This window comes from Lontra canadensis, unplaced genomic scaffold (assembly GCF_010015895.1).
Source record: "Lontra canadensis isolate GAN:19392208 unplaced genomic scaffold, GSC_riverotter_1.0 scaffold31, whole genome shotgun sequence".
In the NCBI taxonomy this organism is placed as follows: domain Eukaryota; kingdom Metazoa; phylum Chordata; class Mammalia; order Carnivora; family Mustelidae; genus Lontra; species Lontra canadensis.
Window position 1 is genome coordinate 13,143,436 of NW_022631025.1, and position 144,179 is coordinate 13,287,614.

A 144,179-nucleotide genomic window follows, 5' to 3' on the forward strand; every position below is an offset into this window, starting at 1 on the left:
ATGTCAGCCTCCTAGAACATTTCTATAAAACTCAGAGATGTTTATTTCTTAAATGAAATGAAATCCTGCTTGAGAAACTAGTGAGTACATCATACTAAATCAAACGTGTGATAAGCATTGCTATACCTTTGCCAGAGATATTTCATTTGGCAAGAAAGTTGACTTTCTAGGGGTTCTGGAATGATCCAAAGTGTTATGGATGTCACTGTTTTTCCCTGGGATAATCCCACCATTCAGAATCCAAGGGCCAGCTTAGAGACAGGACAGAGGGCATTCTGAAGCCCCCTCCACGAAGTCTGTGGCCATTACTACCCTTGTGCAGAATTTTAGAGTGATAATTGGGCCATTTTGCTTTCATTTGTGTCCTGACGCAGGATCATATCTTCCAGAATATCACAGTCCCAGCATGCTACAAGAGTAAGTCTCTGTGCCCTCGTTGCAGTCACTGAATTTTGGTATCTGGAGAATTCAGCCATCATCTCCAGTTCTCTTCCCAGTGTACTCTTTTACCATCAAAATGGAAAGGCTCAAATGCATCTGCAGAGTATATATAAACAAGAGTTCTAAGTTAAATTAGCAGATGAAATTCTAATCGGGAACTTGTGCTTCATGTGAAAACATAACCTGGTGGTATATGTGTACTTCTAAAGGTCCAAGTGAAATGAGACAAAAAAAAAAAAAAAAAAAAAAATCATGCATTACCCAGGCAAAGGGGAGGTTCCTCACTCTCTCCCAGTATGTAAAGAAATGGCCAAAATCCTCTACATTGAGTTAGCTCTATTTTGAATTGGCCACAAAAAATTTTAAGAAAAATATTTTCCTCCAATTTCTCCTTGGCTATTACAATATAATGCAGAAAGAATCATGCATTCTAAAAAAAAATGGGGTAGGCGGAAAAGAGGAGGGAAGCCACGAGGACATTTGAAAATCTGTGTTGTCTAATCCCTGACATTGCCTCTGCCTGAACAGTTAGTTCTAACTTCGTTTGGTATTCCCCGAGCAGAAAGTACTTTCTATCATGTGGATAATGAGGACAGTGATATCACATTAATGATTGCAGAACCGAATTCTTCATGATAAAATTCCTTATTATATTTGCTGTAGCACATGGGCTAATAAAATACCCTCTAACTTTTCAAGGTTGGAAGAATTACCGCCAGCATAGCTTTACAAATTGGAGGAAAAGAAAGAAAAATAATGTCTAGAGGTTCAGGACAAGCCAATATGAAACAGGTATTTTGTTTAATCCTGTAATCTCTTATTTATACAATGAAGATTTAATTTTCAAATATTTAAAGTTGCTTCTGGCTTTTGTCTTTCACCTCTTTGTTTTACATTGTAGAATGTTCTGGTGGGTTGCCATTACAATATTAACTTGTCTACCTATTTATTTATGCATGGTTTTAAACACATCTCTTAAAAAAATGTGGAAACTGTCTGGCTGTGGGAAAACACAGCCCTCCTCTGTATTTGGATACTTTTTCTTCTCAATGTCCAAAGATTTTTCAGTTCTTCCCAGGCCTTTGATTCCTCCAGTTTTCAAAGTGATAATTGTGTCCCACATCTTACAAGATAGTCTGGATTGCCAATCTTCTAGGCCCACACAGTTCTGAAAAAGTTTTGCAGTTGGAGTTGAAATTATTTCGGGTCTAAGAAGCCAAAGAATTCCATTTGTTCACACATTGTGGAGCTGTACTGTGACAGCTGTTAGGTTTCCTAACAATAGTGGTACTGAGGGATCTATTAAAGTAAAATGATAAGCAATTATGTTTATAAAATCTGAATCTGGAAAAAAATGTTATGCTAAACATTATTAAGCTTAAATTTGGGTTGCTGAATTAAGAACATTTTGGAATATGTATACACACAAAATATTCACCTATTTTTACTTTCTACGTGGGAGCCCAGACAAAGTTCTTTGTGTGAGGGCATAAATATGTAACTTCTTCAGTGTCCACAGAGGACAACTGCTCCAGTCGCTCCTCCTTGATCCCCAGCACTCTCGTCAGAATACTCAGTGCTAGTTTGATGCTCAGAACAGCACCCTCCAATGGGGGTCCCTTAGTGTTAATAGGTATTAAATGAGGGTGGGAGAAACGGAAAGTGTATTGTTAAATAAATCTAGAAGAAAATCCATATGAAACAACATTGAATGAGTTCTAGGACTTCTCAGAATCTAGAATACACCACTGTGCAATCTAAAACTCTAAGAGAGGAAAATATGATAATTTTTCCAGTTTTTTTCCAGAGGAACATGTCCTGAGAGAATGTTACAGAAACTTTTCCCTCTTCATTCACTGCAAATCTGCTCATTATTAAGTCTCAGATCCAGTGAAATTTCCTTCATGAGGCTCTTTTCATTTCCCTCAGTGAGAGGTCATCCCTGCCCCTTTGGTACGTTATTAACATACTCTTCAGATTCCTTGAATTCTCATTCCCTTTCAATGCCCCATCATTAAATTTTTTTTTTTTTTTTGTATAGTGTCTTTTTTCTCCACTAAAGCAAAGCATCTTGAGGTAATGGAACATCCATTATTCACTTGTTTGTGTGTCTGTGTGTGTTTAATAACACCTAATGTAGCACCCAGAATCTTCTAGAAACTCAGTAAATGTTTGCTTAAAGACTGAAGCCACCCACCTACCTCAGATGTTTGCTGTTGATTTCAAGAATTCCTCTGGAAAGGAAAATACGTTTCTTTACCTATTAGAGAATGAGTGGATTTGACCTTTTTTTTTTTTTTTAAGATTTTATTTATTTATTTGACAGAGATCTACAAGTAGGCAGACAGGCAGGCAGAGAGAGAGAGGAGGAAGCAGGCTCCCTACCGAGCAGAGAGCCCCATGTGGGACTCTCGAAGGCAGAGGCTTAACCCACTGAGCCACCCAAGCGCCCAGACTTTTATTCTTAAATACATCTTGATGTCCAATTTAACACTGATTTCCAGTGACAAGAAGAGTAAATAACCATAAACAAAACTTCTACTTAAAAAATTCAAACCAGGGTGGCCTAGGTGGCTCAGTCAGTTGAGTGTTTGACTCTTGATTTCAGCTCAGGTCATGATCTCACTGAGGGTTGTGGGATCGAAGCTCGCCCCCACCCCCCTGCCAAGTCCACCTCCATACTCCGTATAGAGTCTGCTTCTCCCTCTCTCTCTGCTCCTCCCAAGTCATGCTCTCCTTTCTCTCTCTCATATATATAAATAAATAGTCTTAAAAAAATTCAGACTTACAAAAATCATGCAAGATTGTTTTTATTAAGCTTTATGTTTAGGTTACAGCGAAGTACTTCAGGCATTACTTCTTTGACAAGCAGACACGACATCCTAGGAGACATCTCAACAAACTCCAGTGACTTCACAACTACTGGGAATAGAACAGATCTATTCTGTAGTTCAAAGGTGTGTTAAGGAACTTATGGGGTCATTAGAGAAAGAAGCCACATGATAACTGGTCCTCTTCTAGAACATGATTATCCTGGACAAGTAGCTACAAAGAGAAGCACATCGCTCTTACAGAGTTTGGAGAGATCTTACATCAGATCCATCCTTTTTTTTACAGACAGGACTTGGGGGGGGTCACATATCAGAAGATACAAGATTCTTTCAGAATAAGCTACATGTCAAGTTTTCTATGTGTAGTTTTAATGCTAATATGATTAGCTGATGTTTAAGAAAAATCAAGAAAAGAACAGTTTTGTATTTAAAACCCACTACAATATATTAGTGACTGTAGGAGATGCTTAGTCATCGAGGATGCTCCGCTCTGTTCTTGTGCTTGCTTTATGAGTTCTTCTGAGAAATTTTCATTGTCACCGTCTTGACCTCTGTGTATTCGTGGAGACCATATTCTCCCCTAGAGAGAGGGGGAGAAACACACAGAAGTTAACACAGCAGTACAAATGGACCATGGTCCACGGTTTAGTACAAATTTGTTCTTGCCTATCTGGCTAGGGACAATGGAACATATTTTCTGAGTACGGAAGCATTTCAAATAGTAGCCAGCCAACCAGAAGATATCTGGTCTTACATAAATCCCCTTGTGGGGAACCTTCTGAAGCTCTTTTTATTATTTTGCATTTTAAATGACTATGTGCGTTCTGCTGATTTTCACATAAATTGTCTAGTTTTGACATTGTTTTGTTTGACTATAAACAAGCTCACCACCAAAAAACCCAGACAGTTCAGTCCAACAAGCATTGTAACATTTCTAGTTTAGGTTCGAATAAATAGAAATATAGTACAAGAGGAGAAGTCGTAATATATAATCGCTTGAGTGGTGCAGTAAAACTATAAATTCAAGTGGAGCTTAGCTCAGCATTTTTATTGTGTGTGATTGGCCCAGAAGTGATGACGGGGCATTTTCATGCTAACGTGCCCTGATACAGTTTGAAACAAAATATTTTCTAGCTGTATGTAGTTTTAGTAGTATCTCTTGATTTGGGGGAAAACAAAGCAAAGCAAAACAAAAATACTGAACTTTATTGTTAGAGGTTGTTTGTTTCTTTTTCGTTTGTTTCGAGAGAGAGAAGAGAGGGTTCATTGGCCCAAATTCAGACCTTTGGGCTTTTTGTGGTTTCAGGGTTTTTCGATTTATTCAGCCCCTGCCATTTGCTTATACAACTCTTAAATCCAACCCAAATGATCAAGATCTAACCCGAGTCAACCAGTTAGCATCCTGGTACCCGTTATTGGGTTTATTGAGAGCTCCTACCAGTTTTGGAAACTGTAATTTACTCTCTGTTGAAGAAATGACTAAAAGTCTTGGGTTCGTTATTCTCATATTGTTTTGGTGAGAGGATCGGATTGCACGTACGTAGCGGGCCCTCTCAAAATTACAACTCGGGCACATGCAGGCTGACAGAGGAAAATGATCTCGATCCCTTCCCACCCCTCCCTTCTGGTGATGGAGACAGGTAGGTACAAGACCACTTTTTCTCCCACGTAACCTAATCCTCTTAACGCTGATTATTTTCTTGGGCAATTAAGCTTCTGAAAATACCTTCTGAAAGCTTCGATGAACATGTTCTTCAAAGTAATTAAAGGACTTAGCCTCAGTTGTCTGAAACCCATTAAGGGATAATATCTTAGTAAGTATTTTATCTCACAAAGTTAGATAAATTAACGCATGATTTTTGCCAATAGGCTTTCCATTGTATTTCGGGTGACATGGACACTTGAAACTCTCAGGAGAGTACTACGTGTGATTATTGTCCTACTCCAGCTGAACTAAGTCCTGCTCCTAAGTATCCCGACACATAGACATTCCTGTGTCTGCGATACAACACAAACACATTTGTTTGCATTTCTATCTTGCGGCTCTGTGGGCTACTGGTTCTGCGCTTCTAAAATCCTCAAGGTACCAGTCACCGGGGCCTTGTTCGAATGCTGATTCTGTTTCAGTAGGTCTGGAGAGAGGCCCGAGATTTCTCTTTCCAGCAAACCTCTGCGGGACACTCTTGCTTCTCTCCCGGGTCCACACTGTAGTGATAAGATCCCGGTAAGCAATTACAACTTTCTCTCTCTGTACCCAGAACATAGCCTGGTGCCACTTCAGTGGGCCCGGGGATAATGTTCGCTACACTGACTTGGAGCATATAACTGAACAAATATATTCACGTGCTTTCTCTGTAAGTCCAGTAGTTTATAGCACTTTCGTGCTCCCCTTTCCTGCAAGGGACAGGAGGAAAGAAATCTCTTGTGAGGTGCTAAGAACTGATTAAGTTTGTGACAGTATACTAGTAAAGTCTTCAGTGACTTAGTTCACTCAAGTGAGAATGAGCACAATTACACAAAGGAAGGAGTTTCTACCGTTTGACTCATTCCAGTGCCAGCACCATGAATGGAGACCAATCCCAAGTTCAGGGACTTAGTATTACCATCACACTGAGGTCTGCGCACCATTCATCTTGGCTCTTTGAGGACTCTGTTCCCAACTGATCAATTACACCTTTCTATCTTTAAGGATAAATTGTAATTGAACTCTTGGGAGTCATGTAAGGTTGCTGCTTCAGTAATTCTCTTTAAACATCTTGCTGTAAATGACTTGTTAATTAAGTTGGCCAAATTTGGGTTCAGGTAGACATTAACAGCATCCTCAGCCAGAATTTTTGCAGTAAAAAAATTACAGCATAACACTTCTTTGTATTTATATAGATGTAGAAGGAAATTATATGCACGTAACAGAATTTTAAGAAATTATTGATGTTTGATCCTTATTTTTCCATTTCCCTCTTTTACTTGATTTCCTTATGCCTCAACCTTAAAGTTGGACCAAACTGTATTCAACAAAATTGATATATTTGGTCTGCTTTAGTCATTTTGTCCCTTATGATTGTTTTATCTTCAGCATTCTTAGGGAAATGTGTTAGGTAGCTGGGCCAAAAACAAGTTAACTCTCCTTTAGAATACAGCTTGTATTTGTACAGAATACAAATTACAGCTTTTTGTACAGTAATTAGTTCTGTTAAGGGACTCTCTAATAATGGATATTATAAAGAAAAGGAACCAGGGAAGGAACCGTTTGCCGAGTCCCCACCTGGTGACAGAATGCTGTGGGAAGGACACACAGTGTGTCGCTGGACTCTCAAACAGCCATCTTAAGAGGCTTGTTAGCATCTCCACCTTAAATAGGAGGGAACAGAGGCTCAAAAATGGGACAACTTGAAACAGACTGTATCACTAGCAAGAGGTGCAGCTGGGATTCACGTGCAGGTAGGCTAGGATCCCATTATGCTTCCTCTACGACACCATGTTCTTTTTACGAGTTGAGCTTTTGCCATTCTCTCCCCACCAACATTCTACAGATACCCATGGTTTTTCACTGCTTCCTCAACAAAAGGTAAGCCACTTTTTTTGAATGCAAGACTTCATAATCTGTATCCTATTTAACTCTGAAATCATACTCTCCAACCCCATAAATCCCCACCAGCTATCAAAGTTCACTAACCACCCCCACCTGCAGTGCGCCATATGTAACCTGCTGTTCAGGAACGCTCCCTTCTCTGCTTCCTGACATCCAACGTTTGTTTCATGGCCTAGATCAAGTCCTGTGTTTTCTGTGAGGTCTTTTCTGACTCTATCAACTGCCAGTAAGTTCTTATTCACTGAGTTCCCACAAGGGTTAAAACTATAGAATCTGAAGTATGGAAAGGAGCTCACTGAGTCTCTATACATTGTTCTCCCCATCCTGTTCCCACCCACGACTGCTGATCATATCGGACAGACGAAATCATGAGAGGTAAAGCAATGCCGTGAATGTTATATTCTGGTGGTGCCCAGATTTTCTGTCCCTCGGTGCTGTGCATTTTATCATCTTTTTTACCTCCATGACTTACGAACTCCTTGTCTACGACTATTTACTTCACAGTGTGAGATTATTTTGCACAACTTATCCTTTTACAAATTCTTGCTGCCACCACAATTACATGGAGGATGGGATGTGGTATCGTGTGTCTCTAACTCCTGGGGCCTAATATACAGAGCAAATGCTTAGTGAACATATTGAGAAGGAGGGTGAATCATTTTATGATTCTTCCTTTCTGCTGGCTCCCTGAAGAAGATTGCTTCATTGTAATTTTGCTGATTTATTTAAACGACAAAGTAGATGCCTATTTAATGCATTCATGACCTTTAGAAACTGAGGCTCATTCTTACTTGCTATTTACAGAATGAGCAACTTTCCTACGCTTGATTCCATGAGGTTTGTATAGGATGTGTCTTTATTCTTCATGACTTTTAAAACATATTGATAAATATAAGAAAATTTTAAGAGATGAAATGGTTAAAACTGAACAACATTAACCAAATATATTGCTACTACTCTCTGTGTATACATATGTATATGTATGTTTTTAAAGAGTCTATACACCCAGGTTTCAAAAGCAACTTGAAGGCTTGTAAATGAATTTATATATATATTCTCAGTCTAGTCGTGACTATAAAACATCTTTTCCTTAGTTAAATTTCCTTTTCAGTTTATATTTTAGTGCAAAAAGAACTAATTTGGGTAATTTAAAATTTTAGATTCCGTATCAAAATATTCCCACAAATGAGAAACTTCTTACACTGAGAAGCTTTTTGAGATAAAAACACTAATTTACTTTTTAAAGAGGTATATTCAAATGACTAGAGTGTCATTATATTTTCATATTTCTTAGTCATCAATGTGTAGTTTTGCTTCCTTTTTGGAAATATTTCCCAGATAGATTCCATTCTTATACATAGCAAGAAACTCTCAAAGTAGGCAATATTTCAGTAACCAACGAAAAGTGCATAGTGTGGTCCCTCATGAACAGTAGGAGTGTAATATGTTACAGTTCCCTTCTGCCAACACTCTTTTGCACTTACGGGCTAAATCCAGCATTTAAGAGCTATTTGACAGTACGAATCTCTAGGGAAGAACGGAGGCAGGTTTTAATTCAAGTAGCAAGTACGGATCGATTTGCTGGAGTGACAGTTGTTTGGATCAAGGGAAGCATTTATCTGAATAGAAAGTTATTCTTACAGTTCTCTTCCGTTTCCGGACATCTTGAATCCACCGAAGGGACACTGGGCAGATACCACGCTATAGCAATTCACCCTGGGAAAAGAAGAAGTATACTGTAGATCATAACCGACGAAATAACTCCTGAATCTGGAATCTTAACAGCCTTAACAACCCTGCTGATTTCAATACAACATACTCATTGTTATTTTTTTTTAAGCAGTACTATAAATGAGAATGCAGTAACATGTATGTACTGCCTAGAAAGAGAATGGTGCAGCTGTGTGTGTGGACGGTCCTTCTGGTGTAGCGGATTGTGTCCCTGAGAAATTGTAGTTTGATTTGTAGAAGACAGAACCGCCGACATGCCATAGGAGAAAGGATACGGTTTGCCAGAGAACTGGTGTTTGTTGGGTGGGTGTTTTTCACGGCCTATATTCATAAGCTTTATAAATCCCTTGAGGATTGTGTATGTAAAAGGCTAGAATCAATTATCTTTTGGAATTGTAATATGTATCACATTACTCAGTTCACTTTTTCCATTAATTGTTTTAATAAATTATTTTAACAGGCCTTAGTAGGAGTTGGATTTCACTGTTGATTTGTTTATCCCTTGCCAGATTTCATAAAATGTTTAAAAGATAGTCTATGAACAAACATAATTACAAGAACATGAATAATTAGAAGTAAAGGAAAAATTATGATGAAAGGTCAAGACAAGAAAAAGAATACAGTTTTGCAGGGCATGAGCAATTTGTTTAACTTTCAATCTCCTGATGGCCAAGGTGAACAGCAAAATTTAATTACCTATATGATTCTCATTATACATAAGGAGAAGAAACACAATTTAAAGGAGAAACAAGATTCTTTTAGAATATTTCCTCTCCATAATAGGAGAACAACAATGTGACCCCTAGATACATTTATGATGCATGGACGTCTGACTGTGAACGTGATCCAGAGACAATACTCAGACGTCTCCTCAGTTAAAGCATTTACCGTCCAAATTCCCAGAGCTCCATGTATCCCACTGGACCACAGTTTCTTCCAAGTCTCTCCTTCTGGAGCAGGGTTCCTTAAATAAATGTATGCTTTCAAAACATAACTTGTTTCAGCTTTAATTGTTCTTCTGCAAAGCTAGATCCCTACTCTGAAATGATGAGTAAAATCAACCCTGGGATTCAATGATTATCATGAAACACCAAGTGGAAGCTATGTCTGGGACAATGCCAGAACTAGAATTATGTTCTAGAATAAATAGCAATAAGAATATGCCTCTGTTTTAATAACAGAGGAATTCCTGACTGGGGATTTCCACACCACTGGGCAGAATGATGTCATATGCTCAGTCTAATCGAGCAGGCATATAACATTCCAAAGTTAAAAACCTGAAACTTGTCCTTGTTAAAAGGTGCAGAAAATGAGTTTGCTCTTTTGACCCTATACTGGAAATGAAACTATTTTTAGTTTAAGTAATTGGAGAACTAAGAAATACTCAGTTAGAGAAAACTGTTAATTTCAAAATAATCAACTTTGCCAGTTGATTCTCCTTCCACAGCCTTTTCTTGTTATAAAGGAGGGAGGTTCCAAGCCCAAGACCCCTGGCTTTGCCCCCTTAGTACCTGGGTGATACTGAGAAAGGTGTCTGGCTTCTCGGAACATATTATTTTCTCCTCTGTACGATGGAAGTGGTAATGTCTCACCAGGTTATTATTTTTTTAAATAGAATGTCCTTCTGATAGTGGTTAGTACGTAGTAAGTTTTTAGTAACTGGAGATAATATACATACATCTAATAGTAATGCTGAATCTTATTAATAATTTTATCATAGGAGAATTACACTTCAATCACTAGCCCTCCTGGTTATTTAAGAATTTGCTTGATTTTAAGTCTCTGACAGAAAACATTACAACAGAAAGAATCAGGCTTTTTAGCATTTTCTGTGTTCTAGTTGTGCAAAGAATCACATGGGAGCTTTGAAAAATACTCCTTACATAAAAGTCCACTTCAGTCCCAGAGACTGGTACAACTGATGGATTTGAGGGTCACTGCCTCTGTCCAGTTTATTTAATTTTTAAAACTCCCCAGATGACTCCAAGGCACAGCCAGGGTTGAGAATCACTACTTTCGAGTCAAATAGGTCTGCATCTCATTGATCAATGACTTAACATCACTAATTAACAAGTGGGGACCACATCAAACTAAAAAAACAACTCCATGGCAAAGGAAACCATTACCAGAATGAAAAGACAATCCATATTGAATGGGAGAAGATATTTTCATATCATATCTAATGAGAGACTGACCTCTAGACTACATAAAGAACTCATACAACAAACAATCAAAAAAAACAGTCCAACAAACAAAATGGGGAGAAGGATCTACATAGACATTTTCCCAAAGAAGATATGCAAATGGCCAACAGGCACATGAAAAGATGCTCAACATCAGTCATTATCAGGGAAATGCAAATTGAAACCACTTGAGAGATTACTTCACTCCTGTCAGAATGACTAGTTTCAAAAGGATAAGAAATCACAGTGTTGGAGAGGACACAAGAAAGGGAACTCTCTTGTGCAGTTGGTGGATATGGAAATTGTTGTAGCCACTATGGAAAACAGCATGGAAGTAACTCGAAAGATTAAAAATAGAACTGTCCTATGATCCAGCAATTCTACTGCTGAATATTTACCCAGAGGAAATAAAAACACCTCTTTAAAGAGATAAATGCACCCTATGTTAATTGCAACATTATTTGCGATAGCCAAGATATGGAAACAACCAAAGTGTCCATTAACAGATGAACGGATAAAGAAGAAGTGAGATGTGTGTACCACGGAATACTACTCGGCCATAAAAAAGAAGGAAATCCTTGTCATTGGTGACAACATGGATGGACCTTGACGGTATTATACTATTTAAATAAGAGAAAAACAGATACTGTGGCTTCACTTACACGTGGAATCTAAAACACAAAACGTATAGAGGTACACACTTCCAGGTATAAAATAAGTAAGTCATGGAGACATAATGTACAGTGTGGCAACTGTAGTACATAATTTTGTATTGCATATTGGATAGTTGCCAAGACAGTAAATCTTAAAATTTCTCATCACAAGAAAAAAAATTAGTTTTGGAGAAGAACTGATGATAATCAGACTTATTGTAGTGATCACTTTGCAGTGTATACAAATACCAAATTATTGTGTCATACCTCTGAAAATACTACAATGTCAATACCTCAAAAATGGATAGGTAAATAAGGAAAGAACAAAGTTCAAAGTAACATGTTAAAGTGACTAACATTGAAAAGATGATTTTATGTGGATTGGACTTACCACACTGTCCCAGCCTGCAGAGCAGAGGAGACTGTGATGGCTTTATCAATATCTTTGGTAAAGATTCCTGCTGATAAGCCATAAAGAGTGTTATTTGCTCTCTTGATCACATCATCTAAAGATCTGAACTTCATGATCTGCTGCACTGGTCCAAATATCTATACCATAAAAAATGAAAGAAATCAAAGTAACAGGTTAAAACTAAATGTTTTTCAATGGTATTGTACTTTTATTCCCCTACAAGCTATCGTAAATTAAATTAAAAAAAAAAAAGCAAACCCTCTGTCCACGAGGTAGATTATTTATAATTCCTAAATGCAAACTAGCCTTTCCTAGTTATATAGTTATATATCATATCTCTGGATTACATCTTCTTAACATTAATTACCTTGTGCTCACCAAATAATTTGCAATATATTTGTCTAAGAAAATTAGGAAGTACAAGAGCTGAAAACAGGGCCAAGAGCATATAGAGCGTGAGGAGTCTTATGGGGGATGAGTGTGATTTTCAAATATATGGGTGGCTCTTATGTGGAAAAGGGCACAGTGAAGCTGGGAGGGCAACAAGCAGAACATACCAGGAGGGATTCATGTGTTGCCAGAGGCAGAACTTTCTAATGCTTAGCATTGTCCAAACATGGAAAACCTAAGAAATAATGAATTACCTAGTGATGATGCTGTTTAAAGAGACATTGGCTGGCCACTGGCCAGGAGCAAACCAATGGACACAGTGAGTTTGGAGAAATGGGCTTAAGAGATCCTTCTAGTTTGAAGATCCTATCTATATCTAACAGTAACCAGCCACCTAAGCTCTATGGATCTCAATCGCCTCATCTATAAATTTGACTTTTGGCCTAAATTATTCATAATTCTCCTCCTAACATTAACACCCTATCACTTTTTAACAGAATGATTCCCACATGCTCCATGGGATTCTGTGCTGTTAGGTTAGGTGGGATTGGGTGGTAATGAGGTTAGTATGAGCAACAGTCGGTCACATAGAAAGAGTGGGGAGTGGTGGTCATGAGAAGTACACTACACTCTCAAGCTGCCTTGAACTAGGCATGTGAGCTACCTCCTTTCTACTTTGGGCCTTGGGTTTTTATCTACTACTTAGGATGATAACAAGAATCATATATCATAGTTGACTATGTGGCTCAAAGGAGAGCTCAAGATACAAAAGGCATAAAGATACAAAAAGGTTCAAAAAAGTTTGACATGTTATATTCACAGGGGTCATAAAAGACAACATGTAGAAACAGAAAACAACTACCATGCCATTTAAGAAAATTATTGGATCAGAACTTTCAATTCAAAATGTTTAATTTTATTTAGTTGCCAACGATTAAAACATAATGTAGGAATTATACACCAGATAAATATTCTGAGATTTTTTTATTAGAAAAATAATACCAGTCTTGGGGTGCCTGGGTGGCTCAGTGGGTTAAAGCCTCTGCCTTCAGCTCAGGTCGTGATCCCAGAGTCCTGGGATCTAGCCCCGTGTTGGGCTCTCTGCTCAGCAGGGAGCCTGCTTCCCCATCTCTCTCTGCCTGCCTCTCCGCCTACTTGTGATCTCTATCTGTCAAATAAATAAAATCTTGTGCTCGCTTCGGCGGCACAATACAAATAAATAAAATCTTTAAAAAAAGAAAAGAAAAGAAAAAGAAAAATCAGTCTAAATAGGTGAAAATAATAAAAGAGAGTATTTGTCTCTGGGAAGAAAAGACCACATACAGGCTCTCTTCTTATATTGGAGAGATTCCATGAAAAGAAAACAATATATGACACTTCTCTCAAGACGTTGTGAGAATTAAATGAGAATATTTTGTGTTTATATTAAATATATTTATATAAACATTTATATAAACATAGACACTAAACTTTACAAAAATGAATAGGAATGTCAGAAATATAAATCTGTATATCACATAAATAAAACATTTGTATTTCTGTTATTTCATAGGCATATACTTATGTTTTACATTGACTATAAGGCACTTAGCACTATACCTGGCACATAGTTAGCAATCACTAAGTGGTTCTCATTATTAATAAAAGCAATCAAACAAAACAAACAAACAAAAGCAATCAGACCAATATCCCTCAAACTACAGATGAATATCAAACAACAGACCAATATCAACTACCGCAAATATTCCTTAAAAGTGTTAGCAAATAGTATTCAGCAATACCTACAAAGAGCTATATACCATCACCACGTGGGAATCATTCCGGAAATACAAGGCTGGTTCCGTATGCAAAAATCAATCAATACAAGACACCACATTGGTAGAATGGAAAAAAAAACCAAAAACCCACAGAATCATCTCAGTTGATGCAGAAAAAGCATTTGACAAAATCCATCCTCCTTTTCCTCTCAACAAATTGGGAATTGGAAGGCACTTCCAAAACCTGATTAAGGGCATTTATGAAAAATCTCACAGCTAATATCGTACTCAGTGGCAAAGAGTGAATGTTTTTCCGCTCTGATAGAGAACAAAGCGAAGATAATCACGCTGGCTACTCTTGTTCAACATAATGCTAGAATTCTAGCAAACGAAAAAGACAAGCAAAAGAAAAAGCATACGGATGAGAAGGAATATCCTTTTTCCTATTTGTAGATGACATAATTGTCTACATACAAATTCCCAAGAAATCTCTCAAAACCTCCAAGAATTTCTGACTCCAGCAACATCAAGAAAATATCCAAAATCAGTTACATCTGTTAATACTAGCAATAAGCATATGCGCACCAGAATTAAAGATTCCACTTACAATAGCTCAAAAAAATATGTAGGCATAAATTCAGTAAAACATGTTTAGGACTCATATACCGAAAACTACAAAATCCTTATGAAAGAAATCATGGAAGGTATAAATAAAGACACAGGCTATGTTCAATGACTGGTAGAGTCTACGCATTCAAGACGTTAATTCTCACCAAATTGATAGACATGTTTAACACAATTCCTCTGAAAATTCCAGTAAGATTTTTTTAAATATATGTGGGCAAGTTTATTCTAAAGTTTATATGGAAAAGCAAAGGAACGAGGCTAGCTAAAACAATTTTGAAGAAGAATGAAGTGAGAGGATTCAGTCTTCCCAATTTCAAGAGAATTGCTCTGCAATAAAAATAAACTCTCCTGAGATGCAACAATTTAGATGAATCTGTAGAAAATTAAGCTGAGTGGAAAAAAAAAAATCAATCCCGAAGGGTTGCACGGACTATGAGTCCACTTATAAAAAATTCTTGAAATGACAAAATTATAGAAATGGAAAACAGATCAGTGGTTAAGGGAAAGCTGGGGGTTAAGGATGGGGGGGTAGAGGAGGGACAGGGGTTTGGCCCTTAAAGAAACATGAAGGATTCAGGTGCAGATGAAACGTTCCATTTTGTCTGTTTCAATGTCAACATACTTGCTGTGATAGTATGCTAGAGTTTGCGAGATGTGACCATTTTTTAAGAAAACTGGGTAAACATGGAGGGGATCTGTCTGCATTATTTCTCATACCCACAGCTGAATGTACAATTATCACAAAGTAAGAGGTTTAATTTTTTAAAAAATCTTGCATATCATGTAATTGTTTTCCAGTTATCTTTGAATATATTATTTCTTTGCAGAGGAGAGAAAGCAACAACGAAATGAAGCTTCCTTTTCCATTACTTTAGAGCTGTGAAGAAGCCCCTAGGACATTGTTAAGCAGCCCAATCGGTCTTTGACTAGAAATTCTTGCCTGGCCTCATGACTTCCTTACTGTTTTTAGTCTTGATTACAAATAAACATTTATCAGTAAAAGAAATGAAAAGCAACATTTACCAAAGAAAGAGGTTAAGAGAACTGAGAATTTTATAAAGATTTATTTTAGAGGTAAGAGAGTGTGTGTGAGAGTGTGTGGGAAGGGGGGCGGAAAGGGCAGGAGAGGGACAAGCAGACTCCATGGTGAGTGTGGAACCCATTGCAGGGTTCGATCTCGTGACCCTGAGGTCATGACCTGAGCTGAAACCAAGAGTGATGTGCTCAACCAACTGAGCCGCCCAGGGTCCCCAAGGGCTGAGACTTTCAAAGGGACACTTTGTACACACATGTCGAGAAAATATGGCACAGAAGGGAAGGGAGCAGAAGGAACGGATTTACCTCCTCTTTGGCAATGCGCATCTCGTCTGTAACGTCGGAGAAGACCGTGGGCTGGATGAAGTAGCCTTTGTTCCCCCACGGGCCCCCACCACACTCCAGTTTGGCCCCTTCCTTCTTCCCACTCTCAATGAGGTCAAGTATTTTTTCATACTGTTCCTTATCGATCTGTAGGAAAAACACCACCCAGAAAGGAAAATAAATGAATAGATTAAATAAGCTTTATAAGGATACTATATTGCCCAGCCTGTTAATGAGGGTTTCAAAATGCTGGAATATTGTTATTAAGTGAAATCTTCCATCAAAACAGCGACAGTGGATCGGACTCATTCTGTGCTTATTCTCCTGACTTTTCCAGAAAGAGCATTTACAGATAAATATTTGTGTTCGGCATTTGTTTTGCAGTTACATAAGCAAAGCATATCAGCCCTGCAAACAAATGTAAACTTTTTCACACAACTGTCATCTGTTTACAGCAGAACAAAAATGCCTGTTAATAGTCAAACGTACGTACTTGGAAACTATAGTCCTGACTGAAATATAGAGAGGAAAAGGAGAAGAGAACATTGATATTAGGTTTAATTAAATATGGCAGCTGGAAAGAAAATGCTTTCAGGCTTTGAAGACTCCAAGACCTCTGTTTGCTCCTCCTCATTCCTGACAACCTCATCTGGCCAGACCTACGCTGACCACAGCCCAGGCGTCCTCCCAGCCGGATCCCCGTGGGGCGGTCTCAGTGGGTCTGATCCCAATTTCCAGCGGGTCCTGATTATTAACATCCTGCTTCCTTCCATAGAACACATCTAAATACACGACAAGAATTGCGGAGCCTTAATGGTTTGTTAAATAGTATTTTTTATAAGGAAAACAAACAAACCCAAAACTGTTAAGTCCAGAGTTCTGGCTGGGATGCCCAGAGCACCCATCTTCTCTCCACGCACTGGAATTGGGCCTGTGTACTGTCTCAGTTCCTATTTTGAGAGGGACTGGGTGCCTCTTGGACCCTGAATCACTGGAGAAGACTGCCCTGTGTCAGGGGTGGCCAGAATTAAGCTTTAAAGGAAAAAGATTGAAGATCTAGGAGTTAGGGTGAAGGGCCTTTTGACAATTCAACTTGTCTTTTCCTACTACTTAAAAAATGTCGCTCTTCATCTTCCTATTTGACCCTGAAATCTCCCCGCCATCCAAATCCCAGAAAAAGGTCTCCAACTAACAGCACACAGCCCTGCTCCCATATCCAAGGAGATTAAGTGCTATTTGAAACCAGAAACCGTTTCCTAAAATTTGGCAAAATAGTTGCTCAGTCCTCCTTAGTGTACGATACTTAATTGAATACTTCAAAAAGAAAACATCTCTTCATTTCCAGCAGATTAAGGAAGTCGTAATGTTGGTTTAATAACTGTTGGTTTGATATTTAAATTGCTGTCTAGTATTTACCACAGCCGGACCAAGGGGTGGTGTAAGTTCTGCCTGGTTAAAATGTTCAGGTTTGCCAGCAACTAGCCAAGGGTCCAAGTATCTCCGTGCAAAGCTTCTCTGGCCTATGCCAAAATATTGATCTCACTATGGCATCAAAAATCATGATTTTGGAGGGGAGGGCGGTTTCATCTTAAGATGTATTTCCTAAGTTCTAACTTTTCCCTGCCTGTGGCCAGAGTGGATATTTGGGGACAGTCCTAGTCTTGCTTATTAACTGGAAGGTAAAGGCTGAAAGAATTTGTTGGAAAACTTAGATGGTCAGTAACTTCTAAGAATACAGGAATTCATAGTGTAATGTCAGGCTACCAACAATATGGTCCTCTAACCAGCAACCCTCGCATTTCTTGGTGGCAAAATGCATTTCTTAGGCCTCACCCAAGACCTGCTGCATCAGAATTTGCATTTTTAATAAGATTTGCCGGTGACTGAAATGCACAGGCAAGATCGAGAACCTTGCACAAGAGTTTAGTCCTAGTGATGGATGTTTTCAGTTATACCTAGGGACATACTCCATGTAGTCTGGCTAATTTTGCTTCACCGTAAATACAAATCTTCCCCAGAAGGTTTCAGACTGGCCATATCTGGATTTGGCTTTCCTTTTGGCCCTCAGGAACTTCTCAGTAAGGCTAGGATGTAGCAAGGGCTCTTTACTGTGTGATGGGCCATTAGCTCATGGGCTAGTCTATGAAATGTAATAGGGCATGGCATTGTAATAGTCTCAAAGTATACGTTTTGATGTGTTTGAATGTGCAAATTGTTTAATTCCTTAGGGCTGTTGGGTTGAGAAAGAAGATAGTTTGAGAAATGACACTGAGACATCCTTCATATTATTTGGAAACCATAGATCAACAAAACCAACGAGAGCGGATATATGAAGTTATTGATCTGTGATAGTAATTGTCACTGTAGGTATAAATGGAAGCGTACAATTTTCATTTACTCAACAGACATTTGGGCATGTACTGTGAACCAGACACTCAGATGCTTTGTAGAGATTACTACATTTCACAGCTCGATGACCCTGCAAGATTGGTGTTACTATTTCCATTTTACAGAGGAGAAAACAGAGCCTCAGGGAGGTTAGATTTAAAATCCAACCTCTATTTCCAAAGTCCATCTCTCTGCATTAGGACAAGATGCCACTTCTGCTGATATTGTTATAACCTTCGATGTGGGTATTATTATTCTTTTGCAAGTGAAAATACCGACTTTTCCAGGTTTTTAAAAAGTTTTAAAAAGAATGCATATTTTGGTCTATGAAATCAAATTGGAAAATCACTTCACCAATGAAGAAATATAAATATAATGTGATTAAAATAAAACAACATATTACTTCATTTACCAGACAAGTTATTTTAGGGCTCTTAGGTTTTAATATTTGGCATTGCCTAAACCCTAAGGTTTTCCTACTTGGCTGTCTTGGCATGAGCAGAAAAACCCCAAGACAGCCTTTTAACTCTTCCAGAATGTAAACTCCATGAGGTCAGGTAGCACATTCTTGTTCCTTTGGGCATTGCCAGGTCCTTATCCCAGGGTTTAGCTGATAGTAGCATTCAATAAATTTTGGCTAATAAAATTTATTTTTGGCTTAGTGAGTGTGTTAAGAACAGTGTTCATTTCAAATCAATAGCATGGAACAGTGTATAATTTTTAGTGTGAAAGAATAAAGCCTCTACGCTTAATGTTTACACTCCAGAAAAGGATTTCTCACCAGTGGCCTTATTGGCATTTTGCGGCAGAGAACTCTTAATTGTGGGGCTCTCCTGTACATTATAAAATGTTTTATAGCATCTCTGGCCTCCACCCTCCTTTAAATGCCAGTAGGACCACTCCCTCTCAATCACCCCAGTTGAGACAACTAAAAATGTTGTCAAATATTTCCTTGGTGAGGGGCAAAACTGTTTGCAGTTGAGAACACTGCTCTAGATCAAGATCCCAGAAGGCTGGAGTAAATTCAGAATGAAAGATCCAGGAGTTCGCATAACAGACAATGAACAGGTCACTGTGCAAGGAAGAGGCAAAGGTAGCCTTTGGACAAGAGAAAGACCCTCTTGTTGATAATGGTTCTAAGAAGACAGAAGAAAATGGGAACCTGAGGGAACAACTGGCCTTTTCCACCGGAAATGAGAAGTTTGCCCAAAACCAAGACCTGGGACCTTCTAGAACACTCAGGCCACCATTGGAAGGCCCGTCAGAGTGCGTGAAGGCCGGCGTGAACTGAGAGGCATGCTAGCGGCCCGCGTCTGTGGGATGGTGGTAGCTGAGACAAAGGGTTGATCCTGAGGGAGAAAGAAATGCCAGGATTCCACACGAACTTCCAAGTGGCCAGAGACAGCACGCAGGAATCAGGAGGTGTTCAGACTGAGGGGACAAGACAGTGACAGCCTTTGCTGTTTGTCCTCACCTCTTCAATTGCCAACAGGCTTCTTAAACTGTTTCAAGACATGAAGGCGGGGCCGCACAACTTCGGGGAGCTTTCTTTAACACTGGGAATGAGTGACTGCTTTTTTTTTGAAACACCAAACTGATACAGTGTGATCCCCTAGGAAGATCTGTGGTAAGGAAATGATCTTACTCAATAAAAAGTAAACCTAAAGAGGACGATTTGTTCTTGTCCCCTGTGAATGCTATTTCTTCTTTTGTACACTCACCTGAGGGCCTTGGCTGACTCCTGGGGTCAGAGGATTTCCAAGGACATACTTTTTAGCCCGTTCAACGCTCCGTCGAACAAACTCATCGTAAATCGTTTCTTCCACAAAAAGCCTGGATGCGGCTATACAGCATTGCCCTTGGTGGTAGAACAACCCGTGGTGTGCAAATTCAACGGCATTGTCCACTGCAGAGGAGAAGTCACACGGAAGAAGGGATACTTTTTAAAGATGACACATTTGTATGCATCTCTCTCAGGGGCAGTAGGACACTGTGAGATGCACGGTCAGATACAGATCCAAACGCCCCCCCCACCACCACCTCGGCCAGGTGACAAATGAACCTTTCTAATCCTTCATTTGATGTGGAAATGTTAGCCACAAATATAGAATCTGAAAAAATTAATATAGAGACTACCAAGAATACACAAAGTGTCACAAGATCCTATCCCACTATAAATGATTTCTTTTAGATTTGTTTAGAGAGAGAGAGAGAGTGAGAGCAGGGGGAGGGGCAAAGGGAGAGAATCTCAAGCAGGTTCTCTGTGGATTGTGGAGCCCAACCTGGGGCTCGATACCAGGACCCTGAGATCACGCCCAGACGTGAAACCAAGAGTGGGTGCTTAACTGATTACACCATCCAGATGACTGACCCTGTACATGGTTTTTATAAACATCTCTGCTTATCATTAGTTAGATGACTGAATAGCTCAGGCCTCAGATTTTAAGTAATTGACAAAGAGAACATGGACTATCTATTGCGTTAAATAATTTAAAACTATTTTTAGACACCCTGTTCAATAGGAAAAGTTGTATTTCTGAAAAAGAAAATAATAGCCAAAATCACTCCACCACCTTAACAGTGCTGTTCTAGAAAAAACATTTTCCACCTTTATTTAAAATACACCATGTTATTTCGTATATGCCCATAAACTCTTCTTATCTACGTATTTGAGATGGTAGGATGGGCCTTAAAAGGGAGAAATAAGTTGTTATCACTAAACCCTAAACAACCTGAAGAAAGTTTTCTCCATATTTTAATTTTTTAACTGTTGAAGATTTAATTCAAAGGAAAGCAATTGAGTACTGCTCTATTGACTTCGTGAATTAAGCACACCCACTTAAGTTGGAGTGGAGAAAGGTTTGGTAAAAACCAGGACTCTTATCACGTTTGTAGAATATACAGCGAGGCAGTGTGTTCTGAAAAGCTTCGGCTAAGATCACACTGGGCCATTTCTGTTCATTTCCTCATCCTGCAGCTGTCAGAGACAGAACGAGATGAATGCCTGACAGTCTGTCACTGCTGACTGACTCCCATCTAGGAAATAATTGTGGGAGGTTACTCGATAATATAATCAGAACGAACCAGGGATACTGTATAGTGGAGTCACATCCTAATTATAGATGGAATTTATGTAAATTTGACCACACTTGCTAGGGAAAAAAAGGGAGAGACATTCCTTAAACGCTAAGTACCACTGCCTTCTGGCCAGTTCATTTCATGTGTGTATGACCCCGAGTAAAGGGAAATGAAAATTGGGACATTTGCCATCTCTCCAGTTGGTCCCAGTCCAGAACAACTGGGTGTACGTCACCATGCCTAACCCAATGCTAATATTTACAGGCATGGAATTAAAAAAAAAACAAAAAAACACCATGGCTCCGAAGTATAAAACAGTCACCTAGAGTTCAGCTGCGAAAATGGCCATCTATTCCACACCAGGAAGAAAGAGTGTCTGTGTTATACTCATCTACTTGTGACATTATAGGACAGTTTGAGAGATTTTCAAGAGTTATCCTGGGTTCTGGTTAATGCCTTACATTTGGATGTTAGAAGCAAACCCTTTTATAAACTTCAAGGTCATGGTCTGGCATTGCCAGACACCAAGATGAGGGGTGAAAAGTTAAGAATGGCTCCCACTCACGGTCGGCGTCGGCAAACACAATGCAGGGGCTCTTCCCCCCCAGCTCCAGGGTCACCCTCTTCAGATTGCTTTTGCCAGCGGCTTCCTTGATCATCTTGCCAACCTGGAATGGAGCATTACAGAGCAGGAGGCTGAACCCGCTCTCCCGAAGGCAGCTTTATTTCGCCTTTAAATGTATATGTGGTTTGTGCCACCGTTGAGTTCCATTGGGGAGAAGCATTAAGTGGCTTTTCTCAAGATTTGGCACCTTCCGATATCAAAGATCCCTCCATCCGGACACAAACATGAGGCATCAGAAAAACACTCATGAGAACAGATAAGGAGAAGAGGAAGGATGATCTTGATGGACAGAAAGGACAGGAGGTGTTTTTCATTTTAATCAGAACTTCACATTTCTACTGCTGGACTGGACGTGTCATGATCCAACCATCACTGACCTACTTGGCTTTTCATCCTCTACTGAAATCCAAAAAGTTCTGTCCGAACTGGCATACTTACTGCTCCCCTAAACCTCATCTCTGTTTCTCCTTCTATGTCTACCTTGACCTGGGCCTCCCTCAGTCCCACCCTTCCTTGGGGTCTGGCTGATACCGGAACTCTTCTGCGAAGCCCGCTCTGTTGAGTCTTTGCAGACACGACTTTTTCTTCCTCTTATACCCCCTCCCCCAAGGAACCCTCATGATGGATTCACAGTCTCCCTCGGATTGTATTATTTGCAAACACATCAATTTCCCAAACAGATACCGCCCCGTTGGTGGCAGTGATGAAGTCCTGTCACTGCATACTTCTCAGCGCACTCTGTCACAGTGGGGGCTGTTTAACTATGGTTGCTTGCCAGGTCTCTCTCTCCCCACCCCACCCCCACCTCCCTCCCTCCCTTCCTTCCTTCCTCTCTTCTTCCACATCTTTGAACCGTGGAGCTAGAAAAAAGAAATTGGATCTGGGCTCTGTGCTGCTGCTTCAGTTAGCTGGAATCCTACTGTTCTGGTTTCTTCTTTAATGCTAGTTGCCCCTCTTCAGAGAAAGGCATTGTTTTCATTTTTTTTTTTTTTCCTCTGTGGATCATGTCCCATCAAGATTATTTGCTGTAGTTGTTTTATTTTTCCATCCCTAAGACCTGGCCTGCTTTGTAACTCTTTCCTCTTTACTATTTTTATTGAAGTCCTAACGTCCTAAATGATCTTTGCTTTTCTTTTTGAAAGATGATTCATTTTATCTTGCTTCTGGGTTTTTTTTTTCTTTCCCTATTTGACACATCAGATTTTAATAAAAAGTTTCTCTCCCAACTGAACAAAAGATAAGCAGGTGCTTGCTGAGCGTATGTTTGAATTTTATGTGGTTATTGAACTGACTGCTACTGTGCCTTACAGAGCACAGCAATAATGAATCTTCCAATGTTTTTATCTTATTTAAAGATGTCATGCACTAAATCAAATCCTTTAATATAGTTAATAAAAAGAACCTAAGATTAGACTTGTGGTTGGGAAATCCTGTCTGAAAATTTCTTTTGTATACCATTTTCCTTCCATGATATACTTCTTATTAAATTTTCATTTAAGATGATGATTAAGAATCTTTTATTTTCTACATAATATTTTCTTTTCTTCCTTTGAAGTCTCCAAATTCTTTCTGCATCTTTTTTTTTTAAGATTTTATTTATTTATTTGACAGACAGAGATCACAAGTAGGCAGAGAGGCAGGCAGAGAGAGAGGGGGAAGGAGGCTCCCCGCTGAGCAGAGAGCCTGATGTGAGGCTCGATCCCAGGACTCTGGGATCATGACCTGAGCCGAAGGCAGAGGCTTAACCCACTGAGCCACCCAGGTGCCCCTGAATCTTTTTTTTTTTTTTTTTTTAACTTAGAAATATTTACTTGAGAAACTTTATTAAAGTATATCATTTTTGTCTCAGGGAAGGGAATCTAACTAATCCTTTCCTAAAAGCTACAGATGTCAAGAGAACTAGAATGAAGAGTGGCCAGAAGTATGAGTAGGGGAGGAAGGTTACACTTTTGCTTAGTACAAGTTGCGAAGGCAAATAAAAGGTTTGTTTGAGTTTTCCCAAAGGTCTCGTGAAAGCCGAAACAAGGAGACATCAGTTTTTGTCCCATGATTTTGTTCTCTTACTTGGGAAAAAATGAAGATTCATCATATTTCTTAAAGCGGTCTGCAATGAAGAAAGATAAGAACCTTCGAGACTACAGTAAGCAATATGTTCCATGATGCTGTCGCATTGCCATGTGGGGCAGAAGTAGCAAGTGCTCATGAAAATGGTCTAATTTACCACATCCTGCACAATGTGCATTGGACTCTGTTGTTTGCTTTGTTTTCTTTTATTCTGTTTTAAATGAGTCTAATAGGACATTAAAATTCTTACCTTGCCAGAAACACTTTTAGAAAGAGGGTCATTGCTACCATGACCACAAAAGATAGAGGTGGTAGAAGCCATATTAGAAGCAGTAGAAGCAGTGGGTGTGGCAATGAGTGAGCAAAAGGCTGAAGGAGTGAAAAGATAGATTTGAATACCCTGTACAGTGCCTGATATTTTACTACTCACTAGCTCCTTCAACTGTATTTTGTACAATAAGATAGATATTATTATTCTCATTTATAAATGAGAACTGCAAATGTAGCAATGATACTTAACGTTTGGAAGACATACTGTTTAAAGGGGTAGAGTCAAAATTTGAACCCAGATGTTTCCTCGTTTTTAATCTCAGAGTTCTACCATTTTTACCAGGTAAAGTGCCCCAGAGCATGTAGGGGTCCAACGCTGGGTCAAGACAAATAGGCAGTGGTTGTAGAGATGGGATCCGATGAAGTGGAGAATGAGTGGGCATGGGGTCTAGAGCAGGAAATGTGTGTGGAGGTCTAGAAGGCTAGGCTGGGGAATGTCTACCCATCTGCCTTAACCTCCTCTGCTCTGATTTTGATCTGTGACTTCACCATTTTTTAACTTATTGCCACATCTTATTCCCAGTTGTTTGGTCCACAGAATCCTAAATGCAGGATTCGTTTTCCCCAACTCATTGAGGGGTCTGTTGAATTCTGTGTCTATGAAACATAAAAAGTATTTTTTGTATTTATCTAGTTTTAAAAGGATCAAGGAAAATAAAATTTGATTTTCCACCATTTTCATTCTCTATGTAAATGTTTCTTTAGAGGCGCCTGGGTGGCTCAGTGGGTTAAAGCCTCTGCCTTTGGCTCAGGTCAAGATCCCAGGGTCCTGAGATCAAGCCCCACATCGGGCTCTCTGCTCAGCGGGGAGCCTGCTTCCTCCTCTCTCCCTGCCTGCCTCTCTGCCTACTTGTGATTTCTGTCAAATAAATAAGTAAAATCTTTAAAAAAATGTTTCTTTACATTGGAGTGTTCTAATTAGGAATATAAAATAATCAAATTAGCCTCTCCTCGTAATCTAGGATATTCTTCTTGCTTCTCAATCTCTGGGGACTTAAAAAAAGGAACCACTCTTCAAAACTCAGAGCAGGTTCTCACACCTGTGTAGGCATCATCATTCCTTCCTGTGAATGCCCTTACAGCAAGCACTTTGTACAGCCCTTAGTATCTTACATCTTGTCTTGTATCTTGTGTGTAACAGCACCTTTATAAGAAGGGGCTCTTCTCATTCTTTATCTTTCATACTGTGTACCAGTAAGAGGTTTGCACTGAACATTCCACAGTGTCACATAATCCAACAGGAGGACTCCAGTGGTTTTCTGCTTGATACCGTATGATTTTACCACTTTCTACTTGCAACAGAAAATCATCTCAAAAGGTGGGAATCCATTCTCCTGAACTCCACTTTCCAGGCGGTTCCCTCTTCCTTTCCCTCCTGCCTCTTCTTGCAGTGCCCACAGCTGACACTCTGTCCTTTCACACTGGAGCCAGAGAGGCATACAAGTTAGGATCAGCCAGCAGTAACACTCAGGGAGCTGAGTCACTGGCTCCCTTTCAGAATGATCAGGAAAGAGAGAGCCCCAAATAAGGAGCTAAAGGGGATGTTCTGCTGTTTAATTTCCATAATCTACAGGGTACGATTACATTCATTCATACAAATCACTGTGGCCTAATTTAGATTTTCTATCATAAACCATACTAATCATACGACAGGGTCTCATCGGCTCTATTTCTTGTCATGGAAAGTAACGCACACACTAAACACAGTTTCGTGCACGCCAGGTGTGTGACAGGAGCCCCGCTTCATCTCGCCCACATCTGCTTATGTTCTATAAACACGCACGAAGCCTGGAATAAGGAACAAATCATTAAAAGGAATTTTTGTTTTAGAGAAATGTCGGCCTAAAAACAGTGATACAAAACATGCTTCTGACACCTGGAGATGCAGACCTTCTGCACGACTGGCCTGAGTAGCTAATGTTACCTCTGTGGATCCTGTGAAGGCCACTTTGTCTATATCCATGTGGGAGGAAATGGCCGCCCCAGCAGTAGGCCCGTAACCAGGGACAATGTTCACCACTCCAGGAGGGAAACCTGCCTGCGGATAAAGAGTAAAACGGTTACAACAGAACCGAGAATTTAATTCCATGATAAAAAGAGGAGAGTCTGGGATCAAAACCACCTCTCGATGCCAAGCCTATGAGTTTCTCTACCAAGAAAGACTCATTTCAGTGCTATTTTTATTATTATTATTATTTCATTTTGTAGCCTACTTAACCTAAGTTATGTTACTGGGGAAGTGTTTCTCCTTGGTCAGGGGAAGTCCCTGTTTGACTTTTCTGGATCATTGCCCCAGTGATGGCTGCCTCAAATTTCATAAGAGTAACTCAGAAAGAGAGTGTGTGTAAAAGATCTTGGTAAATTATTCTCAGAGAAGGAAAACAATGCAATTATTATCCTACCGGCGAAACTAAGAAGCTAAAAGGATCTCACCTTTTCAGTTTCTAGCTATTGATTGTTCAGGGCATTCCAGCTGGGCCCCAAATTTGTACTGGCAATATTTAATCAGTAAAACATTAGATAAGAACTGTCCTCCCGTGCATGACTAAGCTTCACAGATTGATTTCATTCCCGTTAAAGAATGAACAGGTAGAAAACGGTGTATACCTGAGATGGGCACCTGAAAATTTCATGTTATTAGCATCAAAATGCCCCATTTTGATATCTCTTTTGCCCTTTTTCTCTTTCTTTTAAATTTGAAGTGAAGAACAGTTTTAAGATTTAGGTTCAGATTTTTAAAAATTTTCTAGTAACTAAAGCCTGGTTTTTAAGTTCTGGAAAGATCCGAAGGACAAAGAGCAATACATTGCAAGAATAAAGTAGAAACCCAATCTGGATAGTTGATGAAACTACACTTCATGTGTTTTGTTTTGTTTTATTTTGGCCAGTGTTTGAGCAAGAAGGTAAATAAATGCAGAAAAAACCACAACAGAAAAAGGAACATAAATATGTCCTCTCGTGGATAGATATGTTTAAAAATTATGTGGCCCAATATTAAAAGTAAGTATATTGGCACAGAGGCCTCCAACCTTTGGAGGGACTCGTTTAAAAAAAAAATTCTGCGGAACCTCCAATCCATTAGTGTCAATTAGAAACCAGTGTTCATCTCAATATATGAAAGAAAGATACATCAATTTCAATGTGACTTTGCATCCATGAATTAAGCTAAGGAAACAAAAATAAAAGTGGTTGTAAGGTGACTGTTTGACAGGAAGCCTTTGAATCTGGCTTCTTGTCCCCATTTGGGCGGAAGTTCATGGCGGCTGACTGCCGGCAATGTCAGCTGGAGGCCATGCTTGATGTGTTCTCATCTGGATTGGAGCCATTGGCAGGTGGTTTACAGCAGCACCAAGTGAGGCCTTCATAGGGTAAAGGAGGGCTCCTGAGTTCTCGTGCGTATTTTGATTTGGGAAACTCACCTCTTGGATTAAAGACGCCACATGAAGAGCAGTGAGAGGAGTTTGTTCTGCAGGTTTTACAACCACTGTATTTCCACAGCTAAGGGCAGGCCCTATCTTCCAAATGAGCATGACCAGCGGGAAATTCCACTAGAAAGCAACAGGGAACAATTGATTCTTTGTATTGCTGAAAGCCATATTTGCCAATCTAACGTCTACATTATTCACTACCTATAGATGTGAAATAATACTTGTAGTTTTGTGTAATCAACTGGTGTTTTCAAATTAGGTTCATTGCTAAAAGCAACTCATAAATGCTGGAAAGCTCCAAATAAACTCGATATGGGACAGGAGTGGAATGGAGCCGTAAAATTTTATTAAGTGCTGTTATTTTGAGTTCTTCATCTACTGGAGGAAAAAAAAAATACTGCACGGTTTAAAAATCAGGCCTATTAAACATGTCTGCACATCTTTGAAAATTGTAATTATTCCTCCCTCCTTATAGATCATTTGTTGTAACCATGTACCCAATAATAATAGTTAGCAGTGACCTGAAGCTAACTGTATTTCAATAATAAAAATTGGGTGTGTGTGTGCTTATGTGTATGCATAGTAGTGGTAGTAGCAATGTTTATTTCCAGGACAAATATCTTGCTAAAGACAAAAAGTATAGGGGTGCCTGAGTGGCTCAGTGGGTGAAAGCCTCTGCCTTCGGCTTGGGTCATGATCCCAGGGTCCTGGGATCGAGCCCCGCATTGGGCTCTCTGCTCAGCGGGGAGCCTGTTTCCTCCTCTCTCTCTGCCTGCCTCTCTGCCTACCTGTGATCTCTGTCTGTCAAATAAATAAATAAAATCTTTAAGAAAAAAAAAGACAAAAAGTATAGGGTCTGGTGGCTAAGAACTTTGTTCAAATCTCAGCTCAATCATTGACCAGCTCAGTGAGCTCAGACAAGTTACATGCTTTCCATGCATGATTTCATCATCTGTAAATGCTGATAAAAATCCTCTCTACTTCAAAAAGTCATCCTGAGGATTCTAATTGTTTTTAACATCTTAATTTAATTGTTTTCATGTTCCAAGATTCACTGTTTATGCACCACACCCCGTGCTCCATGCAATACGTGCCCTCCTTAATACCCACCACCAGGCTCACCCAACCCCCCACCTCCCTCCCCTCCAAAACCCTCAGTTTGTTTCTCCGAATCCACCGTCTCTCATGCTTCATCTCCCCCTCCGATTTCCCCCAATTCACTCTTCCTTTCCTTCTCCTAATGTCCTTCATGTTATTCCTTATGCTCCACAAGTAAGTGAAACCATATTGATAACTGACTCTCTCTGCTTGACTTATTTCACTCAGCATAATCTCCTGCAGTCCCGTCCATGTTGCTACAAAAGTTGGGTATTCATCCTTTCTGATGGAGCCATAATATTCCATAGTATATATGGACCACATCTTCTTCATCCATTCATCCGTTGAAGGGCATCTTGGCTCTTTCCAGAGTTTGGCGACTGTGGACATTGCTGCTATGAACATTGGGGTACATATGGCCCTTCTTTTTACTACATTGGTATCTTTGGGGTACATACCCAGTAGTGCTAATCATATCAAAAAATGGACAGAAGACATGAACAGACACTTCTCCAAGGAAAACATACAAATGGCCAACAGACACATGAAAAAAATGTTCATCATCACTAGCCATCAGGGAAATTTAAATCAAAACCACATTGAGATACCACCTTACACCAGTTAGAATGGTCAAAATTAACAAGACAGTAAACAACGTGTGTTGGAGAGGATGTGGAGAAAGGGGAACCCTCTTACACTGTTGGTGGGAATGCAAGTTGGTGCAGTCACTTTGGAAAACAGTGTGGCAATTCCTCAAGAAATTAAACATAGAGCTACCTTATGATCCTGAGGATTTGTCAAGAAAGTGGGCCAAAGGCTTAACAGAGTGATGGGTTCATAATAGGCATGCAAAAAATACTAGCTATTACTAGTATTCAGGATGGTATAATTTTTATTAGTTTTACTGAGTATTGAACTAATGAGCAATTTTATTCAAAATGTGGCTGTGGATGCATTTCCATCGCATTGGAGGAGAAGATAAGTCATTGACATGTCTCCATGTAAAAGCTTCAGAATACTTGACCATCTTTTTGTTTGGCTTCTTGGATTATGTCGGTGAAATCATTTAGATAGTCTCCTTTTTGTTGGGTTTAAAAGAAAGCCTTCATGATTCTGCTTAAAAATACAACTAAAGGTTGGATAAATTCCATACAGTGTTCCAACAGTTTCCTCCACTTTAATTTAAAAAATGCATTTTGGACTCAAACACTGGTTGCTACTCTTCTCCTGGATGAGAAGTCTCAATGAGGAGATAAAAAGTGTTGGAGACTGGTAGGCCATACTACTTCACTAAAATGGCATCCTGCAACAGAGAAGGCAGCAATGGCTGCTTTGCCACATGCATGTGAAACATGGGTATTAAAAAGAGTACATAACACAGCTTTTTAAAAATGAGCCACAGAATAAAAGGTTAAGATAGGTCAATGCTGTAATATCAAAACACACTCAAGTGATGTTCCACACTATAGATATATTTCTGGACTACCTCATTCACCTCCAGAGTTCAGTCACAGAGAGACCTAAGCTCATCAGTTACTATGTTTGCTCCACATTTAGCAAGTATCTAAGAATCCCTATGTGCTGGAGAAAACTTTACCAAATGAAATAGAAATAGAATTCTTTTTTTTTTTTCTTTCATTTTTAAGCCTGAAAATGATATAGGAGACCAACTTACAGGAATGATTTGGCCACATACACCAATAGGCTCATGTCTTGTGTAAGTGAAAAAGTTTCCATCTGGAAAATAAAACACACAATCATTTGTGGACAAATACGTTTAACATTCATGGAATGGTCTTTGGGGTTGATGTGAGAGGAAGGTGTAGACAATAGCTGAAAACAAAAACAACAAATAAAGAAATAAAAATAACCCCCGTATCTCCAACCACTTACAAAAGGAAAAATCCACGTCCTGCAATAGTAATTTGCAATGAGAGGAACCATAAAACTGACGTAAGCCAAGGCAAAAATGCAAAAACGGAATGTATCTGAAAGACATTTAATTCTCTCATCTTGTAGAAGGACTATTTTCTAATTTATCCTCATTCTTGAACTTTATTTTCTTAAAAAAAAGGTACAAGGTGGGTGGCTAAGACAACTGTTAGAGTTCTGTTTCTGACAGTTCTATCAGTAATGGCAGAATTTTTTTGGAGTAAAAATAACAAAATTAGAAGAGAGTAGAATTAAAAAATATCTCCCTACAAGCCTACTGGCTTGTTCTAAAAGGTGCTTTTTTTTTTTTTTTTTTTGGACCTACCCAACAATAAAAACAAATCTCTTCATTTAAAAAAAAAAAAAAAGGAAGGAAGGAAGAAAATGCCAGAAGTAAAATACATTGTTTTGTAATCTGGATTTGAACTGATTCATATGCCTCAAAGTTTGATGAGGTTACATTGTGCTTTTTGTTCTATTCTAGTTCCCACAAAAGCTTCTTGGCTATCATAACAAGAAAGCTCCTTATCAAATCTATTTGTACTTAAAATAGTTCCTCCCATTTTGTCAGAGGGTAAGAGTTTTTGGAGTAGCCTCATTTCTTTTTACCACCATGCTCTCACTCTCCCCTTTTAGTTCCTGGCTCTTACTTTTAACCTGCTTGAATTAGATTGAAAATGGCCATCAGGGCCAGGCCTGGAGGGTGTTGGAGTTCTAGAGCCAGTAAATGTATCTGAATTAAATTCTACCCATAATGTTTTCCCAGTTAATGCTTTTTTATATTCCTCTCCCATGAGCATTCTCTGCTAAAATACTAAAGCACATACATACGCATCTCGTCATGCAAGTTCTTCAACTGAGCTGTAAACACTACCTCATCTCACTTTGAAGCCACTCAAAATAAATCAGCATGAACTGGTTTGTGGAATTAATGTACCGTAACTCTACTGAGTGAGACCAGGCATAGATGACCATAACTGCCTCGCACTGGAACACGCAAAGACACTTAAATAATTACATTATAGGAAGGGTGTACATTTCACTATCGGAATACAAAGTAAATCATCCAAGGCCAACTTTGAAAAGCCTGGGTGGTTAGAGAGACAACTGCCCTAATTCAGTGATTGTGCACATAAGAATGTTCTTACTTGAATATTTTCTAAAATATCTGTAGTGGGCTCTTCTGCACGATTATGCTGAAACAATTTGAAAGAACCATTTGATAAATCTTCGCAGAACTTCCAGGCTCGAGCTGCCTTGTCTCAAAGTCAAGGAGAAAATCAGTCTGCCTTTTCGGCTGACATCTTTTAAAGGGAGAGTTTGGAGTAATTCAGCTCTACAGCGATCGTCTCTCGCCTACCCTCTCCCCTGATGGTTTCTCAGAGCTACTCACCGATGGGTATTGTGCGGCCTTGGATCTTGTCAGCCCATCCTGCACAGTAGCGCAAGGTTGTGATGCAACCGCCCAAATCCATCAGATAGGAACTGGAGAAGAGTTTTCCACCATTCATTGATTCCATTGTCTGAAAAAGAAATCAAACCTCAAACGTAAACTCCCACAAACATTTTCGATTAAAAAAATCGAGAGTTAATATTTTGAAGAAGCATGTGCTAGAGAATTTGGGAAATAGAAAAAAAAAATCCTATACGCTATCTTGTATAACGTTTCCTTTCTACAAAGGAGGTAAAAACAGAACAAAACAAAAAGAGTAAAAATGACTTGCTTAGACTTGCTTAAGGCCACATAACAAGATCCAGATAAAAAGGGTGGTAAGATTGCGGCTTCTATACCCTAGCATTCCTTCTTCATTTTGAATGTCCTCCGGCTGGATAGCTTGCTAGGAATCAGTCCCAATTTGGAAGACACACAGTTGGTGAGAGTGAGTGGCACCTCGGTTCCTAAGTCAGATCAGAGGCCCAGCGAAACTTCACTTATTGTATAAACACAACTGTGGGACAATTTATTTATTTATTTTTTTAAAGATTTTTTATTTATTTATCTGACAGAGAGAAAGATCACAAGTAGGCAGAGAGGCAGGCAGAGAAAGACGGGGAAGCAGGCTCCCTGCTGAGCAGAGAGCCCAATTCGAGGCTTGATCCCAGGACCCTGGGATCATGACCTGAGCCGAAGGCAGAGGCTTAACCCACTGAGCCACCCAGGCGCCCCATGTGGGCCAATTTAGTGACTATGAACGGTGCCTCAGTGATCATTTTTGGTATTTGCTTTCCATCCAGATACGACCTCTGTACGCAAACTTCAGTGATTCCTGAATCTTCCATCCATGAGTTTTCTTCAGCAGAACTTTGAATGGTGAAACTTCCAGTGTTGCTCCTGTTGTCATAATTACTGTTGAAATGGTCAGGCTGGAAGGTGCAACATTTTCTGGTCCGGTTTGCTAACCATCCACTGGATGACCTGCTTTCTTTTCTTCCTTTCCTTCAGCAGGAACTTCAAGAGCTCTTTGGGGATCTCATGTCCTGCCGGGGCAGGAATATACAGGTGAAAAACTGTTGAAACTGTTCCTCATTTGTTACACAGCCTTCTGTCTCTGGGTTACCCTGACTGCCATCCCCAAACTTCATCGGACATTTCTGTGTGCCTGATCTTCTTTCCCCCTTAGGATCTTATGCTGACAGAGACAGCGAGCATTCTATAATCCACAGAACAGCCACCCAGGTGCCCCAATTGTGCATAACTTCTAACTCCGTATTTTTGCATGATTTGAATCATGCTGAACCTTTGAATAATACATAGTTCCTTGATTAACTATAATCGTTCAAGTTGATTTAAAAGTATGTACATGGGGTGCACCTGGGTGGCTCAGTAGGTTAAAGCCTCTGCCTTCAGCTCAGGTCATGATCCCAGAGTCCTGGGATCGAGCCCAGCATCGGGGTTCTGCTCTGCGGGGAGCCTGCTTCCCCCCCCTCTCTCGGCCTGCCTCTCTGCCTACTTGTGATCTCTGTCAAATAAATTTTTTTAAAAATTATGTACATGGGCTTCTTTGTTACTGCCATTTTAAGATTCTAAAGGTAATGAGAATTTGCTGTGAAGTTTGATCTTGGTATTGGTTCATTTGTAACTGGCTTTACTCTAATGTCTAATTGAAAAGAAAACAAGGAAACACCCCACCCATTTTAATTGCTGACTCATCTAACTGCCAAAATGTTTTTTTTTTTTAAAGCAGTATACATAAAAAATACAGTTTTACAAATACACAAAGGTTTGATATTTTTTTCTTTATTTGTCAACTTTTTCACCTATAAGAAGAGCATCATTTAACCCAGACCATTGTGAATACATACATTTCAGGAGGGGAAAAGCAGCCATTTAGTAAGTTTCTTGGTGGGCTAGATTAAAGAGAAATACGTCTATTTTAGAGAAATATTCTGGGCACCTTTGACAAAATCTATGACATTTTTCCACAAAAAGAGTTCGGTGGTCAGGTAAGTTGGAGAAACCCAACATTCCAGGACATTCACTGCATGTGACTTTGTTAAAGGCCCTAAGGAATTCTAGAATAGAGGAAAAAAAATTGTTTAAGAAGCTATAAGTTGGGGTTTGCTAAGGTTTAGCCTGTAGAATCTAACCTAGGTGTAGAAATGAACATTATCCAGAATTAGCACCAGCTTCCTCTTTGAGAATAAGCTCAACGGTGTCTACAATTTCTATACAGGAGCTGGTAGAAGTCTTTCCATTTTGTTTGTAGCGAGCACAGAGCGATCACTAAAACCAAAGCCTCTCGCCATTCCAAACAATGGGTGCTTTCTAGAGGTCTCTCTACCTGCCCGATTTGGTTAATACTCACTGCCAGGAGAAGACGATCTCTTTCAATTAAGTCAGCCAACTTGTAGATGAGCCGCCCCCTCTCCGAAGCATTCATAGTACGCCATGGAGAGCCGATCTGAAAAGCCTTTCTTGCAGCCTTCACTGCTTTGTCAATATCCTCCTGCAAGTCAAAGGGAATTCACTTCAGTAGCCTAAACATGTTAGCAAATGCAGCGGCAGTAACCCGATAAAACAGACTGACGGTCCCCATAAGCAGATGCTGTGTGTTCATTAGCCCGAAGTCCAGCACACTGTACGAACTCAACTGTCAGCTATGGGAGTTACAGACCTGCTGCCTCATCTTTAGAGTGATGAATTCCACACACACAGCTCAGTCTTGATTTCCCTGAATAGCAATATTGTAATATTATAATATTGCTACCATTGGAGCGCTTACCATACATCCATCAAGTCACGTTCAAATTACTTTGCACACATAAACTCACGGAATTCTTTATAATCTTGTGACACAAATATGTTTCCTGTTTTACAGAAGAAGAAACTGAAGCAAAGAGAGAGAGGAAATCGGCCCAAGGCCAATAGCTGAAAGTGGCAGAGTGGTATTACACGGAGCGGCTCTGACCGTAGAGTCTTTGCTCTTCACCGTGATCTATAGCTTTGGTGATGGACCGAGAGTTCCAGGGAAAACTACTACTAAAGATCTACTAAACTGGTGACTGTCTTCTTGGATGGCTGGTGACTCCATAGCCTGTGCCTGCTTTTTGAGAACCTACTGCAGGACGAATGAAAACTGGGTCTTGCTGTTGAAAGGTAAATAGTATAAGTGCACGTTCATTTCTCCTGTGCAGAGAGAAAAGGCATTGAGAGTGGAACTGGTATACAGAGGATCCATCTGGGTATTACAACCTCTCTTTTCCCAACTGCGTACAAAGAGATCTTTTCAGTTCCTAACTAGGTACAGAAGTCAGTTTCTTATTCTTAAGGTGCTACTTAAAATTACATTAATTCAAATAATCAAGCAGGGTCAAAAAATCCAGTAATTCCACATTTAGTCTAGCCTCTGGCCTTCACTCCTGCTGCTTTTACTCACACTCTTTTCGTGGAGCCAGGTTGACTCCTCCTGTTCTTTCCTAGTCATCCTTAGTTGCGTACTTTCCCTGGCCTCTCCATTCCACAGATCCCTGTTGAGATCTCTCGGAGCTCCTATGGCATATACCTACTACAAAACTCACCACCTCTTCCATTATTACTTTATACGTTTTTTTCTGCCTCAAATCAGTTGTAAGCATTTTTTTTTTTTTTTTTGAAAGGGAGAGAGCATGAGCGAGAGTGAGGGGTTGGCAGGGCTAGATGAGGGAAAGGGAGAAAGAAAATCTTAAGCAGGGTCCATGCCCAGCACAGAGCCCCATGAGAGGTGTGATCTCATAACCCTGACATTGTCAAAGAACTGAGGTGACATCGAGTCAGACGCTTCATTGACTGAGCCACCCAGGCTCCCCAGTTGCAGACAACTTAAAGGCATAGATTGTTCCAACGTTCTTTGGTGTGTAGGACTGGCCATGACACAGAGCTACATAAATTCCACAAATCATGGCCACATCTTAGGCCAGTTGATTGGAAATTTTTGCAGAAGAAATAATTTCTTTTGAGAATCGGGGAGAAAATTACATAAAAATTTTTTAAAGTTGCCCACAATTTAGCTGAACCCCATTCAAGAATGACCCCTGCCCCAGTGGGAATTGTGAACCTCAAGTTAATATCCCCCACCTTGGAGTATATTTCATTAAAAAGTCCAAAATTTAGAAGTCTGCAAATTAAAAGATAAATAAACTATTTTTACAGTATTTATCACCACACTAAGATGATCTGGGTCCAGCAAGATATTTTAGAAGTGTAATCTACTTTGATTGATAACATTCACAGAGCCCAAGCAAACATTCTTTCACTAAAATACATCATATATTTGTTTATCTCACCGCCTAACTTCTGAGAGAATGATGAGTATATACAATAAAATAATGCATTGTTACTCGCCCCTCCTGAGAAATGTGTATACAGTCATACTGGGGGTATTCAGTTAATCACACTGATTATTTATATTTGGATATTGTTTTATGCCATAAATTCTAACTTTTCCCAAGGTATACACAGACAGTGCTATTTGGGAAAAAAATCCCATAAGATTCGGAAATTGCCAGATCTATGGATACCACAGCTTATAAAATATATGCTGCTGTGTGTTTAAACAGGTCTGTGTGACACAGCTTTCATCTGGATCCTTCTGCTCAGTGTTCTGCCGTCAGCCTTAGCCAGATACAGTTTATCAGAGCCATCCCGGCCTCTCAAAGGGAAGGGAGAAAAATGGCTTCAAGACATCCAACTCTGCCATACAGAAAACACATGGAGATAAGGACTTTCTTACAGTTGTGTCCTTTGCACCATAATCCTCCTTTGCTCATAGTCTATTTTATCTTGCAGGCACAGAAGTAGAGTAAGGATCGTTAACACATAGATTTGGAACAAAACAACCCAGGTTTAAATTCTGGTTCCTCATCTATTAACTCTGTGAGTTTGGAGACATCCACCCACCCATCCATCCATCTGTCCATCTGTCCATCCATTCATCCATCCCCCCAATCCAGCCATCTATTCCTCCATCCAAAAATGTGCTAAACACTCTACTGTAAATCTTGGGATCAGGCTACTAATGATCAAATCGGGAAGACAGGAGATTGTCCTTTTGAAAATTAAATAAGGTAACACTGGAAACACATTTTCTCTGTGACAGACATGACTCAGTGTTCATTAAGGGATCGCAAGGGCTATCACAGTTGCAGCAAAACAGGCAAAAACACCCTAAAATAATTCTCAGTAGTTCTAGTAGATTTTAATCTTTCTTTTCAGTTTTCTCTACCGTGTATTATTTTAGGCTGCTATTATCTAATCGTTGCTTGCCTTCTCAAGCCGTTCTCTTCTGTGTCCCCCAGCTGTCCTGCGGATGGCCACCAGGCTAATCTTCCTCATGCAATTTTATGTCACCACTTTCCCTATCAAATATTTGCAACTCCCCTTTGTCTACGGTCCTCAGGCCAGATTCTTTCTGATTTTCAAGACCCAACATTTTTGGGCCCTACCTCACCTTTCCAAACTTGTGTTCACATTTTTTTCCTACTCCATCTGGCCCGACTGCTTTTCACCTTTGCTCCTGAAATTCTCCTTGCCAAGAATGTTCCACCAGCACAGCTCTCTATTTTCAAAATGCGACCTACTCTTTAAGACCAAATATCACAACCTGCTTAAACCCTTGCCAGTCTAATGCAGCCTGATGGTAGCTCCCAGGAAGAACTTACTAAGCTCCAGGCACTCAGTGAAGCCTTCCATAAGTCTGCAGTTACCAAGACAGTTCAACACCACGGACTTTGTTTTATGGGACGTGAAATCCAGCATGAAATCTATCAACCAAAATTTGATCCCACATCTGGCTCCCAAATCCGGTTTTATAGCTCTGCAAGACATCCTGATGGTGATCTTTGCGATGAATATTTATTGGTCTCTGTATTAAAAGCTATAATATTCCTTATTATTCTGGGCCTACAATAGGCAGTTAATAAATATTTAAACATTTAATTACCAACCTTTTAAACTCATGTTACATTGATTTTATAGAAGAGTGCTCCTGATATAAATAATTTGCTTATATTGACATTCATATCATAAATCATATTTTAACTGATTCTATTACATAAGAAAGCTTTTATACTAACCATAGTAAGCATAAGGGTTTTTTTTATTGTTATTGTTTAAATTCTACGAGTAGTATTTCTTGAAATTTTACTTCAGGACTAACATCTCCAAGGACATAGTTTTTCAATTCACCGGAAAACAATTTGGTGTATTAACTCGGATTTACCATCCCAATAACACTTTTGCCTTAGAGGGTTTTAAATGTTCCTTTTTTTTTTTTAAGTTTGGATGATGAAATATCAAAAGACCTCTTAAACACAGTTGAGGAAGGACAAACTTCTCTATCGCTCCCAGGCTGCCCGTTTCCATATTAGATCCATTGCAATTTGGAAAAAATAGTCATCAGACCAGTTTTACTTTTACACCTGTCATAAGCACTTACTTTAATGGACATTTATTTTTATCCCCACCAATTATTTGTTAGGTCATGCTCAGTATTAAAAGCAGTTTTCAGGATTAGTCAATATAGCCTAAAAGAGGCACTGAAGTGAAAAGAAAACAGTTCCCACCCACATTTGTGCTTTGCTTTGTAACCTCCATTCATTCTCGCTCCTCCTCCTTTCTTTATAACACCATTGAAAGGCGGTATATAGCCCATTGTTAGTTCCATTCTACTCATAAATTAAATCCCTAAAACCTCTTGGCTCATTATCTCAAGAGTCAGTTCCAGAATATTAGGTTTACGGTGACTGTGTAATTTACTCAATTTGTACCTTTCACTAAGCAATGTTAGGAGTTCACGCGCATTTGTCAGTTAAAAATTGTGAGACGAGCAATCATTATTTAAAAGCAAATGTCAGTAGATTACTCCAAAAGAGAATGGGATGACAAGAATGTTGAATGTGGAGCAAACAGCTGAACAGTTTATACCATAAACAACTGAACTCAAGCAGCTCGGTTAGCGTTGTGACCCGATTTGAAGCTTTGCTGGGTGTTAGTGAGTGTTCCTGATCTACGTTCACGCAGACAAGACTGCTCTGCTCTGAGCGGGAGTAATTACTGATAAGCCCACAGCAAATAGATGACAGGTATTTCTAAAGCTTCAGGTCTGCTCCGCAGCTCCCCCCTCACTGCACTTCAGGAAGAAAGGCAAATCCACCACCAACGATGCAAGAAAAGTCTTCGGAGATCTTGACAAGGTTGCAGCTGGAACTCCAGGCACAGATTTGTCTTCCTGATGAAACGAAAGCTGCAAGCCAGTGGCAAAGAGAGATGTCCAAAGCACCAGGGCCAAAGCATCAAGAATAATTGTTCTTTTGGTCATTGCCAACGCAACCATGTCTGCAGTCTTACTCCTGAGCAGCATTTATATCTCTGGAGAGAAGGAGTGGGCAGCAGTCAGGGGCTCAGACATAGCTCGCCCTGCCCTTTATTGCTTCCCCTCCCCACCCCAGGTTGCCAGAGCCACTCAGCCAACTAGAAGGACATTTGCTGTAACGTGGGGTTGTAACGTAGTGTTGGATAGATCTCCGGAAGTCTCTGGCAAAGTCATTTCTCTGCTGAATAGAAGAATACATGTTTCTCTTCTTTCTAGGAATGGCCCAAAGCACATAGGCTTCTGGGTCTCCTAAGACAGGTTGCCAGGGATCATCGGTACTTCTCTGCTCAAGTCTGGTCTTGTAACATTTCACAGGGGTGCACAGAGATTGTTACGGTGCAGGTTCTCACTCCAACTTTCTTACTTATTAAAGTCCATGCCCCTTATGAAATGCAATCATAATCTAATGGTTTAATAACTTCATGCAGTAGTTCTCAAAGTATACTCCCCCATCTCCACCCCAATCAGCAACAGCAGCATCCCCTGAGAATTTGTCAGAAATGCAAATTTTCAGGCCCCACCACAGAATTACTGAAACAAACCCTACGGGGGCGGGGGGGGTGGGGCCCAGAAATCCATGTTCCAACAAGCCTTCCAGGGAATTTGGTTGCAGGCAAAACTGTGAGAAACACTGCCTTAGTCAGTAGTTAATTTAGTACTAGATTCCTAAGATGAGGGGTGTGAGAGTGTATGTGTGTGTGGGGGGGGGGCTGGTATATGGAAACTCAGAGCTTAATGGAGGAGTTTTACATATTACTTATGTAATTTCATTTATCCATTACCTGTAGGAGGTAAGACACTGAACATATAATGGTAAAAGCTAATGTGGACCTTTACAAGAAGCATGGTGTCTCAGACAAACCCACCGATACCCATGCAACACAGGGGTTATCATCCAGGTAAATATGATGTTCTGTAATGGCACAGTTGAGAGTAATTCTACCTGGGAAATTTTTTTTTGGGGGGGGGCTTTAAAGAAGTATAAAACCCTACCATGACTGGACTTTGTTATATCCCTGGCACTGTTAAAACACTACATCCTTTTTAATTTTTGTTTTTTATTTTTATTTCTTCATTTGAGAGAAAGAAAGAGAAAGAGCAGGGGGAGGGACACAGGGACAGGAAGAAGGAGGCTCCCCATCGAGCAGGAAGCCTGATACAGGGCTGGATCCCAGGACTCTGGGATCATGACCTAAGCCAAAGGCAGATGCCTAACCAACTGAGCCACCCAGGCGCCCCAACATCTTTTCTTACTTAACTTTCCCCCAATTTTTCCTATCTTCCTATTACACAACAAGGAACCAAAGGTCAAAAAGAGGGTCAGTAACATGTGAAACATTTGTGCTCTTTCTACAGCTAATGATCTGAACTAGGACCCAAGGATCGTACCTTGATCCTGGCAGTCATGGAGGCCGTGAGCGGTGTGCACTATCACTATTTGGACCGTGATTCTGGGCACAGGGAAGGTGAAATTCCTATGTTGATGGGGTGGCCTGAGAAGGCCTCTCTGGCCTTTCCCCTAGAGGCTAGTGAGAAACCCATGAAGAATTTATGCACAGATGAACTCTGGTGTGTACAGAAAGTGAAATCTGAAAGCAGTGACCTGTGTTCTCCATTCTATTCTGCATCTACTTCTCAAGCTGTTGACCTCTCTGGTTAAATTCTGAACTCTGGCTCTTTGAGGCTCAGATCTTATGTCTTCTGATAATATTGCCACCTGAATCTGGGGGCTTCTCTAAACCTATCTATCTTAGAATAAATCTACAAGACTCAATGCCTTCAATTAGGGATCTCATCCCGTGGGGGGAAGGTAGTGAAAAAATGGGAACTGGGCAGGAACATGGAACTGAACCTCGGGTCACAAATAGTATTATCCTTGGGTCGACATCCAGACTTCATCTTTCAATGGTCTTTTTACGTACCCAAACAACTTATTTTTTAATACCTTATAGGACAGAGATTTCAAGCTTGATAATATTTGGACAACTAAAGACTGAGAAACACATTCACATTTTAAGGTACATGCTCAGATGAAAAACAGGAAGGCTTTTATATCCTCACTTCCCAGGCTATTTAGTATTTCACTTTTATAATAATCACAAGGTAAGGCAACCCTGCCGGTCACAGACTCTGGGGTCAGAAGGACAGCATTTGACTACTGACTTCATTATTATTATTGTTTTTTGATTTTTAAGATATCATTATTTATTAGCAATGTTCCCTAAAGTAAATTAGTCAACCTGTCCATTCTGCTATTTCGTTATCATTTGTGAAAACAGTTACAAATAGAAGTTTTCCCACTGGGATGCTTGAGGGTTAAATTAATGTTTAGAATTAAAAAATAATGATGATATAAGTTGGTTTTTGTTGTAGTCGGTATGATGATTAGCTAGAAAACAACAATACCTTCAATTCATGGTTCAATTTCTGTGGTTTTAAGATTCAATTTTTCAAGGTACCAATTTAATGTTCACTCAATGATATTTTTTGCATTTTATTTTATTTTTATTTTTTAAATCTAATTTTATTTTTTCAGTGTTCCAAGATTCATTGTTTACACACCACACCATTCAATCATTTTTAAGACTATAATGTGGCAATATATTGTTTCAAACGTTCTATATCTTGTTTCTTTTCATTTCATCTCGCAACTTAAAAAAAGAACAATTTTATATAAGGGATTTCTCTGCTTTATAAATCTATGACTAATCATATATAGTCTTTTTATACAATAAACCCAAATACTGAAGAACAAGTAAGGAGAAATAGCAAGAAAAAAAAATCAGCACCCCGTCTGGAACCATGGGCTCATCATTACCACATGGCTAATGGGCACCCTTGATGCACGAAGAACAATTTCCAAGACGGCCCCAGAAAGGGTATTTTCATGACCTGTTTACTTCAGGTTGTGGTGGGATTCGAAGCTCAGCATGGTGGGAAACAAAGAAAGCTAGCCTAAGGGCTGGGAAACCCACCTTATCTCCTTCTTCTACTTCACAGAGTTTCTCCTCAGTTGCAGGATTAAAGACAGGAAATTTCTTGCCACTCACTGAATTATGCCACTCATTGTTTATGAAAATCTGTAGAGAGGGAGAGAAAGGAGGTAAACAAACCTTTAAATAGGCAACAAATTTGAGAAATTCTTTTATAAACTTAGAGCATTATAAAATGCCTACGTGAGGCCAATTTAAAACCTTCACACACCTCTTCCTGACCCTTCAAGGAATTTTTGGCTGTTTGAGACATTTTACACAGCACACACACACATGCGTGTGTGAGCGCACACACACATATTAAAATAAGGTAATACTTTGAAATTACACTGAGGTACGAGGTTATTTCAACCCTGGAAAATACACACTGGAGAAAACCATCTAGAAAAAGTGCTTTTATCCGAGTTTGAGGGAAGACCAGAGGCCTTGGTGGCTTTAATCTTCATTAATCTTAATTTTTCCCTTTAGATTCTGAGCGTCCTCCTGTTGGGCTGCTGGTGATTTGGTTTCGTAAGTGACTGGTTCCTGATCCTTTATTTTACTATTTTAAAGGTAGCGTGGAGGACAGTTTTAAAAGAAATTTGCTTAGAAAAAAAAATTGGCTAATGACATGTTTTTACTGGCTGTTTCCAGGCATAAGGGTTTTATTCTTTTAAAGAGTTATCTAATCATTTATTTGTCCTCAGATTAAATCAGGTACTGGATTTCTTAATGATATCTAAGAGACATGCATCAAAGAGACAGAGGGATCTAGAAACATGGAATTTCGTTCTGTGTATAAACGAACGGAAATACTTAAACGTGTTAGTATGTCATTTTAAAAGTCCCGAATTTCCACTTTTGCTGCCTTTAACTGCTCCTTCACTACGCAGCCTACTAGGGCTTTGAGATGTCATTCATTCAACTTTTACTGCAGTAAAAATATTTTACAAACTTTAATTAAGAAGTACTGCTTTTGTGGTAGAGAAAATTATGTTTTGTTTCTGGTAAAAGCTAGAATTTCTTCCCCCTCCTGTTATTTCATTATTTTTGGTTTACTCTCCTTTTTCTTACTTATTTTTGAACTATGAATATTATCGTAAGTATGCTATTGAACTTTATGTATTACCATTTTCTGTTGGATTTCTTGTTACACTGTGAATTAGTTGATGTAATTGTGAATCACAGGTAGTTGATAAGTGAAGAGGGACATCTGCCCTGCATTTTTTTACATTTATCTTAATTCAGACACCTCCCCTTACTTGATACTTAAAGATAAATTATTAATAGGCCACTGAGGGACAAAGTATTGAAACATGGCCCCTCTCCCCCACCAAGGTTTAAATTTGTTGCTATACTAAACAACAGTCAGCTATTAAAAGTTCTCCAGTGGCGGCTAGCAAGATTATACATTTTTAGTTTAATTACTTTTATTACGCATATTTGAAATAACAAGTCTTTAAATTAACCTGTGAGTTTATACTAACTCAGTTATTCTATTGAATAGGATCCATAAATATCCAGAGCTAACTATCCAGAGCTAAATATCCAGCCACATTCATGAAATGTGTATTATCCTGTATCCCTAAATGCTTAAGTAGAATTAATTCTATATTCTGTCATTTACAACATTACTTAGACAGCCTATTCTCCAAAATATTTCCCTGCTCTGCTAAACTTCCATCACCAAACTTGTCACTTTTTTAAAAAGTCATTTTTAAAATGTGTGCCCTCTCTCCTAGGCTGTAAGCTTGGTAAGATAAGGTGAAGGACGATGTTTGTTTGGCTTTCTGGTTTATCCTCAGTGTCCAGCACAGTCCCAGCCCTCGAGTGATTTTCAGCTCTGTCATGAATTCTTGAATAAATAACTTAAAACCGATTCGAAGAACCTACAATCCAGTAGCTACCCATGGGTAAGATCTATAATGTTCTGCGCATGGACACACTATGATATTTGTGATTTGCTGGGAAAAAACAAAACAAAACAAAACAAAGGGAAGGATAAGCCTTCTTACTTGCCTATTTACACCAATACAGTTACTCATGCGTCTAAACGGCATCAAGTCAGTATTCAGAGGAGCTCGCAAAATTATAGTGCTAGCCAGGAATCGACAGGAAGAAGATGGGAGCGTGAGTAAATAAAGGGGAGGGGGTGCAGAGCCGCTGAGATGAGGAGACTAGATGTCCAAGGACACATATGTGGGGGTGTGGGAAAGGATAATGGGATACAGATGAAAACCGTACAATTCCCATTGTCCTTCAAGAAAAACGTGTTGGCATCTGAGTTCAACTTGAAGAAAGATAAATTCAGATTAAAATACTGACTTGCTCAACGTCTCTTAGGGTGAATCAGCATTCCAGCTCTCGCAAACACGTTTTGCAGAATCCTATAATTAGGCTTGAGGCAAGTGTTTTCCTTTATGCATCTCTAGCCCTTCCTTTTTTATACTTTCCTCCCAAAGGCTGGCTGTGAAATATCTGAATCAACATGTTCCAAACACAGTTCACGGTCGTCTCAGCTTTATGCTGCTCTTGACTCCAGACTACAGTTCTATAGTTTGCACATTCTCTCTCTCTCTCTCTCTCTCTCACACACACACACACACCAACAAAACAAAAAACAAACACAAAAACTCCCTGTTCTTCCTCTGCTTACTTGAAATTTAACACCCCCCCCACTCCCCACTATCATAATCTTCCTAAGCCAACCCAATGCACATTTTGGACGCGCCTCAGAACACTTAGGTGGTTCTCCTAAGCATACGGGGCCCCATCGTGCTTTTCCAAATTTTATTTGATTTCCTCAGTTCAGCTTCTACTTTGGCCTTATTCGACTGTCTCCAACACCATGTCCTTCTGCTCCACACCTTTATTCATGCGGTTCCTCAGACTGGAGTTTCACTGTTTCCTTCTACTCATTCTTGGAGTCTTGCTTCAAATGTCACCTCCTTGTGAAGATTTCACTAGTCGGTCCAATTGGATTTAACCTTTTATTTCCCCCCTCTTTCCTGACACAGCCTTTTGTATCTTGCTATTAAGTTACTTATTATGTTCTGCCAAATAGTAAATACTTGAGACATCTGGAAGATACTGTGGGGAAGTATGAGAGAGTGAGCCCCTGCCCTCAAGGGGCTCATAATCCAAGGAGAGAGTGTATTCACATCAAGATCGGCCCATAAAGAATTGAAGGTTTTATGTAGGGTAAAAACCAAAGCAGTGCTTTTCATCAGGACACTGCAGAGTGGAACCCACAGAAGGGCAGGCAATGGGCCAGAAGAATGCATCCTTGAAGGATGGTATTGGATTGATGGAGAGAGAAAATGAGCAAAGGAAGGGAATGCTCTTGGGATACATAAAACACAGGGAAGAGATGAGCCCCACGGAGAGAGTTAATGGAAACAAGTCATAGATCAGTTTCGACGATGAAAGGAAGCCAGTTCGTGGTGAATCTCGATCCTGAGTGGGATGATTGGACTCTATTTTGGATGTGGTAAGGGCATGACAGGATCAAATGGATGTTTGAGGGATGTTGACGTGAATGTACCCAAAATGGATTTGAAGTGGGGAGACCAGAATCCCGGGAGATTAGCCGGGAGACCATCTTCACATTCCAGGCATGCGTTCGTTCATAAGGCTTGAGAGTGGACGGAGTGAGAGGGCAGTAGAGGCTGCAGTTTACAAAATGTATGCGTTTTCCCCTGAACAGAAGCCTTTCAGCATAAGAATAGAACATGGCGTAGTGACATGACCAAGGTGGTTGTGAGGGCCAAGCATCGCACCTTCCTTTTCTTCCCTTAGCTGTGGAAAAGTGTTTTGGTAAGAACTACCTTAATGATCTTTTTTGTTTGTTTGTTTTAATTTTGTGGGCTTTACATTTGACATTTGCCTTTCAGCTAACTGTGTGACCAAATATTTGTGAATAATCATCCTTCCTGTTATCTAAAATGGGTTATGTGGAGAAGTGTAGACTAATGGATGTTTGGTATAATCATTATGAAACCTATTTGAGGCCTGTTGAAATGATCTATCATGGTAAAAACCTCATTTTCCATTTTCTGTTTGTCTTTAGCAACTTTAGGGGGAAAGGGATCATCCCATAGAAGTAAAAAAAAAAAAAAAAAAAAAAACTTGGGTTCCATTTAACTACTATATGAACTACATTCTACTTATGAATTTCATAGTCAGTATACTTCTGAATAATATATGTACACTGGACCTCAGCTTAAAGTTCATAATATTGATTGGGAATTATAGAATCCTATGCATGCTCTTAGATGTCACGTGCTTCTTATTGGGGGAAACAATCAATGAGTGTTGAGGAAACTTAAAAATTGATTTTTTACTCTTTAAATTTTAGATATGCCAGCTTTAAGGGACACATCATGACCTTTGATTTAAAAAGAAAAAAAGGCAGTTTCCTGACTGTAGTTTAATGTCCAAGAATAAGTCATAATTTTGAGGGGGGGGGACCTTTCCAGAATAAAAATGATTATGCCTTTATGTGATTGGCATAAAGCCACAATTCTAAATAAATAAGCCCTTTCCTCAAAATATTTCTGGCTTGGATCAAGCTGAATTTAACTAATAGGCAAAATAAAACCTATTAGCTTTGCCTGTTGGTGTAAGATTTTGGAACCTGTTGGCTTAAAGGAGAGAGACCCCCTGACTCCCTCCAGTAGATATTCAGGGTGCCCTAAATTCACATCATCTCTTTGGGGCTGCAACAGGGCCAGTGGCTCTAGCTCATATAAGGGAAACTAGTGCTTTCTTGGTGGCAGAGAGATTTTTCGACAGATCACATTTTCAGTGCACAGAGGATTTGTTTTAAGATATGCCAAGGGGGAGGAAGGTGACAGAATTCCCCATATTATGTCTCCTGTGTGAATTTTGAGACCTGAGATCCTGGGGCACAGCATGTGGAGTGATGGGATGGACAAGAAGGGATGTGTGCTGTAAACATGTAAAACTTTTCTCAGCATCAATCACTTAAGAGTACCAAAGACTTTGGGGGAGGGGCTTAGAGAACAAGATGGGGGATGAATAATGAGAGGCTGAACTAAAGTCAGGGAGAGGTGTTAAACGTTTAAAAGAATCAAAGCTAGATCTCTGGCAACTCTGTTCATCCCAAACCCTGAGGCAGTAAAGCAAAATGCTAAGACTGAAAGTTAAAAAAAAAAAAAAAAATCTAAAAGGAAATTAAGGAGGAAATAACAGATGGGAGGAAAATATTTAACTTGACCCAAAGGAATGAAAACAAACTGAGGTGACCAAAACGAAAGTAGGAGAAATAAAATTTTCCTTTCATTTCTGTTTTATATTATAGTCTGACTTCAGTAACATGAATGTATACTCTTTTTTTCTCATTATTTGGAAAACCCTCAGCTCTTTCAATTAGGGAAAATAAAGATGCTAAGGCATGTCTGTTTTGAGCCACATCTTCACTATATCCCACCGATGACAAAAATACTTGTCAAGGATCTCTTATGTCATGCATACCCTGTATCAAAGAGGTAAGATGTAGATGTAGATGCCCCAGAAAGTTCTGCATATTTAGTGGCAAATAGCATAATTCAGTTATTTGTTATTTGTATTATTTCAATTTCTTATTAGGTATCAGGAAAACAGTGGAAATAGTCACATGATGGGCCCTGGGTGAGGAGTGGGTAGTTGTTCAGGCAAAGTTTTGCAATCTGTGATATTTGTCCAGATTCCTAGGAAGCAAATTTCCATGAACAATTTCAACATTACAACAAAGTCAGGAGGTACGGATATGATGTTGTGTACTCAGAAACTCAAATATGAAAAATACTACATCCCTTGCGAACAACAGTTGTGAGAGGTTTGGATACACACATGCACTCAAAACATAACAGTGTTCTGGAATCTGGGTTCACACAAATATCCACTTCTCTGATTTGTCAATGAGTAGCGGTTTTAATTACAAAGCAACTATTGCTCCTGTTCTTTTGAACATGGCTCTATGCTGCTACTTAAATCTAGTAAATGTATAAGGTATTTGGCCACAATTATACTAGTGTCATGAAAACCCAAACCACCACCACCACCACTGCCACCCCAAGCCAGGTAATTGCTACTCTGATACCAGTATATCACCATTTATCAATGTCTGTACTCCCATGAGGTTTCCTCTATGCAGATGTGTACTACATCATTCTACAGATTACACATGCCATTTCAGAAGCATTACCTTAACTTTTGGTTCAGTTCCTCTTCAGAGGAGCTGTTTTCCATAAACCCTAAGAGTTTTCCCACCCAGCCCTCTCATTCTGGCAGGCAGTTAATGACGAATTCAGTAGGTGAAGTCCAGTGTAGAGAAATCATGTGAACGCTTGGAGTAGTGAGACTCCTGACGAAATTGAGCTAATAGGATCTCTAGAGCATGGGATATTTACTTTAGGATCGCTATTGATTAGGTTCCTTGAGGCAGGCAGGTGCCAGAGAACAAAAGAATTTGCCAAGACACCAGTCCTTGGAGATGAGCTAAAACATTGCATTGGTAGTAAAGGGTTACCTCTCAGGAAAAAATTCAGTGGTTGGTCCCACCATCCATTTGTGGCCACCATCTGGTTCCTGTTGGACTTGGGCACTCTCTGAAGGGGAAGGTAAGTGACTCTGACCTGGCTGGGTGGGAATGGGTTTCTGAGAAAAGGAGGAAGTCTGGCCCCTAAGCAACTAGATGGTGGTGATTGCCGGTGAAAATGTGAGGTTGGCCCTAAACTACTGGACCTTTGCTGCTGGTCAACAGACCACCCTTGGAGTGGTATCAGCAGAATCTGGAAGTCTGTTAGACATGCAGAATCTGGTGCTTCACCTCAGGCCAAGAGAATCAGAATTTGCATTTCAACCAGAACCTTCCTGATTCGCGCGCATATTCAAATTCGGAAAGTGCTTCTCTAGAGTATCTTCTCTCTGTTGGACCATCTATCTGTCTGGGGATCTAGTACCCAGACCATACCTCTTTTCTCATCATCCAGATTTCGACTCTCTCAATCAGAGTAAGGGATGAATGATACAAAGGAAGCAATAGGTATGAAATCACTTGTTACAGACAATCCAGTAGGATTCGACTACTACCACCGTGTTTAATATGTGCCTCCTAAGGCTGTGGGACCTGGAGCAAATCACCTAACATCTCTGAACTCAGGTTCCTCAGCTTTAAAATGGGACACTACTAACATGTTCTAACTCTCTTCCAGTGGCTCATTATGAGCCTCAGATGAGATCAGTAGATGAAAGCAGTTTTAAACTACGGGAAGCATTGCAAGTATTTATTCCAGTACATTGGGAGTGGAATCATTTGAGAACTGTAGGAGTCATCTGGGGCAGTAGAGGGTTAAAAAGAGCCCACACCAAGGGCCTAATAAGCACTGGGCGTTTTCCACAAATTACTTCACTTAATTCGCAGGCCACTTTCCCAGGTAGTTATTATTATTCCCAATTTACAGACAGGGGAACTGAAACTCAAGGAGATTAGAAGCTTGGCCAAGGTCATAGCATTAAATAAGTAGAAGGGCTGGAACTCGAAGCCTGGTTTGTCTTGTTAAGCCACTGTACCTCCCAGCCATCCCGCTCTTTGTTCATCTGCTTCCAAACCAAAAGCAAACAAAATACTGCTTCAGTCAGAAGAGAGTTAAAATTGTTCCCCGAATGAAAGCAGTGCCTCTGCACCACCGGCTTGGTTTTGGGCGTAAGTCCTGCCTTGTTTGAAGCACCCCTTGGTGTGGTTTCCCTCCTACAAAATCCACCAGCAAGTCTGGCCACAGCTTCTATCTCCAGCCTCCGCTGGTCTGTTCTTCGCCTCTCTCACTTTACGACAGCCGGGATAACTTTACGACACTCGTGGCAGTCCTTTGGATAATTCTGTGAACACAGCAGGCTCTTGCCTGCAAACATTTTTGCATGTGCCGTTACCTTGGATATTTGTCTCCCTGCCCCTTCTCAGCTCTCCAGGGTCACTTTGTGCTCTGCATCCTTCAGGCTCCCCTTCAATGTTCCTTTCTTAAAGAACCCTTCCCTAAAAGCTCATGGAAAGAAAGCTCTTCCCCCTCATTTCTCAGCTTTCAGTTGTTCTCTCTTTAGCATTTATCATAATTTATGATTCAAGTATGCACATACTTGCTTGTTTTCTTCCCCTTCCAGGGACATAAGCTCCCTAAACCCTATTAGCCTTCTTCTACCATATGACCAAGCACAGTGTGGTTATTCAGTGACTTGTTAACTATATGGAAGGAAAAACAGGAGATGGGAGTGAAGAGAATGGGGTAGTGGGAAATGTACGTGGCCTGAATTTGTTTGCTGTAAGAATCTAAAATGGCGATAATGGGGCCTAGTGCATAGTATGCCATGATTCATCATTTTTCCCTATCAAAAAGATATCTTTAACAGCAATGTATTAAACAACCTTATCAGAAATCTAGGAAAGGAATCTCTTACTCCAACCAAAAGTTACTCTGCAGGAATATAAACATAGTTCCCATAGAAATGGCACACCTATTTCCAAATCCTCTACACCGCTGCCTCTCCCAGCCCAAACCCCACCTTTTCAGTAAAACCAGAATGTCTGTTTGCTTCCAGCCTTCCTTATTGTTCTCTTTTTCTAAGTTGGCCACCAACTTCTTCCTGGTGGCCTGGGAACAGCTGAGTGGCAGCTGGAAAGCCTCATGGTCATGTCCCCTCCAGGAATCAGGAATAGACAAATGAGAGTCAAAATAAAGGACAGAATAAGATTCCAGGAAGTCCACGTCCCCTTGTAACAACACTGATCTTAGACAAGCCACTTGGTGTGAGAGTTCAGACTGTCCCCATTAGAAGTCTAGTTTTTGTCACTTTCTAGCTGTATGATTTAAGGCAAGTTACTTAGCCACTCTGGTCCTCAGTCTCCTCATCTATAAAACAGGAGGAGGAAACTCCCCATAGGGTTATCATGAGAAGTAAATAGAGTCATTGCAAATAAGCAGTCATTGCTAAAGAGGAAACACAATAAATTTTAGCTATAATTATTTCCTGAGTGTATGGGCCTGAGTCTGTCAGTTTATGAAATGTCATTAGCATATGAAAATCTTTTCTAGTAGGAACATCTTATTGTTGAATGAGTTAAGTTTAGGAGTTAAGTTAAATATGTTTGGGGTTTTAATCCTGTCTGAGAAAGCTTGTCTTCTTGAATTTTCTGTTTTTCTTTTTCTTATTAAGGTAAAAACCAAAACAAAACAAAAAAACAAAAACAAACTGTTGTAAAGGTAGAATGGAAAACAAAGTTACCGAATCCTTTAAGATAAAATTTTTGATCCCTGAAATCCTGGATAAACTCTCAGAACTTCACACCAATGAAATCTTTGTCAGGTAGGGCACGATTGTGCAAGAAAGAATGGCAGGAAAACTAGAAGAAAAGAACGAGATGAGAGGAACACTCATGAGGAGATCGGTCTTGGAAAGAGGATTAAAAGAGGATTCTGGAAAATTGGAAAGAATTCAGAAAAATAAATAGGACCAGGGCAGCCAATGTTAATCAATCACTTCCCATGGGCTAGGCATGATTTCAAATGGTTTATATGCATTAAAACTCATTTAATGCTTTCATCCACCTTAGGAAATTAGGACCTTTATTATTCGCATTTTATACATAAGGAAACCAAGGCAGAGAAAGGTAATGTAGTTTGCCCAGTGATCACATAAGTTTTGAAGAAGCTCTTCATTTAAAGGCTCAGTAAAATGGATGAGCTGGCAGATGCGGGATTCATTTAGAGCTGGGAAGGGGGAAAAACAACCCTAGAAATGGGATCCAAGTTTATGTGGATTTATAATGATGTGATTGAGGTTTTAAATCCTAAAAACATTTGTATCATTTTAGAAACTATTTCTTAACCTTAATCTCTGTTTTATCCACCCAACAACAATAAAAACATAATCAGACTGTACTAGAGAATAAGTCATAAAAGATATGTAACAATGACTTCTTTTGTTTGGGTGAAAAGCAGTCTCAAATTTGAGAGCATGTAGTTCTACCATAGCTATAGTAATTTTTTGTTATCAACGCTGCTTGGCTCTTCCCTCCTCCTTGCCCCAACGACCAATATATTTCTAGTGGTAATAACGAAGGACATTAACATAGTGAGAGAAAAATAATACAGAGTTTAGGGGCCGGACATAGAAGAGAATTCCACAGACACTATAAAATCTTTGCTTACTTGGTTTGCAACCAGGAAACTTAGTGAATAACTGTCATTTTTCCAACCCCTTTTGCAAGTGCAAATCCAATACAATTCTTCAGTGGGGCATTGTAAAAAGCAAATGCAAAGGCACTTGAAAAAGCTCACCCATTTAGATTTAATTAGATACATAACTGCTGTCCTCCCAAGTGTGAAAACGCTGTAACCAATAAATCAGACAATAAAATGCTATCTGAGCAGAACAGATTTATAGAGATTCACTCACTTGCATTGGGTGTTTCTATCCTGAAAGTTCCTAAACGCAAAAGCAAATGGTTGCTTTTTGAATGGTGCCTTCTTTTCAACACTTAGGTTCATCATTCTCCTTAGAGGGTGTTCTTGTCTAATGGCTTTGAAGTGAACAGCAGATTCCAATCTTGAAACCATCTCTCTGTGTTAAAGGATCACTAGGTCTGTATTTGTATGCTAGATTTTAAGGACCATCTCATTTGTTCATTATTGTTTCTTACACGCTCAATTTATAGCTACCCAATGAAGCATAATTTAGTAGAGAGAATACTTCACTTTAGAGCTTCCTCAAGATACACGTAGAAGACTGCAAACTTCTGCAAAGTCAAATTTTTTAAAATGTGACATTCAGACTACCACAATATCTTTCCAAGTAGTATCACAGTAACAAAGAAAAGACTCTGTAGTAATAGTAATGAGATAATTTTCAGTCTTTGCCAATGATTTTGACGTTTATGAAATGCATTCTTAAATGTGCCTGCTTTAGATTGAAATTTCTTGTGAATGACCAATTTGGAGTAAGAAAGTTGGGAAGACTGGAGTCTTGACATCTTTTCAGGCAAACCTTTGCCAAGGGCAAATTGTTGGAGGGTATGGACTCATCACATTTTCCATGTTCTCATTTGGAATAAAATTAAATGAATAAAAAATGTTTTCCTTTTTAATAAAACCTCATAAAGATAATACCTTACTATACTTTATTGCTGCTGACCAACCATGTTAAAGGCACAATCAGATCTCTGCAGACACTTTCCTAAGGAAAAGAACCAGTCAGCTGAGCAACTTCCTCATTTGTTGTGCTTATGAAAATGAAAATATAACTGACCTTAGGATTTCAAAACCATCCATGGTTACAAGTAAGGGAGTAAATAAATAATAGCGGGGTTTTCACTTTATCATGAAATTATATTGCTCCTGATTTTTCATTGGCTAATTCAGAAGGCAAAATGGCTCTTCCTGAGATGGAAGGGTTCCTTTCTTACCTTGCTTTCTGCAGCGTACCATAAAACCAATTTTAAGTGATTTTGTTCAGATTGGTTTGTTTGCTTGTTTTATCTCTTTTCCTGGGAGTTCTAGACTCTGACAGGAAAGCAGGCATATAACAATGTGAAACAAAAGTTCAGGGATACTTTCGAACGGCTCAAATAGGATCCATTTCCTCGTTCTCCCTAGCTGGTGGATTTTTTAAGTCTGGATCTGGCTCCTGCTCTTGTTTCTCTAAATATTTATCAGTTAACAATTATGCAACTGCTTCAATGGCAACAAACTTGGCTGAAGAGAGAAGTAAAAATGCTTTCCTTGCCCCAAATAGGCTAAACAATGCAGGTCCATTTGGAGTTTTTCAAACAGGAGCTTTCGTCAAATTATCAAAGGTAAGTCCTTTGATTTTGACACTCACTAAACATATAGAAAAGTCATGTTACTTCAGCATGGGGTTTCTCCTTTTCTTAAAAAAAAAAAAAAAAATCATTTCCAATTTGTTTGGCTCTTTCCAGTAAGCTTCTCTAGTAAGTACTTGCCTCTCATCATATATGCTGAGCAATGCTGAAGTTAATAGAACTGCATAGAAAAGTCCACTGAACCCTGGGGCAAGAACCCTTCACACAGAAGAGAATTCCTTTCACTTAGACATATTTTAAGAAATAAACTTATGAAACATTGCCTGATACGATTTAGAAATCATTTTTTGATCAAGACACTAAACCCAAACCTGCATTTTGCAAGCCTTTTATTTTTGTATTTGCAAAGGGCTCGTTGCCCAAGTTTACTCACATTGACCTTTTATGCTTTCAGCACATGTCGTTTTCATAAACCTGAGAGGCAAAGCAGCAAATATAAATTGTACTAACCTTCGTATATTTATATGTCAAATTGGTGAGTGGGACAGGTAAGTCTGGCATGCCTGAGGACGACATTTCTGGTTCAGCTCCTGGAACACAGGTGACAGGCTCAGCGATTTGGTTCTGATAGAGCACTTGGCTTTATTTGTTCCTTTTTATCTGCACGGGCTAAGGTCTATTTGCATACCGGACTATGATTGGATGAACCAACTCAGAGCGAAAAGAAAACGACACTACTTATTTGTAACACCTAGGGCAGGAAGCCCTTGACTTTAAACTTAAATCCTTAAGAAACCAGCTCTCCAGCGTTTAAACTGCAGCTGGAGACAGGGCACTATTTGCAGACGAATTAATTTACAAAGCCGAAACCTGCGATAAGGATATGCAGGGCAGCTGCTCTGGCCACTAAGGCCAGTTATGATTTTTTGGCTTTTCGGGCTTTTTATGCCACGGTGAAACTTTCCTTGCTCTGACAGACTTGGACACGGAGAATTTGAGGATTGAAAAAGAGTCTCGAAGGGCACTTGTTCTCAGCAGACGCTGGTGAGGAGAGGTCCCTGGCCAGGTGTCTTCAGGACAATGCTGTCAGCGAATTAGCCCAGGTCCCAGAAAAGCAGAGTGGGAAGAGAGTCCTTCTGGACAGACCCAAGTCAGCTTTACAAGATCCGACCAGTCGAGTGTATTATCAGTGGGTAAGCAGACCCACTGTGATTTCACAGGCTCTACATGATCATTATGTTACATGGGGGAATAGAAAAGTCAGCAGGATTTTTACAGATCTTGGAGTTCACTTTCACACACAGTCACCACAACAGCAAGATGGCAATCTCATCTGTTAAAACCATCTAAAACGAAACCAACCTAAGGTTTGGGAAGCTGGCTCTATTTATCAATGACTGATACAGGCAATGGTGCAAAAAGACTTAAACCAGACCCTAAGGAATTCAATTTCTTAAAAATGAGTGTTTCAAGCTGGGATTGTTAAAAAAAAGAATGTTTAACGGTACTCCTCCCATGTTCAACACAAAACTTTATTGTATTGAAGCTGAACCAAAAGTTACAATAGGAACATGGATACTCTTAATTCTGATTACCGAGAGTTAAGAACCACAATTATTTTTTCCCCCAGGGAAAATTGCCAGCTCCCCCCAAAATGGGATTTAGATAGGGAAATTAAGGTTCAGTAAATAGTTGTTCCAAATCAGACACAGTTTTTTTGGTCAGTTTTCCATTCTTACTTGGTTCCCCATTCTACAGATAAAGAGATGGTAAGTAGCTTGCTTAAGATCACAGATCTAACAAGTGCAAAACCAGAATTTCATTTCCCAGGCGGGTTCCCTAAGTGACTAGTTGCCCTCACGGACACTTACGGTTATTAGCCCTTTCATTCATCTAAGGGTAGGGTCAGCAAACTTTGTTAAAGAGAAAATATTTTCTAGGCCAGATGGTTTCTGTTGTAACTTATTCGACTCTACATGAACGAAACCATAGACAATGGATACATTAAAGGGTATAGGTGCTTTCCAATAATATTTAATTTACAAAAACGGGAGGCAGCCCAGATCTGGCTCATGGGCCAAGCCCCCAATTTCTAAGCCAACCATCTCCAAGGACCATGCCTCCCCTGCACCTCCTGCTTGAAGGCCAGGTAGAAACTTCTGTGTTCTTTCAACATTCTTCTCTCTTTCTCCATCTCTCCTTCTTTCTCTTGCTCTCCATTCCTTTCTTTTGGGAAAATCGAATTGTTTTGCCTTTTAGAAATGTGTTTTGAGTTAAATGCACAATTACACAACAGCTGTTATGTAACTTGTAGAGCGGAGCTCTGGCTGTGCCCAGACAGCTGGGTTTTGTTGCTGTCTCCCTCTTCCAGCTTCGCAGTTGTCCGTGGATCCAAACACTGGTCCATTTCATGTTCCAACAGTGAAAGCGCAAAGCCTCCTGACACTCTCGGTGTGTTGCCTCACTACCTGCATGCTCTCATCCTTGACTCTGTTGCACTGAATAATGAATTACGTAAGAATATTTCCCTTTACATCAGACACGACCAAAGGTAGGTATAAGAAACGGCTTGGGAAACAGGTTACCATCACTGTCCATTTAATTTCAACAAATATTTACCAAGTAGTTTTTAAGGGTAAAACACAGTGATTAGAATCAGGAATTCCCCCATCTTAATCTTCCTTGAAGGGCAGGTTTTGTTTTGTTTGGGGTTTTTTTTTGTTTTTGTTTTTCTGCCCAGAAACCACAGGGCCTGAGGTCTCTATTTTTGAAGTCAGTGGTCATCCTGTCCCTAAAGCTTGTCTTGTGGAATAGTGTGTTCCCAGAAACAGTGGCATGGATGGAAGGCTTTACCTGACCACTCTGTCCCTCGCACACCCCACACGATTTTGGTGAAAGCACAGGGCCAAAAGAGATCCACATCAAGACTGAGCCCAGGGCTGGGTATTTTTATTGTATTTTTGTATGTATGGATTTGAATTTGGGAGTGATAGACAAAAGATGTTTGATCTTCCAATCTTTCTTACGGGCAAGCTAAATTACACATGCACACACATGGGGGCAGAACAGTGGGAGAGAAAGAGAAGCATAATTGATCTTCTCTTGCATCTAACTTCTTCCAGCCCTTTCTGGAAAGCTGTCATGATGCCAAGGAACACACAAACCATGACTTTGACCATTGCTGAAACCACTATCTCCTTTTAAAAGGAATCTCTCTCTGGAGTTCCACGCAAGGCTCAGTAGCTGAAAAGATAATGGAGCCGATCCCATCCATTTCTATTTCTATTGAAATAGAAGCCACTCAGATTTGTTAAAACAAGCGTAATTATATGGTGAAATAAAAAGAGCTTCTTTTTACATTTCCTGATCTCCAAATCCAGGATCACTTTGTTGGAGCTAAATTTCTTTTGCTCAGCCATGTCCCTTCCCCATCTCTTCAGTGTTGCCTTAAGCATGGCTGGGTGAGTCTGCCGGTTGGTTAAGCCAGAGATGGAAAGATCCCTTTGCCTTTGATCACCGCAATTTCTGTAGACACCGCATTGTTCTTGGGCGCAGTTGGGCTTTAACAATTTGGAAAAAGCTGGTCTTGCCTGGGGGACAGCATCTGTCCTTGGTTGGCATGCTGGCGTTCACAATGGAGGTGGGAGGAAGCCTGTGAGCACCTGGTGGTATGTGTTGTGGGCTGACTTCTGCTCATCTGCCATTCTCCTCCCATTAGCATTATCTCCTCACTCCTGGTTTCTCCTGCTCTTCACGTACCCTATTGTTGTTTCCTCTTCATTTTGTGTTACTAACGGTAGGGCAGATGCCCCTCTTCTCTGATATCAGTTAGTAAAGCCACTAAAACAAACAGTAGACAAAGGCCTCCATAAGATCATGATTTTAATTGAAATAGGTCTTTAATAAACTTTCCGGGGCTGAAGACATTTCTTAGCACTAGGTCAGCTGCCAGAGTTTGGAATAACCTTACACAGCATTCACAGTGTGCTTGTTTCCTCAAAGTGGAGAGAGAAATTCAGGATGCTAATGGCACTTTTGAGGCAATCTGAATGTAGGTGACTTTGAGAGTTTTAGGACATTTCCTGTATTGTTTTACAGTTGTCTTATGCACAGATCATAGAGTAATGTGTTTAACCACTTGGAATGTTGGGTGTTTGCCTAGCACTCAAATTTATGCATAGTTTTCGTAGACACAACCCTTCTTTTCCTCCTGATAAATGTGCAATTTACATAACATTTAATCCAATCCTGTAGTTGAAAGACTAGATTCACGTGAGTGATCAGGTTTCAGGAGCAGAGATTCTGTGAACGGTAAGCAGGGGAGGCTGTGTCCTAAATGGAGTGAACACAGGAGTGGTCAGGATCGTGTTCTTGCTTTTTACTTTTTAAACATTTTTGAAAAATACTTTCAAGTCAAATATGCCATACAGAAAAAAACTACAAAAATCAGAAGCGTACATCTTAATAGATAATCATAAAAGGAACAAAAGAAAATCACCGCCACTCAGGTCAGAAAAGGACAATATTGGCAACCCCCAAAGACCACGTTGACCTCCTTCCCGCCTTTATCCTCTTTTTCCTCACCCTAAATTGGGATATCACCCATATCTTAATTTCTAATGCCATACATTCTTTTTTAACCCTGATTTTTGAACTTGATGCAAGCAAATCATACAGACAGAATAATTTTAAAGGAAATCCAGAAGTGCAAGTGAATCTGACCAGAGAGTTAAATTGTGATCGTAGGTGAAAAAAGTTTCTCAGAGAGTACTCTCACCCAAATATAGCCCCAATAAACATAATTAAGAATTGTGAAATATATAGCAATAGGTTGGCATTTCTATGAGAAGAAGGGCATTTTTTTCATGCTAGTCACAGTACTTGTTAAAAGTCCAGAGAAATGGCCCTTTTCCTACAGTTTTGGTCAGAGCTCAATAGCACTTATGCATTATATCAAAATTAAAAAAAAAAAATGTTTGAACCCATAGGGCACCTGGGTGGCTCAGAGGGTTAAGCTTCTGCCTTCAGCTCAGGTCATGGTCTCAGGGTCCTGGGATCAAGCCCCGCATTGGGCTCTCTGCTCAGCAGGGAGCCTGCTTCCCCCTCTCTCTCTGCCTGCTGCTCTGCCTACTTGTGATCTCTCTCTCTCTGTCAAATAAATAAATAAAATATTTTTTAAAAAAAAGTGTTCAAACCCTTATTTTAGTTGTTCTACTTCTAGAAATTCATTTTAAGGAAACAACCAAAAATATATGTAAGTTATGAACAAGTGTCTTTAATATATTATTTATAAAATAGAAAAATACCAAATGGTTAGGTAGTTTGTGCTTAGCAAAATACACAGATAATAAATAATTGAGGAAGGACCTGGTAAGCTTTTGAAATATATTGTAATTTAATTTTTTAAAAGAGTAGGTTGTTAAAGCTGCGTACTGTGTAGGGGTGCTAAGAAATTATACTTCACCCTTTGAATTTGGCCAAAATCTGCAATATACCTTTGACCTTGGCCTCAGCATTTGGAAAGCTGAATAACTGAATTTCAATTCCAGGGTCATTCCTGGCATCCTGAAATTACGCAGGATCACATGATTCCCTTGGTTGTGGTTTTATATAATTTTCCCTTTGAAGAGAGGCTCTCAAAGTTATCCTTGGAATCTGTGAATTTGACCTCGTGTGATAAAGGAAAGTTTGCAGATGCGATTAAGGATCCTGAGATGAGAAATTATCCTGGATTATTGGGGCAGGCACTAAATGCCATCACAAATGTCCCTTAAAGTGGAGAACAAGGGAGAGTTGACCACACAAGGAGAAGGCAATGTGATCACTGAAGCTGCCAGCTTTGATGATGGAGGAAGGGACCAGAAGCTGAGGAACACAAGCAACACACCTCCAGAAGCTGGAAGATGCAAGGAGCCTCTTCGCATAGAGCCTCTGGGAGGAACAGGTCCTTTGATATTGGCCAGTGAAATGGATTTCAGACCTCTGAACTTTGCAGTTGGGAAAAATAAATAGGTGTTGCTTTTAGACCACCGAGTTTGCGGACACTTGTTAATTTGTTAGAACAGCCACGGCAACCAAAGACACAGATCAGTGAAAGCAGGACTGCCGAAAAGACAGCTGCTGTCACTGATCACGACTCCACACCTTATCCTGGTTTATTGCTTATATCGAAATATTCACGTTCAAATAAAGGAAAGTCTCCCATTTGTACCGTGGAGTAGAGACTTCTCAGGTGCTCAACCTCCTAAAAATCTTTCACTTTCAGTTGCTGTATAAGTGGATATTTATTCAATTGCAAAAGTAAAATGCGACAGATGACGATGTGTGTGAAAACTGTTAAATTTTTTCAGTAATCCTTTCAATGGGGCAAGTGCATTTGCATGCTTGGATCTGTTCCCATATTTTAAAGTTGCATGTCTGTACCCAGATCTAGAACCACATTCCAAACTCATTTTCCAGGCCCTGGTTGTACATATCAGATGTCTGCCGGGTACCTGAGCTATGTGTCACATTGTCATTTAACTGGGTTTCCAAACTCAAGAACCTGTGTATTTGTTTCACATGGACTCATACAGTGTATAACAGCAACAATAACAAAAATTTGCCTTTTTTTCTTGTTTTCTTGTATTTTTATTTGTTAACCTAAACTTCTTAACACACTAACACTCTTATAAGCACGCGTAACTTTAATCACCAGCTCACACAAAATTTCTCTATTCCTGTTCTACATGCTGTATGTCTGTTATAAATTTTTTTTCCATCATCCCAAAGGAATCACAATTATATAGTTATTACCCTATTCAATGAATTTCTATTTAACTTTATCCATTTATTTGAAAAGTTCTTTGAACAATGCTTCAGGGGTGCCTGGGTGGCACAGTGGGTTAAGTGTCAGACTCTGGGTTTTGGCTCAGGTCATGATCTCAGGGTTGTGAGATCCAACCCAACATCGGGCTCCACGCTCAGCACAGAGTCTGCTTAAGACTTTCTCTCCATCTCCCTCTGTACCTCCGACCCTCTTGTTCTCTCTCTCTAAAATAAATAATCAAACAATAAATAAATCTTTAAAAAACATTAAAAAGTAAAATTATCTCTAGACATTCATTATTCTTTTACCTCAACCCTTTCTTCTGTGATAATTTCCTTTGAGAGTCTGTCAAATACTCCCATTGTTATCTTATCTGGAGACTGTCAATATTATCAGTGTTTCAAAGAACTTTTGGCTCTGTTGATCTGTACTGTTTGTTTGATTAATTTCTGCTCATAACCTCACGTTTCTTCCATTCTCTTTTCTCAAGGTTCTAACTTCTGGATACTTAAATCATTTGGTTTTCAGCCTTCTTCCATTTAAAGCTCTAAATTTCCCTCTCCGCACGTCTTTAGCAACATCTAAAAGATTGGATATAGCATTTTCATTTTTGGTCAATTAAAGATACTTCCACATTTTCATTGTGATGTCTTCCCTGACTCATGATTTATTTTGAGGTACATTTCTTAGTTTCTCGACTGGCTGGCAATAAACAACCCCCCAATCATGGCAGTTTATGTTAGTACACCTATATTTTTATGTGCTTATAAACGTAGCATGCATGACTTTGTCTTCCTAGGGAATCGAACTTTTTTTTTTTTTAATCATGATAGGCTCTCCCTGTTCCTCTCTATGCTTTTGTTTTTTTTAATTTTGTTTATTTATTTGACACAGAGAAAGAGATCACAAGTAGGCAGATAGGCAGGCAGAGAGAGAGGGGAAAGCAGGCTCTCTGCTGAGCAGAGCGCCTGATGTGGGGCTCGATCCCAGGACCCTGAGACCATGACCTGAGCCGAAGGCAGAGGCTTAACCCCCTGTGCCACCCAGGTGCCCCCCTCTCTATGCGTTTTGCCTTGTAGTTTCCTTTGATAAATTATCCCTACAAGAGCTTTTCCTTTGGTTGGGGTTTGCATAATACACTTCCCCCATCTTCTGCATCTGTGTTGCATATAGTTCTCTAATTTCTTTTTGTTTGTTTCTTGTGTCTTTTTTTTTCTAATTTTTTTTTTTTAATTTTTAAAAATATTTTATTTATTTGAGTGGGAGAGAGCGAACGCGAGTGGCGGGGGCAGAGGGAGAAGCAGCCTCCCTGCTGAGCAGGGAGCCCTACACGGGCTCAACCCTAGGACCCTGGGACCACGACCTGAGCCAAAGGCAGTCACTTAACCGACTGAGCCACCCAGGTGCCCCTGTTGCATGTGGCTCTTTAAATGGCCCATAGTTGGGTTTTATGTACTTATGCAATCTTACAAATGTTCTCTTTTAATTGGATCATTTACTTTATTCACATGTAACATAATGTACTGATGAATTTATGTTTAAAAATTCTCCCATCTTACCAAAAACAAACAAAAATTCAACCATCTTACTAAATACTTTGATCTTATCTACTCTATGTTCTTCTCTCCTGACTTCTTTTAAAACTGATTTTAAATTATTAACTTAAGACGTTAGCATTAAAATTAAACTAAATTTTAACTTTATTTCTTTAAATATCTTTTTAAAGATTTTTATTTTATTTATTCGAGAGAGAGAGGGAGATAATGACAGAGATCACAAGCTGGGAGGAGAGGGGGAAGCAGGCTCCCCACTGAGCAGGGAGCCCCGATGTAGGGCTCAATCCCAGGACTCTGGGATCATGACCTGAGCCAAAGGCAGATGCTCAACCACTTAACCAACTGAGCCACCCAGGTGCCCCTAAATTTTAAGTTTACATTTAGTGTACATTCATTTTAATTAATTTAAAAATTAATTATTTTCCCTTTCAAGCTGGGAATTATATATTGTCTTTACTGTTATTTTAAGGGTTACTTGAGAAATAAAAGGTTTTATTTTGTCACTTCTGAAGTATAATTAATTAATTGGTGACTTTAGTCTTTTTCTTGGTGAAGACAAATACTTGGGACACTTTAAACTTGTTTACATCCCTCCCCAAATCCACGCAATTGTCGGTGCGTGTTTATTTAAATGTTTGTGTGCATGTTGATTTACGGGATATTGTTTCCCATCCTAGATCCATTTCATCTCTTTGCCTCAAGACCTAGTTCTCCTGCTTCTGATTTAGTTCAAGCAATAGGAAAGGCGGGGGGATGGGGGGGTGGGGGGTGGGACAGAAGAATAAAGTACAGGAAGAGAGAAAAGCCCTTCCCGCCTTGCTTCTTGTATGCCTGAATGACACTCTGGCCCGGCTGAGTCTTCCTCCTAGGACTGCAGGCTCTGCCGTGTCCCTCCCTGTGGAGCTTTGGCTTCTACAGCTCCCCAGGCTCCAATAACACCGTTTCTCCCTCTTGCAACTTCAGGCTTTCAGGAGTGGTAACGGCTTCTCACGTGTGTCAGCTCTGGGGTCTGCAGTAACCCTTGCGGGTTGCCCATGCTTCCCTAAAGAGTTTCTTTCTTAGAACATCTTCAAAATTCCAGCCAGGTGTGTCTACTGTTTTCTGCTGTGACCCTGAAATGATTCCTTTAGAACTTCAGATGCATCTTTGTGTGTGTGTGTGGGGGGGTATATAAATAGTTATATATAATGACAATAAGCATTAGCAAGCCAATATGTAAAACAAAATACTTGGAAAATAACCTACATGGGTACTTGTGGTCCTTTATCTGACTGCTTTGTCTCCTCTTTCCCACCCAAATGAGAGAATTATGAAACCCGTTTTCATTACTCTCTTGATTGACTTGTCTTGTGTCTCTCTGTACTCCAAGAGTGACATGTATGTGATATGTATATAAATTTAAGTTATTCCTAACTTTATAAAAACGAACTTATTTTCTTCTGAAACGCTATATTGGTAGGAGTCATCCACATTACTGCACACCACTGTGGTTCCTTCATTTCGACTCTTTTACACCTTTCTGATCAGAGTTTACTCGTCCAGTCTTTTGATAATGGGTTTTGGGGATCTGCCATTGTGAATAATGTTTCTATAAACATTCTTGTGTATATTTCTGTCGACTGTATATCTGAAATCAGATTTGCTAGTTCTTTAGGAATATGAATCTTAAACTTTGGGATACAATGCCTAAATGGGTCTATCAATCAATACTTCCACCTTGAATCGAAAAGGATCCTGTGGCTCCAAATTCTCCAGCATGGGCTAGTGTTTTCTCATTTAGATTGATTTTTACAATGGGTTTCATTTGTTTATATTTAGAAACTCATTATTAGTTTAAAGAATGTTCTTCTGATTCCTACTTGACTCAGAGCTTTTGTTTTATTATGAAGGTGTTGAATGCTGTACAATTATTTTCTTTCGTATCACCTTAGCTTTTTGTATATATCTTTTTCTTCTTCTTTTTTTAAATTTTATTTATTTATTTGACAGAGAGAGAGATCACAAGTAGGCAGAGAGACAGGCAGAGAGAGAGGGGGAAGCAGGCTCCCTGCTGAGCAGAGAGCCGGATGCAGGGCTCCATTCCAGGACCTTGAGATCATGACCTGGGCCGAAGGCAGAGGCTTAACCCACTGAGCCACCCAGGTGCCCTTATCTTTTTCTTTTTAACTCTGTATGTTGTCAGGTACATTTATGGTTTTTTCTAATATTAAAAAATCCTTGCATGCAGGAGATAAAGCTAAATTGGATTTCCATTTGATGACTTACTTTGGGAATGAAAATAATAGTCTGCCCAGAAATGTATGATAATAACATTACCATGTATTAAAATCTGTGAGGCCCAACAAAAAGAAAAAAAAAAAAGAAAAGAAAAAAAGAAAAAAGATACCTCAAAGGAAATTTTTGTTCCTGAAAATTCAGTCAAAGAAAATTTTTCAAATGGAATGAATTGTTTGCTTTAAGTAGCTAAGAAATCCACAGCAGTATATGCCTAAAAGAAGTAGAAAGAGGACGTAGTGAGGGCAAAGATAGGCATGAATTAAATGGGAAAAAAAGAGATAAAATAGAGAAAGTCAACAAAGCTAAAGGTTTGACTTTTTGAACAAAATAAGAAGATGGAATCCTTTGTAAGACTGAGAAAGAAAAGAGAAAAAAAAGACACAAAAATGTTTTGATTAAAAAATGGGACGTGCTTGCAGATAATGAATATTTTTTAAAAAAGGAAACACTACCAACAACTACATATGAATTTATCCAAATGTGCCCATGCCATTTGTTGAAAAAACTATTCCTTTTCTATGGGGTTGCCTATGTAGCTCTGTAGAAAATCAACTGTCTGCCTATATGTAGGTTTACTCCTGGACTCTCTATTCTGGTCCATTAATCTCTTTGTCTGTCTTTAGACTAGCACCACACTGTTGTACTAACTGTTGCTTTATAATGAGTCTGAAAATCAGACCGTGTTGTCTCTCAAATGTTGTTCTTTTCCAAAGTTGTCTTGGCCAGATCCTGTTTGTTTCTACATTAATTTTAGAACCAGTTTGTCAATTTCCACAAAATCTTTCTGGGATTTCCGTTCGGTTTGCATTGAATCTTCTCCCTTCTGGGACTCCAGCCATGTTTATAGATCATGTCACTGTATCCTTTAGTAATCTTCACCACTTTTCATTGTTCTGTCTGTCTGGGCTTCATTAAGGAAAATTCCTTCTATCCTAATGAATTTACTGATGCTTCCTTTATTTGTGTCCAATTCTTATTAAATAATTCACCTAGTCGCCTTTTGATAATGGCCATTTTTATTTCAAGATTTATTCCTTTATTATCCTCTTGTTAGTTTCCAGGTCTTGTGAAATTTTCATTTTTGTGTTTTAAATATAGATCTTTTCAAGTCTTTGTCTGATAATCCCCCAATCTCAAATCTCTGCACCGAGAAATACATTTTGTCCTTTGTTCTTTGTCTCCTCCTCTTCTGGCTCTGCTAGCTATTTGGTGCTAGGAAAGTGTGCTTGCAGAAATGATTAGAGACCTATGATGACATTACCTTCTCCCAAAGAATATGTGTACTTGCTATTGCTAGATTCCTAGTATTTCCAGGTTTCCCCGAACGGCTCTGGCCTCTCGTATTCTAGCCTCAAAGTAGAAGGGTTTCGTCAAGGCTATTCTTCCCTTCTCTGCAGGCTCGGAGCTAAGAACCACCAGACTGTCAAATGGGCAGTACCCTCTCTCTCAGATATTCAGGGATCTGCAGTCAGGAAATGCCCCAGTGTAAAGGTTGCCCAAACAGTGGGCTTCCTTCTCAGGACTTCCATCTGGCCCTTGAATTTGCCCTTGAGAGCATTTCACCATCTGGTTAGCAATTTTTGTCTATTACAGATTTGTTTAAATAAATATTTTGTCCAGATATTCTCATTGTTCTTCAATGGAAGGTCCAGCCCCAAATATTTGTTCTGCCATTATCAGAATCAGTTACTAAGAAAACATTTTCATTTTTTTTCAATGAAATGTTCTTGACTGAAAATTTAGGTTAAATAATAATTCTATATCGGCAGCTTTTTTTTTTTTCTGTCAGTCATTTATATGAACTCTCCTCTCTGCTTTTTTCATGGTATTTTTATTTTTGCTATGTCTAAATGTATATTTTATTTTTATCCTCTTGGGGGTTTATTTTGATAGCTAAATCTGAGTTTTATGACCTTTATTTGTTTTGGAAATGTCTCAGCCTTTATTGCTATTAAGCGTATATTGGATCTTTTGATTTTACCTCTGTATTCCCGAATATGTTTCTTGTTGCCCACATCTCAATTTCCCATGCTACTCATTAAATAATTTCTTCCAATCTATACTCTAGTTTACTTAATCTCTACTCAGTTATTTTTAATCTACTGTTTAGAGCATCCATGAAGCTTTTATTTTTTTAAAAAAAGATTTTATTTTTTTATTTGACAGACAGAGATCACAAGTAGGCAGAGAGGCAGGCAGAGAGAGAGAGAGAAGGAAGCAGGATCCCTGCTGAGCAGAGAGCCTGATGCGGGGCTTGATCCCAAGACCCTGGGATCATAATCTGAGTCAAAGGCAGAGGCTTACCCCACTGAGCCACCCAGGCACCCCCATACTAAGCTGATTTTGTGAGTGTTTTTAATTCACCACTTTACCAGAACTAAATTGAAGGCATGAAGTTATATCTGCTCCTCTGTACTATAAGGGGGGGAGGGATATTTTATTGTTATCTTTCTGATATTTCTTTCATTAGCATTTGGGAGACTGCAGCTTCATGTCTAAGTGATAGAACACAGACAAGAGTATAAGCCTGTGTTTATGAAATCACAAAGAAGAATGAATTTTTTTTTACATCACAGTCTAAACTAAGGAGCTCTTGCTTCCCCATCCAGCGATTCAGAGGGCATATTTTTCTATTACTTTCCTTAGTGAGTGTCAGTCATTCCAGGAAATGGAGTCTCAGTTTCTAACTCCTCTTCAGACAACCTTGACTACCCTCCTTATTTGGCTATCAAGCCCTTTGGCTATCAAGGCAACAAATTCTCAAGGGGAGGACAGTTTGTTTACCTCTTGATTTTTAGTTTCCTCTTTCTTTTGGCTTCTGGAGATTTCTCTCGCTTTCTTTTTGGGCCAAGTATGCTTTTGATAGCTACTAATTATATTTTTATCTTATATTTTTTTAAGGAAAATTTCCAGTCTGCTATAATGAGTGACATGGAAATCATTTTTACAAAAGGACATAGTCATTAAAAAAAAGAGGTAAAACTGGTTGTTTCTACAGACTGCTAAGTTTATGTCTTGTTTTGTTGGGGTGTTTTTTTTTTTTTGTACATATTTTGGGGAAGCCTTTTCTTTATAAATGGCAATCAATAACAATATCTTCTTATTCTCATAGTTTTTTTTTTTGGCTTAATTATTACATATATGCATAAGGGTGTATCTGTATAGACACATCTTCCTTAATTTGGGGCTATTCCAAAAATTTCAGCTTTTTTCCTTTTACAGAAACTCCTGGTCAATTTCTGCTAAAGTTACAAAGTCATACCAGTTTGTTATCGCTCCAACACTAAGTTAAATTTGTATTTAGAGCTCTAGATTTCTAAGTCCACCACTATTCAGATATTTTTGGATTTGTCTGAAGAACTGCTCAGATTAACTCATTGGGAGTATTTTTTACATTCTTGAGGAGTATTTTATTAAGGAGGAGCTAAGGCCTTCTTGGGAATAATTCTCTAAGGGAAGGTGGTGTCAGACAAATAAACCTGGGTCTGTATAATGCTTTGGTTGTCAGAGATGAGGGTTGAATCTGATCACAACTTGCTATTTGCTCCTGAGATCTGCTCCTGACTCAGCACCTTCTTTCTCAAGCATGGTGTCACACCATCATGATAAGGACAGAACAGGCTGAAATTAATTAATGAAAGTCATTGTTGAATGCAAAGGTAACCTTCCACATGCATGAACAATTTCTAGGGGTGCTCAACTTATCTCAGTTACCCACATGGTAAAGAGAAATGTAAACGGGAAGAGGCAAATATATTCTTCAGACATTTGCTTACGGGCATTAAGGAACCCAGAAAATACATTATCACTGGCATTCTTGAAGACGACCGCCATTATTTCAACCGCAGCAGCAAAGATGTAGGGCCTAGAGCAATGCCCAGGAGATAGGATAACCAGGGAGATAGGGTAGTATTAGGTAGCAGAGACTTGGAATTGGCAGCTTAGAGACTACCAAGAGAGAGATTGTGCCTTGAGCTCTAGGATTAGCTTTCTTCAGCTGTAAATGAGGTACTCTCAGATGATTTTATGGACAGGAAAAGGCTGAGAAGAGCCCTCGCTAAAAAGAATGAATCACAAAAGGGGAAGGAGATGAGAGATAATGCCCACTGGTGGTGGCCAGGGCCTGGGGAGAAACTGATTAATGGGTAAGGAATTTTACTTCAGAGTGATAGAAATATTTGGGGACTAGATAGGGGTTGTGGCCAAACCATATTGTGAATGGATTAAATGTCACTGAACTGTTCACTTTCAAATGGTTAATTTTGTGTTATGAAAATGTCACCTCAATAAATTATTTGAAAAATAGAAAGGGGCGGAAGATGGAAGCTTATTCTTGACCAGAGGAGATGACCCAGGAACCACTCTAAATAATGGATGATTCTACCGTGGGGCTCTGGACCTTACAACAACATGGATATGAAAACCCTGAGAAACAGAGTTTTTATTACTTTCAAACTGATCCAGGAATGGTTGCCCTGGGGAAATATGAGTTTCATGCCATTTAAAATATTTTGCTCCCATGTCCTATTGTTTCAGTCTCAATTCTTAGATATTGTGACAACATAAATAATGATTAGCTTGTCTTGGATAACACTTCAAGAATATTCTAAAAGGGTAACTTTTATATATTTTTCTTGTTGTTTCTGATCATTTTCTGAAGGATCATGGATGATTTCTCTCACATTTCTCCCTCCCTCAAATAATAAAACAAAGGTAGGTATTAATCCAAAATCTTTTGTAAGTCACGCTGATTAGTTGTGGAAAGTGTTTGTACGTGGTCCTGAGAATCGGGAATTTATTCCTCTCTGAAGTCAGGCTAGTCTAGTTTTAAAGCACGGGGAAGCAATTGAGAATCTGGAGTTGAAACATTTTAAAGGCAAATGGTGTGTGAACATAGGAAATGGCTTCCCTCCGGTGATGGTATCATGATTTGCCCTGGACCCAGATTTCAAAGCCTCCCTCTAAACCCCTGGGTGGTGGTTCTCCCAGGATATAACTTTACTAGACAAAACAGCAATGGCGCATTTCTCTCCCTTATGTTCCTATATAAAGAATGACTTTCAGGGTGCCTGGGTGGCTCAGAGAGTTAAGCCTCTGCCTTCGGTTCCGGTCATGATCTCAGGGTCCTGGGATCGAGCCCTGCATCAGGCTCTCGGAGCCTGCTTCCCCCTCTCCCTCTGCCTGCCTCTCTGCCTACTTGTGATCTCTCTATGTCAAATAAAGAAATAAAAAAATCTAAAAAAAGAAATGACTTTCTTAAATATGTGGATCATGAACTCCATAAACACATAAAATCACGTAACTTTATTTGTAGGCAATCCAAACTGTTCCTCAAAAAAAAAAAAAAAATGAACTTTAACAGTATGAAATCCTAAATGTGCATTAACTAGTTGATTTTCCATGAGAGTTTTTCCCCCAAATACCAATTTAGGTTTTCAATTCCATCCCCAAACTGCAGAATTGCAAGAAATACACAGCCAATGCCAAGATATTGTTTCTTTGGATTTCAACGAGCACCTGTGTCCAGACATTCCACTCTGTTTCACAGAATTATGAGTTAGTCATTCCTTACCCAAGTATACCATTCCAGGCTGTTGAAACTGACCTTGTGTAACTAATCTTACTTCAGCTACCATTTGAGTGGGGACTGACCCTATAGAAATAAATTTTACATGCCTCCCTATCTGGGTTATCACTGATGTTTGCAGCGACAAATTCTTTTACCCCAGCCAACATATAGAAAGAGGCTGGTGGACTTCTTCCTAAAAAGTGTAAAACAGGAAATTCATAGAATTGAATAAATAAAATCATTCTTTGTAAATATAGAACCAAGGGCAAAGAAACCATGGTGCTTCGGAGTCCTTTTTAGACATGTGGCTTAGAAAGGCATCTCGCTTAGTAAATCCATACTAAAGCCTATTGCATTCCGGATTCATACAACTGAAGTATCCAGTAGCTGATGATTCCATTCTATTGGCCTGAAATATTACACTCCAAAAGTTGTAGCGACTGGAATCCTGCTCATTATTCAAAATTAAAGTTTCAAAGAATTATGTTAACCAAAACAAAAAACAGCAATGATGACAACTGATATTTATGATTATTATGAACCCGATTTTGCTCTCAGTTTTTTAAAATCTAGATGAAAAGTGCAACTATTTTCCCATTGTACAGACGAGAAAACTGCGGTTTGGTGAGGCCAATTATATCCTCAGTTTTTGTCCTCCTAATCCTTCCTAACCTACCATTCCAAATCAATTAGTGCCTATCTCCTTTGACTTGCCACATCCTACAGAAATGTGTTAAATCTATCCTCCTACATCTCTTAATCTAGCACCTATATAAACCCTTGCTCCTTCTTCCAGAGGCTTATAAATTGAGGGAATGGCCTATCTCACTCAGCTTTGTACCAAATGCACTATAGAGGGAAGTGCCTTCCATATAATAGAAACTTGCATAATTATTTTTAGGTTTTGCAAATTACTATTATTATTTTTTAAGATTTTATTTATTTATTAGAAAGAGAGAGAGAGAGTGAGTGAGTGAAAGCGAGCAGGGGAGGATTAGAGGGGGAGGGAGAAAATCTCAGCACTCCATGCTCAGCACAGAGCCTGATGTGGGCTCCATCTCACAACCATGAGATCATGATCTGAGTTGAAACCGAGAGTTGGATGTGTAACCGACTGAGCCAACCAGGTGCCCCAGATTTGGTAAATTATTGACATTGATATTAGAGAAGTACCCAGATTTGGGTATAGACCACCCAGTATCTATCTTCTGAATACCTAATGGTTTAGTGTTTCACATTTCCTGATTGATGTTTCAACTTGAGTTGCCATAGATAAAAATACTCATATTATAGTTAAGAACCAGGACCCCCAACCAACAGACCTGGTGCAAAGAATATTTGGAAAGTCATTGGCATCATAGCTTTCCATCCACAAAACTGTGATTAATCTGGTTAATACAACAAGAGACTTAGGATGCCTGGGTGGCCCAGTCAGTTAAGTGGCCAAAACCTGGTTTCGGCCGAGGTCGTGATCTCAGGGTCATGAGATCAAATCCCGTGTTAGGCTCGATGCTCAGTGTGGAGTCTGCTTGGGATTCTCTCTCCCTTTCCCTCTGTCTCGCCCCCCTATGCTCTTGTTCTCTCTCCGTCTCTCTCTCTCTCTCTCTCTCTCTCTCTCAAATAAATAAATAAATAAAACTTTAAAAAACAAAACAAAACAGAAGACTTGGTATTCCTTTTTGGTTACCATATAAGGGTACTTCCCACAAAACTTTATGTTTATTTGCCTTCAGAGGCAAGACCACAACCATGTCACCTGGCCAGTATTCTTCTTTGTTATCTTAGGTTGAGGCTAATTTGTTCTGTAACCACATTCTCATTCTGCCAACTTTGTTCTCATAATCCAAAAATCTAAATATATAGAAGCTTCAGTAACTGGAAAAATATTATATCTCCTCCTCTCCTCCTCTGGTGGAAGGAAGAGATCTCTGCACGTTTCTTTGAATTCAGTCTGTTCAAAAGTAGAAAACCATGGAAAATTTTTATAGACTTCTCTTTCAAGCAAATATCATTCATAAATTACCTTATTATATTCACATTTAGAATCATATTTTTTACTGTCTGCTTATCATTGTTTGGGCTGGTCTTCTTCTACCAGATAGAAAACTATTACCTCTTGTAAGAGGGAGACTGCTGTTTGCTCACCAAAATCCATTGTCCTCCTCTTCCAAAGCAAGAGAATGAAGGCTGGTACACACCTTTACAGCACAGTTCCATAAGTGGTGTGTCCATTTCTTGGTTTGGGCCTTTAGACATTGAGTATACCTCCTCCATGTTCTCTTTCCCTTTTCTACCAACAAGAAGCTAGATGACATGAGAATTTAGTTCTGAGGGATGGCATTACAATGACAGAAGGAATCTGGTTTATGAATGACCTCTGCAAATTTAGGGTGAACTCCTAGGGGCATTTATGGGAAGAGACATGGATAGCTTTTATCCTTAGATCACTGGTTTTTTGGAAATCAGTTACAGTAATTTATTTACTCTTACTCTGGCAAATAATCTGCAAATAGATACCACTGTTGTAGACTATCATCATAACTGCAGGAGTCATAAAGGCCAATAGAATATCCAGAGAATCTACTGGCAAAACTCAACCTCTCACCATTTAATTTTTGATCATTTACATAGGGTCAATTCTATCTATATTGCACATGAGGTAGGACTTTTTCAGTTCCTAAGAAATATTTGGCCTTCTGTTCCAAATTTTCCACTATGCTTATGAGATATCACAAAGTAGGCTATATTTAGTTACAACTTGGTATCAGCTTGGCTGAACACACTCTGGACTTTATTATCTTCCGGTTTCTCTCCAACTTAGCATACATGAATTCTGTAATTCCTCTCCATGATAATGATCAAAAATCTTTTCATTGTTTCATTAAAATATATATATTTTAAATTTTCACTGAGCACTCTCTTTTTTTTTAAGTTTGTCTAACATTTTGTCTAGGGGTTAGCAAACTGTCACCATGTGTGAGACAGTAAATATTTTAGCCTTAGCAGGCCATATGATCTCTGTCACAACAACTCATCTTCACTGTTGTAGAGCTAACATGACCACAGAGTCTACATAAACGGATGGATGGGACTGTATTCCAGTAATATTTTATTTACAAAAATAGGAAGTGGCTGGATTTGGTCCACAGTCATAGCTTGCTGGCCCGTTTCTTAGTCTGTGTACTAACATGGACACTATGGATAATTATTTTATCTTCATCTCTACCTGTGTCCTTCAGAACTTTAACACCATCCATCCTGACAGGTTTTTTTTTTAATCTTTTTTTTATATATATTTTCTTAAGTTTTATTCAAATTCCAGTTAGTTGACATACAGTGTAACATATGATAGTTTTTTAAATCTGCTTACCCCACTTTTGTTGCCAGATTTCTAAGCGTATCTGGAAAATATTATGCTGATCAGTGCTATTTCACATTTTTATTTTGAATATCTGCTCAATTGTGTGTTCATCACTACTTAGTATTATTCTTTTCCCATTCTTCTCCTAAACCTGCCATTAATCATCCTGGATAATGACAAACTGTTCTTCAAAGTGGTTGAACCAATTTACACTTCAGTAAGCAGTGACTGAGATTCTTATTGTCTCACATCCTTGCTGATATTACAGACTTTTGAATTTCTGCCAGTTTGAGGGTTATGAAACAGGGCCAATGCATTCCACAGTTTGAGGGGGGTGACATTCATATCTAAGTGCATAGGAATGATGCTCTCTGGAGTTGAGCAGTGCACCATCCATGCATCTGTATATAGCAATCTTGGTATGAAACATATCTCAGTGTGTTTTTAATTTATAATTGCTTATTAATGAGTTTGAGAATCTTTTCACTTATGTAATGGCTACTTGTATTTCTTCATTTATGAAGTATACATTCATGACTTCTACACCAAATTTCAATTCTTGCTGTATTCTGCATACTAGTCCTTGTCAATTGTGTGTTACAAATATCTGTTCTCAATTTTTTGGCATGCATTTTTACCCCTCTTAGGGTGTCTTTGGATGAATAGAAGTTTCTTATTTTCATGAAGTTAATTGGATGTTAGTTTTCTTCTACGGTAAATGCTTTTACTATATGATTTAAGGAGTTTTTCCTTGCCCTAGAGCCAGAAAAATTTTCAGTTTTACATTTCATATTAAAGTTTTTTTCAATTTACCTGGAATTGATTTTGCCTTTGTGTTATCCAGTACTATTTATTGAGTAGTTGTTCCTCTTTGTCTTTTACTTTCAGTCATAAATTAAGTTTCAATATACATATTATTTGTTTCTATTTACTTTATTTGAGCCAATTTAGTCTTTAGTCTTTGTCTAAATGCATAATTTTTGTCTACATGGTAGATACAGGATTTTGTATAGTGTTTCTCTGTTTCAAAAGTTATCTTTTTTTCCGTATTTCTAACTGCTTTATAACTATAATATTTGTGCCTATTCACATATTTGGAACATTTTTATCTATTCATTCTCTGTTCTTTGTTAGTCAATTTTTTCTAATATTTTTTGATATTACAGAGAGTGTTATAATAGACATTTTATGCATATGCCTTTTTCTTATGCTGAATAATATCCTGGGGACATAATCAAAAGAATAGGCATTTTGACTAAGAGTAATACTATTACATGGTTTCACTTAAACATTTTAATTTTTTTTAAGGATTTTATTTATTTATTTGACAGAGAGAGATCTCAAGTAGACAGAGAGGCAGGCAGAGAGAGAGAGAGGGAAGCAGGCTCCCTGCTGAGCAGAGAGCCTGATGCGGGCCTCGATCCCAGGACCCTGAGATCATGACCTGAGCTGAAGGCAGAGGCTTAACCCACTGAGCCACCTAGGCGCCCCTAAACATTTTAATTTTTTGCCTTCGAGTTGTTATTAATGAAATGATACTCTGTCTTGGTTTTAATAAACACTTATTTGATTGCCCATGAGGTTAAACCAGCTACCTTGAATCATTATTATGCACATCCCTTCATGAGTGGGCCTCCTCCCTCATTCTCTTTACATTGAAGTTTAGTGCTTTACACGAAAATTTGAACGGGCTCTTTGGAGGTTACAGACTTGTACTACATATTGTATAACTTGATTTCTTTTTTTCTAAGAGCTAACATCTATTTTAAGTCCTCACTTAGTCTGCCTTTTTTTTTATTCCATCATATTGGACAAATCATACAAGATTAATATTGAGCTCTTGAATAGAGGCAAAGGAGTTCTTTTCCAGCTGCATTTTGGCACAGATGTGGCATCATCTCTCTGAAATCACTATCACTTTTACCTCTGGGAACTGGAGATTGAATTACTGCTCTGCTTGGAGTTACCCACAAAGATCAGCTTCAAAGATGAGGGTTTAAGTTTCTATCCCATTCAAAGCAGGGCAAACATAGAAGCAGAACACAGTGAGTCATCCTCATCCTTTTGTGGGCACTCAGCTTAGCTGGCATGTCACATCTGACAGTGCCCAGCTTTTAGATGAAGGTACATCAAGTGCTATGTTAACTAATTACACTGGGCTTGGAACTTGACTCCTGGAGTACCAGGGGCGGGGGGAAATGTACACACGGCCTCTGTTTCTTCGTGTTTGCTATTCACCAGGGTTCAATACACCATATGGATTTCCTTGGACTGAGCCCCAAGGAGAACTAAAGCATATCCTGCTTTTTCATTCATTCGTTTTAGTTAAGAATGCACCCTTTCACTTGCCTCGATGTTATGGTGGAGAGTGTTTTATAGATAACATCTGTCACTCTTCATCCTCTCTCACATCTAATAACTCACTGAATCTTGTTCATTCAGGAGTCATACATTTGGACGTACCCTCTTTTCTTTAGCTCCATTGTCTCAGTTCAGCCTCTTATCTTCTCTCATCTAGATTACTTTCATTCCACTCAGTACCTCTCTCTGCTGCCACTCTTATCTGACCTTTACTCTGCATTAGTCAGAACATTTTCAACGACAAATATAGGCATCACAAACTATGTTTATGAAATCAACAACAGCAGCCAAAATAATTTATTGAATTAAAGAATTGAAGAATAGAGTTGACTTTAAACTTAGCTGGAGACAGGGGTTCAAATGACACATTGGAATTCTCTCTTTTCCCCCTTCAACTCTGCCTTCTTCACCACTGACCTCCTAAGGGCAGGTTCTGGCCACAGAGTGACAAGGATGACCAAGGAGCGTAGGCTTACATGAGTCTTTCCACTAGAAATTCTAGACAAAATAGCACGATGTCCCATAGCATAGGTGCCATCTATACTCCCTACCCCCAAAGGCCTATATCACACTCTCTTAGGTCAGGGTCTCTACTGGATCACTTGGATTAGCAAGCTTATGTTGTTTGCCAAACCTCATTGAGGAGAGAGGTGAAGACTTCAAGTTTTCCAGCCCTACCAGAATCACAAGGAGCAGGGAAGAAAGGGCAGTATTCAAAGCAAAGGCTGGTGGGTCCAGCTGAAAATTAATAGATGTTAACTAAATATGACCTCCAAAATTACCACTTTAAAATAAATTTATAATGATGTCTCTAGTTTCCTGCTCAAAAAAACCTTCCAAGCCTTCCAGTTTCTTAAGGGATAAGCACAACCCTCTTGCCTGTCACATAGGTACCCAGAGTAAGAACTCATTCTGCCTTCCCTGTCATCTCCCACTTCCTTCCTCACATATTTTAGGATCTTAATCACATGGTCTTATAATTACAGTTATGTGTCTGCTTTCTATCCTTGACTTTGAGAAGCTTGAGGATGGGAACCACTTCTTAATTGTCCTTACTTTCTTCACTACTTACTTTCTTCTTTACTTTCTTCACTACTTACTTCACAGTAAAGACAATTAAGAACCTATAGAGCCCTATAGGTTCTAGCAAATGACTGACCAGACACAGGTAGACTGACTGAATGCATGTATGAAATAAGACCCTGAATTTTTGTGTGAAAAACTTATTGAAAGTATGATGCTTCCAACCAAGCGAATCTAGTCCCTTAAAAAAAACGTGGTGCTAAGAGAACTCATCTAATAATGGGGCTCAACAGGGTGGCAGGAGTATGTTGGCACAGTGACTTATTTGCAATGCTGAAGACATTCTATGGTTTGGAAGCATTTTCAAATAATGAAGTGAAATGTTATACAATAATCCAACAGATTATAGGCCTGAATAATGCAGTACATTACAAGTATTTCCTTCTGGCACTTGTATCTACTGGCTCCCATCCAATTTCTACCTACTGAGAGATGAACAGGCTTCAAGACTCACACATTTTAGATGAACTAGGGCATTATATGTTCATGAACCAATACGCTTGAAATAATGTTTCAAGCCCTTCCATGATGTTTCACTCTCGAGAGTAGCCACTAAATGATTGTTAGATAAAAAAGGCTTAGCAAGACTTGAACTACTATAATGAGGCATATCCACCTTTTTTTTTTTTGTACTATGTAGCCTTTTCCTCAGAGCAAGGACCCCCACTAGTCCCCGCAAGTTTCTACCAAAGAGGTAATTATCTCCTCAGATTTGTAGGAACCACTCTTCACATACAAAACAATGCAGTCACAGGGAGCTTACTTGTGTATCCCAGGTTCTAGTATCTCTAAGTCAAGCTTGAATTAGAGTTTTGGCACAAACAGCAATACCTTTCACAAAAATGCTCTTGTGGATACCACCACAGCAACCAAATACAAACAGGACCTCAGGTGTATGTAGACACAAGGTGTATACACTCTTGCGAAAGAGCATACACAATGGTTTCCGGGGTAGTAATGAGGTGCCAGGTTATGAGAATGCCATGGGAAAAAAGAAGGGTGTAGATTTTATTTTTATGGGTTATATAACAGCTGGTGTGAAAATTAGTTAAAGTTCTTTACCAGCTTCAAATAAGGCTGACTCACTGTGCAAGAAGTGAAAGGTCAAGCCCTAACATACAGATTAAGTCTGGGGAAAACTACATCCTCAGGTTAAAGACATGGCCTTTGTCAGCAGAGGCTGTATGAAGTCAAATGCCCATTGGGGGCCTTTACTTAATGTGTTAATTATCCATTGAGATGGTGGTAGCTTTCAAAGGTCTGCCTCTATCAGAAATGTTACAGTTCAGGTGTCTTCTTTAATGACAATTTTTTTTTTTAAAGATTTTATTCATTTGACAGACAGAGATCACAAGTAGGCAAAGAAGCAGGCAGAGAGAGAGTAGAGGAAGCAAGCTCCCCACTGAGTAGGGAGCCTGATGTGGGGCTCAATCCCAGAACCCTGGGACCATGACCCGAGCTGAAGGCAGAGGCTTTAACCCACTGAGCCACCCAGGCGCCCCCCCCTTTTTTTTTAATTAAAAAAAAAATTTTTTTTAAGATTTTATTTATTTATTTGACAGACAAAGATCACAAGTAGGCAGAGAGGCAGGCAGAGAGAGAGGGGGAAGCAGGCTCCCCACGGAGCAGAGAGCCTGATGCAGGGCTCGATCCGAGGACCCTGAGATCATGACCTGAGCCAAAGGCAGAGGCTTAACCCACTGAGCCACCCAGGCGCCCCGACAAATTTTTTCATATATATTTTTCATATAGAAAATTATTTTCATTATTTCATATAGCATATATATTTTTCTAACCAAGTGGTTTATCCTTCCAAATTCTTGAATGTATAAGGTCTTAAAGTTGAAAAATGCCTTAGAGATCATTTCATTTTACTATTTTAATTTGCAAACTTAAGAAGCAATAAAGAAGTATTCATTAGGTATGACAAACCACATATAGAAATAATGAATACCCAAGAATGGTTTGCCATTTAGCCCAGTTCCCCTGCAGTGATAATTACTAGGATTACTGAAGAGTTTCCAGAACTTCCTTGTTTCTCAGTTAGCTCTTTAAACTTTCTGTAGTGGTTTTATAATTTTCAGGACTGTGGGACAAATAATCAGCAATTTAGGGGGGATGAGACAGTCTGCAGGTAATAAATACTATATTTGAGTCTCGATATTTTAAGCGTCCACTTTGAACTGTGGGTTATGGCTTTCTTTTATTTTACTTGTTTTCTTCTTCACTTCACTGGAAAGTTATTTTGCCCATTTTTCTTCTGCTTCATATCCTGAGTTAATCTGAAAGAAGATTCTGATCTACATTTTTGGCTCTTTAACGACCAGATTTCTTGATAGAGTCTCAAGTGTTAGTTCTTTGATCTTCCACCGAAGCCTGCTACTCACAGAGGGAGGTATTGTGTGTGCTGGAGTTTGGGGGAAAGTGTGCTTTGAATAACCCTTACTTCTGTTCTATGTTACTGCTCAGATCTTTATCATATGTCCTTTAGTATTTTGTAAACCTGTTTCAGCTGTTGCCAGCATTACTGGCTGTTGGCTTAAATACATTTAGAGAGATGTGTTTATGAATAACGCAAAGTGTCTTTCATTCATCTTTTGGTTCTTGATGACAACTGATTTTCTTAGTAGTTACCCAACATATTTTGAAAAAAAAAAAAAAAAACATATAGTAAGATTATGATGTAGGATTAAGGGAATGCCAACTCTCTAAAACAAAATACAGAACCTCAAAAGATTTTTTTTTTACTAAAGGCATAATCTCCATATGGAGGTCCATTTGGAACCAAGTGGCTCCAGATTTGTTCTTTCAAGTTTCTCCTTTCCCATGATGCTGAGTTTTTCCTTCCTTCCTTCCTTCCTTTTCTCCTTATCCTCCCTCCATTTTTTTTTTTTTTTTTTTTTTTAAATACTAGAGGCCCTTGTCACTAAAACAAAGCCAGGCTAGGTTTTCTGAATTTTACTAAGTACATAGGAAGCACAAAAGGGAAATAAATACTGAAAATAAAAGATTTATTTTCTTTCAGGGAAACATGTGTGAATTTTTTCAGGGCCAGGAATTCACCTTATTCCTCTAAAACCCTGACACTTAGCACAATCTTGACACATAGTAATTGTTTGATACACTTGAAGGAACAAATACTTGAGTGACTGAAATATCTAAGTAATTTGGACAACAAATACATGGGGCTAACATACCAGTAAGCTGTATGAAGTTTCTCAACTCCAGCTCCAAAAGACTAATTTCATAACCTCCTTGCCATACTTCCTTGTTTCCTTGATCTGATCTTTGCTTACGTGAAAATCACCATCTTAAAACCCTGGCCTTCCAATTGCTTCCTGGACACCCGGGGCTAAGTTATGATAAGGAGAAGTAGATCCCTCTCTGCTGTTTGATGAGGCTCCAGGCTCTTGAGCAGATGGTGGACACCTGGGATGTCTTCTCTCCTCTAAGCCATGCTCCATGGCACAGCCAGAATTGTCTTTTAAATTACCAAAAGGAAAACAGAGACTAGAATCGTGGTTACCAGGGGCTGGGGGAAATGGGGAAATGTTGGTCAAAGAGAATCAACTTCCAGTTATAAAATGAATAAATTCTGGGGCTCTCACGTACAGCATTGTGACTATAGCTTATAATACTGCACTATATACTTGAAAGTTGCTTAGAGAATAAATCTTAAATATTCTCCCCACAGAAGAGAAATAGTTTTATGTGATGTGATGAAGGTATTCGCTAACACCGTGGTGGGAACTGTTTTGCAATATGTATGTGCAAAAAATCAATACGCTGTACACCTTAAACATAAAATATTATATGTCAATTTCAATAAAGATGGAAAAAAGTGGGGAATGTTTCTGATCGTGGGTAGTTTGAGGACACTGTTTTTGCAAGGAGAAATATTTAAATAAGACTTAACCATAATTTCCATCTGGCTATTTTTAGTTGAGAAAATTAATTAAAATGTCATCTCCTCCATTATTGTTACCTTTAATTAAAATGTTAATTAGGTACCAAATAAAATACCAAAAGATCTCCCCATTTTTTTGCTTGAAACACTTCAACAGCTTCTTGTGATTTACAAGATAAAAACAAATATCATGAACAAGGCCTATAAATTATTTTTATCAGGCCTTTAAAAAAGTTAATTTGGCTCAAAACAGTATTTTTAAATGACAAATCAAATAATCGGTCAAATTAACTGTCAAACTTCAAATGTAATGATATGAATTTAGTGGGTCGAGATCAGCATTTAAAAAAGAAGGCAGGGGGCTATCAAAGATTCGTGTGAACTGTATGTAGTATTATTTCAGTAATTTTTTCAGTTATGCTTATCTGATATATGAGATTATACTATATATGATATTAAATATGTCATATGAAAAATAACACCACATAATATGTTAGCTCATTAAGTATTTCCTGGAAAAAAAAATAAAAGCTGCTGAAAGTAATCATCCCTGAGAAGCCGCTGTCAAGGGGATAGGTACCCTGATAATAAATTTGTCAAGAGAAGCGGTCCTGACTCCAAGAACAAACTTTTGAAGAGAAATGGCAGGGCTCTGTTATGAGCGGGGTGCTCTTTTCAGTTGTCTCTCCAAATCTGGGGCCATGGTTGGATGACTCATTGCGTCCAATGGTCTGATGGGAAGAGTCTTTAATGAAGAAAATTCTCACTAAAATTACAATTTCTTAGGAAGAACTAGGTTCAAAGTCACAAGCCCTTGCAATTCTTTACTCCTAGGCATTCCGTAGTGATGTCATAGAGGATCTATGTTTTAGCCCTTCCCCAGGATCCTGAATGATCTTAGAAGATCCACTGGGATGTCTTTTGCTCTGTATTTTAGGAGACTATGCATAAATTATATTGTCTGAGCCTGTTCTGAACCAAGTCATCCTGTTAAAAGAAAAGGACTTTGGGAGAAAAAAGGAAGTCATTCCTTATTTAGGTACCTTCTCCAGGCTAGGGAATCAAGTGAATAGACAACGTGGGTTAATATATCACAGTAGTTACCAGTTAGACAAAGAATCTGTGAAAGCTAGTCAATGATTGTGTTAAGAATCATGCTCAAAGCCTTTCCCCCAAAGGGATAATTTGGGTATATGTAGCCACTAGGGAACACAAAATTATACACATGAAGTTCACATGCATTTGTGAAACTTTAGCTAATTATTGGCATTGGGAAGTTAAAAGCAGGAAAATATCCTCTGTAGAGGTCAATGGCTGCAAATGGCTAAACCATAAAGCTGTTCCTTGCAAAGGACTGTTTTTTCCTTCTTCAGTAGTTCACAATCTATTCATTGCTACAATTTATAAAATCCCCATATAACCATTGAGCTGCAGGATGGAGTGAAGAAAGTCCTGATTTAAGTTAGGAGTCTAAGGTCCCAGTTCCCTCCCTCTGAAAATTATCAGTCTGAGCCTGGGCAGATGGAGGCACTTGGACCTTCAAGTCCTCTGTGTCCCCAGCTGAGAAAAAAATGCTTTGGACCAGATAAGCCGGACTTTCAGTCTCTATCATGCATGATGCCATGTGAACTTTATACTCCCAAACTGCTCATTAGCTACTTATTTGCCATGGAAGATAATAATCTGACTCAAATGACATATATAACAAGGGCAAATTAAACATTAACATGAGTTTTTCCTACTTTAAAAAAAAGAAATTATTTTTATGCAAAGGTTAAGGAATAACTGGTAAGTCTTCTGCGTTAAATATAATGTGAGTAGACTCATAGATCCCTACCCCTCACCTGCTTGCAGATAGCTGTGAACCAATCAGCCCATCTTGCTGAAATCAACTGGGGTTAAGCAACCTGAAACTTTCCTTGAAACAACGTTGGTTTCAAAGACAAGATTAAGGCAACCTTTGATTTTTAAATGTTTGATATGTGGGCAGTAAATCTGTAGATAAATATTTCTGCTATTAGGCACCACATTAACGACACTGGATTCTGAGCCAGTTGGAATGGAGGACTGATTCCATAAATGTAGTGATATAGGACAACGGGAATAATCGCTTAGGGGTGAAACACTTTCTCCTCAATAACATTGGGAAAGGTCATGTCCAACATGCTTTGCCATCACGGAATAATGAGTTGAATTAGTCTGATGTCAAAGTTCAGAGTTAAAAGTTATTCTTTAAAAGACGCCCTCCATCACACACACACTCCCACCTAGACCAAGCGCTTACAGAAAGGATATTATCGATCTGATGGAGTATTTTAAGAAAAGCTTTTCCTTAAGGAAGAGATATGTGCAGAAATTGGTTAAAAAAAGGATTTCATTGTTTTTCTATACCCACACTAGACTATCCAGAATCAGAAGAGATTATTTTAAATAATACATCATCAGCTGTTTATGGAGATTCTATCGTCTTCCAGGCACTGTGCTATGGAGTTATTTATAAGAGCAAGATAGTACTAGAAGAGCTCATGTAGGGCAATTGCAACATACGACAGAAATGATGGTTAGGAGTATGTTGGTATGGGAGACAGGGGTTAGACTTAATGACCTTAGCGCCTAGTTTCCATATAATTATGAGATAGTTCTCCAAGTTATGTTTCTATGATAATTATTTGGGGAAAAAAGTCCCCATTGCAGTTCAAAATGCTTGAATGAGCACTGAAAATATTTCCTTATTGGAAAGGAACAAGAAATGCAGACAGACAGGACGGCCTCCAGATTGGTCCCTCTGATGTAGCTTGCCTGTAGGTTGGTCCTTCTAATCCTTTTTCCATAGGGCCAGACAAATCCTTCTGAAACACAAATCTGGCTGTCACCTTCTGCTAAAGCCTGGTGAGTGGCTCCCCATTGTGCTCTGGATGCTAAAATTCGAGCTTTTTTAGCATGGAGTGTTAAATTTGCTTCACAGTGAAGGCTTTGCTTACTTCCCCAGTCACTGTTCACTTCCCTGCCCATAAATGCTGAGCTCCATCACATAACACTATTTCCCTGAACAGAACTTGCTCTCTTGCTTCTGTAGATTAGAATATGTTATTATACTATTTTTCTCTATCTGTAAAATTCCCCATTTCTTTTTTCTTTCCTTTTTTTTTTTTTTTTCTTTTCTTTTTCCCCCACCTTCCTTTTTCTCTTTACTTGGTCAATGACTACTTCAGATCTTAGCCTTCCTAGGACTTTATTCTCGGAAACCTTCTCAGACCCCGTAAAACTGTTTGGGCTCTTACCACACTAGGGTGTCTCTGAATCTGTTGTATCCATTGGGGTATTACTGGACTGTGCTTTGCTACCATCATATTCTCAGAAACTAGGACAGCACGTAGCTTAACGGGTGAAGTTAATCAGTAATTATTAATTACACAAATACATATTGATCATGGTACTAGGGGATGATGTGAGAAATCATTCCTTTTAAGTACAAGGCACATAACAGATTTTTTAAAAAATTTGTTGTGAAAACGGAGCACACGAACTTCAGAAGCCTGAAGTTTGTGCCACAAGAGCTTGTAAGCAGCAAACCATGGAATGATTTAGGATCTCCCACAGGAGCGTTGGAAGTGTGAGATTGGCTAACAAGGCTGTGTAGAGTAGGTCCCCTTGAGAAGCATGACTATAAAAAGTCACTGCTTCCATTTTTAGCCACTCCCTTCAGTCCAGCGCCAGGTACATGCCACATCGTGCCTGGGATCAACTTACATCCTCTGTATCGCGTTTCATCCCTTTGGTTATTTACATAATCCCCCTGGCTGTGCCTATCAATTTACAGACCAAAGGAATCCCATCACAGGCTCTAAGTCATCTACTTGGCTGCTTTGTACAAATGCATTTTACCTGGATTATGTCTGTCAGTGCAAACCCCCAGGGAATGATAATTTCATTGTATTTTATCACCAAGTGTTCCTAGAGACAACAGCGGGGAGAGAGGGGAGATACCTGAGGTTGAAGGGAATCAAACCTGTTCTACATAATCACCCTTGATAACTTGTCTTCTTTCCACAATTTGTGACTTTAGAACTGTCTTACCCTACAGGGTATTTAAATCTGTATTGCAGTAAAATGGTTCTAGGGCCAACCCCCTTTAAAGATTTCATACTTCTGTCGACCACCCTACTGTGATTGTTTTTGAAAGGCTAACCTTGAGAGGAGAGATGGCTCATTTTTCCCTCTCAAATGATGGACTTTGTTAGATCCCTAAATACTTTGAAGGGTAAGACAGGCCACCATATTCATGTTTTAAAATACATAAAATGCAAATTCATGGATATAACCAGAAGTAAATTGAAAGAGCTATTTTATGAGTAGAAAGATACAGAGTAAATCTTGGCTGCAAATAATAAAACAATTATGATGGTGCTCATAGTTCATTGACAAGGTTAAGGCCAATAAAATAACATAGTACTACAGCATGGAAGTATCTGAAAGTGCCAGGAGAACCGAGCGCCATTTCACTGATGTGCTTTAGATAAAATTTCTGACGCCAAGGCGAAGAAAAGTAAGGATGGTGGTTAGGACATCAGTGTGGTCCTACAAGACACTTTCTACTTCTCGAACAGAAGCATTGAAGCAGACTTTGCCAAGATTTTGTTGAGCACTTTTAAACATTCATATTTTCCCATTTGTAGAACTGTGTTCCTAGAAACAAATGACTGAGACTGATCAGAGAGCCATTATCTCTGCTATGATCTTCAAAGCTAAGAAATATTTAATAAAAAGTATTCATTATGCATCATACTCTTTTTTCTTGCATTATTAAAATACAAAAATCGATGCTGCCACTTCCAAAATGATCCAAATAAGCCTGAACAGAAGTGCAAGGAGAGCATGAGGGTCACACACACAGAGACTTGGGCAAGTTGTTCTGAGCTGGGAGTCAGGGTACACGACTTTTAGACTGGTTTTACCTATGACTATGAGATCTGGGGCAGTTCTGCATGGCCCTTCTCTACACCAGTGGTTTTCAGGCTCAGAATCACCAGGAGGATTTGTTAAAACACATTCTGGTGCTTCCCATCCCCTAGGGTTTCTAATTTAGGAGGTTGAATATGCCTAAGAATTTGCATCTCTTCCCAAGTTCCCAGGTATTTCTAATGCTCTGATATGGGGCGGGTTTTGAGAACCATAGTAACGCACACATCTCTCCATCTGTTCCTCTCCTGAGGGAGGAAGCAAAGGGATGATGATGGAGGCAGCATGGCCTTGTGTTATGGACTTTAGATGGCACTGTGGGAGGGGTGTGCATTTATGGGAATGGAGGCAGGAATGAAGCGAAGAAGAAAAAGCACACATTTGGATCTAGCTCCCATTTTTTTTTTATTTTTTTATTTATTTATTTTTTTAATTTTATCAAGTAGAAGATGGGCCTAGCCCTTGGAGGCAAAGAACCCAGAGTAGTTTTGGGGAAGAGTGAAAAACTACCAGAGAATTCCAAGTACGTTCTCTAGCTTGCCATCCTTGCCCTGGCTCCTACTGTATCCTGGAGGTCAAAAATCCAAAATTATAGAGAAACATAAAGGGACAAAACTGACCTGAAGTTATCCTGCTGGGAGGAATACGATCTTTCTCTGCATAAAAAGTGACCACTCTCATCGCTTCTCAGCCTTCTGGCTAAGATCAAGTGTAAAAAGTGACCTCCCTCAACAGCTTTGTGTTAGAAAACAACAGGAAGGTTGGATGTATTTTAAATAAAGAATATGAAAAGTTACTGTGCTTTAACGAGAATATTTTAAAATCTAAACACGAGTAGATGCTGTTTGTGAAATATATGGATAAACACATTTATATGGCTAAATACTGCATTATGAGCTGATTTAAACATTTTCCAGGTAGGAACACCAAAATATGAAAAAGATTTATTTAGTGCATAAACTTGCAACAAATAGTGAAACAGAGCTTCCTTCATATTTTCTGGAGCTCAAATCCCATTGTAACATTGCCATAAAATAAAAATATGTGAAAAGAATGTTTTTCTCCACTGTCACGGATGTGTTACTTCTTACAACGAGCACTACACACAATAAAAGGCCAGTATAAAAATTGTCAGGTGTATTAGCAAACTTTCTACAATAAGATTTGTCTTGCAAAAGCTATTTTCTTTTAGAGCGATGAGGCTGCATGCTTTCCTTATTTGCACACCATTCTCTGTATTGAACACCCCTTTGTCTCTGCAATTCATTGCCTCCTCATGGAGTTACTATGGTCCAGCATGTTTATTATATAGTGGCATGAATTTCATTGCTGGAATAAATATGACAATGCTTTTGTAACCATCGGGCATCACGAGCAGGAACATTACGAGACATCTGCTTTCTCTGAAGGGAATTACATGCGCCCTCTAATTTTCAATAGGAGAAAAAACAATGCGCAAACTTAGAGCCAGTCTGTGTCACTTACCATAAAGGTCATTCAGATTGACACCAAGTCAAGTCCAGGCACAAAGCTGTCCACATAACTGAATACAGTTTGCAAACTGAAAAGATGCAGTGAAGTAAGACCTGGAACTTTAATGATTAATGGGCTCTCCTCTATTTTGGACACTTGCTCACTGACTCGTCCTGGGTTGCAAAATTCTTTTAAAATATCCAAACAACAAAGGCTTACTATAATATTATTTATTTTCAGTACATATTTTAAAAACAATAATAATAAATAATAATTTATGTGACTTTCATTAAAGAAATTTGATCTCTTTCATCTCATTCAAGTGTTTAAAAAAGCAGAAGTTATTTCAAGATTTTTTAAAGGAAAACTGAGGTATAGATATTTTCAATGAATAAAATCATTAAAAACAAAAATACACAATTCCTGAAATGTTTACTAGATGCACATATTTAACATATGTTTTTTTGTATGGCATTCATGCAAATTTTTGAGGTCAATTTAGCAAAAAACATTAGGAATCTGAATTATACTTATCCATTTGCTTAGAGAAGGGAATATTATTATATTGTATTTTGTTTTCTTATAGAGAACATATATTCAAGATTTTCATCCTGTTACTTAATGGTGACTAAGGTAGTATAAAATAATAGAATGGAAGAAATGCTCTAGAGTTTTTCCCCGTCAAAATAATAAATCTTATTTCTAAAATGTGATCATTCTTCAGAATGTATGGGATAGATATAAAAGCAAAGAAAAATAGTGTGCTAAAATACGCAGCCATCAGAAAGGATGAATACCCAACTTTTGTACACAGCTGGAGGAGATTATGCTGAGTGAAGTAAGTCAAGCAGAGAAAGTCAATTATCATATGGCTTCACTAACTTGGGAAGCATAAGGAATAACATGGAGGACATTAGAAGAAGGAAAGGAAAAGTGAATTGGGGGAAATCAGAGGGGGAGATGAAGCATGAGAGACTGTGGACTCTGAGAAACAAACTGAGGGTTCTGGAGGGGAGGGAGGTGGGGGGGTTGGGTGAGCCTGGTGGTGGGTATTATGGAGGGCACGTATTGCATGGAGCACTGGGTGTGGTGCATAAACAATGCATCTTGGGGGGTGCCTGGGTGGCTTAATGGGTTAAAGCCTCTGCCTTCTGCTCAGGTCATGATCCCAGGACCTGGGATCAAGCCCCACATCAGGTTCTCTGCTTAGCAGGGAGCCTGCTCCCCATGCCCTACTTGTGATCTCTCTGCCTACTTGTGATCTCTGTCAAATAAATAAATAAAATCTTTAAAAAACAAACAAACAGGGGCACCTGGGTGGCTCAGTGGGTTAAAGCCTCTGCCTTTGGCTCAGGTCATGATCCCAGGGTCCTGGGATCAAGTCCCGAATCGGGCTCTCTGCTCAGCAGGGAGTCTGCTTCCTCCTCTCTCTCTGCCTGCTTCTCTGCCTACTTGTGATCTCTGTCAAATAAATAAATAAAATCTTAAAAAATAAATAAATAAATAAAAATAAAAAACAAACAAACAAAAAACGATGAATCAAGGAACACTGAAAAAATAAAATTTTTTAAAAATTAAAATTAAAAAATAAAAAATAAAATACAATTTGCAGTAAAGATGGATTAAAAAAAAATGCTTGGTAAATCTTCACAATTCTTACATGGTTCCAGCGACTAGGAAAGAGAATAGCTGAGTGTGACTATTCAGAATTTTGTTCAAAGTTTCATTTTCCAAGTTGCAACTTAAAAAGAAAAAAAGTAGTGTTAAGAATCAAACCTGTCTTCTCCAAATCCTTCCTCTACGTGGAATGGCCACTCTCATTAATTAAAAAAAAAAAAAAAATGAACTGAAATAGCTCCTTTCTTCTTTGAAAGTCAGGAAGTCCCAAGTTAGAAGATGTGTAGAAAAATACATCTTTTTTTTTTTTTTTTTACGTAGTCAACATTTCAGTTATTCATTTTTTAAATAAAAAATTGCGAGCATCGTTCTTACAGATAGAAATCATTTCGTGGAAAAATGATGGCTGCAGGTAAATTGATAAGCAAGTATAGGAAACTACCATTTCAACAAAATAGACATCTATTTCTCTACAAATCTTTTAAATAAACCTATGTATTTCATTAAATTATTACTTTTTTCGATTTGATTGGTGACTTAGGTCTTTATTTGAATATTAAATGTTAAAAGTTTGTTATGAATTCAGATGCCATACCTTTAAAGTATCCAGAAGTGTATCTGTTGATTAAGAAACACATACTTGAAAATTTTTACTGTAGCTACGTAATTCAGCCATGCTGTCCACATGTGGACACAGACCACACGTGGGTGCTGAGCCTGGAAATACAGCTAGTCTGACCAAAGAACCGGTCTCTTCATTGTACTCTTAAAAAACGTCAAATATCCTTGGGACAACTTGGTCAACTGTAAATTTTATGCAGTCAAATGCTCTACCACTGAGCTATACCCCCACAACTGTAAATTTTATGAAATCTGAATACAGATGAAGTAGTTTCTGATGAAAATTTAGTCTTTTGAACTGTGATTTGCTGTAAGTGTAAAAATACACGGGGTTTCAGAAGCACCATGAGGAAAAGGGAAAAAATTTAAAAAATAGTACTGTATATTGTTTACAGGTTGGATTAATAATATTTAGGATATAGTATGTTAAAGAAAATACATGACTAGAACTTCTTTTAATTTACCAGTTTTAATATTTTTATGTAGCTGATAGAAAAATTATAAATTACAAACATGGCTCAAATTTTATTTTCAATGGAACTGTGCTGATCTACATTATAAATAGCAATTACAACTTAACAGTCTTTGCAGTTTATAAAATCTGTGGCCAATTATTACTACACATATTTTTGAGCATATCCAATAAATCTTTCACTAAGTTTTACACACATATTTTTTAGTATATTCCTTTTAATAGAGCCACAGCTAATCTAACCACATGGGGCCTAAGTTTCTATATGTGAGGCCATTTCAGTTGTTAGTAAGTGTTCAGACTCTAAGGTTTTTGTCTGTTTGTTTTTTAGTAGGCTCAATGCCCAACATGGGGCTTGAACTCACTACCCTAGATCAAGAGTTGCATGCTTTACCGATTGAGACAGCCAGGCACCCCTAAGGTTAGTTCTTTTTTACTGAAAACATGAGTTTTGAAATTAAAGCACGTTTGCTGCATCACACGTACAGTTATAAAGGTTGTTCACAACACAAGGTCTCCTAACTAAAAGATCCAGCCCACACTCACCCACCAAGTGATGACCCTGGGAAGGGCCTGCATTTATCTGGAAAATGGGGCTTTTTTTTTTTTTCTAAATGGCACAAAGACAGCATATGGGTGAGCTAACTCTGTGGATTTGCTTCAGATGAAATATTACAACATGCGATATTATAAAATACATGCTCAGAAAATTGTTTGCTGCTCAAATCATCCAAGTAGGGTGTGTTGATCTTTCCAGGTGAGATAATTCTGGTATCATCTTACATTTGCCAAAGGTTCTATTATTTTCCCAACTTTCACATATATTTTTATCAGTATCTTCAAAGGAGATGTGGAAAGATAGGAGTGTACTGTTCTCATTTCACAACCAAGGAAATGGAATTGAATTTCCTTATTTTCCACTTGCAAATAAAACTATAGTTCCTACAGCTCATGAGGCAGCCCCATAAAAAGAAACACTGCAACTAAAAATGAACGTCACATTTATAGGCTAAGAACAGATTGTAATAAAATAAAAGGAAATTGTACTAACAGGAAAAAATTTAACCACAATTTTGGTTTCTAAATTCAATCAGAATTTTTATTTCTAATAAAAATATTTCATCATCTTGTGTTACTTAATTTCTATGTTTTAAAAGAGCTAAAAATAAATGGCAATGTGGTATCCCCCCAATCTAATTTATTTATAATTTTAGTTTCATACAATTTATCTCCATTAGCCATTGTTTTCCTTCAAGGGAGACGAATGTTCTCCCTTGAAAATATTCTGACAATAATAGCTACCTTTGAGAAACAAGTTGACATTAGAGTCAATTAAATCTATTTTTAGCTAATAATAAACACTGTTTTCATGCTATGTATTTTATTTAAGGATAAGAAAAAAAACGTGGCTAATACTTTTAGGAATCTACAGGACTCTGAGGAGAATATCTTTAAGATAATTCCTTAATATCCCTTTTGAAAGAGTATTAGTAGTTTCTTATTCAATGTAGATTTCTTAAGTAGCTGACATTTATTTTGTTTCCCTACCACCTGATCTTGGTACCTTAAAACCTGTTTTTCATTTGTTTTACATTTATTCATGTTCTAATGGTTCCTAGTGATTTTCAACTAGAATTTTCTTAAGGAGTGGGTTTTAGATCTTTCTACATGTACAAGAAATATTGTTGGAACCTACGTATTTTAAAAATCTTAATGTGTTAAACATTAATGACCCATTCAGACTGATAATATTCTTAACAGTTACTAATATTTAACTATTGAATTGAAGGCTGAGAGTTCACTTGAATACAATAAATGCTGTGTATACACAATTATACCAAATATTATGCCTCTCTTTTGATGTTTTTATAAATAGCTCATTTGTTCCTTGCATTTCAGACCAGGACTAATTCCAGACACATCAGATTTGAAGAAGGCAATGTATAACATTTACAGCAAAAGTTGGCATTGCTACCTATACTAAAATGTGAAATTTCCTTTTGGAGTATCAAACCACACCATAACTCCCAGCTTATCAACTGGAGGCGATGGGCCCACAACATTGCATATTTATTTAATTCTCATGTTTACCAAGCCATTGTGGTCATCAAAAGAGATTATTCAGGCAAGAGACTTTTTTCAGGCTGATTTGAGGGGTGGTTTGATAAAACGTGACAAAGAGAGAAATTATTTTTAAAAGTAAAAGCATGAATTTACCCAAAGCCATCGACATCTATCATTCTGTGGATCCTGTAATGAACGTTGTCACTCTGGCATGTAGAACATGTCTCTTCTTCCATCACCTTCGAATTAATTGGATTGTAAGGGGGAGGGCCAGGCAAGGAGGGATGGGGGGGTAGAAGGCACAGTGGTTCCGTTGCTATTTGTATCCCCGGAACATTTTGAAGTCAGGTAGATATTAACCTAATAAGGGAAGCCCCACTGGCTTTCTGTCTCCTCCAGACAAGAAAGCAACGTAATTGTGTCTGTGCCTCTTTTTCCAATTGTTCTACTGTAACATGGGTTGAGAACTAACTATAGATTCTAATTAACTCAAATTAGACTGATGAGAGGGATGATAAGCACTACAACGTGAAGATTAGGAAATTAATCCTAATTTTAAACCTCAAAGATATTGGGTACAAAGGAAATAAATGTTAAAGAAGCAAATTGGGCCACTAACTACTTCAAAGATGTTGGAAATTAGTGCTAACCAAGCAGTAGGTTTAACCCATTTGAAGGAAAGTTCTTGACTTTCTGCAAGGAAGGGTTTCAGCACCTAAAGGCAAATAGCCCGTGTTTCAAAATGGCGTCAAGCCTTCTTTTGCACTTCTTGTGTTTGATTAAGTATTTATCATTATCTCAGAAGTGGGAAGGGTGGAAGTGATGGGGATAGAAAACTATGTTACTGATTTAAAAATAATTTGTTGAAAGCACAGAAAATTTAGAAAGACTGGGTGTTAAATATTATAGACATTTGTAAAAGACATATAATGAGCACTTTTATTCTGATATTGTTTGAGGAAACCACTTATTAACTATAAATATGCATTAAATGAAATTCCTTATTGAAAATGTGCACACTTTCTGCTTTCCCACAGTGTACAGCTTATTAAAAATGTTACTTTCCTATTGTTGCTTCTAATGTTCACTAATTTTTCTGAACTCTCAATTGTTTACTACAAAAATAGCTTGGAAGACATACAAATGACCAAGAGACACTTGAAAAGATGTCCATCATCACTTGCCATCAGGGAAATCCAAATCAAAACTATAATGAAATATCACCTCACACCTATCGGAATGGCTAAAATAAAAAACACAAGAAACATCAAGTGTCGGCAGGATAGTGAAAAAAGGAACACTCCTGTACTGTTGGTAGGAATGCAAACTGGTACAGCCATTGTGGAAAACAGTATGGAGATTCCTCAAAAAGGTAAAAACAGAACTACCCTACGATATAACAATGGCATTGGTGGATATTTACCCAAAGAATACAAAAACACTAATTCAAAGGCATACATGCACCCAGCATTATTTACAATAGTCAATTTACAGAAGCAGCCCAAGTGTCCAAAAAGAGATGAATGGATAAAGAAGATGCAGTATAGATAGTTTATGGTATATTATTCAGCCACGAAAAAGAATGGAATCTTGCCATTTACAATGACATGGATGGAAGAAAGTACAAAGATAAGGGAAATAAGTCAGAGAAAGACAAATACCAGCTGATTTCACTAATATGTGGAATGTAGGAAACAAAAGAAACAAAGGGGGGAAAAGAGAGACAAATTAAGAAACAGACTCTTAACTATAGAGAACAAACTGGTGGTTACCAGAGGGGAGGCGGACCGGGGGGATAGGTGACACAGGTGATGGGGATTAAGAGTACACTTGTGATGAACACTGGGTGCTGTATGGAGGTACTGAATCACTATATTGTCCACCTGAAACTAATATAACATTGTATCTTAATTAACTGGAATTTTAAAAAAAGAGAAAATAGGTTTCTAGAGAAAGTTCATCTCTTTCATGTTGCAAGGTTCTCCTACACCAGTCATGCTGTTTGAAATCTGTATTATATGACAGAAGAAGAGTTAAAATGGTGGAGGAGGAGGAGGGCCCTGAGTTTGTCTCATCCCTCCAACACAGCTAGATAGTTAGATTATGTTTAAATTCGTTTTTAAGTATATGTTTATAATTCTAATCCATGTAATGTGAAGAATTTAAGATAAGAAATAAAGTAGGGGCTCCTGGGTGACACGGTTGGTTAAGCATCCAACTTTGGTTTCAGCTTGGGTCCTGATCATCTCAGGATTGTGAGACGGCGCCCAAAGTCAGGCTCCATACTCAGCACAGAGTCTACTGAAGACGTCTGTTCTGACTTTTCCCTCTGCCCCACCCCCCTCACTATCACCTTCCTAAATAAATAAATCTTTAAAAGATTTTTTAAAAATAAAAAAATGAAAACCCACAGCAATAATAAAATAAGAGCAATTTGATTAAAATTTATAAATCAGAACCACATCAAGGAAGAAATCTAACATGAAACCCAGAGGACATATAATCAAATATCGAACTAAAAAGTTTTCAGTACACTAAAGAAAAAAACTCTCTTTTTAGGCTACATGACTCTCATTATTAAAAAAAATAAATAAAAAGATGGAATCATACTAGTATCTCAGAAGAAACAGTATTTTCAAGAAGTATATTCTTGGAAGTTTTTCAAGTAAGAATTCACATTGTGGCATACAAAGTAATAATCTCTTCCATAAGACTACTGTTTATAGTAGATGTTTGGTACATTTATAAGAAAAATATCAGTTGATATTCCAAGTAATATAAAAAAGAGAGCTTTGGTAAAGTGACTTAAGCTGATTTGTCCATTCTCAATTATTAGGCTCTTTTTGGTTGGTTTCTAGTCCCTTCTCTAGAGGTAGGGAATGAGGTTAGTAATGAGTAATGTGTTCCTTCTCCAGCATACCAAGTGGGATGTTACAACAGAAGCAAGTCTCAGATACAAGTCTGCACATACAGATTTATTACCAACAAGGTATGAAAACATTCCAACAACTTACTCTCTAAAGCAGGTAAAATTCCAACTCTATCCCACAGTCATTCACCAGTACAAGGCATGAACGGTTCTCAGGCCCATTTGACAAGTCTTGAGAATCAGCCAGTCATCTAGTTGACTAGATGAGTTGCATTCTCTATCCTGCCCATGAGCCATGGGAAAAATAGGAGTCCTAGCACTAGGGCACTGCTGTGAAGAACATCAGGAGGCTGGATCACCAGGTTCTCATATTATCTTTACAACTGGAAAAGTATTTGAGACATTCTCCCACTCTGTTGTGGATGGAGATGGTGATATTAGAAGCCATTGTTATTGAAAGCTATATGACACTGATTAGCAACTTTGAAATGTTATCTATCTATCCTAATTAGAATGTTTCAAATGCCAATAATCCATTCTAGTATGTAGGTTACACTGAATGTATCTATCCATATATCATATTATGTTGAAGTATTTAAAACACACTATAGGCAATGTAACAGGAATTGTTCTAACCCACCCATGAGAAGACCCAGGGTTTTCCAAAGACATCTATCAACTCTTTCTCCTAGGTATCTGCTAAAACAGACATTCTCCTTTACTAATATACACAAGATATTCAATTTGTAATAATAAATAAAAGCATTCTTCTTTTTAGTACCTTATGCATAGTATTTTATGTTTCAAATTATTTCCTATATGTTAATTAATTTGTCTACCAAAACCTTGTAAATTGGAACACCATTGTGACCACTTCCTCTGTTATAAAAAAAAAAAAAGCAGAAGGGCTTACCATGATGAAATGATGTGTCCAGGGCCATACAGCAAAGTTTGGCAGAGCTGTCATTTCTAGCTGTATGGTTTTCCATTCAGTAATTTTTTCTTAGTGACCTTTTGTGACATAGTCTCTGATGTTTTTCCAGGAAAATCTACAAGAGGAATGCATTTATATTCTATTACTGGCTTTACTTCCTCTCATTATTGAATAAAATGATTTTAAAACATCCTTTTTGTTGGGTAAGCATATGCTTTTAAGGTCTCTGATGATTCCCAAAAGGAAAAAAAAAAAAAAAAGAAGATGATAGGAAAGAGAGTTTTTCAACATGGAATTCAACTGTAAATTCAACTCTCTCCTTCTTTAGTGAAATTTGAGTAGAACCTATACTTCATAAAAAAAAAAACACATAATAATTACCACATACTATGCCTAATTGAAAATACAGACAGACATTTTAGTCCATTTATTTTGTATGGCAGAGTTAGAATATTGGAGTATTTCAGAAAAAATTCTCAAACTTAATGGTGTTCTCTGGTTTATAATGATATTAAATTATCTCAATTGTATAATTCACTTCTTTTCTAATATCAATGCTTTCTTCAAAACAGAATTGGTTCCTCCTAGGAAATAATATTGTTTCATGAAAAGAAGCATCAACTATGAGTCAGACAGGAGTTTGCTCTGTCCCCTGTTTACCATGTATTTGCTGATTGACGTTGCCTCATTCCTTGTTGTATTAAACCTGGGTCTAAACTCCCACAGAGGCAATGACAGTAACGAGAACCTCATAAGGCTTTAGGGGAATATCGAATAGGGGCGAAATATGTTGGGGTGTTTTGTTTTCCCGGTCAACTCTTACTTCCTGCCTCACATAAACATCATCTTCTCTAGCGCCCAGCCCTTGTGGGCAGCCTCTTACTCACCTAACTAGATACACTCCCCTCTGCTCTTTTTTGCTGATCTCTTATTTACTCTCTGTCTTATCGGCCTGAATCTGTGGCTCTCTCATAAGACAGGTAGCCCACGGAGAGGAAGAACAGAAGAGAGTATTTTATTACTCTCCCTAGCTCTGCTCTGAGAACAGCACCAACGCAGAGTAGATTCTTTACGAAGAAGTTTGTTGAATGACTAAATGGTTGAATAAATGAATGGAATGCCATGGGATGGAAGAAATATTTACCCATCTGTCTCTCAAGGTTGTTGTGAAGATCAAAAATCAGGCATGTGTGTTGGACTGTTAAAAAACTCAAGCCTTATGTGTTGGCTGATTCAATAATATATATATATATATGTAAATGGTATATATGTATATAAATATAAAAATATATACTTAATATATGTATTTATATATAATACTGCACATATAAATATATATTATTATATAATTTTATACATATATTTATTTTATATATATATATATAAAACTCAAGTGCCCCACGGTTTCCCTCAGCTTGCATAGCCTTAATAAATGTTAGGGGAGTTGAATTAAGCTGAACCAAAACTGAGGAAAAATTTACCACGATTGCACACCTTCCCAATGTGTGCGTACCCTTTGCAGGTTCCGTCCAAGAGCCCTCGCACGAATCGCATGGCCTACGGCTGGCCCTCCCTGGCAGGACCCTCGCAGAGGTTGAGAACTGCGGGGGTCTCAGACCACCAAAACCTAAGGAGATATGACAGGTAACCAAACGGGAAACCGCTGGCTGCCTTGGGCTCCCTGAGATTTGCCCCTAACAAGGCAGACTTGTCAGCAGGGCCTTTGCAGGGGAAATGAAGCGATGAGCAAGAACGGGGCATAGGAGGCGCCAGCTTCTGACAGGCTAAGGTGTGAACCGCTGAATCCTAACCACTGCAGACATCTGGAGGGGGACGAGGGAGCCGGGGGATGGCCAGGGGCAGGCGAGGCTGTGGGGGAAACGAGGTGTATGCAGAGCCCACAGAGAGTAGAGGAAGAAAGGGCAAGTGAGATTACTGGTCATCTGGTGTCTTAGAGCCCACGCAAAGCAAACTTCAAGCACAACAGCAAACACAACCTTTGGGTATTAGTGTCTCCAAAAGGTATTTACCAAGTGCAGTCTGGCTTGATCTCCCAGACTTGGTTAAACATGCATTTTGTTAACGCTGGGTTTCTGACTTTCTTTTCTTTCCCTTTTTTGTTATTGTTGTTGTTATGCCTACTTTTGAAAAATTTTTGTTTAACACCTCGCACGCTTTATCACTAGAATCCTGATGCTGAGAAAATCAAGAAATAAAGGAAAAATGAGGAAAGAAGAGAAAACCCCATAGAGCATTTTTGAAACGGCTTTGCTAATCGAACAACATGTAATTTGACATTCATAATTCCTAAATATATTATGAAATAGATCTGGATTTTAATAATTTTATTAAATCTAATAGATACACAATTCTACATGCATTATTTTCCATTTTAAAACACTGATATTTAGGAAGTAGCAGGCAATTCATTTAACTTCCACCGTTTTTATAAACTGTGTTTTCTTAAAAGGACAAACAGGATCAATGGCAACATTAAAATATGTTTTATTTGGTGGCTAAGGGCACATCAGCATATCAAAGCATTTTAATAGATCATCGTACTTTATTATATGAGGAAGAAGTGAAAAAATGAGGTGAACATTTTGATATGCTTTTATTATGGTCACTTTATCACGTTTTACCAAAGTGCTTTGTTTATATGAGCAGTGCTCCAACTGAATCCAAGATCTAGGGAAAGGGGAAGGATATTTTGTTCATCCTTGAATTTTGAATGGCTATCAAAATGCTTGGGGCAAAATAAGTTTTTAATGTAAAATATTTAATGAATAAAAAAATGAATAGAAAAAAAGACCTTCTACATACCACCATATTTGTTGTAACAATAGTTTCAGAATGGTGGTAATTAATTTTTCTAACATCTAACACAGCTCTCCTTCTTCAGTCATTGAAACTAGTTATGGATGTATAAAATAAATGAAAAAATAAATTTTTCCAATGGTTTCATCAGTGGCAACGAATATTTAATCGATAACATTATATTTTCAGCTCTATGAGAATTAACATGTAACACAGAAGGTTACTTAACACAAACATTCTACAATAAATCGGAGAATAAAAAGCATTCTATCTGGGGCACCTGGGTGGCTCAGATGGTTAAGCAACTGCCTTTGGCTCAAGTCATGATCCTGGAGTCCAAGCAGGGAGCCCGAGCTTCTCCCTCTGACTCCTCCCCTCTCATGCTCTCTCTTTCCCATTCTCACTCTCTCTCTCAAATAAATAAATAAATAAAATCTTTTTTTTTAAAAAAGCACTCTATCATATAATGAACTTTTAACTTTAAATGGTATCTGGAATCTACGGAGCATTAAGAGGACACATTTTTCTCTTCTGAGACACACAATATGCTAGAAGACCTTCAATAAAAGTGGTTTAATTTGACTGATAATAATTTTTGGAATGTAATTTATATAACAAAATAGAAATTTTAACTCCTTTTGATACCTACATTTTATTTGTACATTGAAAAATCTTATTAATAGGTAGGGGCAGATCAACTAATATAACACATACCCAGAAAATCCAACTCCTTACTTCTCAAGGACTGACACAGGACTCACCATGAAGATAGGAAATCATAGCAACAAAAGTTTCTCTTGTATCCAGACAACACCAGCTAAGCCCCAACAAACCTAGCTGCACACAACTCTGAAAAAAAAAAACAAAAAAACATCTCTCCTCCCTTCCCCAGATCTTGGGGAACCACTGCAAGACTAGTGCATCCATCATGAGCATCAGTCACCAAAGCAGCAACAGATCTTTGGAGAGAACCCATTTCTCAGTCTAAGAGGGTATGGCAGCAGCAACAGTAAAGGCATTTAAAACAATCATGGTTAAATATGACAGAGACTTTGTGGAATGCTTAAGCCTTCTAGACTTGAAGGATTTTTTTTTTTTTTTTGTGAGATGCTGTTTAAGAGTCAGAAGACCTGTGTTTGAGTTGTTGACTAGCCACTAACTAGCAGAGTGACCTTGGTTATTCTTTTTTTTTTTTTTTAATATTTTATTTATTTATTTGACAGAGATCACAAGTAGGCAGAGAGGCAGGCAGAGAAAGAGGAGGAAGCAGGCTCCCCACCAAGCAGAGAGCTGGATACCGGCGCTAGATCCCAGGACCCTGGGATCATGACCCGAGCCAAAGGCAGAGGCTTTAACCCACTGAGCCACCCAGGTGCCCCAGATTTTTTTTTTTTTTAAGATTTTCTAATTTATTTATTTGACAGAGATCACAAGCAGGCAGAGAGGCAGTCAGTGAGAGGAGGAAGCAGGCTCCCTGCTGAGCAGAGAGCCAGATGCGGGGCTCGATCCCAGGACCCTGAGATCATGACTGAGCCGAAGGCAGCAGCTTAACCCACTGAGACACCCAGGGCGCCCCCCCCCCCCCGATTTTTTTTTATATGAATTTCTTAGCTCTAGTTCCAGAAATTCTGATCCATTATGTTTGGTATGGACTTCATCCTAGGTGATCTTAACAGATCTCCATTCAGTTAGAAGACATCTAACCTAATCCAGGCCCTTTACAAATCAAAAACCCCAGGTCCAGCAGAAGGAAGGAGTAAGAGAATACAAGAAAACACTGATGTTAGAACAAGGACCACATACTGGTTCTCATTTTCAGATGAGACCGTTTCATTGCAGGGGGTGGAGTGTTAAGATTTTTGAAACCATTGTCCATGATGTGAGTTACACACAGCCCTTCCTCATACGGGATTTATACTATTAATCAGCTGGACACTCTTACTTCTAGTCTAGCAAAGGTAATCTCCAATCCCAGCCATTCTCCAAAATATTATAATTTCTGAACCTACAAATTAATGAAGGTATTTCAAGTTAAAAATAATAATAATAAAATATTGGTTATAATATCTATTTTCCCCACTGAAAAGCTTCTCAATTTTTCTGATCATATAAATAATACATAACCTTTGTCAAACTTTAAATAATACAGCAAATTGTGGGGAATATGAAAACATCCTCTGAAATGCTGCTACTTTCATCTGTCCTTTTGTAGCACTTGGCTGAATGCACCACGCATCTTTTTTCAATCTTTTATATTCATATATAAGACAGCACAAATGGGATTAATATCATTCATGCTGGGTCACTTGTTTTTGTGAACTGACATTTGTCTCCTTCTACCCCACATCTCCCCCATCCCCTACTTACTAGCTACATAGCCAAAAACTACCTATCTGGTACGTCTTTTTATACCCTTTTCCATGCATATAAAATCATATACACATACATACAAATACACAGGGCCCATATAAACCACATTTTGTTACTTTGTTTTACATAAATGAAATGTCCATATTTCTCTGCATCTTGCTTTTATCTTAGCTATATATCATGAATATATTTCCAGGGGCATATACAGAGATCTCATTTTTTTCCTTTTGATGGCTAAGAAATATTATATGAAACTATCACAATTAAACTCCCCAAATAATAGACCTTCACCTTGTCTCCAAAGGTGCCAAATACATCTTTATCATTATATCCTTATGCACTGACACTTTCATTTCTATGTGGTAGAATAGAAAGGGTGAGACTACTGCATGAAAGGATATGCAGATTATTAATTTTAATATATAGTGCCAGAATGTTCTCCTAAAAGGCTGTGACTATTTATGCTTCCATGAGTAATGCATGAGGCTTCTCTTCCTCACTTGTTACCACTCCAGGTTGGGCCAGTCAGAGGGGGAGAGGTGATGGCCTATTTTTCAGTTCATTTAATTATGAATGAACTTCACTCTTAGCGAAGCTGGACATCTGTTTTATCTTAGCTATTCATACTTCCTCTTCTGTGACTTGCCCTCCCGCTTTATGTTTTAGTGCAGGATCACTAATACTTTGCAAGAACTCAGAGATCAATATAACAATACCATGGAAAATTAAAGTGCTCTCTGTGTGATAGCCTTTGGGGGAAAATACACACACCCATACACAGAAAATGGTCTGGTTTACTCCCCAAATTCAGAAAACTATTCTCTGTATGTATTTCAGGCTGATTAACAAAGATAAAATAACCGTTTTCCTGGAGTAAAAACTAATGAAGCCATTCATCTCTACCTTTCATTATTTGGTTTTAATTACAATTTTTAGAACAATTCTCTTAAGCTAAAATTTACATGCTATAAAACCCATCCTTTTAAAGTATATGATTCAGTGGTTTGGGGATATATTTGCTGATATTTTGGGATACTGCACCATGATCACTACCATCTGATATTGGAATATTTACAACATTCCAGAAAGAAACCCTATACTCATTAGCAGTTACTTCCCATTCCCTGCCCCACCAAGCCCCTGGCAACCAGCAATCTATTTTCTGTCTCTGCAGATGTGTCTGTTGTGGGCATTTCATATAAAGGGAATCATGCACTATGTTGCCTTTTTTGTCTGGCTTCCCTCACATAATGAGCTCAAGGTTCACCCATGTTGTAGCACAAATGAACACTTCATTCGTTTTTGTTGGCGACTAATATTCTATCTTATGGATATATCACATTTTGTTTTATCCAGCTAATGGATGTTTGGGTGAATCTGATGTTGGCTTAAATCCAGATTTGACAATTATTTATCTTGTGACCATGGCTAAGTTAAGACAAATGAAGCAGCAGTGGGTGTCAAAGAAGGACACTGAAGGACAAATGAAGGCTTCCAAACATCCACTCCTGTACAACCCTTAAAAGCAGATCTGCTTGATGATTAATTACTTGCCCAAACTTCTGACTTGGTGGACCATTTAATACCCGGTTTATGAGGGGCAGTTCAGGCCACGTGGCCATTCTGATGTCCCATGCTTAGTAGTTCAAGACTCCACAAGAATCAGGGCGGCTGGGTGGCTCAGTGGGTTAAAGCCTCTACCTTCGGCTCAGGTCATGATCTCAGGGTCCTGGGATCGAGCCCTGCATTGGGCTCTCTGCTCAGCAGGGAGCCTGCTTCCCCCACCCCCTCTCTGCCTGCCTCTCTGCCTACTTGTGATCTCTCTCTGTCAAATAAATAAATAAAATCTTAAAAGAAAAAAAAAAAAAAAGACTCCACAAGAATGAAAAGCCCTCCAGGAACTTTCTCCAAAGAAGAAAAGAATATGTTGAGGAGAATGCAGATTTGCTCCCACAGCCCAGAGGTCTGCACCGTGCTCCTCCTACCGGGGACTCCATGGGGCAGCCCCGTCCACCACAGATACTTAGAATTCTAGAATCTGCCTCTAGGAGTCTGCAGGGGGAGAAGCAAAGGGCCCTGCAGCCTGGACTTGCTGCAGAGCCTTTTCTTTGGTCCCTACTCGACCATGGCGGGTTTGGAGGAGACTTGGTAAGTGGTGGTAGTAACTGGGAGAGTATACTGCCCACTTTACCCTGGCACCACGGGGTAGGGGTGGGGGCTCTGGGAGTGCTTTGCGGAGTGAATGAAATAAATTGTCACTGCTGCTGATGTAAGAGGCCCTGGCTGGGAGGACACCCACGGAAACCAGCAAATAGAAAGTATGTCCCTTCCTCCTGTTCTTGCCTTTCCGTCGTACGATGCTAATGGCCAAATCTAATAGGAAACCTGCTGGAAAAGGGAAAGATTATCACAAACAGGCACAGAGAAGAGTGTATTTGGAGAGGACATCCACGAGCTTACTAGTCTGCACGGTAAGAACAGTATGAAATGGATCATCAACGTCATCCCCTGCATGACGTGTATCAAAGAAGGATGTATTTATGGAGAAAAACTGAGAAAAACGAGACTCACCTGTAATCATACTATTTAAAAAATGGGACACCTCTAATCTCCTTATTACATACATACACACACAGTTTAATATTAGCAAAAAATAGGGTCATATTCTACATGCAATTTTAGAAACCAAATTTTAAACTTAATAATCTAATAGACTGTTGACATCTTTGTCATTAAATAATCCACATCAACGTTATCATCCACAAGGATATTGAGTATATCTCTCTACTGCAGGTATTTCTATAAATCATTTGCTCATCTTTTAATGTGTTAAGTACTCTGTATTATTAATAAGCTATACTTTGACAAGTTTCTTTTAAATTCTCTAAAAACATTTGTCGATATGTTAAATTTTGGAGAAATGTTCATTCATTCTTATGACATTTTGTTGGAATCTTAACAATATTTACTCCGTACAGTCTCTTTGGAAGTAGTGTTTTTCACATACAGGAAAGCAATTTCTTGAATGACAATTCAGATGCAAACTCCCTCCCTTCCTTCTTTCTTCCTTCCTTCCTTCCCCATCTCTCTCTCTCTTTACCAGTCATGATATGATGTTAGACTGAGGCATTGCTTCAATTACTGTACATTCCTCTCTAGAGAAGAAATTAAGTCCACAAATGCGTATAGAGAGACATTCTTTGAGTGTGGGTAGTGGTAGGAACAGCTGGGTGGAGACTGAGGGAAATGGCAAGGACATTTTACATGGGTATAAATGGAATTGCTTAGCACAAAAACTTAGAATTTCTTGTGCTAGGAGAATAAATTAGAATTGAACATTTTTTTTCCTTGCAAATATTAAATACTAAAACTTAAAACCATCTGTGCTCTTTCTGAAAGTTTAAAATGTGAATTTAGGGAAGTCAAAATGAAAAAATCTAGGTGGGGGCTGGTGGGTTGCCAAGCAACACTGCTAATCTAAGATCTCACAATCAAGTGCCATAAAAAATTTGGCCACAGTAAGTGTGTCCCTGAAGCAAGTGAATCAGCTTCAGCGCTTTCTGGAGGAGTTTGTAGGGAACCCAAAAAAGTCCCCAATGGGAATGAAATTGTCTTCAGGAGGTTTTCTCTTTCTTCGGCAATGCAAACCCTTATGCCTTAACTCACTGGTCCCCAAATCAGATACAGACAAGGATCTAACACATACTCTCTCGCATCCTAGGAAGGTCCTCACAGCAAAGTGAGAGGACCACCTCCATATGCAGAGGCTAGGAATCCCTACCTGTATTCAAAGGACAGAAGCCCACGGCTAGAGCTGACTAACTGGGAAGTGGGAGTTCCATCTGGATCTCCGCATCAGACTGAAGAACGAGAAGAAGACGGAAAAGCTCGCCTGTGTTCTTGTTCCTGGAAACGTTCCACTTAAATTCAGATTATCTCTTTTCCTGCCTGCCCAAACACTGCTTCCACCTGTGGTGTTTTGTTTTTGTTTTTGTCTGTTTGTCTCCCCCACTCCCCCAAACTGCCTTGAAATGGAGTTTGTTGAAGATAAGGATTTGTTGTTTTCTATAAAATGAGTCTGGTCAAGTGAACTTTCTGAGAATTTTAAGGAAATGATTCAAAGTTGTTAGTGGGGGTTCTCCCTCACCTATGAAGACCTGTGTTTATTTAAAAATCAAAGACAAGTAAGCCCTGATTTCCTGTGAGTTTAAGAATGAGCATTGATGGAGATAAATGACCCAGGAGAAAGTCCTCTTGTCTGATATAAACTCTGGCAAGAATGAGAAGCCTAGCATGGGTAATGATATTTACATATATGCACTGATTTCTAATATTTTTTTTCTGGAATGCATGTACATTTTCTAGTCGTTTTTGAGTGAAGATGACAGAACATGTAATTGCCGGCCTGGAAATTTGTAATTGGATGTAGACCCAGTTAGGGAAGTTCTGTTACCTACCAACAAAATTAGCTAAAGTTTAGTTACAGGGGAGAATACTTTTGGATTTTAGTCTTGGAGAAGGTAGGTCCCTCTGATTTTAATGATTTTTCTTGTCAGAATACCTATAATTGTTTATGTGAATAAGTTATGTTATTTGGCTTAATTAAGATATATAAGGGTGTGTACATTGCTTACATAGATTAGGTGAATTTTTTAGAAACTCCTACTATTAGTTGTTACTGGTAGCTCAAATTAGATGATACCATAGTCTGGTGATTGTTCAGTGTGTTATTGGAGATATAAATTGATATGTATTTTTTTATTTTATAGAGATGTTACAATGGAGGCACTATAAATTTATTATTTACGTTGCTGAGGTGTTGACTGATGACTGTTATTTATTGCTAAACTAACTTCTAACCTTGAAATTATAAAAGTTATGGTTTTCAAGTCATATAGGAGTTATATTTCCTATTTCCAATTGCTAATCATTTCAAATAAATAATTATTCTCAGTTTTTGTAGCAGAAGTTTGTAACACTTTAAAGATTTAAAAGCATTATCAGTTGATTCTAGAAAATATGGAAAATATGGAAACAGAGAATGTTTGAGAGGAAAAAGTCTGTGCATTCTTATCAATCGTTAATTTTCTTTCAGTTTTTAACTCTTTCTCTTTTTTATCGTGCTACAATGTCCTTTTTTTTCCTGTAGTGACAGTTTTTGATATCCCCTTTCTTTTATATTCTGTGATTACTGTATATTTCTATGCTAGAAATGTATATAAGATACTATATAACTTTATTTCTTTGGATAAGAAACTAGGTTTTTTTTTTTTTAATTTAAAGGAGTAGTGATTCATGTCCTCATGTTATCCCAATGCCTCATTAATAGGTCTGCTTGATGATTCAGTAAGTCTTAAACAATGAAGCATGTATTCTGTTGGCTATTATGTATCTTGTCTCATTGTGAATGGACTCATCTAAAAAAAGGATCTAAGGATAGTTCTTAGTGTTCCACACACACACTCAATTCAACAGTGGTTTATAATTGTGGTTATCGTTAACACTTGTTTATCTTCTTTTGGCAGATATTACTTTTGTTTCATGATAAGCTGCAGTCAAGAACTTGAGAATAATTCCAAGTTTTATCTTGAAATTTGCATTTAATCATCGCTTGTTTTCTTCTCTTTTGAAATATGAAATTAATACTCTAGAAAATAAATTATATTTGCTTAAATAAGATTGTGTCTGAAGAGGAATCATCACTTAGTCATTCCTAGTTTAGAAAGTTTATTTTGGCAACTATACTTTAAATATCTGAATATTTATTTTAAATATCTTAATATTTAAATAGCTAAATGCCTGTATAATTTTATGAGCTGTGTTTTACTAATATGCAGTATACATTGTATCTAGAGGATAACATTTAAAGAATGTTATTGAATAAGTGCAAAATTTATGGCTGTGATTCTCAAAAATCATTGATAATTTGACATTAGTTAATGACCAGTATTTTCCTGGGAGAAAGGAGTGGTGTATTTCTGCAAATGCAATTCTTAGTTCACCCAGTATGATTCACGAACACCTAGCCTGTGTTCTTATTTGGTTTACACAAGAGTATAAATCCGGAACTTGGTTCGATAAATTGTGTCTCAAATTATATTATGCTATAATGAAATATATGTTTCAGTAGATTCTTTAATCACTCATAAGCCTTTAGTGATTACTATAGAACAATGCTTATAAGCACTGAGTGTAGACCAGATTGGCTGTGTTCAAACTCTGGCTTTGCCATTTGCAAACCCAGTGGCTTTAGGTAAGTTATTAAATTTCTTTGTGCTTTAATTTTTTGTGTATAAAGTGAAAATAACAATATCAGCTACTATCCTAAGAATTAAATTAAGTAATATATTTAGTGCAGTAAGAAGAGCGCTTGGCACATAGTAAGTGCTATTTACATACATAAGTGTATGCAAATACAGGCTACTATTTTTATCACTATTAATTCAGCATTCTTCTATGAGCTGTGGGGACTTTTAAAATGCCTGCTTTCATTAAAGCTTAAAATGCAATAAAGGGATGAAAATATAAGGCACAATAGTGAAAAAATAAAATACTCTTAGGATAATCTTTCTACTTTTAGGATAACATTATTTTGCACATATTTCCCATCTTAAATATAGTTATAGTCTTTATAAATTCTAACTTAACTTTCAGTAAGTCTCTACTAACTCTGTGACTTTTGGGAAAGTTACTTAACTGCTCTATAACCCAGTTTTCTCATCTGTAAAGTGGGAGAATATCAGTGGTATCTATCATAGGATGATTGCGAGGAATGAGTCAAATGTGTGAAAACAGTTTCCCAGGAAAAACTGGAAGACAAGAAAATTTCCAGGGAAATGATGAGTAAAAACGGGCATTTAAACAGGAGAAGTAATGAGTTTAGGTAACTCCTGCAAAAGAAAAAAAAATGTTTTTGTTAGGAAGACAAGGTATCTTTACTTCTCATTTCCTAAAGAGAGAATAACTAATTAAAATTTAGCTCTTAAAAAACATGACTCTTGGAAGGCTTTTTTTTTTTTTTTAAATAGGAGAGACTAGATCAGGTTGTGTGCTGAAATAAAAGAGCTTATAGATGGGGGGGCACGGAAGCATATGCGTGCACGTACCCACACACCTGTGTGTTTGTGTGTGTGTTGAGAAAGAATTTAGGAAAAAGCTTCCCTGAGGAGGTGGAAGATGGAGAATCGGTAATGCAGTAGAAGCATTAACCGTGGATAGAGGAGTGTCTGAGTGGCTTAGTTGGTTGGGCATCTCCCTTCAGCTCAGGTCATGATCTCAGGGTCCTGGGATGGAGCCCCCCATCAGGCTCGCTGCTTGCCAGAGAACCTGCATCTCCCTCTCCCTCTGCCTGCTGCTCTAACTGTGCTCTCTCTCTCTGTCAAATAAATAAGTAAAATATTTAAAAAAAAATGGATAGAAGGGAGTCATCACCAAGTAAGGGCAATCGTTTCTAGCTGCGACCTGTTTTTTGCACTTGACTTGCATTATCGTCTCTGATGATTCTATTTTTTTTCTGTGAAATTCAGCATCAGCATATTTGCTAAAAAAGAAAATACTAGAACTAAAGAAAAGTGAACAAATAGCACTTACTATGTGCCAAGCACTCTTCTTCCTGCACTAAATATATTACTTAATTTAATTCTTAGGATAGTAGCTGATATTGTTATTTTCACTTTATACCTGAAAAATTAAAGCATAAAGAAATTTAATAACTTTTCTAAAAAAGGGGGGGGGATGGGAGAAGGACCTTGTTAGGGACAGATAAAAGAATTCTAAGTCATGTGAAATCTAGTGATCCCGTATACTCCTGAGGTCTCATTTGAAATCCTTTTATTTCTAAATATTTTTCTCTTAGCACTCTTACTTCCAATGTCCTATCTTTCAGATAATCACACATATGCTAATATTAACACATCTGCCGGTTATTTTATGCAATTAAATTAAAAATGATATTAATATGCATTCCTTACATTGTGTGGTACTTGAAATCTACGAGTTTTGTTTTTTTTTTTCCAAATTTAACACCACAACTTCCAGCCAAGAAATGAAGTCTAAACAAAGGCCTTGCATTTGCTTCTGTTCAGTATTGTCCTGGTGACCAGTCACTGACTTTGTAGAGCCTCAGATAGGATCAAATCTCTTCTACAAATACATACTGGACAGAAACTTCCAGAAACCTTCATAACTTGGGCTTTACTGATTCCCAGATGGATTTGGATGGATGAGGTGGTTTTCTCAACTATTTCTCAGTGCAACTTTATGTAACTCTTTTATCAATTGGCCATTTAATCGTAATAATGAAACCTCAAATTCTGCATACAGGATATAGATCCTTCCTTACTACAGTCCTCAGGCTGCACCAGACACTTGACTTCTACTCATAAATCCTTTTGATATGCCTCACCTGTGGGCAATGGCCACAGCTATGAATTGATGCTAGCAGGTTGGTTCTTGTCCAGAATTCAGTTGTTTGCCTTCTCACTTGAGAACCCACAGATGATCTTGGCAACATGACTCGGGATTTTTTTTTTTTTTTAATTATGTACTAGGGGAGATTATTGAAGGCTATTGTGTTTATCTTATCTGTGATTATAATAATGAGCAAAGGCCAAAGAATGCCATGTGCTTTTCAATAAAGAATTGTATTTATCTAACTTCATAACTTAATGTGACTTCTTAGCTAGGACAAAATGAAAAATGATAAACAAAAGTATCCACTCTCGAAATTGTATTACATGTCGGCCAAGGTTAGCTTGCCTGGATATAGACTATCGGACCAGAACTAAGCACAGAGAACCTTAGTGTGTTTGGGCACCCGTCCGTGTGCACCTGTTCTTCCCCAGGAGGGCTCACGCTGAGAAAAGGGAAGCAGCTCTGCAGCCCAGGGGTGCTGGCTCTTGGGGCTCGGTGTCGCTGGGATCTGGCCTGTTCCTCATGGTCAGGCCACAGCATTCTATTGAACATAAACAAGTTCAGAGAACGATGAAACACAGCAAGACCATTCTGTAAATGTGCTGGATCAAAGCAAAAACAAGAACATTTCATAACCATGTCTTCAAAGATAAAACCAGAAACATTGGCCAAATGATTAAAAAGGCCCAAATTACCCTAATCTGGCTATTACTGGGACTAGTGCCTTCCAACCAAATACAGCTTCAGCTGTGCTCCCTTCTTCCCTTCTCTTTCCTCCTAGAAAAGAATTAAGACGCAGGATCAAAGAACTGTCCTCACTTCCTGAGGGCAGCCACCAATCCGGAGCAAAAGCAAAAGCCCTGCTTCCTTGAACTCTCCCTACAACTACCAACATATTCCCTAATCTTTAAATCCTCTTTCATCTCCCTTCTACTGAGATGCTCTTATGGTTTTCACAATACATGTTCTCTCTCATTGCAATGAATGAGTAAAAGCAACTATGTTCTACTAAAAACATGTTCCAGAAGGTTTTTGGATCGAGAGATTTGACAAATCTGTATGATGAGTGTCCAGGAGCCAAAGGAAAGGTAGAAGGGCCCTCACCAGAAAAGACAGACATGTACAAAGGACACAGAGATTGAAAGTAGCAATTGAAATTCCTCTAAGTGTGCAGAAAAAGGGAGATTAGCCCAGAAAGAGGGAGAGAAGAAACACTGCTAGAGATGATATAGGAAGAGAGGACTTGAGAAGGCAGGTGTCAGTCACAATGGGACATTGGAGGCTGCTGGTGGTGGCGTGGGGATAACTCACGCATGCAACATTCGTGTATTCAGTCAATGAGACTTTACCAGGTGCCACCTAGGGCCAGGCACTGGGTCCAGGGTATGCAACGTTAAACAAAGGAAAGACTATTTCTGCTTCCTGGATCTCACAGTTGGGAGGAAGCACAGGGAACACACATTACTCAGTTAATTGCAGAGGTAACAATTGTTCTTGTGAGCTGTGCTCTGGAGGGAAGTCTCTGAGGCTAGCAGAAACCGTACAAGGGTGGGGAGACCCTGAATGACATCCTTGAGTAAGCAGCTTTGGACTAAGATCTGGAGAACAGGTAAGATCGAACCAGGTGAAGGATAATTCAAAACAGAAGAATCCAGGCAGAGGGACGGACATGAAGGCCTTCTGGTGGCAGAGAAGTATAAAAACATGAAGTCAGTGATGTTGACGTGGCAGTGGGGGTGGGACACCCTGCATAAGAGAACAGAGAGGTACAGAGGGTTGTGATATGCAGAATATTATAGTACAGGCATTGGCCAAAAACAGCCTGTGAGTCTAAGCCAGCCTATCGCGTGTGTTTCTCTGTACACTCTGGCTGGATCACAGCCACCTCTTCTTACAGTGTCCGTGCTCATTTGTTCATTACCATAACTCATTATCACAGAGAAAGCACAGCCCAGGAAATGTAAAGAATTTATTATGTAGCCCCTTGGGAGGGAAGGTTTGCTGACTCCAGTTGTTTTTTATGTCAGGAGTTTTGTTTTCATTTATTTATGTGTAATGTGACTTGAGTTTTTTTGCTTTGTTTGTTTTTAGAGCAGGAACATGTGAGTGGGAGGGAGAGAAGGGGTAGAGGAAGAGGGAGAAAGAGTCTTAAGCAGAACCGCACTGAGTGGGGAGCCTGACCCAGGGCTCGATCGCACAACCCCAAGAATATGACCTGAGCCAAAATCAAGAGTCGGAAGCTTAACAGACTGAGCCACCCAGGTGCCCCAGGAGTTTTGCCTTTGTTACAAGAGAAATAAAATGCCACCGTGGCATTGAAAAGATGCCTCTGGCCGTAACATGGTGAGCTCATTGAACGGAGGCCAGAGAATGTGTGGGCAGCCCCATCAGGAGGCAATGGTTATAATTTAGGTGAGAGATGAGATGCTTTAGAATAGGGTAGACGTGGTGGGGATGGAGGGAAGTGTGATGAATTGGATCTTAAAAATGGGAGATAAGAGAGGTTAGGGAAGACTTCTGGTGGCTGGCCTGCACAATGAGAAGGAAGGTAATGTCATTTGTTGTGGTAGAAGATGCTCAAAAGGGAACCAAGATTTTGCCCATTTATTTTTACCCAAGGAAGAAGATTATGAATTAAGTTTGAGTGTGTCAGTTTTGAGGTGACTCTGTGATGCCTGAGAGAAGATACACATTACACTTCTAGAGATTAAAGAAAGATACTATGTATATGCACAGTTCCGACGATGGTTATAAACAATTCAGAGCTAATCCAAGGAGATAAATGAAGATCCAAATCCAGAATCAGAATTACCCTGATAATACTGGATTTGAGTACACTACAGAGCTTCCTGTTATGAGGATTTGACCTCTCCAGTCTAAGGTGGAGAAAGTAGAGAATGGCAGACATCCCTTATAGGAAGGAGCAGATGGACGCTGAAAAGGAACAGAAGGAAAATGTTCTGTTTGAGAATAGAACAACCCAGGAGAAAAAGAACAATAAACAAGGTGCAGGGCTATTCACAGACAAGAACTTGAGCGTGAATCGTCTCAACCCATGGGGAAACCTGGCATTAATGAAGGTCACATTCCCACAGAGCTCACCAAACAGATAAAGCTCTTCCTTCATCTGAAAGTGAAATGGCCATGTAGATAAAAGGGATTAGAAGGGTTTGATACAGTTCTAAGTTGGCCAGTTGAGACTGAATACTGTTTTCCTTATGGCAACATGAGGGGAACAGATAAATTATCCTGTTGATAAAAGGCACCAAAATCATATAAAAGACAAGACATATATAAAGGGTTCAAATTTCTTATGTTCTAATTTTAGGAAAGGAGAAACTATGGAGCCAATTTAGATCAAAGAAACTCATTAATATAATTACATGCTAATAAACCAAGCTAATAGGGGATTAGTGGACATAAGAAGATACTAGTAAGAAGTCTAGGAAGGCTTGGCCATTCTTAAGAACCAAGCACTGGAGGGTGACGCACTCCTGAGCCTGAACTTTGAGCAGTAAAAAAGCCTCGATGTCTTTCTCTCTCCAAGATACTCGCTGTGGTGGATAGTCAATTTCATGTAGCTGATGTACTAGGACAGAACTCATGAGAATGTTTTAATCATTCCTGCAAAACAAGCCCATTCTTTGTTACTCATAATTCAATAAAGAGCCACCATTAGAACTGGATCTTGAGCTCACTGGTTAGTCACCAACTGACTATATTTGCAGTGGGAAAATAATGGATGTCTTTGTCTTTTCAGCAAGTTCAAGGGCCTTTCATAAAAGTAACATTTTCTTCCCATAATGTCCATGTGGTACTTCCTTTTATGATTTTAATTTTTGCCTCTTAAATGTTCATAAATTCAGAAGTTATACATGTTTGTTGCCCAAACTGAAATATTCTGGAAGTAAACACAGTGTAAATTGAAAGCCTCCTAGGAAAGCATGTCGCCTGTTCCCTTGTCTCTTTCTCTCCCTACAACATCTTAGCTATTTTGACTGTATGTACCTACTGAAAGTTATGCCTACACTGACACACAGAATTTTCTTTATATAAATAGAAGTCATGCTTATGGAGTACGACTCTTATTTCTATTGTTTTTATTATTATTATTTACCTTGCTTCTAACAGATAGATCTCCTTGGATAACCGCTAAGTAACACCTAGTACCGGGTGTGGATGTCAGATGTTTTGTGGTATTCAGAACCCAAAGCCACATTTTTAAATGATTCTTAGAATAATACTGTGAGACTTGTGAAAAAACTATTTTAGATCTGCATCAAAACTATTGCCCAGATCTTACCTTACGATCACAGGAAAGACAACACAGTTTCATGGAAAGGGCAGGGAAGTAGCTCAGCTCATCCTTTGACCCCTCTGTGCTCACTTTGTAAACTGAAATATTTGAGTTCAGATTATTTGGAATATTCCTGCTAGCCCTAGAATTGTATATGTGCTCAGTATTGGAACCCCCAGTTTTAGTGAAGAACTTCTCCTATTTGGCAAGTATCCAATACCTATCCGCATTCAATACTTCAGGCAAACTGAGGGACAAAAATATGTTACATTGATTGAAAGATAATTTCTTGTTTCCCCTTGAATTGTTATTCCCAACAATAAGTATTCTCTGAAAGTACTGGTGCTTTTTTAGATACCCTGATCTTTAAAAACAGAGAAATAAGAATCTGGTAAAAAAAAAAATAATAATAATAATAATAATAACCAATTAGTGGCCAGAGGAATAGAATCAAGCAAACTAAAGTACAATTTTCTTTTTAGGGCGAAGAAGGAATTTCTCTTTTGTTGTGGGAAAGACATGCAGGAGATAAAACACTAGAATAGAAAAATTCCTGGGAGCCAAGTATGGAAAACAAACTTATCTGTGGTCATTCAGGCTCCTGGCAATGACTGTTGCGCCCCCTTGTGGTAAAGGTAGGAAGCTACCGTCCTGACAGAGCAAAGCCTTTCATCCTAGACACAAACCGCTATACTACCTACTTGGATTACAGTGACAGACTGCTTTTAAGGGAAAATTGCAAGGCGTACTCAAGTGGATGCCTCAAGTATGATTTTATTTCAGGTATAGGCTCAACATCACCAAGAGAAAAGTGCAGCTTAATCTGGAACCTATAAGTGACAAATTCCCATTAATTGTATAGGAAGCTAAATGTTAAAAGAATTAGTTATTAAAAAAAAAAAAAACAGTTGCCCCTCTCTATCATATCATTAACTATTCTCTTACTCTGCTTTTCTTTGCACAATTTACTACTATCTGACCTCGTATGATGATGTTATGTGTTTACCTGTTTGCTGTACCCTACCTCTCACCCCCCACATATTGGATAGGGTAGGGACTCCTGCTTTCGCTTGTTGCTGTATCCTTAACCCCTAAGTGAGTGGTGCGTAGTTGATAAGTATTTGTTGGTATTATGAATAAGTCTGTATTGGAAGTCACAGACTTGAGTCAAGGAGAGCAATGAAGTGTTTATCAAGATGATAAAGCTTGACCTTGAAGAGAGGAAAGAGAATGGGGACAGTCACTGTTTTGAAGAATGAAGGGCGCTTGGTAACTCAGAGTGTGGCTGTAGGGAGAGAAGGAGGAGGCTGCTGCTGGTGTTACAGAAAACTGGGCAACCAGTTGGAAAGTACGTTTTGGCCAGATAATAGGCTAAGCTCTTAAAGGTCTGTGGCTGAGGGGGAGTTAGAGATCTCTAATTACAGTCCAGGCTTGCGAACTTAGCTTTATGGTAGACATGGTAGCTGAGCTGCGGGATTAGATAAGGTTTCTGTGGGACAAACTAGATGCAGTGAGGAAGCAAACAGAGGACCAAACCTTAGAGTTATGCAAGCTCTCCTTGAAATAGACCTTAAGCACTGCGGTCCATTCATAATTTACACATCCATTCTCACATGGCTGTAGAGTCCCAGCTATGAGGATTCTGGGGGACTCACAATCTAGTAGGGAAAACTAGCAAAAAGAAAAAGTTACACACATGAGCCATCAAGAAGAATCAGCCACTCCAGCTCCAGCCAACTCTGAATCTAATGTTGCCAGATCTTATGGTCTTTTAAGACAAGCTGAGTTTTTATGTGGGAATTTCTAACACGTAAATATAGGACATTGATTAAAATGTGTGGAGCAAACAAAGGATTTTTGCTAGCCAGATATAATTTACATCCAGCTCTACTGTAATCCCAATCAGGAAGAGATTCTTCTATTTCCCTCACCCTTTAAACTGTGCCGTCTCAGGGAAGGATGCTTTTGGCCCTGTGAAGACAGGATTCAATAATTTGGTAGGGATGGATGGTTTAGGAAGGGCCACTGTAGAGTGGAAGATAGGATCACTCTTGTTAATAGGTCTGCATTCCTGTTTGTTAGGAATACATGCTTATTTCTTTATTTAACAAATGCTTCTAGAGCTCATACTCTGTGGTAGGAACTCAGCATATAAGGGTGAGCAAATTAGATAATCTACATTTTGTTTAGACAGATTTCATCAGGTAGGAAAGGAATTAGGATCATTACCAATGGAAGGAAGAGGAACCCTAACAGCGAGAATAAGAATCTGGCTGAAACTGCTTTAATGTTCATGAAAAAGCTAGGGATGGAAGTGGAAGGTAATTTTCCCAGGTGGAGTTTATCTACGTATATTGCTGGGGGAGAGTGGGTAGAGACTGTGAGGAAGGCCCTTGAAATACCTATAATGTGCAGGAGAAAAAGCAAAGTCATGAAAAATACAATATATCACCTATGTTACCTGTAGGAAATGACAGCAAAGTATAAGTTTGAATTGAATACCGAGTAAATAAGTGGATTCCAAAATTTCTTTGTGTAACAATAAATAAGCTATTTTCCCTTTCCACACAGTACATGAAAGAGACACACATTTAGATATGTATGTGCACATATGTGCACAGACACACACATACACCAAACAAAAGTTTCAGATATTGGGGCGCCTGGGTGGCTCAGTGGGCTAAGCCTCTGCAATTTACTTTGTTAAGTTGTTGGATTTTGAAGTAATTAAAAGAGTGGGATATGACAGACAAATCACCTGCTTTTGCAAAACTACTAGGAGTTGAATTTCTGGAGAGCAGGGACATTTGATTATAATGTTTGTATTATGTTCTTAAGAAAATCACTAGTTTACCTTGAAATGCTACAGAATCAAACATATTGTATAACAAATGTTTAGGACAAGAAAACAAGACAGGAGCCAAATAAGCAAGTAAAGTAAGAAATTTTAGCTTGATTATTGATTTTTTGAGTGTTGAATTTGGTAAATTCTTTTTTTTTTTTTAAGATTTTTTTTTTTTAATTTGACAGCCAGAGAGCACTAATAGGCAGAGAGGCAGGCAGGGGCGGGTGGGGAAGCAGGCTCCCCGACGAAGCAGAGAGCCCAATGTGGGACTAGGTCCCAGGACCCTGAGATCACGACCTGAGCCAAAGGCAGAGGCTCAACCCACTGAGCCACCCAGGCACCCCGAATTTGGTAAATTCTTTATAGATTTTGGATATTAACCTTTTATCAGATATGCCCATTGACTGATGAATGGATAAAGAAGATGTGAGATATATTTGTATATGTAATAGAATATTACTCAGCCATCAAAGGAATGAAATCTTGCCATTTGCAAGGATGTGAATGGAGCTAGAGAATATTTTGCTAAGTGAAATAAGTCAGAGAAAGATAAATACCATATGACTTCACTCATACGTAGAATTTAAGAAACAAAACAGATGCACATAGGGGAAGGAAGAAAAAAAAAAAAGAGAGACCAAGCCAAACCATAAGAGATTCTTACCATAGAGAATAAACTGAGGGTTTCTGGAGGGGAGGAGTGTGGCGGATGGGCTAAATGAGTGATGGGTATTAGGAGGGCACTTGTTATGATGAGCACTGGGTATTGTATGTAAGTGAATAATCACTAAATTCTACTCCTGAAACCACTATTACACCATGTGTTAACTAACTAGAATTTAAATAGAAACTTGATACCAAAAAAAAAAAAAACCCAACAAAGCAAAATAGAATCTTAGCAATTGATAGTCTAAGATATACGGGATAGACTTTGATGGAGTTTTCTATTAATCTCCCACATAATGGATAATAAACATGTACGTCCTATAATAAGTCTATATTATGATACTCTCTGATTTCCTTGCTCTGGATTCTGTCACATGGTAGGGGCTCCAGTAAATCTCCAGTGACATTTATAGGAATCATTAACATTTGTTAAAGATGCTGTATGAGAAATTCCATAATTATCCATCATGTTAGGAATGGCAGTTGCCATTCAAATGGTGGCCCCAACTTTAACTGTATAACTTTGATAAAGTTATGAACTACCATTGGACCTTTCAGGCAAAAATGCATAGCCTGAACAAAAATCACAAGGAGACATCAGGCAAACTCATGTTTAACAAGATCCCAAGAGAATATTGTACCCTCCTGAAGTGTTAAAGTGACAAAAGACAAAGGAAAACTGTAGAACAAATCTAGATTGAAGGAATTTATAGAACCAGGACACCTAAATTCATTGTTTTTTTCTTCTGCTAGAACAGTTTCAGGCAACTTGAGTAAGATGATATTACTGTATCAATGTTAATTTCCTGATTTTAATTTTACTGTAGTATGCCTTCATTTTTATGAAATAAACTCTAAACTATGTAGAAGTAAAGGGATATTGTGCCCTTTACTTACCAGAGCTGAGAAAGAGAATGAAACAAAAGAAGATAAATGTTATCATTTCGGGAGACTGAAGGATAATATGAGAGTTCTTTGATTCATTCTTGCAAAAGACACCATGGATTACAGTTAAATGTTCTCAAAAGGGGGCATAATTATACCAAACTCAAAAAGCTCTTATTAGGGTTAGGGATTAAATGAGGTAATTTGCATACAGCTGGGAAGAATCCTCCAGAAAATGGCGTTTGTTCTTTAGCTATACCACAATATATCTGTTCTACAAAAACCTGGATTTCTGCAAAAAGGTATACCGACAGGGACAGTCACAAGCCAGGGTTAGAAGCAGACTGCTCAAAATGTGTTCTTATTTGTAACCAGAGCACAGATGAAAATAATTAAAATCCTAGTAAGATCTCACCATGGTTACATATCCACTGGCAATTCCTCTCGCCTCAGAATTTCTCCCCAGGGAGGTAGACTGAAGAGGGTCTTTATTTTTAAAAGAGATGAGTTTAATCAAAACATGTTTTAAAAAATTGATTTACGGGAGGAGGGAGGAGCCAGATGGCAGAGGAGTAGGAGACTGAGATGTCATCAGGTGCCAGGAGTTCAGCTAGATAGTTAGCAAACCATTCTGAACGCCTGCAAACTCCACAAGAGCTAGAAGAGCAGCAACTCTAGCAACAGAAAATCGACCACTTTCTGAGAAAGTGGAGAAGTGAATCCGAAGCAACATTCAGGAAGGTAGACTGCGGGGGGAGGGGTGGCTCCCGGCAAGTGATAGAGCACCGGAGCACAAAATCGGAACTTTTAGAAGTCTGCTCCACTGAGGGACGTCCCTCCAGAGGCTAAGCAGGGGATGGAGCCCTAGCGGGGGACAGTGTGATCTCAGGACCCGTGGGATCACAGAAAGACCGGGGGTGTCTGAGTGTGGCAGAGCTCCCAGGTAGTGGGACTGGGGAAGCCGGCTGCAGAGATGGAGCTGAGGGGCTCTCAGCTCCGGTTACCTTAAACCGTGACCCGAGGCACAGTCGGGCAACTGCTCTTCGGGCAGAACCCCACAAGTGGCTGAGCCGGAGAGACTCACCTCTGGGAGGAGTGGCGTGCGAGCACACGGCAGGAATCTGCTGGGTTTCGAGACTCCAAACGGGTCCATGTGCCGGAGAGAGAAACATTTGGTCACAGGGCTGGTGAGCTCCGAACGTGGCCAGAGACCAGGGAGACGGGAGGGATTCACTGTTTTCCTCTGAGGGTGCACTGAGGTGTGGGGCCCTGAGCTCTGGGCTCCTCTGGGCCGGGGACTTGGGAGGCCGCCATTTTCATTCCCATCCTCCAAAGCGCTACGGAAAGCGTTGAGGGAACAAAAGGTCTGAGAGCAAATGCAGCGGATTACTTAGCCCCGCCCCTGGCCAGGGCAGCGCAATTCCGCCTCAGACAAAGATATTTGAGAATCATGGCAACAGGCCCCGCCCCAGCCAGAAGATCAGCAAGAACATCCAGCCAAGACCACGTTCACTGGATCAACAAGAACTGCGGAACTGCTGAGGTAGGGGAAAGCAGCACATAGAATTCATGGCTTTTCCTCCATGATCCTTTAGTATTGCAAAATTAATTTTTTTAATTTTATCTTTTTCTTATTCTATTTTTTAAAATTTTTCCTCTTTCCTATTTTAACATTTTTAAATTATCAATATCTGTTTAAAAAATCTTTTAAAATTTTCATTGTTAATAGTCGTATTTTATCCCTTCATTGTATTTAACCTTATTTTTTGTATACATATGGTTTTTATTTTTTCTTTAAAATTTTGGGATAAAATTTCTTCTAATAGGGGTGCCTGGGTGGCTCAGTGGTTTAAGCCTCTGCCTTCAGCTCGGGTCATGATCTCAGGGTCCTGGGATCGAGCCCCACGTCTGCCTCTCTGCTCAGTGGGGAGCCTGCTTCCCCCTCTGTCTGCCTGCTTCCTCCTCTCTCTGCCTGCTTCTCTGCCTACTTGTGATCTCTCTCTCTGTAAAATAAATAAATAAATAAATAAATAAAATCTTTAAAAAAAAATTTTCTTCTAATAGATCAAAATATACCCTAAATCTAGTGCATGGCTTTGTTTTAGTCTCCAGCCTGATCACATTCTTTTTTTTTTTTTTTCCTTTTCTTTTTTTTCAACCAACTTCTTATCAATTCCTTTTTTAGAATCTTTCTGAATTTTCATCTTACAGTCATATTCCATTCCTTCATTGTGTTTACCCTTATTTGTATATATATATAAGTTTTTTTTTCTTTAAAATTTTGGGAGGTAGTTACTTCTAATCAAGTGGGGGGCTCTGTTCTATTCACCAGTCATTCATATCTATCTATCTATCTATCTATCTATCTTTTTTTTTCTATTTCCCCCCTTTCTTCTCCCCCCATTTTTGGGTCTCTTCTGATTACTGTATATCTTTCTGGGGTTGCTGCTACCCTTTTAGTATTTTGTTCTCTCATTCATCTATTCTTATCTAGATAAAATGACAAGGTGGAAAAACTCACCACAATAAAAAGAACAAGAGGCAGTACCAAAGGCTAGGGACCTAATCAATACGGACATTGGTAATATGTCAGATCTAGAGTTCAGAATGATGATCATCAAGGTGCTAGCTGGGCTCAAAAAAAGCATGGAAGATATTAGAGAATCCATTTCTGGAGAAATAAAATCCCTTTCTGGAGAAATAAAAGACCTAAAATCTAACCAAGTTGAAATTTAAAAAGCTATTAATGAGGTGCAATAAAAAATGGAGGCTCTTACTTCTAGGATACATGAGGCTGAAGAGAGAATTAGTGTTAAAGAAGACCAAATGATGGAGAATAAAGAAGCTGAGCAAAAGAGAGACAAACACTACTGGCCCACAAGGGGAGAATTTGAGAGATAAGTGATACCATAAAACAAAACAATATTAGAATAATTGGGATCCCAGAAGAAGAAGACAGAGAGAGAGGGGCAGAAGGTATATTGGAGAAAATTATAGCACAGAATTTCCCTAATTTGGTGAAGGGAACAAGCATCAAAATCCAAGAGGCACAGAGAACCTCCCCCCCCCCAAATAATAAAAATGGGTCCACACCCCATCATCTAATAGTAAAACTTACAAGTCTCAGTGACAAAGAGAAAATCCTGAAAGCAGCTCAGGACAAGAGGTCTATAACATACAATAGTACAAATATTAGATTGGCAGCAGATCTATTCACAGAGACCCGGCAGGCCAGAAAGGACTGGCATGATATATTCAGAGCACTAAACAAAAAAAAATAGGCATCCAAGAATATTATATCCAGCCAGGCTGTCATTGAAAATAGAAGGAGAGATAAAAAGCTTCCAGGACAAACCAAAACTAAAAGAATTTGCAAATACCCAAAACAGCCCTATAGGAAATATTGAAAGGGGTCCTCTAAGCAAAGAGAGAGCCTAAAAGTAACAAACTAGAAAGGAACATAGACAATATACAGTAACAGTCACCATATGATATACTCAACAGATGCTGAAAAAGCATTTGACAAAGTACAGCATCCTTTCTTGGTCAAAACTCTTCAAAGTGTAGAGACAGAGGGTATATACCTCAATATCATCAAAGCCATCTATGAAAAACCCACAGTGAATATCATTCTCAATGGGGAAAAACTGAGAGCTGTTCCCCTAAGGTCAGGAACACAGCAGGGATGTCCACTATCACCTATGCTATTCAAGATAGTAATAAAGTCCTAGTCTCAGCAATCAGACAACAAAAAGAAATAAAAGGCATCTGAATCAGCAAAGAAGAACTCAAACTCTCACTCTTTTCAGATGATATGGTGTTTTATGTGGAAAACCCAAAGACTCCACTCCAAAACCACTAGAATTCAGACAGGAATTCAGTAAAGTGTCAGGATATAAAATGAATGCACAGAAATCAGTTCCATGTCTATACACCAAAGAAAGAAAAAAAATTAAGAAGACAGAAGAAAGAAAAATTAACAAGTCATTCCCACTTACAATTGCACCCAAACCATAAGATACCTAGGAATAAACCTAACCAAAGAGACAAAGAATCTGTACTCAGAAAACTATAAAGTGCTCATGAAAGAAATTGAGGAACACACAAAGAAATGGAAAAATGTTCCATGCTCATGGATTGGAAGAACAAATATTGTGAAAATGTCTATGCTACCTAAAGCAATCTATATATTTAATGCAATACCTACCAAAATACCATCAATTATTTTCAAAGAAATGGAACAAATAATCCTAAAATTTATATGCAACCAGAAAAGACCTTGAATATCCAGAGAAATGTTGAAAAGGAAAGCCAAAGTTGGCTACATCACAATTCCAGACTTCAAACTCTATTACAAAGATGTAATCATCAAGACAGTGTGGTACTGGTACAAAAACAGACACATAGATCAATGGAACAGGATGGAGAGCCCAGAAATGGACCCTCAACTCTATGGTCAACTAATCTTTGACAAAGAAGGAAAGAATGTCCAATGGAAAAAAGACAGTCTCTTCAACAAATGGTGTTGGGAAAATTGGACAGCCACATGCAGAAGAATGAAATTGAACCATTTCCTTACACCACACACAAAAATAGACTCAATGTGAGATAGGAATCCATCAAAATACTTGAGGAGAACACAGGAAACAACCTCTTTGACCTCAGCCACAGCAACTTCTTCCTAGAAATAGCGCCAAAAGCAAGGGAAGCAAGAGCAAAAATGAACTATTGGGACTTTATCAAGTTCAAAAGCTTTTGCACAGCAAAGGAAACAATCAACAAAACCAAAAGACAACTGACAGAATGGGAGAAATATTTGCAAATGACATGCAAGATAAAGGATTATTACCCAAAATCTATAAAGAACATATCAAACTCAACACCCAAAGAACAAATAATCCAATCAAGAAATGGGCAGAAGACATGAACAGACATTTCTGCAAAGAAGACATCCAAATGGCCAACAGACATATGAAAAGTGCTCCACATCACTGGGCATCAGGGAAATACAAATCAAAATCACAGTGAGATATCACCTCACACCAGTAAGAATGGTTAAAATTAACAAGTCGGGAAACAAGAGATGCTGGTGAGGATGTGGAGAACAGGGAACCCTCCTACACTGTTGGTGGGAATGCAAGCTGGTGCAGCCACTACAAAAACAGTATGGAAGTTCCTCAAAAAGTTGAAAATAGAGCTACCCTATGACCTGGCAATTGCACTACTGGGTATTTACTCCAAAGATACAAATGTAGTGATCCAAAGGGGCATGTACACCCGAATTTTTATAGCAGCAATGTCCACAATAGCCGAACTATGGAAAGAACCTCGATGTCCATCAATACATGAACGGATAAAGATGGATAAAGAAGATGTGGTTGATATATATATATATATACACACACACACAAACATACATGTGTATGCACACACACACACACACACATACACAATGGAGTACTATGTAGCCATTAAAAAACATGAAATCTTGCCATTTGCAAGAACATGGATAGAACTAGAGGGTATTATGCTAAGCAAAATAAGTCAATCAGAGAAACACAATTATCATATGATCTCTCTGATATGAGGAATTTGAGAGGCAGGGAGGTGGATTGTGCGGGGTAGGGAGGGAAAAAAATGAAACAAGATGGGTTCGGGAGGGAGACAAACCATAAAAAACTCCTAATCTCACTAAACAAACTGAGGGCTGCTGGGGTGGGATGGGAGGGATAGGGTGGTTGGGTTATGGACATTGGGGAGGGTATGTGTTATGGTGAATGCTTCGAAATGTGTAAGACTGATGAGCCACAGACCTGTACCCCTGGGACAAATAATACAGTATATGTTAATAAAAAAATTGATTTAGATCATAGGCTTCTTAAGCAATCCATTTTTTAGTTTTTAAACCACAAGAGTATATTTTTAGAGATTCTTTCTCTCTGTTTCGCCAAATAATGTGTAGAAAGCATGGCCACTAAACCAATCACCAGGAAAGACTCTTGTAAGATTTATGTTTTTCCCCCCGAGGGATAATTTCTCTCTTTGAGGGATAATTTCTCTCTTTGAGAGAGAATTTCTCTTTGAGAGAAATTTTGTCCAGCTTACATAACTGGGGAGAACAACAAATTGAATAAATTGACTTCCTCTTTAAACTAGCAAGACTCCCCTGACAGATAGGAGCACATTTCTCTTACAGAAACACGCATTATAGAAACAGACTGTATTATTTCCTAAGTAAGAAGAAAAAAAAAAAGGAATACATTTTATTAAGAGCTATTGTTAAAGATGGATAATTTGAACCAGGAATAGTATCATTAAGACATAGAATAGATTCTTTTGAATGAGACTCTTAGAAAATTGAATAAAAAAATAAAGAGCAATCTTCCTGGAATGGGTGAGTCCTTCTTAGAACAAGTGAACTAGATAGGTTCTAGAGTTTGTTTTCCATCCTTTAAATGGATTCCCTGTCTCAAGTAAATCCAGCCAAATCAGGTCTCAGAGCAAATCCAGACCTATTAAAACAGTCATAGTAATTACTCTTGGGGGTCAAGCACGCAGCTTTCGGATTTATTTTTAAAAATTTCAAATGTTCAACCACCGCAATTTTAAAATAAAGGGTAAGAAGTGTTCCGGCTTACTCAGTTCTGAAATGTTTAGCAATGATACAAAAAAAAAGAAAAAAGAAAAAAAAGTATTAAACTATTTTTTTTTCCCTTAATCAACAAAGGAAGATACTTGGAAGAAAATTTTGACCACATTTTAACTGAAGTATAGTTGACAAATATATTAGTTTCAGATATCCAATATAATGATTTGATGATTATATACATTAGGAAATGCTCCATGGTGAGTTCAGTTACCATCTGTCACCACATAGTTGTTGCAGTCTTATCGACTATGATTCCTATGCTGTACTTTTCATCCTTGTGTCTAATTTATTTTCTAACTGGAACTTTGTATCTCTTAGCCCCATTCACCTATCCCTTCTGGCAACCTCTGTTTTGTTCTCTGTGTTTATGAGTCTGTTTCTGGTTTTGTTTATTTTTCACAAGTTTGTTTTTGTTTTGGTTTTAGTCATATCATGGTACCACTGAGTGAGAAACACATAATACATCAGTGGAAACTGTATTCTGATACTCTGAACTAAAAAAGAAGTTCATTGTGTTGAGAATTATAGCTTTTCTCACTTGAGAATTTCAGTCATTTTTTTAATTGCCGTAGAACATAGAACATAAAGTTTACCATTTTGACCATTTCTAAGTGTACAGGTTAGTGGTATTAAGTCCATTTCACATTGTTGAGCAAACACCACAGCCTCCCTTCTCCAGAAGTTTTTCGTTTTGAACAAATGAACCAGATATCTGTACTGAAATAAATAAATAGTAAATAGTAACTCTCCATTTCCTCCTGTCCCCAACCCCCAGAAACTACCATTTTACTTTTCATCTCTATGAATTTGACTACTCCAGGAATTTCACATAAGTCAAGTTATATAATATTTGTCCTTTTGTGACTGGCTTATTTCACTTAGTATAATGTCTTGAGGGTTCATTCATGTTCTGGCATACGTTAGAATTTTCTCCCTTTTTAAGGCTGAATAATGTTCCATTATACATATATCATATTTTGTTTATCCATTCACCCACCAATGGGCACTTGCATTGCTTTCACCTTTTGGTTATAGTGAATAACACTGCTGTGAACATGGGCGCACAAATATCTGTACAAATACCCACTTTTGATTATTTGAGTATGTAGCCAGAAGTGAATTCTGGAATCACGTTAAAGATAAAATTGTTCAAACATTTGTTAAGCCAGTAAGAAAGACTTTATTCAGGATTACTGCAGCAGGTGTCAAGACTATCCCAGCAGGGGAGAGGTATTGGGTTCGACTCTGATTATAGCAAGAACAGATTGAGATTTCTAGGCAATGAGCAGATTGAGGGGGGTTAGTGGATGAAAAAGTACTAAGAAGAGACATCAAGCATAGGGGGATTTGTGCTAAACTGACTTAGGATTCCTACCGAAGGCTGACCAGGGTGATCAGTTATCAAAGCAGGAGGAGGAAGAACTTGAACTGATGTCAAGGGTAAGAGATTCCGAGTTAGCAGGATTCTTGCTACAACGGCACGAGGCTAAATGAAGATGAGGCTGAGGACAAAGCCTTGTCAAAAAGAAGGCTCAGGGAGGATGCGGAGTAAAAGCAACCCTCTTATACTGTTAAGTGAGAATGCCAACTGTGGAATGCAGCCATTGTGGAAACCATAGGGAGACTCTTCAAAAAATTAAAAATAAAACTGTTAGATGATAGAGTAATTCCACTATGGGGTATTTGCCTAAAGAATATGAAAACACTAATTCAGAATGAGAGATGAACCTCTATGCTTACTGCAGCTTTATTCACAATAGCCAAATTGCAGAAGGAACCCAAGTGATAGAAAACTGGATATAGAAGATGTGGTACATATTTATACAGAAAGGAATATTATTCAGCCATAAAAAAGAATGAAATCTTGCCATTTGCAGCAACATAGGTGGATGTAGAGGGTATAATACTAAGTGAGGTAAGTCAGAGAAAAAAAATACCATATGATTTCACTCATACATGGAATTTTGTAAGAAACAAAACAAGGGAACAAAGAACAAAGGAGACCAAAAAAAAAAAAAAAAAACCCAACCCAGAATCTTTTGTAAAAAGATTTATTTACTTCTTATTTTTTAAAAGATCTTATTTATTTATTGGAGAGAGAGCACAGGAGGAGAGGGAGAAGCACACTCCCTGCTAAGCAGGGAGTACAACATGGGGCTCGATCCCAGGACCCTGAGATCATGACCTGAGCCAAAGGCAGACACTTAACCCACTGAGCCACCCAGGTGCTCCCAAAACCAGAATCTTAATATAGAGAACAAACTGATAGTTACCAGAGGAAAAGTGGGTAGGGCAGATGGGTGAACTAGGTGATAGAGGGGGTGAAAAGTACAGGTTCCATGGTAAGCACTGAGTAATGCGTAGACTTGTTGAATCACTGTATTGTACACCTGAAACTAATATAACACTGTATGTTAACTACCCTAGAATTAATTTTTTAAAAATTTTAATAAAAAAAGAAAGAAGGTTCAGAAAAGGCTAATTATTGTTTGGTTTGGAAGAATCTTTATCAAGCATATGTTTAATTTCTTTAGGAACTGCCCTCCACAGCTACTGGCATGGTTCTCTAGTCCCACCAGTGAGGCGCAGATGTTCCAATATCCCCACGACCTTGACCACACCTGGTATTCCCTGGGGTTTTTGTTTTGTTTTTGTAATTGCCGCTCTAATGGTGGGAAGTCATATCTTACTGTGGTTTTGCTTTTCATTTCTCTGATGATTAGTGATGTTGAGCAAATTTCATGTGCTTTTTGCTCATTTGTATATCTTCTTTGGAGAAAGGCTCACCCAAGTCCTTTGCCCATCTTTTTCTCTTGGGTTGTTGTGGTTGAGTTGTAGAAGTTTTTTTGTTTATTTATTTGTTTGTTTTTTTATATTCTGGATATTAATCCCTTTTCAGGCATGTGATTTGTAAATATTTTCTCCCATTAGTTAATCCCACACAGTTCATTAGTTTCTCTTATACAGTCAATCAAAGAACTAGGTTAACCAGAAATTCACATTTCTAAATGACTTGAGAGATCATTATATGTTAAAAATCAATATTCTGGAATTCTGAATATTGGATTCTAAAGTTTATCTTATGTGAATGGCTTCTTACTGAATACCGCTGTGATGATAAAAGCTTACTACCTGATTCATTTTATTTCTTTGCCATGGTACCGTGTACTAGATATAGGAAATATTAGGCTAATAAACTGCATCACAGACCAATATATGTGACTGTGATTTATTTGTCAAGACTGAACACACACACATGAAAAATTAAAGGGAAACTCATTAATGCTGCCCTTGCTTTCAACGCGAGCAGTTTTTATTAGTAATATCTCACACTGGTGATATGAAATCTATCAGAATGAAAAATATTCTGCAGTATTTGAAGGAAACTGCTTTTGTGCTTTGTGGAAATTGAGACTGAAGAAAAAGTTTAGCACAGTGCAGAACACGCCACGGACTAAGTCTTGCCTGTCTGAGGCAAAATTAATTGTCTGGTTCCTACCACAGAAAATTGGATTTTCTAGGAATGAAGTAGGTGCTGTTAAATTAAAATTTCCATTTTATCACATGCAAGTGAGATATAGAAGAAAAAGTTCTCCCTTTTAGGTGAATCATTCTGAGTAAGGAAGTGTAGAAATTTGGTAATACTTAATAGTTTTAAGAAAAGAAAGAAATGTCTTGCATAGTGCAAGACATAGTTCTTCCCCTCCACAAACTACCTGTTTTGAATGGCTACATGATAAAATTCAGCAGGTGATTTTTCAATGTTACATTTCTTCATAGCAACACTTCTCAGTAGCACATAGTAGCCACAACATTAACAATAATAACATGTAAAAGTATCATCCATTAAAAGCCTACTATCAACCAGGCATTGACACACACTTTTTTTTTTTTTTTTAAGATTTTATTTATTTATTTGAGAGAGAACACGAGCAGGGGAAGGGACAGAGGGAGAGGGAGAAGCAGGCTTCCTGCAGCAGGGAGCCGAGGCAGGGCTCAATCCCAGGACCCCAGATCATGACCTCAGTAGCAGGCAAATGCTTAATGGACTAAGCCACCCAGATGCCCCAACACCGATTTTTCTAGTCACCACAGCAAACTTCAATGTACCTTCAGAAAAGACAGAAAAGGAATGAACCTTCAGAAAGGACAGGTGGTTTACTCAGCTAGGACCATGCTCAGTTTCCTCTTCTACATTCTTTGATGTTAAAAATTTTGTATTTCTTTTTGATGCCAGCTTGTCTACCACCTGACCATGACTGGAAAGGCTCCTCAATCACATCTGCATGTTCCCCCCTAGTCTGTATGCCTTGGAGGATGGGGGATACACTCTCTGCCTGCTACCAGGACTGGTCAGGTCAGAGCCCAGGCTATGTGTGTCAGTCCCATTTCCCGAAAGGTTTGCAACCCACCAACATGGTCTCTTCAAGTAACGTGAAGTGTTGTGTCATTAATAATCAGAACAACACAAATAATAGTAAGAACAAGTAATAAGTATAGCAAGTATAGATGTGAACATGCTGATAAAAAAGCATGACTTCTAAAAGCATGATTTAAAAATCAAAAGTAGATTTTTAGACATTTTTAACTGAATGAAATGACACATGCTCATTGCCAACAAGTTTAATCAGTATAGCAAAGTCTGAAGAAGTAAATGGTTTCTGCAATTCTCATATGATCACATAGGATTATGTTTCCAGATACCGTATCTTTATGACTATGTGTGTGTGTGCTTGGTTTTGCAGGCATAATTTTAGAGATGATTTCTTCCTATGCATGTGGTATGGTATCTTATTTTGTACTAAGCAATACAGCATATACATCTTCATGGTTATAAATAGTGAATTCTTACTATACTTTCTAGGGATGCAAAGTACTCCTCAAAAAAATGTTATGTTGAACAAAGCTTAGGTGACTTCAAAATTTTCCCTGTCCTAATCTTTGTGCACACATTTTATGTCCTTGGTTGATTATCTCTTTATGACAAATCCAAAGACGTTTATCTGTCTGGGTCCAAGGACAGAAGTGTAATGTTGCAGTCTATAACCATAAGCCACTCTTAGAAGGATAGAAATGTGTTATTAGCTACTTTAAATGCTTTGCCAAACTTTATACACAATACTTATAATATGTGATATATAAGCCGATTTCTGTTTTTCATAATTTATTATTGAATAGTTATTAGGTTTTAATGAACAAACTGAGGCTCTCCTAAGGCTACGTGATCCTTTTTGATGAAGACATTTGGTTGTCTAACAGAAGCATCAATTACAATGGCCTTTGCGAGCCATAACCATCAGCTGGCCTCAGAGGTCCCCAATAGGGGTACAGTAATCTACTGATATACTGGAAATACTTGCTTAATGAGGGCATCTCAGATCCTAACACAGATTATAGGCTAATAGAATGATCTGTGGACCCCTTAGTTCCTGATCTCAGACTCCACCAGATTGAAATACCCTTCAGAAGGTGTCTGCACTGCTAATATTCAAGAAGACATCATTCCAAGGAGTCTAGACTGAGCACCAAAATAAAAGCACAAAGCTCATATTTTACTGCTTCCTTTCCCCATATCTGGTAGCCCCCAAGTTGTTATCATGGAGTTAACCTTTCATCATTCCCTGTGCTGGTTCTTCCTAGTAAGAAAATGGTTGGATCTTGGGAGGAGAAAAGATACACAGACAACGTCTACTACACTTTATCCACAGATGGTTACCTTCAGCTCTTGCACCAAACTCCATTTATCAAAATGGGTAGCAAATCAGTTTTATTCTATATGATATGACTACCTGGAAAATAGATTAAAGCTACCTTTCTGAGAAGGGGCCCATGTAGGTGGCCTGTATTTGAGACCTCTTGTATAACCCCTACTCACTGTCAAGGACACGCTAGATGTTTATGTGGGAGGTATTGATGTGTGTGGTGGCGGTGGGGTGGGCTCAGGCTCACGAGGGCATAATCAGATAGAGGGGTGATGTTAAAAGGTAATGTAAGTCTTCTGTATGGATACAGACTTTCATGTTTGTAGATTGTGGCTTTTATGATTGTAATTTTGATAAGACAAAAAGAGAAGCATCAAACAAAAGCTCTAGTTTTTTAAGAAGGAGGCGGCAAGCCTTTAGCACGTTCTCTAGAAAATGTCTTCTGATTTTAAACTTTGAATGCAAGATGCAAAATCCTCCTGGTTTGGTAGGAGTCCAGACCCCTGCCACAAAGCCCGAGGCCAGACAACAATCAGTTTATAAAAATGCTAAATATCCCTCCAAGGCTGGGACTGGCCAAAAGATTACATGCAGTTGGTCACAAATCCCAACATAGTTGTCTTCAACTGGGTCCCCAGGAAACAGATTCTGAATGGAAATCTCGACCTAGAAGTCTTGCTGAGGAGGACTTCCAGAAGATACATTTGCAAGGAAGTGAGGAAAGCAGATTTGGGCAGCAAGGGAACAAGGGGAGTACAGCTGTGACCAACAGCTCAGTGGGTCCTCTCAGGGAGTGATGGGGGCAGGAATGAGCCTTTGCAGCTCTCCTGAAGGGAGTGAGGGCAAGGGGGGCTCTGCTTCTCTTCATCAGCCAACCACCAGCTATAGGAAGGTGAGAGCTAGGGATTTTCCTGAAATCAAGGGCCTCATCTGGAAAAATAATCTTTGGAAATATAATTAGGTTAAGGATCTCAAGTTGAGACCTGAGCCTTAAACCCAATGACACATGTCCTTTAAGAGCCACACAGAGGCGAAACCGAGGAAAGAGAAGGCCACATAAAGACTGAGACAGGGGCTGGAGTGATGCAGCCATAAGCTAAGGAGGACTGGAAGCCCCCAGAAGCTGGGAAAGGCAGAGTTCCCTCTTACAGCCTTTCCAGGGAGCTGGGTCCTGCTGACACCTTGATTTCAGACTCCTGGCTTCCAGGCTCTGAGTTAGTGACTTCCTGTTGTTGGAAGCCGTCAAGTTCATGGTAACTGCTGACCGCATCCCCAGGAAACTAATACAGAATCCCCAGGCGACACAGGGCGAGGGTGGAACTCATACCCCGCCAGCTAATTTGGAGGAGTCACCCACGTGATCCTAAGTGAGCATCTCTCACATTAGAAGTCCCCTCAATGAGGACAGCTGTCGTTAGCGGTAGAAGCCGCGGGTTTCAGCTGAAGATTTCTCCAGTATGAGGTGGGATCCAGACACTAGAGTTATACTAACTGGGTTCAAATCTCTTCTACCCCCTACGCCATGCTCTGGCTACAAATTTTGTAGCTTCCATGTGCCTCGGAATTCATCAGTCAAAATAGAGAAAAAAAGAGCAGTTCTGTCCCATCTTGGCTATGAAAAGTAACTGGAATAATATATAAAGCATTTTAAAATGCCTGTTTCTTGTAAGCTCACAACATGAACTGCCACAATTATTTTACAATGTTCCTCTTCACCAATGGGAATACAAGGAAATTCTCATTATCCTCTCCTAACAAACCTTTTAATTAACAGATTTGACAGGCAATTATTTTCAATTGTCTGTAATATGAGTACTTGCACAAGGAACTATATATGGGCACATAATGTCTATACATGAATCCAGCGTGGGCTTAATTATATTAGAGAAGGTGACACTTCATGGAGAAACACTAGGAGTAAAAATATTTAGCTTTGTTTTTCAGTAGCGAAGTATGACACGATTAAATGCTAATTAACACAACTTCTGCCAGTGGGTCAGAAAATCACTATGGTTTGTAAGTCTTTGTCTGATTTTTTTGGCCATATGACTTTTAGACTTCGGATATTGAGAAATCTATTATATATATATATATATATATATATTTTTTTTTTTTAATATGAATATGTAGCTCAGAGTCTGAAGGTCACTCTTGAGGGAATATGTCAGGTTTCCCGTTCCATTTGGAGGCTTGCTTTCTTCCCTATGTGAGAAAGTGGGGGCTCCCATGATCATTCTTGGATGTTCTTATTAAAAGCCAACCTCAAAAAAAAAAAAAAGTGACTTCAAAACCTCTAGTATTTACTCAGCCCCAAATTGCAAAGCTCTAAGAAAAAAAAATCTCTCTTATGGTTTAAGTTGCAGACATCTGGACAGAAAGATGTCCCTAAACCACAGATTGTTTACCTTGTCACAAGTAGAAAAAGGAGCCTTTAGGTAGAAAAACTGGTGTTTATCCAGGTTGGAGAAAAGTACCTAGACACAGGAATATTTTCTCGAGCCAAAGTTACAAATATCATATTCATAAGGTAACTGTTCTAGTTGTGGAAATACAGACCTGTCTGGTTGGTAAAGACTCCCAACGGCCTACCCAACCCGCCTGAGAAGGAGAACCTAAATGTCCTGATTTTGTATTTTGTCCATCTTCCCAACACTGTGCCTGCGTATTTTCCTGGTTTCCGGAAACTCATTGCAAAACGATGCCTCTGTTCCCCGTCTTCTTTCCTCCCTGCCCCTTGCCTCTCTGCTGCAGGTCTTTCAATCAACCCTGCTTGTCACCAGCAATTTAGAAATGATTAGTCTTTCTGTCTCCCCTGTTCTGTCTTGCCTTTTCCCCAGGTTAATTTCCATCCTACCCTCTTCATCAGAGCCCATGGTTCCAGATTTGATGTCTCTTCCGTCACTCATGCTGAATTCTCCCAGCTGCCCAGGACCAAGTCTGACTGCAGAGACCTCCCATTCCTCCGTCCAGCTCTCAAATGCCTTAATGCATCTCTGGACCCCTCTCTGCACAGATCGAAGGTCCGTCCCTCACTCTCTCTTCCAGGAATGTTCTCCCCAGCCTTTCCCCAGGCCTGTTGTTGCTGCTATGACCAGAATGATCCTGTTTCCTAGGATACCCAGGGCTTTCCCCCAAACCTTCTCTGTCTTTTGATTCCTCTGCCAGATTCCTCACACTGATGGGCAAGATTTCTGGGCACAGGTGAGCCTTCCAAACTTCATTGTAACTTGGCTGAATGGATTTGTTGATCTCCTTAGCAGGTTGTTTTTCCCTACAAAAGGTCCTCAACCTAGAATGCCCTTTCGTCATACTGAGGAGCTTTTTAAAATGTATCCTCCCAGACGGGTGGGATGTGGACATTGCTATGGCTTAACACTAGTGTGCATGTCTAGGTTTGAGAATCAGTCCAGAAGCTTCAACCTATACATGCTCATCTCCCCTGGCCCTTCTCCAAGGAGGTTAGAGTTCACCTTGAACTTTTGAGGGTGTAGCAGCCCACCTGTAGGAGGCTTCACTCCCCTGTCCTCTGCCCTAGTTCACCCCAAAACAACAGGAACAGAATGTGTCTTCAGAGCTTTCCAAGAAAGTTGCAGGGAAATTTGGCAACCCATCTGGGCCTGGTAAACTACCAAAGAAGATTTAATAAAAGAAAGGCGAAGGGCCCCGGCTGAAAAGGAATTCAGGGTGATCACACAACAGTGACTTACATTTTTCGATGAAATGTAAACTTCCCTGGAAACTGTGGCAAAACAATGGTGCTGGGTGTTAACCCTGTGCGTCACCCCTGAGTTTCTGCCCCCTCTTCCCTCCTGGGTTTGATTGCTGATGGCTGGAGCTGGACTTTGAAGTCTTCTAGTCTGAAGGGACCATTTCACAGATGAGAAAAGTGAGGCCAGGAGAGATGATCATGATTGGACATAAGGTTCACAGCTACACAGGGGAGGAGGGAGGCAGGAAACAGTCATCTGTCTGCGAGTCCACTGTCCTTCCAGCCACACCCACTTCTCCATGTTTAGTCTCCTTTGGAAATGGGGGCGCTAACCGGCAACATAAAAATTGGTGGTTTGGTAAATGCCTAAGAGAAATTGAATTTTGTAAACAAGCAAGTGCTAGCGGTAATTGGTGATTCATTATTAAACTTGAAAAAAATATGGGAAAAATTACTCTATCTCTCCAAACCTCTCCACAGCAAGAAGATGCATTACCTCACAGAGGTATGAACTGGAAAAGAGGGAGCAGATTTAGTGCTAAGTTTGGGACCTGTCACATGGGAAGAGGACAATATATGGTTGTAGTAACAGGAGGGGTTTTGCAAAATCAGCCTATTGCAAAGCAGAAACACAATGAAGATCTCGCTGTTTTCCTTCTGAACAGAGAGAAAAAGGAAGTTTTGCAAACTGTAGCTGTTGCATTGATTGGGGACTCAGTTTTTTCTTTTCAGTTTAAAAGCACACTTGGGTGCTTTACCCCAACTCCACACCTTGTAAAAATGAAGCTGATCTCATGCTTTTAATTTAATCCAGTTCATTCCTTAGGAAACAGTGCAAACCCAGCTGGAGTAGTTGGTCACATTTGTGACCTTGCAAAGATGAAATAAATATATAAGATAGGTGACAAAGAATCTGCATATTTAGAGTGGAAGCTTTAAAGCATCTTTGATGCTTGGTGCATTTTTTTTTTTTAATAGAACACAAATGTACTGGTTTTTACCACCTTATCACTCTCCTCTAAACTGGAAGACAAATTCCTTGCTATTTGCAAGAATGTTTTTTTGGCTTATTAAGGCCCCCCCTTTTTTTTCACATGTCTTATAGGAAATGATTATACATTTTTAACTATTTTATTTTGAATTGTTATAAACACATAATATTAAATAACGATCTTAAACATGTAAAGTGTACAGCTCAGTAGTGGTAAGTATATTCACATTACTGTGCAATAGATTGCTTGAATTTTTTTCTTTTTCAAAACTGAAACTGAGTTTTGACAATTAAACATCAATTTTCCTACCCTACTCCCAGCCCTTGGCAACCACTTTTTTGTTTCCTGTTTCTTTAACTTTGACCCCTTTACATAATTCATGTGTGTCCAAACATCAAGGATTTGTCATTTTGTGACTGGCTTATTTCACATAGCAGTGTCCTCAAGGTTCCTCTGTGTCACAGCCAATGACAGGATTCCTGTCGTTTGTAGGCTACATAACATTCCACAGTATGTATAGACCACATATTGTTTGTCCATTCACCTGTCAATAGACATTTGAGTTGTTTCTACCACTCGGATTGTGAATAATGTTGCAATGAACTTGGGTGGGCAAGTATCTCCTCCAGGGGCGCCCCGGCTCAGGTCATGATCCCAGGGTCCTGCGTTGGGCTCCTTGCTCAGCAGGGAGTCTGTTTCTCCCTCTTCCCCTCCCTCTGCCTCTCCCCCTGCTTATGCACTCTCTCTCAAATAAATAAACTCTGTAAAAAAAAAAAAAAACAAAATCTCCAGACCCCACTTTTGATTCGTTTGGATGCATACCGGCAGTGGGGTTGCTGGATCCACATGCTAATTCTTTTTTTAATTGTTTGAGGAATCTACGTCCTATTTTCCACAGACACCAAACTATTTTACTGTCCCGCCAGGACTGCAGAAAGGTTTCGGTTTCTCCACATCCTGGCCATCCCTTGTTTTCTGCCCTCTTGATGGTGGCTATCCCAATGGGTGAGAGGTTATGCCTATATTTTGAAAGAAACTCTAATGTATAATAATTACTTTATTGTGATCGGATTAATGTGTGGTTATACTAGTCTCATTTCCCCCTAATTCTAAGTGTTCAAATATAAAATAAATTGAAGATAGCGATTTTGCCAATAGACACTTTGTCTCATTTCTTTTTCGGGGTTTGAAACAGTATCAACATGTTTATTTTGGAGTTTTCTTTTTTGATATACTATTCAGAAATTCAGGCCAAAATTCAAGAAGAAATAAGTAAAATGCTTTCAGTTTACAAATATAATTTGATGTAATTACTTTTCTTATTAAGTTAAAATAATACTTTTCTTTCAGGTGAACACTTTGGGCTGGAGTCGGATTTGAAGGCAGGAGAATTTTACCCTGCAGAGAAGTTTCCATAAATGAATTATTCAGACATCTCTCTTTTCTCCCTTTGACTATTTCACATTGGTCAGCATATGAATCTCCCCTGAAATGGCAACTGATGGTGGGGTAGGAGCATGAGGCATCAAATGCATTAGAATAGTTTAACATCCAGGCACTTGTGTGGCTCAGTCAGTTAAGCATCTGCCTTCAGCTCAGGTCCTGACCCCAGAGTCCTGGGATTGAGTCCCACATCTGACTCCCTGCTCAGTGAGGGGTCTGCTTCTCCCTCTCCCTCTGCTGTTCCCTCCGCTACTTGCCTTGCTTGTGCTCCCTTGCTCTCTCTGTCAAATAAATAATTAAAATCTTAAAAAAAAAGAATAAGTGCTTTAAAATCCCTATTATATTATTTTACTCTAATTTCACTTTGTTTTGAAACCCTCTGCTGAAATATTTACATAGAACGAAGGCACATTTTGTGACTATTTTTCATAACTGAACTATGACACCATTACTTTTCATCTTATATGGACTAAGTGAGGGAAGAGAAAGAGAAATTCCAAGCAATAGATAATCCGGCAATAATATGTAACTGGTTATGAGGTGTCCTACAGACTCACTTAACTTCCTCTTATGAACAGCTATAGTCACCTGTTGATGGGGTTTTATATTTAGCAGCTCACAGTTTTGCTGGGTGATAGACTAACAAAGCCAGTGTGGCCACAAATAGAAGAAACAGAGTATCCATTTGCAGATGTCTTAAAGTTGACTAAAACTTATGCCAGGCTCCCCAGCCTGCAAATGTGTGACCATATAGAGGAGGCAGATCGGCTTTATGGAATCGTAATGCAAAGAAACAAGGTTCCCGTAGTTTGACTCTCTTTCCATTGCACACAATTAAGGTTAAAAAATGAAATTCTCAGGGTCTTCGCGTCTTTAAACAGTGAAGGAGTAGGAATATCTTTCACTCCAGGAAGCTGCTGTGATCATGTGCTAATTGGCACACCAGTTGCCTAGTGCCCTCAGCCCAGGTGTCCTCGGACCACAAGCTGAGCAGAGTCAAGGTCAGAATGAGCCACACAGCCCCTTCTTTGGCATCTATAGCTGCTCTCCATACTCACTCTGTCTGCAGTGATCCCTTTGTTTCAGATCGTCTTTCTGGCTGAAACAAATTTCATCTTTAACCAGGACTATATACGTAGAAAGAGAAACCCTGTAATTAATGCATTTCTATACTGAATCATTGTTTAGAATAAACAGTCACTTTTATATTTCAATATTGGTGAAATCAAATTTTATATGCTATACATGTAAAGAGACATGGCATGCTATATATTTCATAAAATAGGAGCGTGTGGGTTTTATTATTTTTTAATGTAGAATAGAATTTGAGCAGTTCAAATATTAGCATTTTAATAATTAGAGCTAGTTTGCACAACTCATCTCAGATCTAGAGCAAGTCGGCTAGCTCGTACTTCTCACCTGAATTAGTCACACTTGTCCACTCGGTCTCTCCTGGAAATACAAAACCTGCTCCTAAAACCACAGCCCATTCTTGGTTATAGATGAAATGTACCTTCTCTATAGCAAGAGCTGAGAAGTGGCTAAGCCAGATGGGTCCAGCGCCTTTCCTCAAACACATCGAATGGAAATGTCACTGCTTCTCTTCTGAGAAGTGTGAGGACCATCCAGGAAGTCAGGGAGCACCAGATGGGAACAAATGGATCTAATCTAATTCACATATGATCGCAGAGGTATAAGGGGAAAAATGTACAGTCTGCATAAAGAAGTCTGAGTATGGGACTAAAATATAGACTATTTGTTCTAGAGGCAACTTAGAGATCACCCAACAAAACTAACATCTATTTCACAGGTAGGAAATGAAATAATAGAGTAGGTTTTCCCAGGTTTTTTTTTTTTTTTGGTTGTTTGTTTACTGTTGATTAACCTGGGAAAGATTTACATTCTTCCTAACCAAACATCATTCCTTCTGTTTCTCTTAAAAGAAATCGGAGAGAAATTCAGTTTTCTCCCCTCACTGATAACGGGAAAGATGAAGTCTTAGTATAAATTCATTCAGGGCCACCCAATTTCATAAGCAGGCTCCCGGGAGATGTGCGAACCTAAGATGGGCTCAGCCTGCGCATGGGTATGGCTCACTGATATTGGAAAATGTAGCCTAAAACCCCCACTGGATCATACGTCATTATACAGGGTTTGTTTCTCCCCTCTCTGTTTTTGTTTGCTTTTTTGTCTATTTTTCAGTACCTAGATCAATGTCTGGCACAGAGTAAGCACTCAATACATATTTGTGAATAAAATGTCGCCAGAGGCTCACCGCTATCAGCTATTAACAGTCAGGCCAAGCTGAAGGTGTGTCACAAAGCGTAAGTGATGACGGGGTGCCGGTGGGGATCTCGAGCTCCGCAGCTAAGATTCATGGAACCCTACTGTGTACTGAGCCCCAAACCCTGAATTGCCATCTCTGACTCCCAATAATCACCCCATACTGTGGGACTATCATCACCCCAGTTTTGCAGAAGAAATTTTTCAACCAAGCTAAACAAATTGCTGAAGATCACCTGTTTAGCAGGTGGCAGAAGCAGGACTCACATCTAGGTGCTTAAATCTTGTTTAATGGAAAGCAGATGCCCCATGTGGTCCAGGCTCAGTGTTTCTAGCAAACTAGTAAAGACGACATCCGTACGCACCCAGCGGGCTCTACATACAGCTCCCTGTACAGCTTCTCCATCTTCGTCCTCATGCAAGACCTCGTCTGGGGGATATCTCCCGCTCCAGACTGGGGATTGTATCCTGTGCACCTAACTGCATCTTCATCATCTCTGTAACCAGCACAACAACGGAACACAGCGCATGGACAGTCCCATTGGAAAACTTAACCGTCAGCGAGAGTGATGCTTCCATTCACTAGACCTGGTGATTGTACTGAATGAAACTAAGCATTTTGAAACCCAGCATGAGAAGAAATACAGTTGGTATAAATTTAATGGCATTTATTCTCAGTGAGGACAAGCTCAAGTATCCCAAGGGGTCTACGATGCCAGGGACTTGTGGCTGTATTGAATATTAAGTCATGTTCAGACAGAGTTTTAACAAGGGTGTTGATAAAGAAATGCCATTTGCAGGAAGGCACTCGTTGAAGCTAAGTAAGTATGTGATTAAAGACCTGATATTAATGGAGAAAACATTTCAATTAAACATATTAATGTTTAATCGAAAACAGAGGTCACAAACTCAAGCACCCACTCAGCAGTGGAAAATACCAAAAATAAGAGAATTGCATTCACTGAAACACGGGGAAGAGGTCATCTGTTCTTTCTAATCTAGCCCAGTAAACTGCCATTGTCCCTGTGTTGTCCACTCTTTCTGTTATGAAACAGAACTTGGAAATGCAGCTTTTCATGTGGAATCTTCTGATTTTTAAATGTTAGCAACAATGAATTACATTTAAAAGGTGATGAGAGGAAAATGAAATTTATTAGAAGACCGACTATGACTTGTAGGTCTCCAGGTGGCATCAGGTGCAAAAAGAAACATTTTTTTTTTTTCTCCTAGACAGAGGGATGACATCTATAATGCAAAAAAGCCCATTACTTTGTAAAGTCAAGTGGGTTCCCAGTTATGGCCTACGATGTACTAGGAAACATGCTGGCATTCGTCGTCATAGATAAGCCAAATATGGTGCCTGTTAACAAAAGGTGGAGGGAGAAGAGAGAACCAGATGCACAAATTGGGAGCTGTGGGGAACCCTGTCAACCAGGGCCACTTTCTGGAAACATGGTTTCTCTCTGTGATGATGCATGAATGCCATTTCTTTCTTTAAAAAAAAAAAAAAAGATTATATTTATTTGACAGAGAGTGACACAGTGAGGGAGGGAACACAAGCAGGGGGAGTGGGAGAGGGGGAAGTAGGTCTTCCCCTGAGCAGGGAGCTCGATGTGGGGCTTGATTCCAGGACCCTGGGATCATGACCTGAGCCAAAGGCAGACACTTAATGACTGAGCCACCCAGGCGCCCCAGGAAGGCCATTTCCTAAATATGTCTGCAGCACAGTGAGAGGTGTGGCTCCAAGTCTCATCACTCTGGCTCATTTTGCTTACAGCAGAGCAGACGGAGGAGATTACTCTTCATTTATACTGTAATTTTGGAATATTCTTATGAGAATTTGGGGGAAGTCTTGATATAACATTTTTAAAAATTGAAATAAATACTCAAATATCTTATTCACTAATGACTCAGAAGTCATTTTAGTGAAAATTAAGTCTAATTATACTAAATCTTTATAGTAACTAAATTTCTCAATAAACTAAAAGAAAAAATGACTTTTACATCCACTATAATTATATATGTATAAATATATAGCTCCATAATTACGTAAATACATATGACACAGGTATATATGTACATACATACTGTGTGTTTGTGTATATAAAATCCCTATATGCCAAAGTTGAACAAAACATTTCATGCAAAACAAAATTATTGTGAAGCTGGCAGCAAAGGTGAAAGTGATAAAATGACTTCCTTTTAAAATTTTACTTTTGTCTACTTTATACAGAACTATTTGGGATAATCCCAACTTATTTAGACGTCAGGGATTTCTAAACGAAAACAGGAAATGAAAGTCTTGAGGACAGAATGTTGATATTTGGAACGGGGCTCTGGAAGTGTCTCGGGGAAGAAACTGCACAAAAGGAGAGATGCATTTCATCACTCCAGTGGCTCTAGCTGAAGATGACTGGACACCCACGGGCAACTTAGCCAAGAAGCCAAAACGTATCAACTCCAAACAGAATCCCAATTCTGTTTGCCAAACAGAAATCCAATTCTGTTTGTGTTCTTAGATTCTCAGACTGGGTGGAAGACTTCTTGTGTAATTCAGAAAAATTAATGGGGTTCAAAAATCATTTGACAAAAGCAGATTAGAGCTCCCACCCCTCTAGTTCCTGTCCCTGTCTATCATCTTAATGTAGGAAGTGTTTTTTCAAAGTGTGTGTCATAGCCTCAGTTCTAATATAAGAGATCTTGTCTCCTGAGACTCTTCTAAGAAGATAATGAAGTGTAATGTAATTCGGGGGGTCTGAAGTCCGTGTCTCATGTGGTCGTGTTCCAGGTGTCACTGAGTAAGTGCTGTGAGCGGGGAAGGAGGGACAGATGGCTGGTGGACTGAGCCAGCAGGCACAGGACTCCGTCTACCTTCTTTTTACCACAGCTTCCAAAAGAGAGGTGCACCTATATCTGTTTTAAATATAGGGACCAGAATAAGAACAAGGTTCTGGTATTAAATATACTTCTTTCAGTTGCCTAGGAAATAACAGATGCTCAAGGGGGTTCAGAGAAAGGAGCTAAAGTCACCTAGAACAGCAAAGAAGATTTAATGGTGATGAGAAGTGAGCTGCGTTAGGTATAGGAAGGTAGGGAAAAGCGCATGAAGGCCGATTTCTTCAAAACCCATTTTTATATCAGCTCTTATATTTTCTGTGTTAACTATTTAACTTCAGGGCAAACTGGTGTTTTTACCATGTCATAGATTTCTTCTCACACCTGTTAAATACACTTGTGTATTGCTTTGCTAGGGACACCCTAACAAAATACCGTAGTCTGGGTGGTTTCAACACCAGAAATTTATTTTCTCACAGTTCTGGAAGCTGAAAGTTCAAGACCAAGGTATTTGCAGGGTTGGTTTCTCCCAAGGCCTCTCTTCTTGGTTTGTAGATAGCTACCTTCTTACATGGCCTTTTCTCTATGTGCACACATTCGTGGTATCTCTCCTTTTTCTTAATAGGACACCAGTCATATTAGATTATAGCCTCCTCTAAGAGCCTCATTTTAACCTAACTATACCTTTAAGGACCTCATCTCCAAATACAATTTTATTCTGAGATACCGGAGAGTTGGACCCTCAACATATGAACTGTGTGGGGGCGGGGAAATGCAGTCCATAACATGTTATGAGGGGGAAAGAAAAGATAGCAATTAAAAATATATATATTTTTCAGGGCGCCTGGGTGACTCAGTGGGTTAAGCCTCTGCCTTCAGCTCAGAGTCATGATCCCAGGGTCCTGGGATCAAGCCCCGCATCGGGCTCTCTGCTCAGCAGGGAGCCTGCTTCCACCTCTCTCTCTCCCCCTGCCTCTCTGCCTACTTGTGAGCTCTGTCAAATAAATAAATAAAATCTTTAAAATATATATATATATATATATATATGTGTGTATATATATATATATGTGTGTATATATATATATATATTTATTTATTTATTTCAGTGTGGTACCCAACACTAAGTATGTAGCTCTTTTTAAAAGTGGTAGTGAGCTAATGCATATAAGGAACATAAAATGGACAGTTTGAAAGACCATGTATTTCAGATTGAAGGGTTAAGGAGAGCCATATAAAGGACTTAGAGTCAAAGCTGGGAGATAAGAGCAGATCTGAGATCTAATGCACATGGGGAGGGGGAGGCTCTAGCTACTGACCTCCCCACTAGGACATGGCAATGGAAGCAGAGAAATTAAAATAATTCAGAGACATTGAGAATTAGTGTCAGGACTGGGTCTTTCTTTCCAAATATACATAAACCCAGCATTATCCTTGGAAATAAACAAATTGGAATGCTTGTCCTTTCTTGTAAAATCTTTTGAAATTATTTATATTATCCCCATGACAGCGTGTCAAACTGAAACTATTCTTCCATTTTTTTCTGTAAAAAAACCTGTCAAATCTTCTGTGTACTCAACAATAATGGGGATGACTAGAACACTACAGGAATCTGTTTATCTGGTATTTTCTTTAAAGAATTATATCTTTCTAGCCTCTTGTTTCTGTTGTTTTTTTTCTAAGCAGTACAACAAATATGATTCTATACTTTTATTTTCACACATTGCATTGTAAAATGCTGATTTTCACTTTTACTGTGCTCCTAAGGTGTAATTAAATAGAATACTATAAGCT

General features: G+C 38.8%; 1 protein-coding gene across 2 annotated transcripts; it reads right to left on the minus strand.

The window, feature by feature from the left end:
* Window positions 1-3,235: 3,235 nt before the first annotated feature.
* ALDH1A1 (aldehyde dehydrogenase 1 family member A1) lies at window positions 3,236-96,531 on the minus strand. 2 transcript variants are annotated; one of them, XM_032866635.1, is made up of 13 exons: window positions 96,463-96,531; window positions 42,741-42,845; window positions 34,723-34,863; window positions 32,310-32,439; window positions 30,660-30,721; window positions 27,878-28,006; window positions 26,383-26,496; window positions 22,005-22,107; window positions 20,083-20,267; window positions 15,956-16,120; window positions 11,820-11,977; window positions 8,503-8,577; window positions 3,236-3,852 (listed from the first exon to the last, which is right to left on the minus strand). In XM_032866635.1, the coding sequence occupies exons 1-13, from the start codon at window positions 96,514-96,516 to the stop codon at window positions 3,780-3,782; spliced, it is 1,494 nt and encodes a 497-aa protein (XP_032722526.1). In that variant the 5' UTR covers window positions 96,517-96,531; the 3' UTR covers window positions 3,236-3,779. The 2 variants fall into 2 exon arrangements, with proteins under 2 accessions (XP_032722526.1, XP_032722525.1); XM_032866634.1 differs by lacking the exon at window positions 96,463-96,531 and adding an exon at window positions 55,063-55,184.
* Window positions 96,532-144,179: the final 47,648 nt, after the last annotated feature.

Coding starts and splice junctions, on each gene's coding strand:
- ALDH1A1 (XM_032866634.1), bottom strand. CDS start 55,128: ATGTCGTCCTCAGGCATGCCAGACTTACCTGTCCCACTCACCAATTTG. Junction 16,121..20,082: donor GAGTCAGCCAAGGCCCTCAG/GTGAGTGTACAA, acceptor TTTTTCCTACAG/ATCGATAAGGAACAGTATGA. Junction 11,978..15,955: donor TGCGCATTGCCAAAGAGGAG/GTAAATCCGTTC, acceptor TTTATGGTATAG/ATATTTGGACCAGTGCAGCA.